General features: G+C 46.2%; 3 protein-coding genes and 1 non-coding gene across 5 annotated transcripts in view; 1 reads left to right on the forward strand and 3 right to left on the reverse strand.

Moving 5' to 3' along the window:
- Positions 1-7,014: 7,014 nt before the first annotated feature.
- On the forward strand, positions 7,015-7,096 carry TRNAL-AAG (transfer RNA leucine (anticodon AAG)). The gene has a single exon. It is a non-coding gene; the product is annotated as a tRNA-Leu (tRNA).
- Positions 7,097-11,946: 4,850 nt separating this feature from the next.
- Positions 11,947-68,726, reverse strand: Hira (histone cell cycle regulator-like protein). Its single transcript, XM_050192457.3, has 23 exons — positions 68,568-68,726; positions 67,606-67,668; positions 66,558-66,759; positions 65,104-65,198; positions 62,859-62,954; positions 56,904-56,986; positions 56,738-56,815; positions 55,769-55,936; positions 51,240-51,287; positions 51,061-51,117; positions 50,842-50,912; positions 50,279-50,384; positions 49,288-49,575; positions 48,129-48,217; positions 45,641-45,797; positions 39,248-39,372; positions 37,423-37,600; positions 33,334-33,456; positions 29,449-29,612; positions 27,345-27,806; positions 25,981-26,144; positions 20,003-20,088; positions 11,947-17,062 (listed from the first exon to the last, which is right to left on the reverse strand). Exons 1-23 carry the CDS (start codon positions 68,602-68,604, stop codon positions 16,928-16,930), a joined length of 3,075 nt encoding a protein of 1,024 aa, XP_050048414.2. The 5' UTR covers positions 68,605-68,726; the 3' UTR covers positions 11,947-16,927.
- An 18,514-nt stretch (positions 68,727-87,240) lies between these two features.
- The window catches only part of LOC126544595 (rap1 GTPase-activating protein 1-like), a 292,574-nt gene continuing 235,635 nt past the window's right edge, over positions 87,241-144,179 (reverse strand). For both annotated transcript variants that reach the window (XM_055061716.2, XM_050192017.3), the window contains 13 exons: positions 143,270-143,376; positions 143,061-143,139; positions 142,889-142,942; positions 142,212-142,295; positions 138,469-138,569; positions 136,639-136,768; positions 132,570-132,727; positions 105,922-106,087; positions 104,788-105,093; positions 103,634-103,698; positions 102,008-102,345; positions 99,434-99,534; positions 87,241-96,995 (listed from right to left, as the gene is read on the reverse strand). In XM_055061716.2, coding sequence (XP_054917691.1) covers positions 96,891-96,995; positions 99,434-99,534; positions 102,008-102,345; positions 103,634-103,698; positions 104,788-105,093; positions 105,922-106,087; positions 132,570-132,727; positions 136,639-136,768; positions 138,469-138,569; positions 142,212-142,295; positions 142,889-142,942; positions 143,061-143,139; positions 143,270-143,376 — 1,794 coding nt within the window. In that variant the 3' untranslated portion in view covers positions 87,241-96,890. The remainder of the gene's footprint in view (positions 96,996-99,433; positions 99,535-102,007; positions 102,346-103,633; positions 103,699-104,787; positions 105,094-105,921; positions 106,088-132,569; positions 132,728-136,638; positions 136,769-138,468; positions 138,570-142,211; positions 142,296-142,888; positions 142,943-143,060; positions 143,140-143,269; positions 143,377-144,179) is intronic.
- On the reverse strand, positions 119,383-121,219 carry LOC126544857 (putative nuclease HARBI1). The gene is made up of 2 exons (XM_050192389.3): positions 120,416-121,219; positions 119,383-119,804 (listed from the first exon to the last, which is right to left on the reverse strand). The coding sequence occupies exons 1-2, from the start codon at positions 120,781-120,783 to the stop codon at positions 119,624-119,626; spliced, it is 549 nt and encodes a 182-aa protein (XP_050048346.3). The 5' UTR covers positions 120,784-121,219; the 3' UTR covers positions 119,383-119,623.

Consider the following 144,179-nt stretch of genomic DNA (forward strand, 5'->3'; position numbering starts at 1 on the left):
TTCCCATTTTTTTAATTTCTGTCACCTGATTGTTTTATGATGGTATGCGGTGGTATTTCTTTTTGTGCTCTTTTCAAGCTTCTAGCTGATTGGTAACATTGCTTGGAGGCAGTTACCATCCGATTCATACTCTTGCATTTTTCAGTCTACTTCTTCCATTCGCTCCGATGTCACTTCTGCATAACTCTAGTCCATCTAATAGCACGTGCACTTTACTATGATAAATTAGACACTTTAGTACACTCGAGGTTTTTCTGTTCATTTTTGTATGTGTACTTGGAATTTTGTTTATGTGCTAGTGAATGTTCACTTTCGAGTTCATTACGAATCCTTTCTGCGACTTTTGTCATTGTTGATGTACTTTTACTTCTATTTGCATTTCTCACACAGTTTGTTCGAACCTTGCATAAGCATTACATTTTAATAAAGTGATTTTGCTTTGTCACAGTGTTCTCATTTCATGCACTCTTGGCATGAAAGGCTTGGTCTGGCCACCTGCCAAGACGTGGCCATTTGTTCTTTGCAGGATGTCATTCCCATTGTGGTTGTAAGCATCGTAGCTTACTAAAGGCGGTATTAAGGATTCATTATTCCTAACAGGCTCATTTTCGTGCGACTTGGTAGAGGATGCGCCGGCCATGCGGGGAACAGTGCTTGGCACTGCGCCATGGCTCTTACAGTCAACACCGACGCTTCTACTCATCTGGGGCGCGATTGGAGATCGTTGTTCGAAACGCCCGATCAGTTTCACCTCACGCGATTGGCCTAGGCCGTGCCAACGGGTGCGGCTGACGACGTCTGCGCCGCATAGGCCAGTCGCGTGAGGCGAAACTAAACGCGTGTTTTGAACAATGATGTCTGATCGCGCCCATCACCCGCGAAAATTAGCTTCAGATGATCGTAAACCTTTCAAGACCGCTTCTAGACCAGCTTTTTGATAACGTCCTAAAAACGTTTAGAAATTGGTTACGAATAGTTTTGGCAAAGGGATTACTTGTGTCTTTCCCAATCCTATTTCTAGACCAGCTTTTCGAATACGTCTTGCAGACCTGTTCTAGATCGTCTCAAGAAAGTAATTAAGCCGGACATTAGCAGAGATATACGACGTTTTCCCGCCGAAGTTCTCTCATTCGTGTCTTCTTCAACCCGTTTTTATCGTCTTGGATAAACGCTACGAAAACGTTACGTATCTATTTTGTGCTACCTGGGGAGTTTTCCAGGTTTTCCCTGAGTGACTTAGAACTTTGTTTTATGTCAAGACGGGCTCCCTACATCATGTCGCCCAATGGTGTCACTCTCTAGTAAGCATGTTAAAAATAAAAAAAAAAACAACGTAATCCAGCTTGAATAGTAAGGGGGAGTGCTCATTTTATTCGAAAAGAAAGCAGAATGGAGGGGTTAGTAAAATGCACAGCGAATAAAATATCTTCGAAAGAAATAGTAAAACCCATTGCAAATCGAGTCGAACATTCTCAAATACGAATAAAAAAGAGATGCATACAGAATATTTTCGAACATGAGCTATTTCTATCAACTGATAGCAAGCTATAGCTGGTATGAGGTCCGAACTTCATCACAAGTGAGATTCTCTCGCAACAGCTGGTAAGTCAACCTCAACTGTCCTGATATACTCTCAGCCCGCGCACGACACCTCAGCGTTGCGGTGGTTCACTGTCTTTAAAAAGTTTTTTCTTTTTTTGCTTGGATGAGGGACACCTGCATTTCGGCGTCAGTTAACACTTGGCTTTTAGAGTGCAAGCTCCTTCAAAAAAGCGGCGGCCTGCTTCGTTTCCCGTTCATTGCTCAATGCGTAGGTCCTTTGTCTTCTTGTTCTCCTTCGGCTGCGCGTTCGCCACACGGACTCTTTGAAGCATCCTATTGAACAATTGTAGTCAGCGTACGATTTTTTTGGACTCCGGTCGCGAAAACGTCCTAAAAAAATGGAAAGCTCTGAAGGCCTGTCAGTACACTTATTGGGCATATCGGTGCTCGTACTGTGACAGGAGATGGCGGGTGCACGTGTGTATAGTTAAGGAATACATACTGTGTGCCGTGACAGTTGCCCCTTCCCACACTTGTTATGCTTCACAGCGCAACATTGCTCTAATGAAGCGAAGCTGACTTTCGGGAACCGGCATTATGCAACGCGCCGTGCTTTCCCAACTTCAAAGGCAATCGCAATGGCCACAATGGCGGTGTCGATGCCATTGCTAACAGAGGCGAATTCTTTCAATGAAAAACACGGCACAGAACGGCAAGAAGCTTAATACCGAACCTCGAAGCAGCTAGGCCTAGCATTGTCGCCGTGGTGCCTACGGCTACCAACGGATCTGCGTGCGAGTGTGCCTCGAGGCGGCCAGGTTATCAAAATGGCGGCGGTTGTGGCTTTTATTATTGCCGTTTCGGACCTGCGGTGACGGCAAAAGTCTGGAAAATCTGACGGCGAAGGGTTCTTGCATCCGACATCCCAGGTAGCACACAAAGTCTTGAAAACGTCGTATTAAGGGATTCAACGTCTGAAACGGATTTTTGACCAAAATCGACGCATCAAAGACGTTCCAAAAAAGATAGCTTAAAAACGAGGGGTGAATACGTTTTGATAACGTTGGAAGCCAGGCAGCTTAAAAACGAGGGGTGAATACGTTTTGAAAACGACTCAAGGCGCCACCGCCACGCCACGGCGCGTCAGCCTCTTTAACGGCTTCTACAATATTCAACAACCCATCAACGCGATCCAACCTTGCGCGAGGTGGCGATACCGTCGTCAAATCATGTGACCAAGGTGGCCACGTGATTCGTGATGCCGGGCGAGCCGGGCATAGTCGCGTCGTCATGGCGTCGTCGCGTCACCGCACTCGCATTGCGCTGTGGTGTGCGGCTGTTCTGAATGTGCTGCCGCTGCCCTTTGCTATGTAAGTGTTGCAGTGTTTTGCTGTGAAGAAAACGATATTCTGTGATCAGTTTGGGTTGTGCGATATGTTTGTGTGGTTTTAATTCGGAAATCAGTAGTGTTTTCAATTGTTATGTGACCAAGGCGGCCACGTTATTCGTGAAGCCGGGCATAGTTGCGTTATCGCACTCGCATGACACTATGGTCTGTTTGCGACTGTTCTGAATGTGCTGCCGCTGCCCTTTGTCATGTAAGTGTTGCAGGGTTTTGCCGTCAAGAAAACGACGTTCTGTGATTAGTTTGGGTTGTGCGATCTGTTTGTGTAGTTTAATTTGGAAATCAGTAGTGTTTTCAATTGCAGGGCGCGGAGTGGAGGGCACTAATCAGCTCTTCAAGTTCATTGTCATGTTATGTGAGGCGCCTTTTCACTGACGCTGTAATTAAGGCGTTAAGGGCAGTATAAGGACGAAAGTTAGAGGGACGAAATCGTGCCTGTGTGTCCCCAACGTCGGGATCGGCCGCTATGCGTGATCCTAACAAGAAAGCATTTTGCAGAATTCGAAGAAAGGCGGCAAAATTTCTGTCTGTGCGCACCTTGCCGATCTCCGCAATAGAGCCGTCATCGTGGTATTTTAGTCTCCCGTTTAGCAAGAGTGTTGCAGACAAGGGAACTGGTTCAAACAGGCTTTTTTCTTTAATGATTCAGTACTATTGCGGTATTCCAAAAGGTGAGGTCAAGTGCTCGCCCTATTTTCTTCCCTCGCGCTACAGCGCACTGACAGAATTTTGCGTGCACCATACCGTGCTTTTATCGTTTGCGCTTCAGGTTCTCGATTGTGTTTTCGCCCCCTTTACCCACGTGATGGGTTTTTCATGGTATTACCGGGTACCACATGTGTCCATATATTGTGTCCAATATATGAAACGGCCAAATTAGATTTTATTTGACGCCTCAAATGGTAGTAATGTATTGAGTCCCTTGTAGCTTTGTGCTTGTTATCAATTTTACTATTTGGCGAATGGATACAGCATGTACGCTGCATAACTCGCTTGTGGATACTGCATACGTGAGTCGAGTATGCCCTTGGTATAAAATAACTTGTATGCTTTAGGTAGTACGATTGTTTGCAGTTTGGGACATGTGTCGGAATGTACGCTGTGCGCCCTTCGCGCTTTACTTTGTCGGCGGCCTGCCGAGTTCGTGCGGGTGCCATGTGTGCGCATGGAGTTCGCGAAGCGCTCTCGCAGTTTTTTTTTATATATATACATGTGTTCTGTTCGCGCGCTTCGCACAACAGGGCATGTCGCAGTTCTTTGTCCTTGTGCAACACATTTTCCTAGCGTACGTCTGTGCATTATTTGATACCGGTTTCACACGGGGCTGTTTTAGCCGCTATCCAGTCCGTTACAAATCGAATTTCTCGGTCGTGATTGGCTCCTCTGCGCAAGCTGCGAGAGTGAGCCAGTCGCATAGATAATTTCGATCCGGATCGGGCTTGATCGCGATCGAGAGTGGTCGTGTGACACCGGTTTTACGCATGGCTCCCACCTAGGGAACACTTTAATTTCAATGCTACTGAGTGAAGAGCAAGTGCATATATATGCCAGTGGTGGTATGTGGGCAAGTCTTTCTGGTGAAGCCAATACTTGTGCATTCAAAACATTTCAATTACCAGCATAGTGCATCAATGTGTCTACTTCGACAAAATGGAGCACCAGTGCAGATATCTGAGCATACCTGTCCAGGGCAGTAAGTGTGTCTACATTGAAACCACTACCAGCATGTGCGGCAGTTCTATTTCCAGCAGCGGGACTGCACAATAATCAGTAGGGTGCTCTCAAGTTGTTTATCTATGAAGCTCTGCCTGGACTGTGTGCCAAATATTTTTGGACGTGAAAGTGGGGGTGAATTGGTAAACATCAGTGGAACTGTGCCTGGACTTTGTGGCAAATGTTTTTGGATGTGAAAGTGTGAGTGAACTGGCAAAGAATTTGCTCTGGGCTACATGTGTTAAACGTTTTTCTCATTCAGAGTGCTTTTTTTACTTTAGGAGACTGGAGATGTGCGCAAAGTGTGACATGTCAGTGTGCTAATTAATGTATTTGCTGGTTTGCAAATGATTCGTTGCAACTTTGTTTTTGCCAGAGAGGTACAACTTTGCCTCTTGTAAAGGGCTTTTTAGATAAAACACTTACTATTTATTATGACCATTGCTTCCTTTGTTACACAAATGCAGCTTCCAGTGCATTCCAGTTTATTTCCATGTTTATGTAAGTTTCTAATATGACGCTTGCATATTCATTTCTCACGTTCTGGAGTGGCAAGATACAGCATTACTGTCTCATCGTTCGCTGTACTACAGTAGTGTTCACTTGTTACACTGAATCCCCCGTTTAAGTATTCTGTACTAATTTCACTTTATTGCTTTTTTGTTGTATGGTTATTTTTTCTCGCCATTACCTTCTTTGACATATCCTAAAGGCAATATTTTCAATTTTGCATTGTGTCATTTTTCTTATTTCTGTCACAGGATTGTTTTATGATGGTATGCGGTGGTATTTCTTTTTGTGCTCTTTTCAAGCTTCTAGCTGATTGGTAACATTGCTTGGAGGCAGTTACCATCCGATTCATACTCTTGCATTTTTCAGTCTACTTCTTCCATTCGCTCCGATGTCACTTCTGCATAACTCTAGTCCATCTAATAGCACGTGCACTTTACTATGATAAATTAGACACTTTAGTACACTCCAGGTTTTTCTGTTCATTTTTGTATGTGTACTTGGAATTTTGTTTATGTGCTAGTGAATGTTCACTTTCGAGTTCATTACGAATCCTTTCTGCGACTTTTGTCATTGTTGATGTACTTTTACTTCTATTTGCATTTCTCACACAGTTTGTTCGAACCTTGCATAAGCATTACATTTTAATAAAGTGTTTTTGCTTTGTCACAATGTTCTCATTTCATGCACTCTTGGCATGAAGGGCTTGGTCTGGCCACCTGCCAAGACGTGGCCATTTGTTCTTTGCAGGATGTCATTCCCATTGTGGTTGTAAGCATCGTAGCTTACTAAAGGCGGTATTAAGGATTTATTATTCCTAACAGGCTCATTTTCGTGCGACTTGGTAGAGGATGCGCCGGCCATGCGAGGAACAGTGCTTGGCACTGCGCCATGGCTCTTACAGTCAACACCGACGCTTCTACTCATATGGGGGGGGGGGGGGGAGGGGATTGGAGATCGTTGTTCGAAACGCCCGATCAGTTTTACCTCCCGCGATTGGCCTAGGTCGTGCCAACGGGTGCGGCTGACGACGTCTGCGCGGCATAGGCCAGTCGCGTGAGGCGAAACTAAACGCGTGTTTTGAACAACGATGTCTGATCGCGCCCGTCACCCGCGAAAATTGGCTTCAGATGATCGTAAACCTTTCAAGACCGCTTCTAGACCAGCTTTTTGATAACGTCCTAAAAACGTTTAGAAATTGGTTACGAATAGTTTTGGCAAAGGGATTACTTGTGTCTTTCCCAATCCTATTTCTAGACCAGCTTTTCGAATACGTCTTGCAGACCTGTTCTAGATCGTCTCAAGAAAGTAATTAAGCCGGACATTAGCAGAGATATACGACGTTTTCCCGCCGAAGTTCTCTCATTCGTGTCTTCTTTAACCCGTTTTTATCGTCTTGGATAAACGCTACGAAAACGTTACGTATCTCTTTTGTGATACCTGGGATTTCAGACGTTCTTATACATTGACCCTATGTAGCCGCGAAGTCGTCCGAATATCTGGCGTCCGGAAAATTGCTCGTCGACTGTACTCTGGCAACTCCTCCAGCCGACGACGCAGCGTCAAAGACCATTCGTTCCTCTCTGTTACTCGAGACAGCATTACCGCGACTTTCGTTCCTTTTCAGTAAAATTAGATAATTTTCCCTGATAGAGGCACAAACTCCCTGAGTTTTCCCTGACCTTTTCCAGACTGCTCAAAACCCCCGAGAATTCCCGGTTTTCCCGATTGGTAGACACCCTGAAATGTTTTAGGCAACAGACAAGGCGTGTTCAAAACATTTTGGTTAAAGCAGCCATTTGCAGCCGTCACGAACGATGACGATTGCACGCCTCGACTGTGTCGGTAGCGTGGCCGAGCGGTCTAAGGCGCTGGTTTAAGGCACCAGTCTCTTCGGGGGCGTGGGTTCGAATCCCACCGCTGCCAGATCTTTTTTCTGCGTTAATAAAGGTTTTTTTTCTTTTTTTTATCACTGAAATAATTGCTGTATACGGTGATGCCATGCTCGTGGCCCCGGACTTGGAGGACCATTGCAAGCTGGTGAAGCAGGCCAGGGAATCATCAAAGGCCAATGGCTACCTGGACTGAGGAGGCCACTAATTCACATTATCAAACGTTTGTTCTCTCTCTTACCTTAACTGTTTCATCGCAAGCAACGAAGCAAGTATTACACGCGTCCGCGGCGTAGGCCTTTCTCAGCATAGTATCCTCCACTTAGTCCACCAGACGGTGCCGCCATTTGCACCGCAAATAACAGACCTTTGCACCTCTAATTCAACAAGCGCCAGTGCATCGCCAATAAAAACACCAACTTTTACACCTAAGATGGACAACTATTGCATTTTCATCAGACCGATAAGGATGTGAAATTTCCCGTGGCAAAGAATGCTTAGGCTTAAGTAGACAATGGTGACATTTTTTCTCGCCGCATCCGGCCCCTTCAATACAATCGTACCGATTGAGCCGGAACCCCGGGCACGAGCGCGCCTCGACGGAGCAGAGCGGTCGAAAGTGAACACCAATATACCTACGTATACCACAATACCGAATACCTCGTAGATATACTACAAGTATGCCTACGAACACCAGTAGCGCGTGAGGCCGACACGCTCTAGAGAACTTAAGGCCTTCTGGCTGTACCTTCTCCCCCTGAGCGACGTCACGCAAAAGAGGCCTACATCGAAGTTCCGTGCAGCGTGCTACGAAGCTACGAGCAGCGCACCTGTGTTGAAAATGAGGCGCGGAAGACCCACTGGACGACAACGGCGATAACAATTCGATTAGTTCCGGGAACCCTGCCACTCCTTGGATAGCTTTCATAATGGGAACAGCGCGAACAAGACGACGACGGTGTGAAAGGACACAGGACTAGCGCTGACTCACAATTACGTTTACTGAAACACACGTCAGGTATATAAGCAACACAAGCGATCACATGGTCAATCAAGGAACGCACAACCGGGCCACGTGTATACAGGGCATCCGTTACCGTATCGAGCTATCTAGGTACGTTAATTCCTGCAGAGAAATAGCGATCGAAGGCTGGCTAATGCAACACGTGCCATTTCGCTCAATGTGGGCTGCTTCCATGACCAATCTGGTGGATGCATCAGTATGTTCAAACAAAATTGTTGCCTCTTTGAGCAGAGGCTTACACTTACATTGCCGGCAATGAGCAGACACATGCGTGTAATCATTCTTGTCCAAGGACAATTCATGCTCTCTAAGTCTTACATTTATGCACCGGCTGGTTTCCCATGTACACTCACCCACACTTGAGCGGGAAAGAGTACATCACATTGGTAGTGCAGCCTACATACTTGTTAACATGTTTCACTTTGCACCTTACGTTAGGATTACATTCTGCTCTACTTTCTCGCCTTTCAACCGCCGGAGAAATAGCACTCAATTTTCCAGGAGCCGAAAAGACAACCTGTGCCCCATAACAACCTGCAACGTTCTTCAGGCCATGAGATAGGCGATGTGCACAGGGTACAACTTCCACGTTCTTCCTGCTATTTCCTTCGGCCTTCTGCCTCCTCGGGTTTTTTACCCGTTAATTTAATTTCTCAGAGCTGCCCATTATTAAGCTACCCGGGTACCCAGCTTCCTCCAGCCTGACTACCTGACGTGCAAAGGCATCACTCATTGCATGCCCACATGTTTATACCAGGACGGCACGAAGTACGGAGATGCAAATGGCATTTTTTACTACTTTACAAAGACCTGAGGTGAAATTCAACAGGTGCTTGGCAGAACGGGGGAAGCATTCCCAACAGACATGATCGTCTAGAAAACATAGTCTAAGGTCAAGGTATTGTGGTTCATCCTCTTTTGGTTGCTCCGAGGTGAACCTCAAACCCTGACCAAGCTCATTAAAAATATCCATTATTTCGTCCACCTGGTTAGTAGAGTCGTCTCTGTCCATTAAAACCAAAAGATCATCAACATATCTGAACGTCTTGATGGCTATCCCAGAAAGGCGCCGGTCTAATGCCACATTCACCTGCACCGAAAAAATGCTACTCAGGATGGGGGCCACTCTAGATCCGATACAGATACCAGCCTTTTGTATGAAAAGCGAGTCATTCCATCCAATCATTGTCGACTTCAGGTAACATGACTAAAGTTCAAGAAACCTTTCAACAGTAGCACCACATTTTTGGACAAACCGCATTTTATCATTCTGCTCCATAATGCATGCCTTGACACTGCACAATAATTGGTTGTGAGGCAAAGGATAAAAAAAGATCCTCTATGTCCACACTAAAAGCGGCACACCTTCCTGGATTATTTTGTGAGAGGTATTCGACAACGCTCTCAGAATTCGGGATAACCAGAGGATCGGCCAGGTTTAGCGAGGCAAGGTGGACTTGTAAAATCGTGGAAACTTCGCTTTGCCAAGTGTTCCTTTCAGTTAAGATGACCCGGAACGGTATCTCCAGTTTGTGGGTCTTCACAGTGAAGAATACCTTTAACTGTCCCTCTTTTGCTTTCTTAACACGCTTGTGAAGGCCTTCTAGGCTTAAAGCATCAAGAAGTGCCACTGCTTTTTCCTTCACTTAAGCTACATTATCTTTCACTTCTTTAAAGTTCTTGCCAATAGCCAAACTTGCCTTATCCTGATAAACCCCTTTAGGTGACACCACAAAAGAACCTTCTTTGTCCAAAACAGCGACCCTTAACCCATTGTTCACTAAAGAGTCCACAGTTTTATCCAACAGGTGGGCTTTATCACCTCTAGTTTTAGCCCTGGCGCACACATCAGTGCACTCCAACACACACCTTGGCTGAACGCTTTCATCAGTCCTTGCTATAGATCAAGCAAGTCCCACCTTTTCAGCCGGTACCAAACGGGGTTCAAAGCAATGTTTTGGACCCAAATCAAGCAATTTCTTGTGGTCTTCCGGTAGTGTGGCGTCACAGATAAGCTGTACTTGCCCTTTTCGCTGAGAAGGCTTCTTGATATGCTTCTTTGTAGGTAGGCTCCGTCGCGTTTGATTCCATAGAAACTCCGTGGTTTGATGCGTAGTCCTGCACCACTCCTTGTAAGTTGCGCCCAACACTTCTGCAGACCCCACTTCACACGAAGTACGAAGGCAATCTTGGAAGAAACGGGCTTGTCGCCACCACTCATAGCACAAAATCTTCTTTAATCTCCGGCAATGTCCAGACGATGGGCGTAAGAAACTGCCAACTGACGGCGCATCTGCGGAGCACGTGCCCCGCTTGGCATACGAGGATGCCACCCTCGCCGTGCACACACAAACCACTATGGGAGAGGCCAAAAGCACCGGGTTATTAAGAAAAGTGCGTTAAAAAAAAACACGGCCCGATGTACAAGAAATATACTGTATTAAAGTGGAAAGTTGGGCGAGTTGGTATACATTCATAATGGGAACAGCGCGAATAAGACGACGACGGTGTGAAAGGACACAGCACGAGCGCCGACAGAGCAGGTTAGTCGACAGCTTCACGTTGCCTTCACGTAGCGGGCACGCGCAGCACGGCGACGTAGTTGGCGTCACACGTGAGAGGGCGCCACTCAAAGATCTCGGTGATAATCATAAAAACTCCCTTTGCACCCTAAAGGGAGCTTGAAGCAACCATTTTTTGAACTTTTGCGTGTCATTTTATGTCATGATGATAATCCCTTTCGGAATGTGATGTAATCATCACGGAAGTCCTGCGAAAGGACAGCTCTGCACTGTAAAGCAGAGCTCCTACGTGTTGTAGACTTGAAACGACAACCAGTAGTTCATACTTATAGAGTATCCCAGTCCTCTTGCTCCATTCTTCACTTTTACCTTTCCAGTGGTAACAGGTGATGAATAAACTGGAACCTTCATACGGCGTTTTGCGCCCAGCCATAATTTTGCCAGATGGCACCAAACATTGCAGCTGCAGAGAACGAGGTTTTGTCAGAGCAGCCCATCAGGTTTTTCTTTGGCCTGCCCTTAGGGCCCAGGAACCCTAAATCAGACTAGTTTCCCGGCCACACGCTTGATGACCTACAGCACCACTCAGACAAGCGCACCTCACAAGAATAAGCTGGCAAATAAAACTGTCCACTGCTATCTCATGGCAACGGGAGTGGATAGCCCCTTGCATTTATATAGGCCCACACAGGCTCTTCAGACGACGACCGAACAAGTCACTTTGACAGAGTGAGTATTGAAGACACTGCGTCATGGTAAGCATAGAATTACATTTAACAAGACGAGGTCAGCAGATCAGTAACCTCTGTAACAGAATGCAGCACACGACCAGGCCGATCTAGATGATAGCGCAGATAAGTTTAGATAACGGAATATCCATGCTACAGCACGTGATAGCTATCTAAACTTTCATTTATGCTTCCATTGATAGGCACATGAACATATTTATTGTACATTTGCGCAATGATAATTTAATTGAGTCAGTGCTTGTATTGTCTACTCCTCTGCCGTCCTTGTTTGTTTCAAGCTGTACCTGTTACCATGAATATCTGCCAATTTGCCCAACTTTCATTTTGGTCTGAGAAGCAAACATTCCTGAGGGTCAGTGGGTAGTGTATGTAAGCAAATTCAGGGAACAAGAACATATAATGCGAAGTTTCAATAATTTAGAAGTTTCCAACACACAACTATTGTCACATAAGGATGGGCTCCGACTTGATTTGCACAGAATAATGCTTCGAGCATCATGCTCTGCTACATACCGATGATGGAAATACCTCAGAGAAATTGTAATGTGTTCCTGTTAACGCTTATCCAAGATAACAGCAGCCAGGTTGCTAGAGGTTTTATACAAATTTATTAATTTTTTTTACGATGCAAAGAGCGATGGTTGTACATGAAAAAGAGGGTGGGCGCTAACAAAGGTAAAACACTATATCACCCAAAATGCGAAATATACATAGCAAACGGGAAAATATCAAAACAAAATATGAGTCAACAAAAGAAAAAAAGAGAACACTCATGCTGGTATGACCACTATAAATACAGATGATGCGTCCAAGGGTGAAAAAAAGAAGAAAAAGAAAACAACAAAATGAATGACTTTAAAAAAAAGAGCCTTTTTTTTCTCTATTTACAAAATGACACGGGCAGTTTTCGAGCCAAGTTGCTTCATGCACATATACACTTTCTTGGCCAAAATATTACAATGCAGTGGTTGCGATTTACACACTCCTCCACCACTATTGAGCTTGTCCCACAAGGTAACTTCCACTGCAGAGCTATACCACTGCCCCTGCACGAAAAGAATTGCATTGCTACATCCCTGCTAGGAAAAATATCCTGCCGTACTAATCACATCAATCAGCAATTGGCTATGTCAATCAATATGCAGAACTCATACTATCAGCATTTCATTCATTTTAACCTGTTCAGAACTAAAATTATGATATTTGAAGGCTATGTGTGACACTATTTTTCTTTTGTTTTTTTGCTGAGAAATACCTAAAACCTACTACTACTGGCACTGGTACCAGGACCACGGTGGACATACTAGCAGTACAATGTGGAAGCAAGGTAATAAAGGTAATAAACTAGCTACCCTTGTGACGGAGATAGACCATTTCATTAAGTGCAGTGGATTTCATTACATACTCGATGCCCAAATACAATAAAGTACAATTCAAACACTTTCTTGCAAAAAGTCTTTCTAGCAAGTTTATGTACAGTCCTGAAGTGCCCAGTATCTTCAACCACCCTCTAAAGTAGCCTGCCAATATGGCAGAAGTATTAGTCAAGCTTTGTACATTAAGCCCGGCACTCATGCATCCACTCCTGCAAACATTCCAGGGAGGAAAGCAACACTTCTCTCATAACTCAGGTATGCACCTACACGTACTGTCTTAAATTTGCGACACTGAACTGTGTGATGTGCATTGTTAACTGATGAACACTTAAGAGATACATAAATTTGAACTGTGTCCACACTGTGTACCAGCATGCGTGCACATAAGATGTGATGCGTGCTACCTGCTTCTAAGCTCTTGTATTTCGCATGAATGCCAGGCAGCTAGTTACTATGTCTCAACAATTCTACTACCATGCGTGCTATACTTGCATACACCAACGTTAGCAAAATACCTTTTGGCAGAGTGTAGCTTACAGTAAGCAGGCATTTCACGACACTAACGCAATTGACTGCTTACGCAGTCAATGAGCCTTCACTTCATTTTTTTAAACGAATGTGAATATGGCTGAACATTACAACCTTTGGCTCGCTAGAGTGTCTATGAAGACGAAGATTTATACTAGTTTCATATCTTTTGCATTTATTATTTGGGCCCAGCTCCAATAACATTCTTTTCAGAAAAAAGACGGTGCTCTCAAATTTGAAAACATTGTTGCAGAAAAAGTGAACAACGTCGGCCAGTACACTGCACATACAATTTAGACAGAACTCCCAGTGAAATAAAACACGCTGCCGTCTATATGAACTTCTGCTTTTTTTTCTAAAATTGTTGCCACGAAAAAATTACGGCCGGTGCATAGTTCTCTCACAAACTGCCAGTATTATACATACATAGTATAAATACAGAAAACTGAGCTGAGGTGACAGGTTGCCAGACACCGCTTTGTTTATGGACGTGCCGCCATCTAAAATGTTGTACAGACCAGAGAAGTCATTAAAAAACCAGTTGTTCTGTGTTTATAAAATTTGTTAATAAATTGTGAACAGATTCAATTGATTCAGCGAGAAAGATTTCCTGTTGGCATTGGTCCAGCCTGACATTGCGGGATGTCATGTGGTAGCTGCACATAAATGTTCAAGCTACGCCTGTACCATGCACAGAGGGTTTTAGCCACCCCACATACATTTCAGCATTGCCCTTTTACTGTAATACCAGGGCAAAGCCATGACCGGCAGCGCTGGTGGCAACACCTCATCACACTGTGCTCAACCAAGCTGCATGGACCTTCCAGTCTCGACATAATGAACACTGATATAACAATTCGTTGGATGTAACAAATTATTGTATATAAGAAAGTAAATACACAAATTTTGTCATCAGTATTAGCAGGCACTGAATATGCTATCACAAAGGCATTTCAATGTCAGCTGTGACTTCAATTACAGTGTGCTTTGACTGTATGACATTCTGTGGCTGTCTATCCTTACTTGCTGGCACAGTCAGCTTGCAATAATGCGTAGTTCATAATATTAAACACTTTTCCCCACCAGGAAATGTTGCGCAAAAAAATGTTCCAGCTTGTTCTCGTCTAAATAAGGTGTCACCGACTGGTACCAATGTTGAAGCTATTTCCGTTTCTGCCACACTATTATGCAAAAGCATTAACTCTAGTAGAACTAATTAATGGATAAACCTATCTGATCAATGCATTAGCTACTATAAACCTCTACGTTTTACACTACAGTGTTCATGCTAATTTATTCATAGACCAATTTTCTAACTGATGCAAAGCACCTAGGTGAACACAATTGCTCCTTGCTGCCTGAACGTACGTGCATGTGCGTTGTGTGCAAAGCTTTCTTTTGCAGAATGCCACCAAAATGAAGCATTTCAACAGCAACATAAACTTATGAAAACCAAAACAAGGAAAAAAGAAAAGGGAGACGTTTTCAATAACTTTGCTCATTACTTCTAACCCACTTCCTCAACATCTATTTCATCACATGTACCTTCGATTCTGTGGTTTAACATCTGCCAAAGAATTCCAAGTTTATACAGTGCACCTACATGATTTCCTGTAAATAAAATATTTATATTAAAGAAAGCATCCATCCTTACTCTTTTCAACGCAAACTCTTAGTTGCCCGTAGTGCCACGAAACGGCAAGATCAGCAATAAGCCGCAGGAATCGAAATAAAAATAGCATCAGCATCTCGAACTCAATGGTAAAGATAGGCTTCCGAGGACAAAGTGTCAACATCAACAGGATCAGCACAGCAATGACTTGGCAGGAATTGCAGTAGCTATGTATTGCTTCCGTAGCTGGTGGAGTGAACCCGGCAAGGAGGCATAAACAATGTTGTGGTTAGCACTGAGGAAAGTAGGTGAGCGGGAAGAACTGAACGTCTGCGCTGTGAAATGGCCTGTGCGGCAACTGTTCTCATGGTATGTAGAATAGTACAGGACCTCTGCTTCAGATTCGAAGGGACACAATAAAACACACTGGTTCAGTAATTCACTAAGACGTAACATACAAAAACAAAATTAAAAGAAGTGCCTGCACTCACACGTTTTGAGGTGATGCAACTGTACCGTGGACACCAAAAGTGGATGGAACACAGTGCTGCAATCGAACTCTCACATCCACGCACACGCCTGAACTCAACCCCTTCCCTTAGGCATAAAAGGCTGTGCCATTCCTAAACTAAAGTAATCACTCTGCTTCAGCAATGCTTCCCAGCAATTCCTGTGACAAAAAGTTGTTTGAGATAGTCACATCACTTCAGCAATGATACTCAGCAACTTGCGTCAGCAAGGCTCCCCAGGCTCTTTCAAAGAGGAGCTGCTTGAGATAGTCACTCTGCTTCAGTAGTGCTTGTTGGCAGCTCTTGAGTTGAGCAGTTGCTTGAGATAGTTGCATCACTTAAGTAATGCTCCTGAGCAACTAGTTTCAGCGGTGCTCCTAAAAGTCCTTCAAAGAGGATTTGCTTGAGATAGTCACTCTGCTTCAGTAATCGTTGACCGCATGAGATAAGGAGCTGCTTGAGATAGTCATCTCTCTTCGGCAATGCTCCACAGTAACCACTATAGTGAGGAGTTGCTTGATGTAATCAACCGAGTACTAATTTTGATTAATTTAGGGTAAAGAGTCAGCTGAAAAACGCTCCTCTGCTGCCAGTGCCTGTTTACAAAATAATAGTGCAGGAATTGCTGACTAGTGCTGTTGAAGCACAGTGAACATTTCAGTTAAGCTGTGGTGTTGCCCTCCACTTGACGAACTGCAAGTAACGCAGTAATGCAACCTAGCAGGAACCGAATCCATGATGTACTTGTGCATAAATAACCACAGCAACGGCATGCTCATGCCAGGAATAATGAGCATCTCAATTTGGATTCGGTCACAGTACCAGGCTCCAATTTTAGTGTGCACAGTATTCAACACTACACATCTGTTTCGCAAAGCTTGATACAACCCTTCTATGCATGTCAGTGACACTGCATGGCAAGCACACCGATCCTGTTGTTACAGCTGAGTTCCAACACGCCTGCATCCCGAAAGCGCTTATCGCGAAACATAATGCGGCTTAACAATGAGACTATACAGAGAAATAAATTGTTTGTACGCTGCGAATATCCGAGAGTGACAGATCGATACGACGCCGCTGGTAAAAAATTAAGACCACAACAACTTCCCATGCAAACTTTGGAAATCACATGAGCAATGTCCTTCTTGTTCTTCCACACTGGTCTTGGCCCACCAGCGATGGCAAGGCGATGTCATCACTGCACTGAAATCCTGGCACGGTTTGCTAAGAAACACCTCAACAGCAGTCACCGGTGCACCACATTTAAAATAGGCTTCTCAGACAGTACTTCTCCCATGCATTTCAGAAATCTCAAAACCACCATTTCCTCTTCTCTTCACAGCAGCCATAGCAAACAGGCAATGACGAGACAGCTGCACCGAAAGGTTCAAGATTCTGGTACACGCACTGCTAAAGGAAAGGCTGTGGGGGTTGACGTCACAGCTCCACCATGAGAGCTTTCCCCATTCGTGCTAGAGTTTTTTCAGTTTGTGCTACAGGCCTGACAAGTGAGAGTGAATAATGTCTAGCTTTGCAGGTTGTAGATCAACCATTTGGCAGCAGGCTCTCATTGGCAGCCATGTCTAACTGTTCTTTGAACTCTGTGAAGAGTCGCTGAAGCCGCAAGTTTGAAGCCAGGAAGGGCAACACTTCTTGGAGAAGGCCACGCTTGTCCAAGCCCTGTGAGAAGCATGGTTAAAATTATATTTATTAGTGCTACAACCCCTCAAGAGACGGTCAAAAGCTACGACAGCACGTAGACAATGTGATCACCAAATGTTGCTGCACACAAACGGACTACGAATAAAAGGTGAACCTCCCAACCTGGACTCACGAAAGCAAGATGAAAAAGGAGATTAAAAAAAAAACATTTTTGAAATAAGCCTTCACAAATGTATGTGCCATGTAAAAGTTGCACCCCCTGTTGCTAATGATGCAAATTATATTAGGCTTGTTGGCTATGCCACTACTCCCAAGGTCAATGCAGCAAATGCAGTTACTGTGGTGGATGCAGTCTTTTCGAAAACTAACCAGCTCCGCTACACAAACCACACTGATTCTACAACAAACCATGCTGACTGAGAGCCTGCACCGAACATTCTTTAACCACAAAACCCGAGTGTTGTGCCTGGTGCTTCTGACTGGAGTTCTCTAAGACATCAAAGCTTCTCTCCACCTAAAGGTTTCCTTCCCACTTCAAAGACTAATACTGCTTTCTGTATGAGTAACAATGTACCTGTCAAGAGATTTTCATTTATAATGGACCCCCACATCACTGCAGACCTACTATTCATGCTGCCAGACCCATACCTACCAAACCAAAAACTTTAAAATTTATCAAAACCCTGCAGACAGACCATCAGAAGTGGGAGGGAGGAATCACATGCAATTTACTTGATCCCACAAATTACTTGATCAGACTGGTAGTTATAAAAAAGTAATGGCACATTCATGATTCTTAGGCAGAGGTACAGGTGACAAATATAGCTGGAGAGATGATAAACATCATTGAATGAAGTAAAATGCTACCGCATTTACCACTTGTACCTTGTACTGCTGATGCGAGAAAAGTTCAGCTAATCTTATATGTCCCCATAAGCTCACAAAAGCCAGTGCCTACTCCTATGAACTGTTGTAGAGAACCTGCTTGTGCACAAACAAAATGCACTCAACAGGTTAGGACACTGATGAGTGCTTAGTGAACAGGTACTAGTTACATTCTGGTCATTTCCGCCACTGACATATGCAGCTATTCAGTCGTCATCTTCGTTCATCTTCTTCTAAAATAGGCCACTGATTATGTACACTAATCTCACAGGTTCTGTCAAGTCAATACAGAAATGCAAAATAAGTTCAAGGGGCCTTTTCATCAATCAAGAAATGCATTTAAAATTAAAATGTACCATTTCAGAAATACTTTGCTCCAAAGAGTACTTCAATGCGTTCACCAGAAGAGCAGTTAATGGCAATCAAACACCCCTGTAGCGGTGCTTCTACTCCTTCTTCAATGCCTTGCACTGCGAAGGCTATGGCAGAGCGGGACATGACCCCAACGCTCCCGTCTACTGAATGTCACCATGGTGAGCAGTCCAAATTTGATTTTAAGTGTTCACGCAGACACCACAATTTCCAATTTTGGCAACTATGACACGTCAAATGCGGTTGTTCTCATAGAGCCACAATGCGCTCAGCCAGCAAACTCGTCGCAGCACCTCGCTGCAGCTGCGTTATCTACACTAGGTAGCAGGCTGCAGCTGCATGCAACTGTAGTGCGTATTTGCAGCATTTGCTTTGTGAATGACACGGCTTGAGTGCGCACTCGTACTCATATGCTCCAGTCTGGCCGTGCTACGTGGTATGGACTGGCTTTGTCCTGCACCAGCTTGACCAACAGATAGTAGCCACAACCAACTTGTGGATTCTGAAGCGCTATCAATAGCTCAATATGAAGCAAGTTTGTCAAGGCATGTAACTAGGAGCAGCCAGGAGTGACCGCACGCTGGCAAGCATTCGTGTGGTCTGAGTTCTGCATGGTTCGAGGCTAGCTGAGTGTTCAAAACTAACCGAAATTAGCTATACCCGACGGCTACGACACAAATAATCAGGATGGCCAAAGTTTAATTCTTACACGGGCGGTCGTGGCTTAAGAAGACAATGGCCAGCTTCTTCTGGAACTACATAATTATTATCGAAATCCGAAAACAGGTTTTCGCTTACTTCAGCCTGTTTACTAAGCTGTGTCAATAAATATACACAGTAACAGTAAGAAGAAGCGCACTGATCCAAACGCCCTTCTTGACTGATGCCAAACTGCATATGGGAATCTGCTGTACTACGAAGTAAAGCAACCCGTAAAGAGAGAGGAACAGGCTTCTGTTGAAAAGAGAGTTTTTGAGAAAAAGGTGACAATGCGCTCCGCTTGCGAGCTCCATGGGCCGCCCACGACCGCAAAACTTGGCTAAAACGTTCGCAGCAGCATATGTTATCCGCGGACTGTCTTTCTTTACAAAGCCTGAAGGGTGCTTCAGGACCCCCTTTCATTAAACTGTGGCAATAATGCATTTCCAATGCAACCATGATTTGAAAATAAACATTTGCAGAAATTGTAGTTTCGTGCTACATTCGGTTGGATGACCCAATTGTTCCCTTTCATGATACTTCCTCCACTTTGCGGGATTCCGCAGAGCTGATTTGCCATATTCTGTGTCCCTGTGCTTCGAGTCGTCGATTAATTCGCCCACACGCTGTGATCTGCTAGCCTCCTGGTTAGTTCAGATGGTAGAATGACTGCCCCGAGAAGGCGTTGGTCCTGATTTCGAATCCTGCAGCAGGACAAATTTTTTCCTCAACTGCAAGGTGTTCTTGCTGGGAAACCCATAAGAGATTCCTTTGTAGTTTCATGCTACATTCGAACAAATTACAATTTTTCGCTTTTATGACATTCCTCCACCTCATATGATTTCACAGAACTAATTTGTCGAATTCATAATGCGTTTATTTTTATCAATATCTGCTTTTCACTACCACATTTTCTGCCCCCCTGACAGGAGCGATGAACGTAACTTTTCTTTATCAAGTGCTTCTATTACTTTGATGAGATAGACAGAGCTGTATGCATACCAGTACAGAGGGCTCCCATGACTGTGAGTTGCCACCAATAGGGCCAAGAAATTGGGTGCAGAGATCTTTCAGCCTCCCTTCCAAACCTGGAACAAGGGGTGAATTGCCTGAGAAAAACACTCACATAAGATAGCAACTCTGTAATTCAACCTCTCCTCATTACACGTCTTTGCTGAGCCATTAGTTGGATCGAGGAGGTTTAACAAGCACACAAGCACTAAAATGGAAAGAGGACAGCATTCTCGCATGTCCTGAACTATGTGTCTTCTTTACCTTGTCCTTCTAAACATATTTATGTATGCAGAAAACTGAGCAAGTGTGCAAGCCGAAGCCATACTTGTAATGTGATAGAACTGACAGAATGCAGGTGTGCAGAAAGGACTGTAACCCCTTAGTGCAGTGCTAAGCTTCAAGTTTACCTACAATACAGGGGTGTGCCCATGCCAAAGCATGATTCAACACAGGTCACAACTGCAACCATTTCCTCCTGCCAAGCACTTGTGCAAGTAAGGTTTTAACAAACTAAAGGTCGTCTTAACTGAGCAGTGCAGTTTAAAACTCTGCTAATGGGCTGGGGTTAGAGCCACCTTATAAAAAAAAATAGCAGTAAGGCCTGCTAAGTGCCGTTGAACCCCATTTACATTTTCAGCTTCTGAGAGTGCAAACCGGAGTAGGTGAAGCCAAGATTGGCATCTGCAGAGGTGCCTGACTAAAGGAGAGACGATGTATTACTAGAGACGATGTATTCTCCTTTAGCCTAAGAAATCAGTTTAAACACACGCAGTAATCCCACATAACAAAGAAGTCACTTTACTCAAAATATCGCTGTATTCGAAATTTCTTCCAGTCCCGACCCAAATGCATCCATTTTAAGCCACATTACTCAAAGCGCACGAAGAGCTTGACTCGCTTAGAGTAAAGTAGCAAGTGGAGGCATTGCCGCTGCACGGTGGCGGTGACCTTCTTGTGCATGCAATGTCAAATTAATACCGCCGATGAGTTAGTCTCATGCAGGCACAGAACAGGCCACAAAAGTACCAAACCCACGACCGATTTCTGCCTAGTAACGAGTACCAGGCGAGTATCGAGTGCTCCCACTGTTTACTGCGGAGTGAATGGAAGCTGTCAGATTCCATGGTGCAGCACGCCCGAACCACTAAACTCGGTCGCAATCGCATAACTGGTGCCCCCGTAATAGAATCCACATGAAAATAAAGTTTTCCCGACGCTTTGCGATGCCAGAAAACCACGATCTCTTGGATGCCGAAAACTGGCCAAAAGACCACGGGCAGACATGCACCATAGGGTGCGCTCGATGAGCAAAGCTTTACTGCTTTAAAGAGCACTTTCTGGCACTGAAACATGCCGAAAAGCACGAAATAAGTGTCCCTCCAATTATAAGTGCCATGTTCGACGCGAGGAGCTACATTAACAAATCGGGAAGACGACTTTGGGGAAGCCGGTCTAGAAATTTGCTCGCCGCTCGCCATAATCAGTCTGCATCGCAATAAAACACTGCCCCTAGGTTCGTTGCACTTTTAACAGTACAAATCAACCAATAACTTGCCGAAAACACGAAAAATCCAAGCATCGCCAGTGGCAAGTGAAGCTGTCAACATTGCGGGTCAACACAAGCTGGTGTTTCCCTGGCGATTTTCTCAGGCCAGTCATGCTCAATTCGCCCCATTTAACTTTACACAAATGGTCCAACTGCATGGAAGGGTCACTGAATTTTGTTCCTAGACATTTGTCAATGGTGCGGACAAGACAGTGCGCAAACACCGATGCTCAAACTGTAGAATTAGCACAGTAGCGTCGACAACAGTGCGCCGAAAAACCCTTGTTTTGCAAACTTCACGGCTGCACACCTCAGGAAAAAATTGCCCAGTGATCACGCAAAGCCTCTACAGCAAAACCATTCAGTTTTCACAATCACATTGCATACCCACAATGGGCGGCTAATCATTTTTTCAGCACTACAAACGCAACCTCAGACTCAAGCCACGGCATTTGCGGCGCTTTCCAGAGCGATACTCTCGTAGTCTCCCGTGACCTCCGCACCCCCCCCATAGAAGCAGCCACTGCCTTTCCCTCCTCATTCACTCTCCAGTCTGCAAGCCGTTTGGACACCAGTCACTCCTCTCACTCGCCTTCACGTCAACTCCTCGCCTCTCTCTGCCAGTTTCGACGCCGCTGATCTTCCAAAGCTGTTCTCTTCCGGCCTGCCCTCGCAAGCACAATCTTCCACCAATGGGTGCCCTTCCACGGTTCCTCCTTCTTGGTCTCCACAACTCCATTCGTTTTTCTTCCGCTACACATGAAGCCGATGCCAAGCTCACTATTGCAACTGTCGGCATCACCAGCGCACACTGACGAGGAAAGCGAGATGCCCTGACAACATTTTGAAGCTACTGCCTTCTGCGTCGCCCACTGCGTTCAGTCACTTTGGCGCCGACGGCGTGTTTCGTTAGGCATTCCTCGTGTGTGCTTTTGTGGTCTAGAGTGATAAATGGCTCCGTTAGTCTCTGTGCGAAAGTGTCCGAATTCGGAGCAGAAGCTTCTGCTGCTAAAAATAGTAGGAAAAGGCGGCCAGCAGAAAACTGACATCACAAAGGAATTCAGCCATCAATTTTATCAACTGTATTGAAACACAAGGATACTGTGCTGGATAGCTTTGAAAAGAGCTTCTCGGAAAAGAGAAAGATAAATCGTGGTTCAAAATACCTCGAAGTGGCTGAAGAAAGCCAGGAGTGCGAATCTCCCTATGCATGGAGCTGCACTTACTACAAACGCCGAAGCTCTCGCCCTCCAAATGGGCCATTAAGATTTCAAGTGCAGCAATGGCTGGCTTGAGCGGTTCAAGAAAGGACACAATGTGACCTCAAATTTGGTTGTTGGCGAAAGCGCAGTCGTGAACCGTGAAGCTGTAGACGTATGGTGCCAACATCGGCTTCAAGCTCTACTTGAAAAGTATGAAAACACACCTACAACTTAGATGAGGTTGCACTTTTCTACAAGATGCTACCGAATCGCATGTTCACTACCACTGGCGGATCCTCATCCAGAGGAAAACAGAGCAAGGAGTGTGTCATGGTCCTATTTGGTGCCAATGCAACAGGTGAGGACAAACTTCCCTTGCTAATACTGGGAAAGACGGAGAAGCTGCGGTGCTTCTGAAATTCCACTACTCCCAAGGAATGCATCTACAGAAGTAACAAGTGAGCATGGATGACTGCTGCTATTTTTACAGACCAGGTGTGCCTTCTGGACAGACGGTTCGACGCAAAGAATCGGCAAGTGCTTTTCACAATTGACAATCGTGCGAGCCACGGGAAGATTGACAACCTCAAGGTGACTGCTGTGGAATTTTTGCATGCAAACACAACTGCAGTGGTGCAACCGATGGATGAGGGCATCATTGAGGCCATTCAGAAGCTGTACCGCAAGGCTCTTTTGCAGAACATGCTCACAGCGTATGACGCCAGCAAAAGGTACAACATTGATTTGCTTGAGGCGATCCATTTGCTGAAGTTTTAATGGAAAGAACTTGCACCTTCGAAGGTCGCCAACTGCTTTGCCCATGCCAGCTTTTTCCCGCGTCGTCGTCAGCGACCCTGACGATGACCAGCCTGACGATGACCGGACTTGCAGCGATCTGTACGAGGCTGTTCCTAAAATTACTAGCCAAGAGGTAGAAGGCGACTAACCTTTGCCATCCGACTTTCCGGACTGTTTGCCATGACCGCAGGTCCGAAACGGCATTAATCAAAGCCATCACCACCGCGATCTTGATTGCCGCGCCGCCTCAAGCCGGCGCACTCGCACGCAGATCCGCTGGCAGCTGTAGCTCCACCACGGCAATGCTAAGCCTAGCTACTTTGACGCTCGCTACTAATATTTTTGCTGTTCGGTGCCGTGTTTTTCATTGAAACAATTCGCCACTGTTAGAAATGGCATCGACTTCGCCTTTGTAATCCTCGCCAATGTCTTCGGAGCGCGGAAAGCACGGCGCGTTGCATAATGCTGGTTCCCGAAAGTCAACTTCGCCCCAATACAGCAGTCTTACGCGGTGAAGCATACCAAGTTCGAAGGGGCAATTGTCACGGGACATACGTTTCCTCTTATTATACACGCGTACACCTGCCGCCCCTTATCACAGTACGAGCATCGATACACCTAATAACTGACTGTAATTTCTAATTACGTGTGAATAAATCTTGCGGAACTTCCCACTCATGTGTTAGCTCAGTGCACATGTGCCAGTGCAGGTAAGTCGTTAGAGAGTTTTAGTTTAGGGGACGCAAGGCGTTGGGGCCCCTAGCGCTTGGGTGCGTTTGCGTTTGCGTACGCAAGCAGAAACACGTTATAGGTTAGCGGCCCCAAACGCAAGCCGCAGTGAGGTTGCATGCGCTTGCAGCTCCATCAACGTCTGATCTTTGCTGCGTTATCATCTTTTAAAACATGAAATCAAGCATACGAAGTAAAGTACATCAAACTATTCTTATTAAAAGCAGTTAATATTGAGGTTTAGAGTGTCCGGTAATCGGGTAAACGCTGGCTGGGGCGTTGGGGCGGAGCCATGAACTAGAGCGGCCTGCATGGTGCTGCCACCTGGTGGTGCAAAGCTCAAACAGACAAAAACAGCTAATATTGCAGTAACCAAGTGTATTTTACATTACTGCGGGTATAAATTTTTGGCAGCAACACACTTACGCCAGTGCCAAAAATTTACACCAGCAGCGAAGTAGAATAGACTTGGTTACAGCAATATTAGCTGATTTTTTCAGTTTGAGCTTTGCGCCGCCAGGTGGATGCACCATGCAGGACGCTCCCGTTTATGGCTTTGCCCCAGCACCCCAACTGCGTTCATCCGAATACCGGACATGCTAAACCTCACTAATATATATAAAAACGACGTCTGTCGACACTTGACGAAACATTTATTAGATTATCTACCCGCTAGCTACTCGTAAGTTCTCCTACACCGCGAGAGTCACGTGGGTAACGTGACCACTTAGGGGCAGCGATGTTTTCGGCCGGCCAAACAACCCAAGGACGCAAGTAGACGTAGCGGTCTGCGCATGCGCAGTACCGTCGCCCCTAGTTCTTGCGTACGCAAACCGCTTGCGTCCCCTAAACTAAAACTCTCTGTTGATTTAATTAGCTTCCTTTAATTCGAGCTTCTTTTAATACGAACAAATTTTTGGGCCCCTTCGAGTTCGAATTGTCGAGATTCGACTGTATTACGTATTTTTATAAGCATATATTCGTTACATGCCCATATTGGCAACAAACATTTGAGATTTATTTCATTATATCCAATAACCTGTTATATCCATGTTTGTTAAATGGAGGTTCAACTGTATAATCTGACTCGAGACAACACTGGACCAAAAATTATGCCGGAGAATGAGTTATCGGTAACTATCATTAATTACATTTAAAACCCATGTTCTTTAATGACAAACTTAATGTTTCTTAGGTGACACGGGCCTGGACTCACGCTTGTGATAACAGTTATGCAATCTGTCTTTCACCTAGTTCCTCCAATTATCATCCCCCATTATGACCCTTTTTCTTCCCCTTCTCTTACGTAGAGTAGCAGGCCAGATGCTCCATTTTCCGGCCGACCTCTCTACATTTTCCAATCATTAAACTACTTCTCTGACCGTGGCTAGTTCAACTGAAATTAAGTTAAACTGTGAGATTTTATGTGCCAAACCATGACCAGATTATCAGGCATGCCACAGTGGGGGGATTTTGGATTAATTTTGACCACCCGGTGTCCTTAAATCCACACGGGCCCCTTTTGGCCAATGAACTTGTGAGCTTCAGCACAGCAGCAAAACGTCATAGCAAGTGGGCTACTGCAGCTGGTGCTAGTTCTACCGCTGTGTCACAGTAGAGCACTGGGTACAGCAAATACAGGGTGCTTCACTGCAATCCTTTTCATAGAGTTGCCATGCCAGAGCGCTCACCCTCGGTGACAAGGTACCGTGCCAATGTGAGTGTCCAGAATCGGTACTCGGTAGACGATCGCAGAGCCAAAGATGCGGCAATCTGGCCATCCAGGAAACTCAGTGTGCCAGCCTGCTGCAGGGAAGGGCCAGCATGGAACACCGACTTGGCCCTCTGGGGTACCCTGCAGGAGGTCACGTGGACACAAGGTGACCCTAAATTCACAATTCTTCAAAGCTCTACTTCAGGGCTGAATAACATACAGACCGCAGGTTGCATGCGGCCCTGTGAGCACATATTTAGTGTCCCGCGGGCAGTTTTAGACATTTATGGTGTCCTGGTGCTGCACACAGAGCATTGTCATACGAAGAAGAAAACAACAATCTTGTTGCCCATAGAATGCACAACCTGAAACGTTGGCAGCATCAGGGACAACGTTAGAAACAAAAAGAGTCTGATTGCACAGGATCTCTTTTGAGAGCAGATAAGCACATGACCACAGCACGTATGAAGTTACCGATGCCTAGACCACATTATTGGTGCATTGTCTACAATTGAAACAACATGCACTTTCCCGATATATATTAATTAAGTGACACAAAGCAGACCGCCCATTCGTAAGCAAAAGATGCAACATTTCCCACTAACGTTTGCCCGCATGCCTCTATGACAAGTAGGTTATGGCCTTCATTGGTTTGGGCTATGCAGCACTGCTCTAGGTAAATCAAGCAAGTATCAAAGCTTTTCGGCAGTCTGCCATGTTTCCAATGCCCACTGAAGCCGTTCAATCCCAAACTCAAATAAGTTAAACATCACTCAGATGATTGCAGGTTGCTCGTATCTCAGGGCAGCAAAACAGGCCAAAAATGGCTCATTAGATAATATTGTCAAAAAAACTTTGCGATTACTTGATATTTACATTAAGGATGTAACACAGCAGTATGTATATTAGTTCATGTAGCTGTCGCAGTCACATATCTGTTCAAACATGAGTGGGTGTGTATATTTGTCTCTGTAATCAGTGAGAACTTGATTTAGCTCGTTATTTATTCACATTAAAGTTATCCAAAAACCGCAGAATTTCTTCTCAACCAAGAAAAGGTTTTCTTACACAGCAAAGTTTGCCTTTCAATCACAAGAAAATGGGTCCCTTTGAAGCTTTGCCAACACAGTCAAGCAGATGAAACTTTTTCATTATACTGTGCCCAGTGTGCAAAATAAAAGCACAGACAAGGCAGCCCTAGCATTGAACTCATCTCAACTTGACTTTAAGCTGAGGTACAACTCACAGTTGAGATCCATTGCTAGTTAACTCTTGCTTATCTTTTGTCCACTGCCTTTTCAAACTGTAAGCGTCAACCAACCAACAATGTCCAACACGCACCTGAACATGTTGTGCTGTAGCGATCCCAAGGGCAGCGTTGAGCTCTTGACTCCATCTGCCATGGCTGGCATGGATGCATGGTGGTCCGAACATTGCGCCACGGCATCTTCGCTTCCCGTAAGCAGTAGCCACGAGCCTAGGTCCTTGCTGAACAAGTACGACTTGCCCGTCGTGAGCGTCAACAGCGGCAGACCCTCGTCCGTGATGCTGGAAGCCCTGAGCGTGGCTCCCGCCGTGTCGCGGAACAGGAGGGCCACCGACTCATCACGCACCGTGCAGATGCGCTTACCCAGGTCCCAGACATGCAGCGAGCCGTGGGTCGTCAGAACAAGTAGGCAACTTCCCTTGCACAACATGTGGGCCACGGGCCATGACAGCAGCAGTGGTGGCATGAGCTTGGCACCCGTTAAGCACGACAGGGCCGTCAAAGTCCGGTCTTCACACACCACACACACCACATGACTGCACCGGTGAACCAGAAGTGTGTGTCACCATGGGGTTATAGAACAAAAATCACGTGCAAGTGTCACGATTGCTCTCCTACAGGCAGTAACGTCTAGTTAGCAATGTCTCAAGAAAAGCATGTGTCCAGCACTGCTGCTTCTACTTATATACATTTCACCCTTGCCCAAGCAGACCAATTGTACGGTGAGCTGCATTACACCACCACTACCACAAAGACTGTGGGCTGCAGAAGAATGAGTGTCACCGAAACACAACAATTACATCACAAACATGACAAACACGACAACACAATGGTTTACAGATCCCAAACGTAGGGTCAAACCCTTGGGGTGCACAGTGTTTTCCTGTCTACTGACATGTGCATTAAGGAAACATGATGATAAACATGAAATAACAGTACTACTTGCGATGGGCTCCACGGAAAACAGATAAAGCAATCTTAATAGATATTGCTGTAAAATGACACTCGAGCCTCGATTAAAAGGCCTCGCAACTTAATTACACCCAAAGCAATGACAGGTAACCAAGTGCAAATACGTATGTCACTCCTGTGTTCCCCCGAAGAATGCCTGTCATCAGTGATTGCCACATCACTTCTTTTCTCTGATACTGCTAGTATGGAATATCCGAACCTTGGTGTGCCCAACAACAAGGCAACTGTGACTGTGTTTCACTTGAAGGCTAAGCCGCATGATTAGCTTGAAGGCACACAAAAATTGGTGACGCTGCAAGGCTGCTGACAGCTGCAACATCTCAGTGCAAGGCCATTAGATTCGCATATTACTGCTGACCACAGTGTTGATTAAGGCTTGTTGCCTTTACTGAGCCACTCGTGAACTTCTCTAGTCACATGCCTTGGTTTTGAGGCTCACTGATGTTCAAGCTTCATTTAATCTAGTAAATGATAACTTGATTAGGCAGGAAAGCTGGGCAGCCCGCGTGGGCACCTAACTTGAAGTTTATGTACATTTTGGTACTGACGAGTCATTTTACATGATCACTGTTTTGCGTACTATTTACTAGTGCCTATTCCTTCCTTTCTGTATCCCTGTGCTCACACAGTTTTTCTCCAAGCATGAACTATCAAAGTCATCAATTATCCACCTTTGTTCAAGATCTACGTCTCAGTTAAACACCCAGAGAGCAATGGCTTTGTTAGAGTAATGAGAAGCGATGGTGACCACCAAAAGTAGGGGGAAAAAAATGTAGGTGTAGCTCTGCACACAAACGTGGCTGACATTTGGTAGTAACAACACTTCAGAAAGCAAGCATTCTAATTAAGCGCAGCCCACTTTCTTAATGACATGGCAAAGTGCATGTGCAAGATAGTGGTGCACCACTTTCCCGACAGTACAGTACACCAGTCTCAGAGGCAGTGGTTTCAGCATAATGAGGTCATCCCTCTTTGGACAAACTTGGTTCACTCCGTACAAGCACCAAAGTACAACAAAAATGAAGTTTATTCTGCACTTAGAGTCAAAGGCAGCATGGGTCAAGAGCGAACTCTGAAAAGCCCACGGGCATCAGCGTACCGGGGCAACGAAGTACAACAATGGGTGCCAGAAACTACAATTGACACGATGCACAGTGTGCTTAGGGCATCATCCTGTTACCCTTCCTCAAAAGCGTCCGCTCTCACCTGCTAGCAGCAAGGGCTACTCCTCGTCCCGAGACCAGGTGTTCCCAGAACACCACCTCCTCTTCGCTGCATCGCACCTTGCTGACTGTCCGCGATCCAGGCACTGGAATGTCTGTCTGCAACTGAATGCTCCTCTGCACCTCCGAGTTCTTGAGTTGTGCCACCTATTAAAGAAAAGAGGGGGGAAAAAAGAACTAAATGTGGGTCTTTACGTGCCAAAACCACGATCTGATTATGAGGCATGCCGTAGCGGGGTACTCCACTGGGGTTCTTCAATGTGCATTCAACTCTCTAGCATTTTTGACGTTCATTTTTGCAGTTAGCCCGCTATCGATAATTTGAAACGTCACTTTCAAGACATTCCGCACCCCTCACAGACATGTTGCGCTATTGAAAGTGGAGGAGAACTATATTTTTGTTTTCTAAGCAGTTCGCTTTTTTCCTGCCAGGCAGTAACTTTACAACATGCTCTGAAGTTTCGCAATTGTCAAAGTAGGAAGCTAAGATCGCTGCCTCCAACAGAGGCGCGCGCACTTTAATATATCGCAGATCTCGCAATTCTGCTGCGTCTGCGGCTGACTTTATCGATGGATTGAGCAGTGGCGAGTCTGAGGATGCTGCTTTTCGTTGAACTTTGACTCTGAGAGCGGCGATGGCGCAAACCAGCCCAGAACATTGGCAGCTGCAGCCCGGCACACCCAACTGTAGCGCTTGCAGTTAAATTTTTGTAATGGAATACCTGTTCAATGAAAAATGTTTATTCTTTTGGAGACAGTGCCTATTAGGCAGCAATACATTTTTTATATCGGATAATTTTTGTTACATATTTTTCATAATAGATGCAACCGTGTCTTCACAAACTTTGTTCAATTTTATCCCACACTCTTAATTCTGGCAATTTATATCTTTTTTGTGACATATATCTCGTTAATAAAACATTTACATGTGAAAAGTACATTCATTCTCCCTTTTGTGTACATATTACATAAAAGAATAAGTGCAGCAGTTGGTTCAGAAAAAAAAATCTGGCTTAAGCTACAATAAATTGGCTGCAGCTTAGCTTTGCTAACTCTGGATATGCAAAGCAAAAGCTTGGTTTAGCCTGGTTAGGTCTTCGTTTCACTTGGTTAACTTTTGATTTAGCTGCAATTATTATACTTCGGTATACAATCATTGTTAAACCAGGTAGTATGGCTGTGCCTAGGTCAGTGGCTAGACATGACTGTGATCAGGCTTGAGTAGACATGCATCGTTCAACGATGCAATGCCTGTTGTGCCACAGGGAGAGCGCAAGTACTAGACATGCAAAGAGGCGCTGCGAACATGTGCAGTGTCGAAGCACAAATGAACAGGGTGCAAACGCGGTCGCTACATTGATGTCGACGGTGTGACGCCTGTTGCATTGCTGACCCTCTCCAGTGAAGCAGCTCGCCAGGCGATATCCACGGGGTGGTGAGACGCCACTTGGCAACGACAGCTCAAAGCCTCCTGCTTCCGCACAACACTCGGAGAAAACGGCCCGGCCTTGCACTCATCCATGGCCAAGCTTGCACTGACTAGGCGAGCGCGGCGGTCCTCTTAGCCAGGCACACGGCGAGTCTCGCGGTCAGGCAGCGACCCAGCTGCAGAGAGCGCATGCACCAAGCCGACAGTGGCGGCAGAGCTCGGCGCGACAAGTCACGAGGCGCGTTGCCAAGGCTACAGCACAGCTGTGGTGAAATGAAGGTCAAATTGCTGGCGATGGCAAAACTCGGCTCGATGCAGTTAGTAAAGCTATCACTTTACAAACACTATTTTCCTCATGGTAAGGAATGAGTAAAGTGATTATAGTACAGTCAACGACCGATAATTCAGACTCCACGGGGAATGTAAATAAGTCCGAAGTATAGAATGTCCGAAAAAAACGAATGTATCCAGAAAGATAATTTTATTTACATTTTCAAGCCCCTGCACAAGGAAAAAGTGGACAATTTGTTGCTCCACGCACTTCCAACTTACGTGCGGCCAAGTACGCCTGTATTTCTACCAGTTTTGTGCTGTCCCTGTACGCTGATGCAAGGATTGTAAAAGATCGAGTGCGCATGTGAAAGCTCTGGAGCACATGGCACGTCATCATCATCCGAGTTAGAGTCACTGTTTGCCAGTGGGAGAACTTGCTCAAATTATTTCATTACCATCTGTTCGGCATACAACAACAACGCGCTGTCGACATCTGCAAAGTCTTCAGCTGTAACGGCGGCAGAAATCGGCACACCACAGCGTAGCAGGTCATCAATGGTGTCCGCATTTGAGCTCATTGTGGTAGGTGGCAGGTTCAGGCTCTTCAGTTTTGGAATTGTTCGGATTGTGACTCGATACTCATTCCAAGTCGGACTGCGAGGACACCGTTGGCGCCATTTGACACGAACTATCAATATGCTCACGAGAAAGACTTTTTGGAGCCAGCAGAGCACTGTCTGGAATGTAAATTAAACAAACAAGCACAGAATAGCGGAACGCCGTCTGAAAGGCGAACTCGGCAAACAGAATGGTGAGAGCACGCCACGGGCGAAATTGCCGGAATAGGATGTGATGATCGTGATGTTGATGCGACCTATAATTCAGGCAAAGCCTCCGAGATTGGCACTTGCAGTTAAATCTCTGAGACGTAGTGTTGCGACGAAGGCAAGGCCTCAGGGATTAACATAGAATGTGCAATCTCCGAGGCCATACTTGATGTCTCCTCGAGGTTGCCAGAGGAGATAATGGCGGCAGAGTTGGCGTACACTACAACCACAGACTAAGTCTGGATAACTGAAAGTAGAGTTTGCGGCTGTCCCAAATATCAGTCGTCTTTACACATTAAGTCTATGGGGCCATTGGCAGTGCCATGAAGCTGTTCAAATTACCGAGCATGTCAGTATTATACTATCGGTGTCCAATTTATCAGTTCGCAACTGTATTTGGAACAGATGACTGACTAAGTGCACTAGAAGACCAGTAAATTTACTTAGATTACTGTTAAAACGAACTCAAAAGAACCATGCAAATCTGTTTGTCATACTTTAAAGGACTGCAGTTCACTAGAGTTCACGCCGGGTGCTCAGCATAGAGAAAAATTAGACATAGTTCGTACTATCGAATGTGACACGAAGTCGATGCTGGCACGCGACAGGGTTCTACTGTTGACTATGGTGTATGGCATTTGCAATGCAAAGAAGTTGCTTGGCAGCACTGCTGCGGCCGTGAAAAGATCTCGGCTACGAGGTTCGACTTTTCGCCATCGTTGCCTCTGTTGTTGCCGAAGTGTCGACTAGCGACAGTAATGAGGACGACACGGAAAGTGACAGCACGAGCGATTCAGGCCCGACAGTGGCAGAAGCTGCGCGTTACATCAGTCTCATCAATGGAATCGTCGCGACGAGAACAGCCCCCCGCAATAAAAAAGGCGCCCCGCTACTTCTGCAGCACTACTGCAAGCGTTCACGGAGAATACATAACGCCAACAAGGAGTCTGCCATGCGAGTGTTTGCCGAGAAGAGGGGGCTGGCTGAAAAGCTGGCTCACAGCTTCAATAAGTTTGAGGCCGCTGTCGTCGCTGCTAGGCCGCCACGGCATCAAACGAAGTAACTTTTGTCGCGCGAAGTGAATAAATACTGCATGTTGTTTTCCCTTTCATCACACTCTGCTCATGCTGTTAGGGTTAAGCAGTACTACCGTGTAGTACATACTTTTTCTGAGCTCCAGCCAACTACGGTTTAACGAGGTTTCAGTGTATACAGAATGGCCAGCACTTAGACCAACCTGGCATTGTTTGTTCTTCTTATTTTTCATTTCGCACACAAGCATCAACTTGTGCACAAAGCACCTGTTGTCCCACCCGTCAATGTCCACCACGTCACCCACCTTAACCGTGGCTGGCATGCTCTGCTTCAATGCTGGAAACATAGCCTGATGCCGTTGAGGAATGCCGCCTGGCACAGACTGATGGGCGTTGGCGGCTGACTGCCCTGAACCTTCTTTCTGTGCCTGCAAAAATTGCAATAGAATTGCATGGTAAGGGAAAAAATTGTGCGGAAACCATCGTCAATGACTGTCAATGTAGGTAAATAGCCGAACACTTTTAGAAAGCTATCCACTTTGTTAAAGGAATGATATGCTTGAAGCTGTATATTGTTACATTGAGAATATTTAGGTAGCATGTGTTGCTTCATAGGCAATTCCGTACAGAACAGAGCCATTAACCAACATGTCTGTAGAGGTAGTATAGGTGGTGATACATATGAGCTAATTCGACACATGGGTGTTGTCTAGAGTGGTGCGAGCGCCAGCGTGGAAGGCAACTGCCATCCTCCACTCCCGCAAGCACCACAGGGGTAGCGGGCGGCAATAGGACGGCTGTTTTTCCCAACCGCTTCACCACAGAAACTTTCAGGCGTCCCGAAGCTCTCGTATGACACCATGTGCATGTCAAAGAGTTATCAAGTATAACCTCTCTAATACATCTTCCACGAGACCGTGAAAAAAAAGATGTAATACTTGGGAAACATCGTTTGATAATCGACGGGACTAGGACATTGCATTACCTTTTGTTTGGACGTGACCCACTGAACCCAGAACAGAGCTCAGGGGATCGAATGGAAAGTCAAATGTATTATTCCAGCGCTTATGATTATACAGTACACCTCCATTAATTCAATTTTTCAGTTAATTCAATCCCAACAAAGGGTCTCAGCCAGCACCCATGAATTTCTATGGGCCAAAGCTTTTGTTATCTCGATCCTAAAATTGGCCTTCACCAGATAAGTCGAACTTGACCAGCCAGCATGCAGTCGCCTGGCCCCTATTATGATTTCAGTAACAACCCGGCTACTGGCAGCATCTGGGACATACTGGCAGCTCACGGGACTGTGAATGCATTGAACACATGTGATCTCCTGTCAAAAATGCCTATTTTGGCCTGCCCCAGGAACAATTTCAAAGAATGCCAGTGGCTCACAATGTCTGATTGCGGTATCTACCCGATTCAAATGTGCCCCTTCTTTTCTTACAGCAAAATTGAACAAGAAATTGCGTTCACGACGTTGATGCTTTGCCGCACAATGCCGCACGGATGGAAATGGGGCCGCATCATGGGTGTTGGGAGTTCCCGAAACTTGCGTGCGGGACTGATGCAAACAGAAGGAGAATATTTTCGCCAGCAAAGCAACAAGGAAAGGTTTCAGTGGACCGAAGCAGGGCCGCTTCGCCGAAACAGACGAGCTGCTCACGGAATACGTGCAAGAGCAGTGAGTGGCACAGCAGCCTCTGATGACCGATCTGCTCAAAGTGAGGGCGATGCAGCTAGCCCTATAGAAAGGGCTAATGCGGAGTGACTTCAAAGCGAGCAGGTGCTGGCTATCAAATTTTATGAAATGGCTTTTCTCTTTGAAGGTGGACAGGGATATGCCAAAAATTGCCCCAAAAGTATGAAAAGAAATTGTACAGTTTATGCGGTACATTCTGAAGTTGCGCCATAGAAACGGCTACCCCTTCGGACAGATTGGAAATGCCAATCAGACACCACTCTACTCTGACATGCCTGCCACCACAACTGTTGAAAAGAAGGGGGAGAAGCAAGTGTGAGTTTTGTCTTCCGGCCACAAAAAAAAAACTTGAGTCACCGCAATGCTTTGTTGCACTGAGGATAGGCACAAGCTACCCCCGTATCTTATTTTCAGACCGAAGACCCCCCCGAAAGGAATCGTGTTACCGAGTGTCATGATTGTGCACGCAAATGAAAAAGGTTGGATGGCCACGGACTTGGTTGCTGACTGGATTGATAACGTTTGGCAGAAGAGATCGGGCAGCAGTTTGGATCTGCGTGGGATGCTTGTACTCGACACGTTCACATGCCACCTTGACCAGGACAAGCTGGCTGCATGCAACACCGACCTTGTCGTGATACCCGGCAGCATGACATCGCAGCTACAGCCGCTCTATGTTTGTTTGAACAAGCCAGTGAAAGATAGAATTAGTGTGCTCTACACCGAACGAGCTATGGAAAGAAGAATGATAGGTGTAACATTAAGGGATAAGAAAAGAGCAGATTGGGTGAGGGAACAAACGCGCGTTAATGACATCTTAGTTGAAATCAAGAAAAAGAAATGGCCATGGGCAGGACATGTAATGAGGAGGGAAGATAACCGATGGTCATTAAGGGTTACGGACTGGATTCTGAGGGAAGGGAAGCGTAGCAGGGGGCAACAGAAAGTTCGGTGGGCAGATGAGATTAGGAAGTTTGGAGGGTCAACATGGTCACAATTAGTACATGACCGGGGCAGTTGGAGAAGTATGGGAGAGGCCTTTGCCCTGCAGTGGGCGTAACCAGGCTGATGATGATGATGATGATGATGATGATGATGATGACACCGAATTGCTTGTCAGTGGCTGCTATGAATTCACACCCACCAATAATATTAAGCGTGCCTCACTGCAAGACTTTGCTGGATGGGTGAAAGTTGCATGGTGCACAATCCCGTCTGCCATGGTCAACAAGGCCTTTAAATAGTGCGGGATTTCGTATGTCATGGACAGCACCTAGGATGAAATGCTTTGGTCTGTTGACAGCGATAAGGAGTTGTCTAATAGCGATGACGAGTGATACCTATTGCCCAAAGCGACTCGTACCGGCGCAGTGACAATCTTGGCGGCAAGGTATGCTGCTTCCATTTGTGTTTTTGATAATCGCAACTTTAGTCTATTGGGAATAAATCTGTTCTTTCCAAATGAGAGAGAATAGTATTTCTATATGAAAGCACGAGGTGCACAGTATTGTACTCTTTATTTTTTTTTTGGTCATGGAAAACGGGTGCGCATTACAATCGAGGTTCTCATTGTTTTTTTTTTTTTTTTTTTTTTTGTCATGGAAAACGGTTGCGTGTTACAATCGAGGGCGCTTTACAATCGAGTAAATATGGTATGCTCTTCAACTTAGTTTTCATAAAGTATCTAGAGCAATAATCTCATGCACATAATTTTGCAACGGTGCACATAATAGATTTGAACTCTGTGAAATATGTGCCAAGTATGGATAGCCTAATAAAAGGTTCCTAATTTGGCTAAAGTTAAAGGGGCCCTGAACCACATTTTATCAAAGCGAAGAAAGGCATTTGAAATGAAAAATAGGCTATTTCAGAAATACTTTGGCACAAAAAGTACTTCAATGCGTTCAGCAGAAGCGGAGTCATTGGCAATCAAACACGGCCTCTGCTCTGCTTCCGTTCCTTCAATGCCTTGCACTGCGAACGCTACGGCGCATGCCCCCAATGGTCTGCCTTCTAAATGTCCTCAAGGCACACAGTTCAAATTTCATTTTGGATGTTAACATAGATGTCACGGCTTCTGCCTTTGGTTCCTACGAAGCGCTGAACATAAGCCAAATGCGGCTGTCCTCAGTGAGCTGCAGTGCGCTTAGCCAGTGGACTCGTGGCAACACCCCGCGGCAGCCGTGCTATCTTGTGCCATGTAGCCGACCGCACCTTGATGTCAGCTATTGGCCAATAGCAGCCACCTAAGGGAATGACGAAATACATGTAGTGCATCTAGAAGAGATCAAGGACAGAGCCTTCTGTTGAAAAGAGGGCGTTTGAGAGAAAGGTGACTTTGTGATCCGCTTGCAAGCTCCACGCACCGCGTATGACAGCAAAACTTGGCTGAGATGTTCACAGCAGCGTACGCTACCCGCAGACTATGTTAGTTTACCAAGCCCGAGGGTTGGTTGAGAGCCCCTTTAAGAAAATGACTGTACAGTGTGTCATGACTGTGGTCCAAAGATCATGGTAATTGCTTTGATATTTGTACTACGCGGCGCTCTTATACCTTGCAGGCTTGAGATCAAAGGTTGGGATATGCACTCTGAACGTTACACATGTAGTACTTTATACACTCACCTACTCCTGGAGGTCAAAAGCTTTTCTAAACTATTGTTTGACTTCCTGTATAGCCAGTATTTACCTGCTGCTGCTGCTGTTGTTGTTGCTGCTGCTGCTGAAGCTGTAGTGTGCGATCTAGTGGAGGTCGACCTCGCTTCTTCTCCGGCGGCCTTGCCACAGCTGGTGTTGTCTCTGTGGCTTTCCGCTTGCTTGTTGGCATCGGTGATTCACTAGCAGACTTGGCTGCTGGCTTATCAGACCTTAAAAGAAAACTCACACTTAGCTGCAGTCATGACAAGTATAGTTAGCAGTTAGATACAGACTTCAGCCATCAATTGCATTTTCGACTGGGCGTTTTGAGTGCTCCAGCAGCGTTACAAAGTCATGTACTAACACCACATCCAAGCTGGAATTTTAGGATAAGCAAGCTCTAGCAGTAACAGTTCAGGTTTAACTATATGTGAGGGGTGGGTTGTATGAACAAAATACGCGGGCCTGACTCTCAACAGAAATTAGTACACTGATCCACCACCACATGATACCTCTGGTATTAGTAATGTGCTAACCTGTAAGTTTTTGTTTGTGAGGATAACGGCCTTCATTAAGGGGGGATGCGGGGCTGAAATGTAAACTTTTGAACTGACAAGCTGATTCTAACAAAATTTGGCGGGATGATTTGTCATGTTGTGATTAGAGCATGTAGCACATTTCATTACTCTATCACAAACGGAAAAAGTTTTATGCATGTAAATTCTGTGGTCTACCACAGCAGATTTAAACCACATCAGATGGGGGCGCCCTCGTCACTCCGCTCCCCGCTTCCTCAAACAATTAATAACTAGTGAAGAGCAGTGGGAGGCTGCCTTGGGTGGGCAGAGAGGGTAGCGGAGGCCTACTTCAAGTAGCCTCTCCTCTAACCTCCTATCTCCTTGCCCCTTTTTCCTTAAAGAGGGATAAATAAAGTTTGTCATTCATTCATTATACATGTCACATTAAGCAATGAGTGTATCACCTTAGGAAAACTATCATTTTAAACATTATAAAGTTAGATGAAATTCTTCTGAACAAGTACCTTCTGGATGCCCTATATTACAGATAGGCATGGATGCTTGCAATTTTATGCCTTTTTCTGAAGAAACAGCATCACTCAAAACAAAGGTAATACTTTTGTACTTACTGTGACACAGAAAGCTATACTATTTTTCTATAAATAAAATGTTCAGCCTAGAAACAATCTTGCAGACAGTTTTCATCTTTGCAGTTTTGAAATGATAGTTTTCCTAAAAGTGTGAATTGGCCCTAATGTGCAAACTGAGAAAAATCTATTATAAGATTTCAAAACATGCCAGAACACATTCCACTAACGGGTAAAAAAAAAGTTGATAAAAAGGCGAGCCAGTGTGCTTCTGGACATTTAACCTTATTATTTATTTGATTCAAACGATACTTGGCTGCACTAAATCTACGAAGAGACTACTGCTTAGTTCCAGCCTAAAACTCCAAAATAACTCCACTCGTTCAAAGCTGTAGTGCAAGGTTCTTGCATAGAAGCTAAAAAAAATTGTTCCAGCATTTTGTGTTTTCTGACAATAGCACAATTACCCATACAGCTTTGCTTTCACTTCACAAAATGATATTTGAGGCATACATCATAGCTGAAATCAGCGGCAGTGATCTCCTCAAACATGCATTTTGTCTCACCTGCATACACACACTCTTCCCTGTATACAGACAACCCGTGTAGGAGAACCGTTCTGCTGACAGAAGCGCCATTTTTGTGTCATGATGCGGAGAAGTGGTGAACTACGCTCAATCAGCACACCTACCCCTATAGCCACCGTAGTGAAGCAATGTGGCTGGCCTTTCTAGAAATCAGTAAACTACGGAGTAGCGAGGATCCCACTCACAGTTCAGAAGCTGCTGTTGACACAGCTGGTGGAGCAGAACTTGGCAGGGTGTTTACCGCTGTGGAGGCAGGTGTGTCCTTCTCCAAACCTTGACCTTGCGTCGCTGGTGTTGCCACCTGTTCATCCTACGGAAGGCAGAGAGGATCCATATAATCACAGTCACCAAGTTAAAAAGTAAAGAAATGAAAAATTAATTAAATTCTGGAGTTATATGTGCCGAAACAACAATATGATTTTGAGGTACACCATAATGGGGAACTCCAGATTAATTTTGATTACATGAGATTTTTAATTATGCATTTGAATGTAAGTACGCGAGCTATTAATAATGGGAAAATCAGACATCCACCCGTTCGTAGCAATTGCTACAAAGGAAACCCATACGGGTTCCTCGAAAGAAAAGCCTCGCAGTTGAAGAAAAATTCGTCCTGCTCCGGGACTCAAACCCGGGACCGCCGCTTTTCCGGGGAAGCCATTCTACCATGTGAGCTAACCAGTCAGCTTGATGCTTTCTGCTGTCTCGGCCAAGTGTAATAAAATGGTAACCCCCTTGTTGATCGAAGCAACTCTCATCAGTGCCTCTTACAACGATTAGTTGCTTAAGAAGCACTTCTCCACACTACTGCCCGTGACTAGATACTTTAGCGCAATGGCTTACAAAAATTTTAGCTCAGGATTAGTTGAGGAGTGCCACTGAACTGCAATGACTACTTCTGATGTGGAATGGTGCAGCCCTTCACTCAGCAACGTTTAGGAAGTGCTTAAAGTCAAGGCTCACTTACACCCCAACACACAGGCACACCAAAAGCTTTTAGACTAGGGAACATACTCTGGAAAGGTGTTCCCGCAATGTGGTACATGACAAAGGAGTATCTCCTTTTTGATGACGGTCTTTTGCGGAAGAAGACATACCTAATCTTGTGTGATCTTCAATGATGACAAATTTGAGAAATTGAAATGGTGCCTTAATAATAATCTAAGCGCTTGCAAGAACAATTTTATATGCAGCAGTGCAGCATTTTGATTCGACACACTACCCTTTTATCGTTTTCAGTTTCAGTTTTCAGTTTTGGTTTAAAAAATCAGTGCCATGTGCTTTGCTGCGTTGCTCAGTAAAAGCATATAGACTATTTTCATGTTTACAGAGTTCCCAGAAGACTTCCAGTTAAGCCCTCCAGAACAACACAAGTAACAAAAGCCTATAAATTTATAGGACCCTCCAGCTGACACCACTTTTGCTGCAAAGTGAATTGACAAGTGAACTGCATTATTGAGTGCAGCAAAAAAAGCCCGTACACGAGCTCAACACATGGTGCACATTCCTTGTACTTGAAAACATCAAGAATGCTTGCCTACAGTATACTATGTGACAAAATACTTTTTTGTTGGCTAAATGGACTGTCAAAAATGACTGACCAGAAGTTCTCTGCGGTCATGAACGCACTGCTGCCACATTGCGCATGCAGAGGGCCCATAAATGAGGCCCCGCCATGCTACGTGTCAGTCGTGAATCCTTCAACATTAAGAAAGGGGGTTTACTTTCAAGGACTTCAGTTCGTCTGTGTGTCAGGGGTATAACAGACATGCAAAGCCGAACCTCAATATAATGAACACTGATATAACGAATTATTGGATATAACAAAGTAACATAAGATTTGGTTGGTCAAAAATAGTGGTGAACGTCCGATATTTCTGACTCCCTCTAGGGCCGCGAAAACATCAGAAAAATCAGGCAGTCTGAAAAAATGAATGCATGCCATTTAATGCCACCAAGGGCTCAAATCACCATAGGCACATCTGAAATAGCTCTAAAGGCCTGCGAGTACACTTATTAGGCGTATCGGTGATCTTACTGTGATAAGATATGGAGGGTGCACGCGTGTATAATTAAGGATTACCGTATTTACTCGAATCTAACGCGCACCTTTTTTCCTATAAAACGGCGCCAAAAATTGCATGCGAGTTAGAATTGAGTATGACCCTAAATCCGCGTTATTATATCGACATCGGCATTCGAAAAATGGCCGCCGCGTGCAGACTCCTAGCCTAGCTGCCGTACCTTCCTCCATGTGCATACCTCCATGTTGTACGTGTAACCAAGTGCTGGTGTAACCTAGTCTACCGCCTGTCTTCCCGTTTTCTGTGTTCATTCAATCAGCATGGAAACGCCGACTGTGAAGACACGCCGAGTCCACCATGATGCCGCATTTAAAAGAAAAGCTACCATGTGCGCACCGACAGACGGAAATAGAGCCGCCCATCACGGGCCTTCGGAGTTCCCGAAACTTGCGTACGGGACTGATGCAAATGGAAGGAGAATATTTTCGCCAGCAAAGCAACAAGAAAAGGTTTCAGTGTACCGAAGCAGGGCCGCTTCGCCGAAACAGATGAGCTGCTCGCGGAATACGTGCAAGAGCAGCAAGCAGCACAGCGGCCTGTGACAACCGATCTGCTCAAAGTTTAGGCGATGCAGTTAGCCCTACAGAAAGGGCTAAAGCGGAGTGACTTCAAAGCGAGCAGGCACTGGCTATCAAATTTTATGAAAAGAAAAGGCTTTTCTGTTCAAAGGCGGACAGGGATATGCCAAAAATTGCCTGAAGAATATCAAGAGAAATTGTACAGTTTAAGCGGTACGTTTTGAAGTTGTGCCATAGAAACGGCTACCCCTTCGGACAGATTGGAAATGCCAATCAGACGCCGCTCTACTTTGAAATGCTTGCCACAACAATCGTTGAAAAGAAGGGGGAGAAGCAAGCGCGTGTTTTGTCTTCCGGCCACGAAAAAACTAGCGTCACCGCAATGCTTTGTTGCACTGCAGGTGGGCACAAGCTGCCCCTGTATGTTATCTTCAGACAGAAGACGCTCCCGAAAGGAATCGTGTTTCCAAGTGGCGCGATTGTGAGCACAAACAAAAAAGGTTGGATGACCACGGACTTGGTCGCTGACTGGATTGGTAACATTTGGCGGAAGAGACCCGTCAGCAGTTTAGGTCTGTGTGGAATGCTTGTGCTCGACGCGTTCAGGTGCCACCTTGACCAGCGCATCAAGGACAAGCTGGCTGCATGCAACACCGACCTTGTCGTGATACCTGGCGGCATGACATCGCAGCTCCAGCCGCTCTACACCAAATGGCTTGTCAGTGGCTGCCACGAATTCATGCCCGCCAATAAAATTAAGCCTGCCTCGCTGCAGGACTTTGCTGGATGGGTGAAAGATGCATGGCACATGATCTCGTCTGCCATGGTCAACAAAGCCTTTAAAAAGTGCGGGGTTTCGAACGCCATGGACAGCACCGAGGATGAAATGCTTTGGTCTGTTGATAAGCGATAAGGAGCTGATGAGTGATATCTATGGCCCCAGGTGACTCATACCGGTGCAGTGAAAATCTTGGTGGCAGGGTACGTCACTTGCATATGTGTTTTTATTCATCGCAACATTAGTGTATTGGGAATAAATCTGTTTTTTCCAAATGAGGGAAAATTGTATTTCTATATGAAAGTACGAGGTGCGCGGTATTGTACTCTTTTTTTTTGGTCATGAAAAACGGGTGCGCGTTACAATCAAGGTTTTCATTTTTTTTTTATGTTTTGGTCACAGAAAATGGGTGCACGTTACAATCGAGGGCGCATTAGAATAGAGTAAATAGGGTACGTACCGTGTCCTGTGGCAATTGGGCTTTCCCACTCTAAGTACACTTCATTGCATAATACTGCTGTAATGATGTGACCCTCACGTTCAGGAACCGGCATTATGCAACACACCATGCTGTCCAGACTTCATAGCCATTGGCGGGGATTACAAAGGCGGTGACAGCGCCATTGGTAACAGTGGCTAATTGTTTGAATGAAAAACATGGCACCGAACAGCAAGAATATTAGTAGTGAATGTCAAAGTAGCTAGGCTTAGTATTGCCACGATGGTGGCTACGGCTGCCAGCGGATCTGCGTGCGAGAGTGCCGGTGTGAGGCGGGGAGATAGTCAATATGGCGGCGGTGGTGGCATCGATTAATGCCGTTTCGAACCTGCGGTCAGTCAAGAAATCCGCAAAATCGGACTGCGGAGGTTTTTTGCCTCCGAAACTTCAGATGTTCTTATACATTGATCCTATAGGGTATGGTGCCGCGAAGGCATCTGAATTATCGGGCATGTCCGAAAAATCGGGCATACGGAAAAGCAATTGTTGGCTGTATTGGTTATAGTGAAGCAAATTTTTGTTTGCACATGCCTCAAAATTTATATTCAGATAGTCAGAACGTTAAGTACAGCTTCTGACCACTTTTTCAGATGCCTAATCTTTTTGACCTGCACGATTATTCTGACTTCCCTGTGGCACCACCACTTACCCCTACGACGACACACAATGGATGCCACATAGTGTTTTGGGCATGGACAATGATCAATGCCCCAAACAAAGTAGCCATGAATAATGTTGCCACCATGTTGACTGGCCAAAAACCACAACTTTGTCCGCTGACACCTGATGAAGCAGTGTGGCATGCAAAGTGGCTGGTGACAAGCCGGCAGGGGAAGCTGATCGTCAATATGGTTTCACTCGTAGACCTCATCAGCGATCAAGCACAAAATCAGATGCATAGGCTATATTGACGGCTATACTATATACAGTAACCTTGTTAAAATGAAGCTGAAGAGGCTGTCAAAATTACTTCTTTATGCTTCTTCCCTTGTTATATCCATTGTTACATACATTGCAATACGACTCTCTATGGGGATTTCAAGGGGAATTTCGCTTGATTATATTATTTCATTATATCCTGTTTCATTAAAATGTTTGACTGCAAAGTACGGACAAATGTGCGGTCCTCTCTGTTTCCAAGAAGTCTGCCAGCACCATGCGCTTTTCTATGTTCGCACTCAAAGGCCTTATTGGCATTCAAGCATGAGGTCAGGCACGCAGGCTAGACTGACAGCCTTATGAGGGCAATACAGATCAATGTGCAGGGTTCTCCATGTTTGAAGTCTTTTGGCGGCATGCGCATTTTGGCCAGCAGCTTGGCTTGGTTGAACTGCAGTCGGCAAGCCAACGTGCCGATCCCGCGTGGTAACACCAATTGCACAGTTGTGTATTCACAGCACTGCAGAGTGCGTGAATGTCCCAGCCGACAAGTTGCTGACGTGCCATCAAAATCAGCAGAAGACCCTTTGCTGGCCCATCAGAGACACATCACTTGCGTTGCCTTCGGATAGAACAGACTGCAATTTTTTTAATCGATATCTGCTTGTATGCTAATAACGAATACAGTCGATCCTGGATACATCACACTCAAATATATCCAATTATTGCCTATATTGAACAGTTGTAAAAGTCCCTTAAAAATACCATGCAGAACTATAGTGAAGTACTGTGCCTACATCGAACTCTCGTTCCCCGCCACATTCTATACATCAAACGTGGCACCGTGCTGCGCCCCTGCAAGTGTGCTTCTCCTGACAGATGAGCAATCACTTCTCACATCGTCGGGAATACCGTATTTACTCGCATAATGAACACACTTCCCGTGATGAAAGCAGCCCCCAGTTTTCCAATGAAGCAGTGTGCTTTTTGTTTTCCTTGCATAATGATCGCACCCTGAACTTGCTGCCGTGAAGTAGGAGACAGACGATACGATTCGGTGTGTGATGTGGCATCCGGCAGGTACTATCATGTCGGACGCCGTATCAAAGGCCGAATCGTTCCTACTTTTATTGCAATAGCAGTTGTATCGATGCTATAAACGACACATTGTAGGTATTCTAACAGAAACATGGCCAGGTATGCCCCTGCGTGATTCGCAGTACAAGTACACTAATGGCAGCACAGTGCGTATCTATATAGGCTAGTTTGCTTCCCCAGTGCATTCATTACTACCTTATCTTGAATAAAATCATGCAACCAGTACTTCGATGCACACGAGGCGCACTGTTTTCTCGTGTGTGGGTGACGCGGGCTTTTAGGGTTAGCATTGCAATCAGTGTATCAAACCATTCTGCAGCACAAGCAACTTGTAATGTTCGTGAGTGACAAATCAGTCAACTCTTGTGCGTTTGACATGGCCTTCAAGAAGTAGATGAGTCCCCACTTTTCACAATCTCTGAAAACTGTCCAAGACATGCGGAGGTCTCAGATAAGCTTTGGATATGCATATATTATACTTTGAAATATCAATTTATCCAACTATTTCACGATTCCCTTCAAGTTCGATATATCTGCATTTTCGTGTCTGACGCAAATTCTTTTATAGCAAGGTTTGACTGCACCCTGCCTGCTTGCAAGAGTCTTGTCAATTGCAGTTTACCAAATCTAGACGTGCATTAAGAGAAGCGCAACGCTCAAAGATGAGAACCAAAGAAAGAAAACAAAAAAAGAAAGTGAAAGAAGACTGCACCCGTACCTACCTTTACACTGGGAGTCTTGTCCGAGGACTTGTCACAGAGATCAGTCGCAGGGACGCTGGAGGACTCGTCCCGCTTTTCAATGACGATCCTGCTTTTGCTTTCGGTGGAAGAGCTGAAGTTAGGCAGTGCTTGGCTGTTGAATGGCACAGGAACATCTCTGCAAGAGGAGCACTCATGCCCTTCACCACAGGGATGCTCCTCACCAAAACAGTTGCTATGCTGTGTCAGTTATTGTGCCGTGTCATCTTTCTGTATTAAGCAACTTATTATGGTCACTTGTCAAGACTGGCAACAACTTGAGTTTAAAGAAAGTTATTCCAATTCTAGAACTGCCACTTTTCCTTCAGCTGCAGCCACTTTCAAAAGACGGCAACAACTGCACACGTCAGAATTTCATTTGTCTGGCGCCTATTGCAATCTATTCGTCACGATGACAGCAGTGCAAAAGATATGGCCAGTAAAAGTGGTACAATTATAGTTAGTAACATAAGTTATGAAAGGCTGGAATTAAATTTGCAGGTTACCTTAGGGCAGATTGGTTAACAAAACATGCCAAACCACCCCACTAACGTAGCATGCTAGCAGGAATGCCCGCTGCTAATGTCCTACATTTTAAATCTGCTAAATCTTCAGTTACGTAAACACATCTGAAGCATAACATAGTCATCATTTTATACTTTGTCTGCATGAGAAGTTTACTTCTCCAAGGCGGACTCAGTATTTTACGACTTCTAGACTATGAATTCTGGGGTTTTACATGCCAAAACCACGATTTGATGATGAGGCATGCCATAGCGGGGGACTCCAGATTAATTGTGACCAGCTGGGGATCTTTAATGTGCCCCCAATGTACAGGACACACATATTTTTGCATTCCCCCCCCCCCCCCTTATCGAAATGTGGTCACCTCTGCCGGGACGTGAGACAGATCCCGACACCTTGTGCTTAGCAGCGCAACACCATAGCCGCATCGGGAGGCTTCTATAGACGAGTGCTCCAGATGGAGCAAGCAAGTGCTCCAGATGAAGATTAGCTTCTTTGAGGTTAATATGTGAGTGATTGCAAATGAAAGCACCCATGACTCAGTGTCAACGGTTCCCATTTTCAATTGATTTGTTTGTGATCTGATTGTTTGCTACAGTCAAACCCGACTATATTGAACGCATTAACATCGAATTATCCTGTATATCAAACAATTTCTGAACATGATATAGTTACAATGAGTATATACAGCAAAAATTACCCTTCCATCGAACGAAAATAGCAGCAACTCCCAATATACTGAAAGTCAAGCGGTGCAAAATTTCCCCGGAAGTTGGCTTTCCCTCATTGCAGCGGGGAAACTCGGCAGCGCGGCTCCATCCACGCGACTACGCCACGTCACGCGAGCCGTTGACAACCCCTGCAAAAAATTGTCGTGGCCCGCCCGCAGCGATTGCTCAGACAGCCAATCAGAGGCTCTTGTGCCATCGTCGTGCAAGATGATGGAAGTGCGAGTGGTCTCGCTGCTTTTCTGGTTCATTGTGTTTGCGCCTTGTGGGCCTTCTCCCGCATTGCTGCCGTGATGGCTAGGGCGAAGCAACAAAATTTGCCTTTCGCCGTGAAGCTCGAAATCATGAATTGAGTCGAACGCGGTGAGAGGTGGAATGTCACAGCAGCGTACAAGATTCCGAGGAGCACTCAGCATGATCTTGAACGAAGAATAAGGGGAAGACTAGGGCTAAAGCAGACGAACTCGTGACCCAGTACCATGGCGTCCAACATGTACGCATGGCGACATTGAGGCGGCCGTACGCAAGTGGTTCATCCGAAATTCCTTTAGACGTGCTGTGCCGGCTTCTGCGTTCCTGGCTGCGACTCTGAATATTCTGACGAGTGCGACAAAGCCGTTGCCGGGGTCGCCAAAGTTTGGAGCAAGCTGTAAGAATTTCCGGAAGCCGTTGACGGATCAATGGTCGGCGAGTTTGTGAGTGCAGATGATAGTGTCGCAACCATGGAAGAGCCCGAAAACGAAGACTACATTGCCGATATCATCCAAGGTGATTGGTGCATTCGCACTAGTCCAGCGCTTCTACGCGAATGTGGAAGGTTGCAGCCTCAACTGCTCTGACTCTTGAAGCAATGTGGAGAAGTCTGTGCGACGCAGGGAGCGAAATTTCCCAAGCAGAAGAAAATGCGGGACTATTTCGCATGAAACTAAGCTAGTTTAATCAATAAAGTGCTTTTACAAATGGTATGTGCTTTTATTACGCCCAATTCTTTAGCAGGCTTATATCGAATTATGCCCTATATCGAACTGACAGGCGTTTTTTTTGTGAGTTCGATATAACCGGGTTGGACTGTATTCTTAAAATTTTGCTGACGAATCCTTCATTGTAACAAGGCTCCGCAATGTCAACATGACCTGATGTGACCTACCCATAGCAAATGGCAAGCACATAGCTGCAGCGACTTTAAGCACGCTTTGAAAACAAAGATTAGCACTCACCCGACTTCAGGATCAGGAGGAATGAAGAGTGGTGTAATCCGGCGACGGCCATCAGGCATTCTTGTTTCAATTTGTTTGTCTGTAGGGCCCTGTAAAGAAAAATGGTATGCAAAAATTACTTGTTTAAGGTTTGCCCTTAAGCCAGCACTTCAAGAAAGTTACTTTAGCAACTTCACATCCCTAGACTAAGGTGTGAAGTTTTGGATAAGGCTGTAAAAATATTAAAGAGCTAACAAAGTGGGAAGTGCATTTGCATACTGAATCTAGCCCTGAAAAGTGCAAGGCTCTAAATAAGTTGAATGGCAACATGAGGAGGTAGTAATGTCCTCTGCATGAAGCTCAATTCTTGCAATGAAACCAAAATCTCTGAACCAGGGTCTGTTTGCATTGCAGTAAGCCCGGCGGAAACAGCCAGTCATCACAGTGTCCGCAATGTTAAACCAAATTTTACGCATTTTAAAAAAGAATGTAAGATGATGTGAAAGGCCGCAGCCCAGTCAGAGAGTCCTCAATTTTGTGGCTTCGCAGAACATCACCAACTTTCACACAGTGCCAAGAACATGAGATACCACGGATGAAGGAGGACCAACACAAGGCACATCAACAAACACACACACACACACACATTGTTCGATCAATCCAGTGATTGTACATTTGTTAAATAGAAATAAAAATGAGAGCAGTGGCATAGCGTGAATTTGATTATGGTATCATTATAGAATGGTGGTATTCCAAAAGAACACTTGTGGAACTCATGAAAGGAAAGCTACAGCCCAACAGTTCTGCGGAGTCAAGTTCTGGAACTTAAGGTGCAGAACAGGAGTCTCAAAAACATGGCCCCCTTTTCAGAGCCTGTGCACTCCGCCCGATTTTCTTTAATTCCCCACAAATTGACCTCGGCCTCTGAAAGCTCTCCCCCATCTTTAAAACATAATGGAGTGCAATTCCTGGCAAAGCTACCTTTGTGTCATGTATGTGGCTCAAAGCAGGACACAGTTTTGAGACCCCAGGTGCGGACAATAACACGGTTTCACAATGAATGTTTCTTTGTTTGTCAACATCTTATGTGGCCTCAAATTAAACATTTCAGGGCATTTCATGGCAAGGACAGCAAAGTGGCCAAGACCTAAGCCTCAGCAGTGTCTCTCCGCTGCTTCACCTTAATATGTGGCAGGGGACGGCTGCTGTTGCTGTTGGTGTTGATAGGGCGCACCACCGAGTTGGCTGAACTCGTAGGCACATTGCTCGTAGCTGGGCTCGCAGAAGGTGCGACCCCATTGACTTCCTTGGACAGAGTCAAGGCCGTCCTCTGCTGCTGCTGTGCTTTCGAGTACTGCTCCTGGGCCTTCAGCACCTCGGGGTCTTCCACTAAGGTGGCACCTGACTGCCGCTGCTGGCTTCCCGGACCCGACAAGCTTTTGCCGTACAATTTCTGGTGCCACAAGTTCTGTCAGAGCAGCAGCAGAGTTGGAGACATGAACATAAAGATTGCCTCAATACTCTCAATTCTCTCAAACATCATCAAACGCACAAGAGACGTGGGAAAAAATAATGTAGATGAGACATCATGAGTGCGCATTTTTTATTTTGTCCTTTATCAAAGCAGCCTAGTATGAAATAGTTCAAAGTGCTTTATTTCGTCCTTGATCGAAGCAGCCTCACTAGGCTGCTTCGATCAATGACGAAATGTCATTATCATGAATCACTTCAAAGCGCAGAAAGTACGGCAAAGATCAAGCATTGCATAATGCCACTTCCAAAAAGTCAGCTTCGCTTCAATACGGCACTGTTACGTGGTCAAGCATACAAAATGCATTGCGGTGAAGCAGAATAGGAAGGGACCACTGTCATGTGACACAGTATGTATTCTTTAATTATAGATGTGTACAGTTGCCACCTCCTGTCATTGTACGAGCCCTGGTACACCTAGTAAGTGCACTGCAGGCCTTCAGAGCTATTTTGGGCGTGCTTGTGGTGATTTGATCCCTTGGAGCGAGTAAAGGAAATTAATTCATTTTCTCAGACAGCCCCTAGGAAGTAAAAAAAATCGGACACTGACTGTAGTGGCAAAGTTGCTGTATATTTGTTAACTTTGATCATCAACCTGTGCACACTACACAAAAAGCTTTACAGACACGCTGTTTCCTTACTCGTTCATCTTGACTAATTGGCATCCCAATCTCCTCCCCAGTGAAGTCGATATAAGCCACGGTGCCATCCCACGAGCACACAAGTAACTGGTTGCCTTCTTGGCTCCTGAAACATGAAACCCAGATGCATTGTTCGTCAGACCACCAGTGCTTAAACGTTTTGGCCTCAAGAAATGCCCGAAGCAAAATGTATGGATGGTCGGGACGGTGTTTGTTTTTCTAACTGAACTACTGTGAATTTCGCTTTGTACTGTTAGGCTAGAATGAAACACCGACCATCTATTCAAGCAAAAACACATGCTCTTATTGTTATGTTCACTTGCGAAAACAAATGGCATTGTTCCCGATTATACATCTGAAGGGTGACATAACTGCTCATTGACAAAAATGTTAGATAAGCCAGAAAGCATTTGCGGTTGATTCCATTCTGTAAAGGTTTCCCTCCAGCTTGCCTGTATAAACTAATAAAAACAGGCTACTGATACCCAATGCCTACATGTATGTAGTATCGCACACTCTGCATCACAGTAAATCATTAAAGTTACTTTTGAATGTCAACATACCAGGATATGTCCAACACAGAGTTTGAGAAGAGGTCATGCACCACCACAAGAGGTCGCTTCAGGCAGGTTAGCTGCAATGAGAGACAAGACATGAGCACGCACCATGTACTCAGGCATCAGTAAAGCTTCCAAAGAAAACATGAGGCCACATAGCTGAAATTAAAGAGGCAGTAACTAAACAAACAAACTAGTTAATTAATAAAATATGCATTTACTCACCCAGACAGACAGAGACCTGTCCCGACTTCCAATGGCACAGCAGCAAAACGTCTGTGTCTGGAGAATGAGACCCAACAATGTTAGTTTTCATAAGTTCATCCCAAGCATGATAGAGGCTGAAGAAAATGAGCAAACTGCAAATCCTAAATTGAAGAAAAAGTTAGTCATGTGACACGCACCTTGTTGTTGTCCTTGTTTACCCTTGATCGAATGTGTGGGTTGAATCTCTGTGAAATGAAAAATCAAGCAACATTTCACTCAGACAACATTCAATGAAAAAGCTACTACAGTGAACTCTCACTGCAGTTCACTGTAACTGAAAGTTCACTGGACTGAATATTCACTAGAATATGGAACAGCATAGGGAAACAGCAAGATATTTAGCCAGAAGTGTGAAATGCAATTTATGGAGTTATGCACGTCAACATATACAAAGTGTATAAAAGTTATGTTACTGCCTATATCATTTTGAAAAAAAAAAAAGAAAGCTGGAATTTTCATTTGCACTGGTGCTCATAAAGTGCAAGAAGCAACAAAGGTGTCCAGAGATTCTATGTTTTTAGGCACTTCCTCTGCCACAGCTTGTTGCCAAGACATGAAGTCTCGCAACTTTCCAAGGCATCCTACAGTCTCGGCTAGAGTAAAGGATTTGAATCTGCCTCTGCCATTGCATCTTCCTCATCACGCTCTTCTTTGGGATGAACACTGGAAACAATTTCCAGATTTGATAGTTCAGCACCGGTAACATGCTCACTGTCATGCTGCACACAGTCTTCAAACGAAGTGTTGCTTCAAAGCGTTGCCAGAGCCCACTGATCAAGTTCGTTCAACTGAAGTATTCACTGTTAACAAATTCGTTTAACTGAAAGATTTTTGCACAGAATGCATAGAAAAACTGCCAGGGATTTTCTAAATGTTTGTTATTTAGAAATATTCATTAAACTGAGGTTCGTACAACTGAGGGTTTACTGTACTGTGTTGTGTAATCACAAAAGTAGCGCAGTGTAATCACTTCTTGTGATTACACAGCACTACCGACATTATGCTTTCACACCCGAGATCTCGTCAGGCAGAATGTTCCCTACAAGAGCTACCTGGGTGCCGCCACAAATCCCTCTGTGCTGTTGTGAATACACGTGAGCCTCCCTCAAAAGCATTGCAGAAGCTGCAGCAAGTGCCTCGGTACTCACGTACAACAGTCCAGAGAGGAGGTGCTCATAGAAGATCCTAATTATGTCTAATATGCAGCTGCACATACCCTTTTTCACTCAGCTGCAGACAATTTTCTTTTTAAATTTCCGCTTTTCTGAGATGCAATGCCAGCACAATAACGTGGCACGATGTGACAGTTCACTGCTCTGGCACGATGAATAGTAGTTTGTCGTAGAGGCCACAAATATAGTAGACTTACGTCAATTTGACTACGGTTAATTAGATCTTTTGGTTAATTCGATCATGACCAAAGGTCTTAGCCAATGCCCATGCATTTCTATAGGCTCGACCTTTCATTATTTCAATCCTAAAATTGACCTTCACAAGGTAATTAGAATTTGACCAGTTGGTATGCATGCGCCTGACCCCTATGGTGACCCCGACAACACCCATTGTGTGGCAGTATCAGTCTCGACAGAGCTTAAAAACAACGAATCACACTTACCTAGCACCACCTGCAGCAGGGAATGGTAATATGCTTGGGTTATCATGTATTAAAAGCATGCAGTACACTTTCATTGGCGCTACGCAACGCGCATTGTGAAACAGATAGGTGAAGATGCTTATTGCAATAGTGTTAGCGGTGATAGGTGTGAATGTGACATGTGACAATCCGCAAGGCGATTTGCTCATACTGGAAGAGGAAACAGAGTCCACGCTGGCATTTTCCCATTTCGCACGCAGGGAAGTTGCCGTGGTGGGCGCCTACTGCTCTCAATCGCACACACCTCCCAGCTTTTCTTGTTTACGGGCGATCTAGCAGCCGGAAACCGTATTGCACAATCACAGTTTGGCAATGTAGTGAACGTTGGTGCCAAAAGATTATGTGTTCCGAGAACACATTAACTAGTAAAAAAGAAGTGTGACTGTATTTGGTCATTTTTTGTTCTCGATCATGAACACTGGCACCGGGAAATCATAACGAGCAAGATCACATCAGTGTGGTTCCGCTGTAGTACCTCAGGATGCGTGTTGTACAGTAAAAGCTTGTTAATTTACAACTCGTTAATTCGAAATTTTGGATAACTCGAAGTAGCCGGCGTGGTCCGTCCAGCAATGTATTGAAAGCAATATGTAACACATCCCGCTAATTCATACTGAAATCTGCATCGTCACCAAAAGTTCGAACTCCGTGCCATCGTGGATGAGGCGAGTGCTAGTGTGCGGGAGCACGTTGACGATGCCGGCATTGCCGCGTGGGGATCGCGCAGCTTTGCTTTTTCCATTTGCGGCCCTTTGTTTAGGCCTGACTGGACAGGTACAGGCAATTGCGCCTGGCCAGGCATGGCCAATGCCTCTGTTGCAGGTTGCCTCTCTCCTGTGAGCTTCTGTGAAAAGCTCAAGGGCGATAAAATCGTCGCCATGCATCGTATGCTGTATGTGCAAGCAAATGCATGCGAGGGTGAGCCGCCGTATGTGGCTCAATCTCGCGTGCACGAGCAAGGAAGGCAGGTGGATGCGCGCTCTCCTGTCCCGCGCGAGGCACGGGGGTGAGATGGAGGAGGGGGGGGGGGGGGGGGAACGTTCTTCACCGGCGGCTGCTGCTTATGGCGCAGCCACGCATCTTGAAAGCGATCTGCGACATGGACAACGTGCGGGCCCGTGTGGGCCTCATCTTCAAAGCGATCTGCAATACTTGCAGAGTACGCGTAGTGCCGGTAGCTACGTAGCGATGTGCTTTCTACGTTTCGTTTGCGCTGAAAAGAGAGCTGTATGAAGGTCAATTCGCTCGCTGCTACTGCTGCAATTCCTCACTACAGCATTTTTTTAGAGAGTTTCCGCAGTCATTGAGCGAGTTGTGTCATGTTTACCTGTGCGCACGTGACACCGTACTTGTTAATTTAGTTAGCAAATGTTTACAAGTTTATGTGGCCGATAAAATTACTATCCTTACTTCGTATACAGTCAACGACTGAATTTTCGGACGCCCACATTTTAGGACATGCCTGATATTTCGGACGTCTTCGCGGCACCGCCACGAGCCCCATAGAATCAATGTATAAGGACATCTGAAGTTTCGGACGCTCGAACCCCCCGCCGTCCAATTTTCCGGACTTTTTGACGGACGGAAGGAATTTTTGGCTCCTCGCGCAGCGCCCTTGAGAAGGAAATCCACTTGCAGCCGAAGCATATCACCACTTTGAAGCACAACTAGCCGAATCTAGTCGTCACACACCGATTTGGTCTGGCCACGCTGGCTATGTTCATCGCCGCACTTCCGCCTCCGGCGGAGTTTCCAGAGTGGCGTCATTTTGTTTGTTTGTTTGCGCAGGCCACGTTTTGGCTAGCGTGGTGTGTGGTTGTCTGTTGTGTCAAGTGTGCTCTGCGACGCTAGGCTTAGGTGCTTCGACGCTCGTGAGCGAACTCCACTGTTCGCAACTTGAGGATTTCACTTGCCTTCGATGGCGCCCACTCCGTCTTCGTCGTCCTCGCCGATGGCATCGAAGCGCGGAAAGCAGTACCGTCGGACGACGTGATCAACGACCTCCGCTCTGCTGGGGTTTCCATACCCACGGAAATAACTTTTGAACAGTTTGTTGACGCTGACAACGAGCTCGACTTCCGCGCAGAACTGACTGACGAGGAAATAGTCCGTCGGGTTGTGGGGGATTCAGAAGACTCCGATGTTGAAAATGAGGAGCCAATGCCTGCGCCACCTACAGGCGCCGAGTTGACGCGAGCACTGTTGACTCTTTCATCGGTGTACAGTGCTGACATGACCCTTGCTCAGATCGAGGCGAATATGATCGCATGCAACCGGAACGCCGTCAAAACAACAATGAACAAGTTCTTCAAGCCACTGCAGCAATAACACCGCCTGCCCGACGATGCACATGTACATAATAAATCGGCAGTCGGCTGCATACAGAGTTTTTGAACGCCTCTTTTTATAGCCACTTCACTGATGCTGTGGCAGGGTTTCGGAAGCCTGTTACTTCGCCCTTTACCTCTAGATCTGAGAAAAAAATAAAAAGGGTGCGTTTTTTTGCATGCATTCATTTTTTCGGACTGCCTGAATTTTCGGACGTTTTTACGTTCCCTAGAGGGTCCGAAAAATCGGTCGTTGACTGTAGCTATCTACTAATGTGCCATCAATGCTTCGCTTTTCAGGCAAAACTGCGTCATTTTTTCTTTTTTTCTCAGCGCCGCCTTCTCGATGTCGGGCACGTCGGACCGCGTTGGCCACGCCAGTGCTTCAAAGTATAGACGTTGTTCACACCAACATGACGTAGCATGTGTGTGCGCATGCTCACACCACATCGGACTATATACGCACCCTAACCGAGTGTTCTTTTTCTCTGACTTTCATTAATTCGAATTTTGTATAATTCGCATTTTTGTAGCTTCCCCGCAGAATTCGAATTAACGAGCATTTACTGTACAGCCAGGAAGTTCACATTAGGTCCACAGAAATAGTGTTACAGATGTCTGGTCAAAGTTGTACAGATGTGCTGTCGTAATCCTCATAGCCACTCAAGTAGCCACCGAAACTCACCACACATGTGACGGCTTTACGGTGACCCACAAAGTCCTTGTTGGTACGCCAGTTGTCTCGCTCAACAATTTGGGCTGTGGGGCCAGCGTTGTTCATGGCATGTGCAGAGACGAGGTACTGGCCGTCGGGAGACCAGTTTAGGCGCAAGATGTGGGTGGTGCCTCCGCACTACAACCGATATGCATTGATCCATTTAACACACAATGCATTGAAGCTGGAGGAGTCTCTTAAGCTTGTTTAAAAAACAATATAGAAAGCAACTCAACTATAAAACGAGAATTAAATAAGTCTGCAAGAATTACAAAAAGCCACACCGGAACCTACACAGATAAGAGCACACCAAGCACAAGCTATCAAACATCAGTTGATAGTTTCCGCTGAGAGTCTAGTGTCTCTACGGGCTTCAGTGTGATTTTTCCAAATTTCTGCAGACAAATTTAAGTATGCTTAATGAACTGGCCTGCTGTTACATTTTCCTACAAGATCATGCAATAATTAGTATTTTTCCAAACATGTTTTTTCTTTCTAACGAGGAGGAACTCATGTTGCCCTCGAAAGGTTCCTCGCATTTCTGCTTACGGTTGCCTTTTTTTTCAAATTCCCATTGTCACATACAGTTTGAGAGGGGTCAGAGGGAATTAATGACTGCTTATGGCAGGGTTTCCATAAGATTGCATATAGTTGAAACAAAAACAAGTTAAAGAACCAATGCACATGAAAGAAACACGTACAGTAAAGACAGTAAGCTTATCAAATGGTTTTAAACATATTGCAACAAATATTGTTTCCTCTAAAGTCTACTAATGAATTATTTAGACATAAATCTAATTTTATGCATTAAAGAGAACAAAAAGCTCTGGCACGCAGCAGGCAGAGATGCCTCGCACTCGAAGAGTTCATGTTCTGCCCTATGACCATCTTTTTGCAAATGGCAAGAGCAAACAACGCAACAGCATGAATAGTGCCCACCTCTAAGAATGGTTCCGTGATGACGCACTCCTGCTGCCAGTCATGAGTGCGCCATACCCGTAGGCTCTTGTCGTCAGACTGGAGCAAGTGCAAACAGTTACGCAATCAGAATGACGAACAGCAAAGCGTAAAAAAAGTGAGAAGACGTGTCGAGCTCAAGCCTCACCTGAGACGCAATGTACTTTCCAATTGGATCCCATGAGACACCTTTCACGAGTCCAGTGTGCCCTTTTAAGACAGCCAGGATTTCTGCAAAAGACCACGTGTAGAAGAGAAAATATTGCTGAAGTTGCCTCACTCATAAACTTTGCCTCCTCAAATTTAGCTTTTGCCACAAGCGACTTGTAGCTATACTAAAAAAAAACTTAAGCAAACAGGCAGCAACACAACATCTACACATAAAAGAAGTACCTTCACAGATCCTTGTTTAAGAATCACAGATCTGTGAAACACACAGATTCCTAATTTTCTAAGCTTAAAGAAGAAACAAATCACAGTCATTAAAGTGCAACTACACAGCAATCTCACAGTGACAGATTTTGTTAAATATAACCTAGGCATTTTCTTGTTCAAACTAATAAACAATCAAATTTTACTGTCTTCTATTCCAAAATCCTCTCTAGCATATATAGTAGAACCTCCTCATGTTCTCGAAAAAGACAATGAGAAAAAACATAACAAACAAAAAAGCACAATATCCAAAGTCACTAAAAAATTTAAAAGAGTGAACTGTAGTTATCTACATAACATGACATGTTGCACAAATAGTTGCTGCACGAGGTGCCGGTGCGCCGAGTTGGTGGGGCTGAGTGGCCCGATAGACGCGCGGTCGTTCTTGCAGCTTTGACAAGCTTACGTTTGCTCACTCAAATTCAGCCTGGGTTAGCAGATTTCTTATTTCAAGCAGCCGGAAAGTGTATCATACGACTGCAGTTCAGCGACGTGTTCAACATTGGTGCCAAATGATTGTTCTTTCCCAGGGAATGTATTAGCCGGCAACAAGATGCATATAAAATGCCAAAACACGCCGCTGATTTGTTTGGCAGTATTTGCCCAAATTCTAAAAATGCCCATAAACTAAATGCACGCTTGTGTTTCATGTGTGCACAGTGGAAAACTAATGCAGAAATGACATTAGAGGTCGTAAACCAAAGTAGAAATCTACCGCCCACACAATTCTTTAGCAAGAAAAATGGACAAGGGTTTAATGTGTTTTGCACACTGGCTGGTGGTCTTTTTTTTAAAAGCCAGCTTTGCCGCAATACAGCAGGTTATGCATACAAAGGCTGCAAACAGCTTTGGTTTTTAGCCCGCATCTCTGGGAAATGAAAGGTGCTTCAGAATCAGGTAAATACCGTAATCAGACATTGTGAGCTACCGTTACTGCTTGACAATCTTCCTAAGGCAGGCCGAAAATATGCGTTTTTAACAGGAGATTACATATGTTGAACGAATTCACTGTCCCCTAACTTCACCGAGATATGCTGCTACTAAAGGGGCACATGCATGCTGACTGGTAAAGTTCTAATTATCCAGCAAAAGTCAATTTTAGGATCAAAATAATGAAGTTTGAGCCCATAAAAATGCATGAGCGCGAGCCAGAATTTCGGGTAGGGATCAACTTTACCGAAAAATCAAAATGACGGAAGTCTGTTCTACAGTCGCCGACTGATTTTTGGACTCCAAAAATTCGGACATGCTCGATTATTCGATCTGCTTCGTGGCACCGCCATTCTCCTTATAGACCATAATGTATAACTGCAGAAAGTTCAGACACCTTGCAACCTCTCATCTGATTTTTCGGACACTCCTTGAGCCAACTCGATCGAGAGCACCATGCATCGACTCTGACCGGTGCATGGTTCGACTTGCTGAATGCCATGTTTATTTTGAATGGAGCCTCCTTGCTGCCCCACGAAATGGTGCTACTGCAAATCCCCGCTCATCATCATTTCTGCCTGGTTCGATAGAGTGGCTACAGCAGTTCCGGTCTCAGCTTAGTAAGCCATGTCAAGACAATCCTGCAGCTGATTTGTTTGTTTCTTCATGCGCAACGCTGCGACTAGGCCACGTTTTGCGTTTGTGCAACTGGTGTCGGTGTGACGGCGTGGTGATGTTTGCTTTGTGTGCTGTGTCGAGGTTGCGGTGATGCAACGCAGGATACGGAAACATCGCCTCAAGTGCCTAACGGCACCGACAGTGCCCGCACAGAGTGGGCTGGGGAATGCCGGCAAGCGGGTGTCAGGAGGCCTAGGATTTGTCGCCTTCCGATGTGCTCCCTACTGATGCCGAAAATGTTCTGCCGAGACCTGCGCAGTGGTTGCATTGCGATTTCGGTCACCATCTCATTTGTCAGTTTCACAGGTGCTGACACTGCTGTACTGACGTGCGCAGAACTCAACGACAGCGAGATCATTCGTGAGGTTTCTGCAGCCCCGCCGGACGATGACTCGGAGTCGGAAGATGACGCACCATGTGCTATGCTGCCGTCGCATGCGGAGCGTGTACATGCAGTGACTGTGCTTTCAGCGGCCCATAGTGACCGTACGAACCTCTCCGAGATTCAGGCTTATCTGATTGCGCGTAAACAAAACAGTGTGCTATGGCGCATACACGATTTCTTCAAGCCTACTGCCGAGCCCGAATAAGTGCGTGGAAATAAAGGATTTCTTTTTCTTTTTCTTAATCTGCTTTTTCGGACGTCTGTTTATTCGGACATTTCCACAGTCCCCACGAGGTCCAAATAAACGGTCGGCAACTGTATAGCCACGACAGCCGGATTAATACAGTTGATGACCGATAATTCGGACTCCCCGGGGAACGTGAATAAGTCCGAACTATCAAATGTCCGGAAAAAAAAAACGTACCCAAAAAACATCAATTTATTTACGTTTTATGGCCCCTATGCATGGAACAAGTGGTCGATGCATTGCTGCACGTACTTCCGCTTACACCTGTATTTCTGCCAGTTTTGAGTCTCACTGTACGCTGATGCAGGGACTGCAAAGGCTTGGGTCAGATCCGCACGTAGAAGGCTCCAGAGCACACGGCACATTGTCATCCGAGTCAGTCACTGTTTAATGGTGGGAGAACTTGCTCAATTATTTCGTCATTGTTCAGATCGGCACACGATGAAACCGCACTGTCGACGTCTGTAAAGCGTTCAAATCTAATGGCAGCAGGAATCGGTACACCACAGCCTAGCAGGTCATCAATGATCTCTGCATTTGAGCTCATTGTGGTAGGCAGAAGTTTAGCCTCTTCAGTTGCGGAGTCAGGCTCATTCGGACTGCGACTGAAGATTCATTTGGAGTCGGACTGACATTTGGGTTGGTGGTGCCATTTGACACGGCTTAGCTATGACTTCACGAGAAATACTTCTTGGAGCCAGCTGAGTACTGTCTGGAATGCAAACTAAACAAACAAGCACAGCATGGCAGAATGCTGTCCACAAGACAAACTCAACAAATAGAATGCCGATAGCAGGCCATGCGCGGAGGTGCTGGTAAAGGATGTGATGATCACGATGTTGATGCAACCTCACAATTCAGGCAAAGCCTCCAAGATCGACAGTTGCAGTTAAATCTCCGAGGCGTGGAGCAGCGACCAAGGCAAGGCCTCAGAGATTACCATCTAGCATGTAACCTGTGAGGCCATACTTGACGTCTCATTGAGGTTTCCAGAGGAGATAATGGCAGCAAAGTTAGCATACGCTACAGTCATGGACGGAGCCTGGATAATCTAATGCAGAGCTGGCTGCTGTCCAAAATATCGGTCGTCCTTATACATTAATTAAGTGTATGGGGCCATTGGTGGCGCCGTGAAGCCGCCCGAATTACCGAGCATGTCCGGATTATCGGTGTCCGATTAATCGGTCGGCGACTGTACATTTTATGATTCTGCTTTCTAGATACAGTAAAACCTCATTGAATCGACCTTCATTAATTCAGACTAGCTCTCTAGTCCCATCAAGCATGTGCACTGGCATCATACTCTTACTAATTAGGTAGTATTTGGCGGTGCTACCTTTAATTCGGAAGACCTTCTGCACACTGTGAGTTCCGCCTGTCTGACAGAAACTAAGCAATAGAAACAGCATTGCCGCATTCATCAGCAGCAACCAAACACGAACAGTAAGAATGCCGGAATGCTTTGAGCTTTTGTTTTTTATATTGGGTTTACCACGGTCTGCATGACCTGTGTTGGCCATGTGCCTACGGAAATGCATGGTCACTATTTATGACCGTGTCGATAGCGATGAATTTGTCCACAGCAGTTGCGGCGAGCAGTAGTTTCATTTTGACTCAGCAAGGCAAGCGTAATGTCACAAACAGGATGGAAATTATCAAGGATAAAGCACGATTCTAACGCAGCCCGCATGATGGCGTCCAGCTTGCCAGCGCGATGGACAAATTATCTGTTGCCGACCATCTAACAAGTGAAAAAATAACCAGGATGTGCATATGGTAAGACCATCAAGCATGTCTACTCGTATGAACACACGGGTCTCATGCTGCAGCCGCGCTGTGCAGGAAGTAGCAAGGCCCTCAGTGCTGCAAATGCTAATCAGTCGCGAGATAATGAGAAATGCAGCTTACGAGCAGATTTTGTGCAAAATAGAAATCGGGATTACGGATTTATTCATGAAGTAAAGCTGCATTCATGGAGCACTTCTGTTTTCTTGATACATTCAATTATTTGGCATTTGATTAATTCAGACATATTTTTCATTCCTGTGAAATTTGAGTTGATGAGGTTTTACTGTGACATATCTTTTACACTGAGAGTCCATGCAACATATACAGTCGCCGACCGATTTTCCGGACTCCGAAAATTCGAACATGCCCGATTATTCGGTCAGCCTCGCGGCACCGCCATTCTTCCCATAGACCATAATGTATAACAACTGCCGAAAGTTCGGACACCTTGCAACCTCTCGTCTGATTTTTCGGACACTCCTTGAGCCAACTCGGTCGAGAGCACCATGCACCGACTCTGATCGGTGCATGGTTCGACTTGCTGAACGCCATTTTTGTTTTGCACGGAGCTTCCTTGCTGCCCCACGAAGTGGCGCTACTGGAAATCCCCGCTCATCATCATCGTTTCTGCTTGGTTAGATAGAGTGGCTCTGCAGCAGTTCCGGTTTCAGTTTAGTAAGCCATGTCAAGACAATCCAGCAGCTGATTTGTTTCTTCGCGCAAGACGCTGCGAGCAGGCCGCGTTTTTCGTTTGTGCGACTGGTGTCGGCACGGTGGTGTTTGCTTTGTGTGCTGTGTCGAGGTTTCGGTGAGCCAACGCGGCATACGTAAACATCGCGTCAAGGGTCTAATGGCGCCGACAGTGCCCGCGCAGTCTGCGCTGGGGAATGCCGGCAAGCGGGTGCCGGGAGGCCTAAGACTTGTCGCCTTCCGATGTGCTCCCTACTGACGCGGAAAATGTTCTGCCGAGACCTGCGCAGTGGTTGCATTGCGATTCCGGACACAGTCTCATTTGACAGTTTCATAGGTGCTGACATGCGCAGAACTCGACGACGGCGAGATCATTCGTCAGGTTTCTGCTGCACCGTCGGACGACGACTCTGAGTCGGAAGATGACGCACCATGTGCTACGCTGCCGTCGCATGCGGAGCCTGTACAAGCAGCGACTGTGCTTTCAGCCGCTAATAGTGACCGTACGACCCTCTCCGAGATTCAGGCTTATCTGATTGCGCGTAAACGGAACAGCGTGCAACGGCGCATTCACGATTTCTTCCAAGCCTACTGCCGAGCCCGAATAAGTGCGTGGAAATAAAGGATTTAATTTTTTTTCTTAATCTGTTTTTTCGGACACCTGTTTATTCGGACATTTTCGCAGTCCCCGTGAGGTCCGAATAAACGGTCGGCGACTGTACTATATTCTGTGACTACACATCTTTGCAAGAACAATGTGCTACCTTGTAGAAATACACGTGCAGTTGGGTGTGTTGATTCAATAATGCATAGCATTCCTTGATGGGACACTCCTGCGAGCAGTACACTAGGTTGTTTCCACATGAAAGTGCACTAGGTTTACAAATACTGATGCCGCAATGAGTTTGATAGCTGCCATATTAAAATGAAGAAGACAGCAAGCTCGCTCCTACCTTGCCATCTCTTGGCATTCCAGATTACCACAGTGTTGTCGACACTGCACGATGCAAGCCAAGAGTCGAATGGAGACCAGGCCAGATCCAGGACATCTGCGAATGACAATGAAACAGCATTTTGTTGTGATAACATTTATATGGAAGCTCAAGGTGAGTTGCTGCCATAGTGCTGCCACAGTATTGAACATGCAAGCACACCGCCTGTGGAAGTTTAGACGAGCTTCAGACATTGAAGAGGTGCGCAGTGAATTATACCCCTGTCACACGGGCACCCGCGAACTCCGTTGAGCATGAAACTCCCTAACGGAGATTGACGGCAATGGAGTTGCGGCTGTGCTACACGGCACAGCGTGAGCTTTCGACGGGCGCCGCACGGGGTACAAACGGCGCTGCTGCGCTTACTTCCGCGTGCAACTGTTCACATATACGGTCGCCGTTAAAGTAATCTATGTGCATTTTTTAACGCAGTATGTAATAATATAAAATCACAGCGAGAAACTTTGCGGTACGTTACCGCAAGACTTTTGTTTTCCAAGCATAGCGAAGTTGCAAGCGATGCTGGCCACACTGCGCTCTTGCTTTCGTGCGTGGGCAGAGCGGGTCACGTTGTTGGGTCGGTGCGCTTCGAGTTGTGATTCCGCTGTGTAATCGCGCGTGTCTGTGTGTTCGCGGTGCGCTGGGATCGCTCATGGTGCGTGTCACCCGGAGAATTTTACCCGTACGGCTTGAACGATACGTGCGGCTCCCGTGCATATAAAAACAAACAAAATGGCGGAACGACGTTTCCCGATGCAGCGTGGCGAAGTATTGGTGTAGAGAGTACAGGTGCTGATGCCCTTAAAAACAAATTAAAACTTTCATTATGTGGCATATATCCCAAGGCAAAAAAAATAATAATGCTAAAATTTGTAAATGAACCAGTTACGACGATTTTACTAGCGTAGTTTTCTGCAGAACTGTAGCTGCCTGTGAACGAGAGTACTCCATCCAACCGTAATGGTCATTGCCGAACTCCCTTCGCCCAAAATCTCCATTTAACTTCCTTGGCGCAAGGGAGACCGTCTGACATGGAGCGCAACTCCATTGGCGTAAAGACGAAGGAGTTCAACGGAGTTCGCGGGTGCCCGTGTGACAGGGGTATTACACTGCATAAACAACGAAGCCAAGTGGTTACACTGTCACGCTCTTCTCAATAAATTATGCAGTAGATCCAGGGCAGTGTTCTGCCTCTCCTTGCTGGCATGAGTGTAATATGCACAAACATTAGCGTTTCCGATGAGAAGTTATGTGCTTACCACGCTGTGGTGCATACAGTAGTCCAAGCGAAAGGAACAGTAAGATTCAAACTACAAATGTCGACTGTCTTCCTTCGGTCTCATCTCATGCACCATCGACATGCGATGCTTGCATTACTGCTGACGGCAATTCTCATCGTGTCAGTGTTCGATAGACAGCTGAAGGACACTGTTTAAAGCTGCACAATGTCATTTACGATGCATTCTATGCGGTGCCAATATGTCCCCCTCGTGTACTGCTAGAGCACTGTCCGAGGAGGTTGAGCGCAATACTAAATCTTGCCACTGCTTTCAATCCCAATTAAAAAAATATACACAGGCTTCAAGTCAGCCTGGTGTAACAGACGATGCAGATAAAGGCAACACAGAATTAGACCATAAGCTGATAAACCTCAAGGTGAACTGCAGTCTCGGATTCACTTTCACATCTTGGTATGACCAACTGCTGTTCTTGCAATGTCACGTAAATGGCTAGGGTTCATCGACAGAGAGTGACAGAGTGCAACTTTGCATCAATTCTGCCAGCGCTGCTTGGCGTCTTCCACTGTGATCCAGTGCAGAGACAGCCGACCATTACGCTTTTCTTTGGCAGATCTTGACCGGTGAAATTCAAACACGATCCAAGCACCAACGTAATGACCAGCCACTGCTTGTAACATGAGGTCAGGGTGTGCCAATGGACGATGAGGTTGCATCAACCGGTCATGTGTCACTTCTGTCAGCCCTGATCAACAGTGTTACAACACGGGACAACCCTGGAGCCAATGTTTTGACAAGGGGACTTGTCTTTCACCTGACAAAGCACATGGACCTGTATGCTTTTTCCTGATACCGTAGATTTGGATTTGTGAAATCCAAGCATGATCCAAGCCCTCACTGCAAGATTCCAGCAAGACAAGCAGAATGAGCCGTAAGGTATAAGCTGCCCCCAACTAGTAGAAGCTTACCTCCAGAATGGCCCCTTAGAGTGCTGACACACTTCCAGTGCTCCACATTGGTCTTGCCTCCCCCACCGAACATACCCGAGGAGCTCATGCCGTACCTAGGAGGCCAAAAAGGGAGTTGAATTAACAACAAGCATGAAATGAACAGAGGCACCGGGGAGTTCAGTAGTCGCTACCTTAGGGTTGTAGGCATTTACTGAAGTGTAGTCAGCAAAAAAAAGGAGTCATGGTTGTTTGTAATGCTCGCTTCCTATGCTATTTTGTCACAGCCCAATATTAAGGTGTTAAGTGAAGACAAACCCTTTCTTACACTGAGGAATATTGCAGTCACCTCAATGAGAGCTGAAAGTGCGTGACACAATGCATGTTACACTGAAATGCTTAAAAGGAAAGCCTATTTTTATTGGAATGCCTTACAGAAGAAACAGCTCGGAACAGTCAGTCAAAAAAAAAATGAATGTTGCAAGAAAAAAGGAAGGTACGGTAGTTATTGACGAGTACGTTGGTGGCCTTTCCATAAATGCGTCTGACCTTTCCTTACATTGTTCTGGCACCAGACTCAAGTGTACAACAGCCACAAACAAAACACTTCATTATGTGCATTACAACTATATGGAGCAAGAACATAATTATGTCTATGACTGCAGTGTAGGGTCTCTAAGGGTAACTAGATAAATAACCTGTGTGCAGACAACAATAAGAGGGAGAGTTTTGCCCTTTGTTACACACAGAATGCCAACCAAAGCAAAGGCCTTGACCTCTTGATCACTTAACTTGGATAAAAATTTCACTTCCACATGATGCAGCATCTCAGTGATGGTTTGTCCACACAATCATTTTTTTATTGACGTTGCATTGCTGTGTCCCCTTTTTTCTCACTCCACTTAACTATGACGTGTGCAAATAACGCTGAAAGAATGTGTGCCTACCCACAAGTTTTTTCCATCGAGTCCACTTCTGTTCGTAAGGCAAATTGCGAACACCGAGAGCAGCATTTCTAAGAAAACATCTCGCTACATTGCTTGCCAAAGCAGGCCCTTTCAATGACAAAAAATTTGGCTCCTGTACTGGCTGCCATTTTCAGGCTACTTTCAAGAACAATATCTGGTATTGGAATAGTATACCTTACAGGTTGTAATTGAATTTGACATAACCAGGCGTGCTTCACATTAAGAAAATAGCATGGATTCAGCCACACTACACATTTTAATCTTCTGCAACAATAAAATAAACCATCATTCAAACATGTTTCTTGTGTCAACAGTTGAGTAGCCTGGAATGCAGGTTCCTGCAGTGATCTTCATTCAATTATGGCTATTTTCTTGACTATATTGAGGGATTCAGCGGTTACGCTATAAGTTTTGTCTGGCAGCACTGCCCAACAGGGAGAGGGAGAAATGACATTTATATACCAGATTACAAAAAGAAAAAAAATTATGAGCGAAAGAGAACCCTACCGCCCTATCATCCATATCATGATGACCTTGTCGTCACCACCAGAGGCAAGGTGACGACCATCCGAGGACCACCGGACGCAGTTGACACATGCCAAATGGTTGTCCATCTGACACAGCAACTTCGGCACTGAATCGCTGAGCTCCTCTTCCTCCCGTGCCACAGGAGCCATGTTCCACACGCAGATCTGGCCGCAGTCCGAGCCTGTTTGCCATCGGACAAGAACAAAGAAAGATTAAGTTCCTTCCTGGTCATCTTCCTGCGTTGACCAGCTCCAGAAAGTGCCAGGCCATCTACACAACAGCCATTTATGTGATCAAAAGGGGGAAGGAAGCACAGAAATACTACACTATTTTCCAAAGTAAAGCAACTGAAATCCTTGAATTTCTCTTTCTCTTGTACACTGGTAGGACTTTTGAGACTCAATCGAATGTTAAACATGCAACTCTGTGGCAGGTAAAGCAACACATGTCCAAAAAAATGCAAGCCACGAGATGACTGGTATTCTGACCTACCCACAATACAGCAAAAACATGGCTTCTGATGGTACATTCAGTTGGTCACTTTCAAGGATTCTTGCAGTGCAGTTTACATTCAGCTAGTCGAAATCAAGCACTCGGAACACATTCACCTGGTTCATTCATAGAGCGGTGTTCTAGCTTGGTGCTCTCTAAGGCGTTCTTGCCTTCATGCTGGAAGTGCGACTGAGATCCGACAGAAATTTGATCACATGGCTACTCCAATTGCTCTGGGAGTACCTAGCATGCTCAGTTCGGGTAGACTTTTTCTAGCTCCAATCTCTAAAGGGCTGTGAATCACTGCAAACAGAGTCGGAGCACGGACCATTGGAACCAGTTGAATGTACCATGACACTATTCTGGACAAAAAAATGGTAGGGAGGTTGCAATGTGGCTGCCACCTATAATTAAGTACTGAAGCAACTACACCAGCTGCAACCGCAAGTTCTGCAGTTGACTACACAATATGGAATACCCAAAACCACCTGTTTTTACTTTAACGCGATGCTCTAATACGGTTTTCAGGGCTCACCTTGACCTCCGGTAGCGAATCTGGACCCATCAGGATGGATGTCCACAGAAAATATTGGGTGACCTGGAAATTCAACATTCATACTAGCATTCTGAACGCAATCGGGATGCATACCCGGCACAGCGAAACGCTCGAAGTGACCGGCACACAGAAAATGCAGCAAAATTCAAAAGTCATGCCGGAAAATTTTTGAAGTGATTCGGCTTTTAAGTCTCAAAGCCGTCCTGTGGTCTACGAGGGACGCCGTACTGGAGGTCCCCGGATTAATTTTGACCACCTTAAGTTCCTTAACACGTTGACAAAAAGAATGGCGCTACATTTTGTCGGTGCTGCCCCTGAAAGTCGTTTGTATGAGGTTTTGAAGTAACCAAGCAAAAAACGGCGAACATCGTCGCTAACGGATGAAGGATGGCGCCGTGGAGTTGTAACGTGAATGGCACAACTATGTCTTAATTTCGAGAGTTAAACCTCTTCTAGGCTTGTATGCTGTAACATGTAGATATGTACGCCGCTTAGATTGATTTTTCTAAATGTCGCGCCGGTGGCGACATCGCGGCTTGCTCGCAAACACGTTGTAAACAACTACGAATGTGTCCGCGACATTTCCAATTTATGCCCACTGCGCTGAAATATCGTGTTCTCCGTTTCACAGAGCAGTCTCAGAGAATTGCACTTGCGAGCACTGAGGGATCAAATGAAGTCGAGATCGGTCCGGAAGACGCTGTACACCCGCATCCGTAATCACTACAGCTCTGCCGCCGGATAACGGAGTACCGTTCTATCGACCACCGTTTCTTCCTTAAGCAGCACTGACCGAAGCAATATGTTTAAGTATCGCGCACGAAGAAGCCGCTATACACAGAATTTTCCCTTTGTGTCATGCCAATACGACACCGGCGAGCTTTGCCCATTGATAAACACGTAAATGTAAGCCTAACAATGCTCCTATACCGCAAACGTACCGTCATGGGTCACCCAGCTTGGCTTTAGCAACTTCATCGCGGTTGCTCCTGCTTCACCAGGCTGAAATCTGAGGACCGGGCGAGGCTGAAGTCACTCGCCGTAGCAACATTTGTCACATGCCGAGTCGTCCTCCTTCGGCGTCTCCGCTCGCTTCCATGGTTATGAATGCACGCAGTGTTGACGAGCGGGAATCGATGTGCCGCCAAAATAAGCTGTGCTTCGTGGAGTGTGAAACCGAAACAAGCTGTTGGAGAGGTCAAAATGCTGAAAGAGTTGGTGTTTTTCGTCGCGTTGGCTTTTCTGTGAAATCAGGAGCGCGGTGAACGGGTCTCATGGAAGTGTATTACAAAATTATTTGTTTTTACTCCGGAAGACCGAATGCAACACCTATGCAAGGTTGCAAGGTTGATTGAGGCGTGAGTGCGCCAACGTGGTATCGGCCCCGTTGGCGACAAACAGCCTTGATAGAGGGAAAACACCGGGAAAACGGTCCGTGTATACTCCTTACATCAGCTCGATCGGTGTGCTTCAGGTAGCGCGGAAACAATTTCCGGATGTTGCATAGCGCGATTTAATTGACTAGCACCAATTAGGTTCCGCCTAGCAATAAAAAAAAGAAAGAAAGTGAGGATCTTTATACAAGTTTACAGAGCGTCATGTTAGAAATATTATGACCCAATGTTACAGCGAATAGTATGTAGTAGCTCTTATAGCTTACTATTATTATTATTATTATTATTATTAGTAGTAGTAGTAGTAGTAGTAGTAGTAGTAGTAGTAGTAGTAGTAGTAGTAGTAGCAGTAGTAGTAGTAGTAGTAGTAGTAGTAGTAGTAGTAGCAGTGCTAAAGAGTTTGAAAGGTTCCAGTCAAAAACACGAAACTGTAGCCAGAAGTGCCATGATCAAAAAAGAGTCAGCCACTCTTTGGCTGACACGACATGATTAAAATTTCTTTAATACAACCAAGTCATCAAGCACTGTAATCCAAATAGGTGGTTCAGGCAGCGCCCAATACAGCTGCCTGTACTGCACAGCGCGTTCTATGAAAATTTCACATACTGAGCGTGTATTGACAATTTTATTTCAGCATGTCCAACTTACGTACGCATTTTCCACAACCTGTGGATGCCTAAGAACGCAATTTCGTCATAAGACATTTCTAACTCCTACAAATCCAAATCCATACGAATAGAGTGGTATACGTTTAGTAGTCATCTGGTACAGAATGCCCCAATGATAGACTGAATCACAGCATTCTAGGAAAACATGTTCAAAGGTCATCAGACATTTTGCTGAGTATTCAGTTTATTGACCAGGGTACGAACATACTTTTTTTTTCTTCAGCCGTGTTTTCACTGCTATAGTGTGTTCGTATCGCATGTAACTTTAAGAAGAATGTTTTTATTTTTGGCTTGACTAGGGGGAAGGGGAGGGCAGTTTTCTTAACCTTCTTCGAAACATTTTCTTGTCCTTCTGCTGGCTCTGACATCAGCACCTCAACATGGCCTTTGTGCATTTTCTTTTTCTTAGCCACGATCGCACGCAAGATTCTCTCGTGTCAACGCCAAGTAACCCTTTCAAACGACTATGACTGCATATGCTCCCTACGGGAGCAGAGTTGCGCGTAGGTCCGCCATCTTGCCCGCCGACGCATCCATATTAACTCTTTCCGTACCGCACCCATTGGGCATCGTTAGCCCGCTAACTATGGCTTGAAACGTCGGTTTCGACACCCTCCCCGCCGCTCACGGACAATTTTGCGCATTAGGACGTGAACGAGGAGAACTATATTTTTGTTATCTAAGCAGTTCGTTTTTTTTCCCCCACCAGGCGTTAATTTTTGAACGCACTCTGAAGTTTAGCGATCGTCAAAGCAGAAAGAAAAAATGGCCACCTCCGGGAGCGGCGCACGCGCTTCGAAAGGTCGCGTATCTCGCACTTCCGCTGCGTTTGCGGCTGATTGTATGTCTGGATCGAGCAGCAGCGAGTCTGAGGATGTTACCTTTTCGTCCGATTTTCACTCAGAGCGACGACGACGCAAGCCAGCCCGGAACGTTGGCGGCCGCAGCCCGGCACGCCAAACTGTAGTGCTTTCACTTAAATTTTTGTAGTGGTATGTACCTGTTCAATGAAAAATTTTGATTCTCTCGGAGATAGTGCCTATTAGACAGCACTACCTTTTGTATATCTCATAATTTTTGTTACATATTTTCTTAGCAGATACAAGCGTGACTTTACAAACTTCTTCAATTTTATCCCACAATCTTGATTTTGGCAATCTATACCTTTCTTTATGTCGTACATCTCGTTAATAAATCTTTTATGCGTGAAAAGAGCATTCATTCTGCCTTTTGTTTATATATTAGATAAAATATTTAGTACAGTAGTTCCATCAGAAACATAAATCTGGCGTAACCTAGAAAAAAAAAACACCTATTTTCCCCATGGTAGGGAAAGAGTTAAGCAGCAAAGCCACTCCTCTTGAATGCAGGAGACGGCGCGGCTCGGCGACCGAATGTACTTGCTCGTTCATTGCGCGTCGTTGGCCGCAAGAATTCTTTCGCATCAAAGACAAGAAGGCAAACTCGAAGAAAGAATGAATTTAGATAAATTTGGTGCTAGAAATCATTCGTTCCGAATATCTATCGGCAGAAACTATTTTTTTTTTTTTTTTAGTATAAGAAAACTCGAACATACGCTATTCTAGGTAAAGTCCTCCAAATCGCTCGCCCCACGTCGTTTTTGACGCAATGCTAAGATAAAATAGGTAACCTGAGCAAACAACGATTGCGCCTAAAACAAGTGCTACAAATTATCTGTGCTTCGTGCTTTATAAATAACGCAAGCTAAGTGGTCTTTTGCGCAGATCGAGGTGGGCTTAGCGTAATACAGCTCGATACGTCTTCAAACTTTTATGCTTCACAGCCCAATGAACTACGGCGGACATAGGCTGTATAAGGCTGCCCTGCTACATCTAGTAAGGTAAATATTTATGTATATATTCACACGCGCACATCTTTATTTTTTTCAGGTAGTTTTTTTTTTTTTTCACTGGCTAACCAGCTGTTATACAGCGCGAGAGGAGCCATACATGTCCTGAATATTATCGCCTATTCTCATGGAAAAAATATTGCTAGCGAAATTTATACTTAATATGGTCAGATTTAATCGGTGACGGGAGTACGTTTGCGCATTCTGGAACGTATACCGCTACGCTGGAATAAATAACGAGTCACATTGAATAGCCGACGCACTCGTTCTGCAGTACCGATTTCGACGCGCGACGATGATCTTACTTCGAGTGTCGCTTGTTTTTCTGGGCACATGTTTGACAAGAGAGCGACTTTATTTTGTGCAATGAGGTGAGCAGCACCCTGTCATTGTAGCAACTTCACCGCACTCAGAAGCACCGTACAGTAATCTTGACGTTGCGCCATAGGGCAACAAAAATAACGTCCATCTAAAGTTCACTAAACAACACACCAATACGACACATCCTACACTGGCGTGGCAGAGGCCGCTGAGGGTCGCGTAAACTCGCGAAGGCGGTAGCGCCGCGAGCGGTAGCGCACAGAAGCTCACGACAATGGTGGCGCGGCGGGCGGCATTGCTGACGCAACCGTAAAGTTGGCTTTCCCTCAAATGGTTGCTTTTCGCGCATGTGACCAAATTTGACGAATAGGGGCGCCAGCGGCGTGTTTAATCAGATGCGCAACTCTGCTCCCCAATGAGGAGCATATACAGTAGTTCTAGAGCTTACGTGAGCCAGCCAATTCCACTCTCCATTGGGTCACGCGCGGGAACGTGTCAGCTTCTCCCGTAATTGCCTCGTGACCGGTTTAAGACGCTGTTTACTCACCGCCTTCGGGATCGATCCAGGTCGTAACGGAACATATTGTAATGTTTCTTAAAACAAAAATACTGTCGTCGTCGTCTTGCTTGTTGCCTCACACGGGCTCGCGTTAAACACCACTGCTTGCTTTACACGAACACGTTGGTCCATCTGGTAACTCGTCGAAGAACACCACACGGTGCTGGATACCCAGCAATCTGCGAGGTGTTTCGCATAACATCGATTCCCACAGTGCGCAGATCTGCATGATATTTTCATGCCTTCAATTTATCCGTGAAAGGTCTCGAAAATCGAAATAAAAAAATGAATAAGGAAAAAATGAAGGAATTCAGCATTCTAATCTGTTATCATAGCTCCGCAATGAATGTACTGCAATATTATAGTACTGTGAACACCACGTCAAATATAGGGGAAAGAATGCTATACACATCTCTAAAATGTGCTGCTTTGAGCATAGGGGTTTTACAAAACTCCCGTAAAAAAAGTGAAACATTTGTTTTTCGAACGCGTTGAAGTGACGTATCAATGTTCCCCACTAGTTTTAGCCTCCTTTAATAAACTCAGGCTGCTTACAGAATTGTGATACTCGCTTTAGTACAAGGAATCGTAAAGTTGTAAGGGGGTTTAATTTTCCTGAAAGTCACAGGAGAGTTATAAAAAAAAATCACACATCGATCATAAATCAAAAGTTTGTTTCCAATGCCTGGTAGGATCGAACTTCTTGCATAGAACGTAACTGACTTCATTGAAGTCATTTCTTTTTCTTTTCTTTTTTGTTTTGCTGCGTCTTATATGTCGGGATAACATTCGTTGGATAACGCCATTTATGAGCTTCATCGCAGCAAATTAATTATGTGCAATAAGATTGTGGCACCGCCCCGTATCTCGGAGGTAATCTACCGCAGGGCGAAAGATGGGCGAGCAGAGGTAGCTCGCGGCTTCATGTGCGTTGTCTTCAGGTCAGAGCTGAGCAACGCAGACCCCCAGCGCGCGCGGAGGCTGTCGCTGTTTGAGGCTGCATCACCGTTACCCTCTATTACAGCCGGACATTCCCATAGGATATGCTCCAGGGTGTCGCAATGTCTGCACTTGTCTGTCGTGTATAAATCTGGGTGTATTAGGTGCATAATAGCTGGACTCGGATAGGATCTGGTCTGTAACTGTCGTCATTCTACAGACTGGTTTTTGCTTAATTTTGGGTGCGGCGGCGGGAATGTACGCCTCTGCAATCTATGGTGTTGTGTAATTTCGTTAAATCTGGTCATTCGATCTTCCCACTCCTACTCACCGGTAGTCGGTGAGGGCTAACCGAGGCACGGTCCGTAAGTTCTCGAGCCATGCGGTGCGCCGCCTCATTGCTACCGTCTGGTAGCGTGTGAGCGGGTGTCCAGATGAGATCGACACTTTTGTCGCGGTTATTAAATAATTTTAGCAGTCGTATTGCCTCTGGGGAGATTCGACCGTTGGCAAAGTTTCGTATGACCGTCTGCTCATGTCATTTTTTTTTTGTGACGCTTGCTAATTACTAAGCGAATGTTTACTGCAATTGTACGGCCGATAAAACTTCGAACGCGTACCATACTTCATGCAGTCGTGTAATAATTTGCTATCGCTATCACTGCTTCGCCTTTCGGGCGAAACTGCGACTTCTGTGTACGCTACAAGTACATGCATTAATATACTAAGCCAACGTTTCTCGTTCTGTATAATTTTTTTTATCGGCACAAGGAAAACATTACAGTTGCAAAGCCACGTGTGTCGTGTTACGTGAAGGCTGTGCACTCTCACGCCATGTGGAAGACAACACCCGCTCGCTTTCTGGCGTTGCACTTCAACTATATAGTGTTCCCTAAACGTGCCTGTTCCACCAGGACCAGAACTACTCCACTCTGAAGAGTGTGCCAGCCTCGTAGATGTCGCTTGCCTTAGCGCTCTTTGGCTACACCAGGCTCTTGCGCCCATAACATTCAATCATCATCATCATCATCATCATCATCATCATCATCATCATCATCGTGAACGTCATGAGCGTCACGACGCTCCTTAAGCCCATACTTCGGCCGCCTGTACGTATTGCGACAGTGTAACATCCCGACTTCCTGGCTGTAAGCTTTCCCATTTTTATCGTGATAGAACGTTTCATCCATGAGCAAAACGCAGCTGCTCTCGCTGTCATTTTCTTTTTGTGAGTGTGCTTTGCAACATTCAGTTTCGATCAACTTCAGCACCGAATGGCTCGTATGGTCGCAGTTAATAAACAAAAAAAGGACAAAGAAAAGGAATATTTGGCTCGGGAAATGAACGATTTTCCTTGCGCTAAACTGAATATATATAGGAAGGGAAGTGTAGCAGAGGGCAGCAGAAAGTTAGGTGGGCGGACGAGATTAAGAAGTTTGCAGGGACAACATGGCCACAATTAGTACATGACCGGGGTAGTTGGAGAAGTATGGGAGAGGCCTTTGCCCTGCAGTGGGCATAACCAGGCTGATGATGATGATGAAACTGAATATCACAATTCTGTAAGCAGTGTACGTTTAATATAAGTGGCTAAAGTGGGGAACACTGATACGTCACTTTAACGCGTTCGAAAAATAAATGTTTCACTTTGTTTACGGGAGTTTTGTAAAATCACTATGCTCAAAGCAGTACACTTTAGAGATGCGTATAAATTTTTTTTGCCTACATTTGACGTGGTATTCACAGTACTATAATATTGTATTGCATTCATTGCGGAGTTATGATAATTATAATGCTGAATTCCTCCATTTCTTTCTTATTCATTTTTTATAAATCCCGATTTTCGAAACCTCTCATGGATAAATTGAAGGCATGAATATACTATGCAGATCTCGCACACTGTGGGAATCGATGTTATGCGAAATATTTTGCAGATAGCTGGATATCCGGCACCGTGTGGTGTTCTTCGAAGCGTTACCAAATGGACCAACGCGTTTGTGTAAAGCAAGTAGTGGTGTTTAACGCGAGCCTGTGTGTAGCGACAAGCAAGACGACGACGACAGTATGACGGCGACGGCGGTATACGACACAATCTTTCTTTTTTTTTCAAACCAGGAAGAAACACTACAATATGTTCCGTTATGACCTGGACCGATCCCAAGGGTGGTGAATAAACAGGGTCTCAAACCAGTCACTAAGTAATGGTAAGGGAAGCTGACACGTTCCTCGCTTTGCCTTTCTACAAAGTTTCTCGCGAACATATCACTCAATCAGTCAGTCTTGTTTCGCATTGATTCATTTACAAAATATCAACGCTGGGACAAGAACTAAACGCTGCTTTTTTATAGCTTGACAAAGTTCTTACCCATATTCATGACAACGGGGACATAATAAAATAAAGTTTGTACACTATTAGTGTGTGCAATGTACAATCAATGACCCCCTGTATAAGTGAAAATGTGTAAGGTGAAATTTGTATAATCAGTGTTACAAAGCAGTGTGTTGAGTCGATACAAATAACATATATGAATATACAGTATATAAGAGATATAGATATATTTTTTTTCCTTCCTTACCTGACATGACTCCTGGTGCTGGCAGTGCGAGCGTCGCAGATCTAAACGTGGGATCGTGAGGAGCATCGTTCATTTTGCAAGCCATTCTTTTTCTTTTTCTTTCTTTCTTTTTTTGTTTATTAACTGTGACGATATGAGTCATTCGGTGCTGAAGTTGATCGAAATGGAATGTTGCAAAAAACACATACAAAAATAATTCTGCTAGCGAGAACAGCTGTGTTTTGCTTACTGATGAAACATTATACCCCGAGGAAAATTTTGTATATATAATGTCGGCTGCTACAAATTTATAAAGAACACTCATCTCTTCGAAAAATGCACGACGTTCAGTGGCTTCATTAATTTTCTTCAATTTTCAACACTCGGCCTACCCAATTTCTGGTCAGCTGCGTATCTGGCACGGGATTCACCGGCTTATAATTAATTAATTTTTTCTGGTAAAGTAGCGCCAATTGCCGTGCCTTTGTTCTAGGCAATAGAACAATAAATGCCGACACAAAATATAAAATGTGCAAGTATAATGTCGGCCCCGATATTTATAAAGCTCACAGACGTCTTAATAATTTTCAACGGCATATTTTATTCTCTTAAATATGTTAGAGTAGCATTACCGATCCTGGGCCAATTGAGGGTGTGACACTGGGTATGGGCTCATTCTTGATGTTCCTTCGTAACGGCTATGTGTCAATGTGACACAAGAACAGAATGCTGAAAAACATTTACACACATGCGCCGTACTTCTCTATGCATACAGCACTATTGCCTTGATGCTTTTCCATAGATCGTTGAGACGGCGCCAAAGAGAATTGTACCTGTAAGAGTGGGGGTCGGGCACGTCAAAAGGGGTAGCTGGCCCATGCCGTCGTCCGGCTCATCCACGCTAAGGACGTTGTTGAAGGGAGGAACGTGTTCTCAGCGAGAACGAGGAGCACTGGGTTTATTCACAATACATCCATGAGGAGTGGAGAACGTTACGTCTCGTCACTCTAGCATGACTCAGTTGAAATACACTGAGGAGCCGAAAACGCCCGCTTAAAGCCCCTTTTGTCCTTCCTAGATCCCTAGGCCAGGGAAATCTGCCGCCCCACCTTCGTCCAATCGGAGCGTCCAAAGTCGTCGAAGGACCACGTTGAGGGCGACGATTCACACAATCGCTCCCGCACCATTGTTCAGTGAACGCACAGAAAGGAGGGGAGTTTCGTAGACAGGGCTTAAATGATATTGCGCGAAATAAAAACGACACGGACGTGAAAGAAGACGACACACCAAGTGCAAACTTTCAACTAAGTTTATTGTGCCACTGCGTCATTTTATACATAGCAGGCAACGTAGATCGCGCATGCGCTTACAAGGAAATGAAGTGCGAAGTCATGTAACATGGTTACGTGTCATGTGACGCCGCGTCCAAGTAACTTAATTCTTTTTCTGTGAGAGCCAGAGACGGGAAGCTAACACACGCATCACCCAATTTCGCGATCATCTGCGCTTCAGATATCTCACGGATGAGCTGCGTTCTGCCACGGGAAACAATCGTGCATTGATCCTCGAGAGGCTTGCACCCATGATCGCGACGTGATCCTGGGGTGATCCAGCAGTTAGCTGGAGCATCTGTCAAACGACCATGGCGGTTGCCGGAGTGCGTGAGGAAACGCCGTAAAACACCCTTTTAGGGGAGTTTCTTGCTCCCATTGGTCCGTGACGGCGACAGTGAACCAACAAACAACCCTCGATGCGCCAGAAGTGTCTCGCCTTACTGGCGCCGCAGCTCTGTCGTGAGGACGCATTGCTAGCTCCACGAAGCGATTCGTCGCAGTGGGGCAGGGGAGGCTAGGAGGTCTATACCCCCGCTGGCCGATCGTAACAGCTCCTCCATGGCCCGGAAAATCACGACTAGCCAGTGCTGATAACCACTGGGCGGGAAGAGAATTTCTGGTGGCCAGCGGAATGACTTGGCTTGCAGCAACCATCTGCGAAATGCTGCAGTACACCCCAAAACATCTCACAATGACAGGCAGCAGCAAATAGAGCCCCACAACACAGCTCTGCGGAGCGATGAAGTAACTCGGATGTCGCTTTTGACCTGTGTTGTGAAGTTGGGCACGTCCCAAGTTTCGTGAGGTCAATCTCACCGCTGCCATCACTGTTGTGAATTTCGGGGTCCGTGAGGCCAGCGAAGGTTCCATGGATGGTACCGTGCCAGGTGACGGGAGAAAGAAGGGTTCCGAGCGATGTTGAAGAGAATGAAAAAAAAATGATTATATTCAAAAATGGTACATGGTTCAGTTTTACAACACGGCTACAGCTATCGGAGCACATCATGGTAGCGTCTTTGCATATCCGAGCTTCTCCTTCCCCACAGCCGTTCGGATCTTCTTTTTAAGCTCTTGTCTTCCCTCTTTCCCTCGTTGAGGGAATTCACTGGCAAATCGCAAACGCCGAGTCGTTCACGCCCTCTATCGCCCCTCACTGGTCTTCTACATGAGGCCTGTGGTGCTTCCGTCTTCTGTGTGCTACTCGGGTCTCCTACGTGGCGCACCTGTCTCCAAAGTGGCACAATAGGAGACGACCACCTGCCATCGACGTTTTCCCCGGGATTTCTCGACGATGACCCTGTCATCGATCAGTGGCCTCTTCGTGAAGGTCCTCCATCGTTGTGCTCGGGCCTCCACCGTGGCACACTGCGAGGCAACAGCGTGGCAAACCATGAACCCGCCGTTGGTTTCCACGGAAGTCCCTGTCAATGACTCTGTATATATGTAATCGATTAGTGACCTTTTCGTGATGGTCAGGAGGGCATCATTGCTGTCTTGAAGCGAAGTGAATGATGAGGCGTGAACATCAACCGTAACAACTGCATGTCGCTGGTGGGGCATCCCCCACTTTGATGGACAGTCAGGCGCAACACCTGCCAGGCTTGAAAGAAAACATGAGTGCAGAAACAACAAATACGACATTTCGCTATGCAAAGTTCGAAGGAGTCTCGCACCGTGAAAGTTAGCAACCATGGATGGAGTCCTGCTAAATGAAAGGGGATAGTCTTGGCTTAACAAAATAAAAAATACAACAAATATTAGTCGGGATCCCTAAACGCCGAGCGAGTTTCAAATTAGCCTGCTCAAGTTATCCGCATTGCTATGCAACTTTTCCTTCTTATAACTAACAGAGAAGTTGTACTGTTGGAGGATTACTCTCCATAGGGGCAAGCAGCCATTTTTTGTGACATTTGATTAAGCCATGTCAGAGGGCAGTGGTCGGTCTCGAAGATGAATACCACTCCGTAGAAGTAACACGACAACTTCTGGGCTGCCCAAACCAAACAGGCACATTCCGTCTCTGAAGCACTATGGGCTTTCTCTCTTACAGTTTGTTTACGGCTGGCATAGAGAATACGATGTTCCTCATTATCTTCGCAGACCTGACCGAAGAGCACGCCCGTTCCCCCTGTCGCTTGCGTCGTAACGAACTATGAATTCCTTTGTATATCCTGGCGCGCGAAGCACAGGACGAGAAACTAATAACGCTTTCAAACACTGGAAAGCGTTCTCTTTGTTCTTATCCCAGTGCATGTTACTTGGTGCTCCCTTTCGGAGTGCGCCCATTAAAGAACTTGCTATTTGCAAATAATTCGGAATGTGTCGTTGATAGTACCCAACAAGTCCCAATAATGGCCGAATGTCTGTTTTCGTGCGCGGCTGTTAAAAATCCCCAATCGTAGCTATTTTCAGCTCGGCCGACCGTCTCGTGCCCTGGCCGACACCATGGCGCAGATAAGTAACGTGCAAGCAGCCAAACCTACATTTTTTCGCCTTCATCGATAAGCCTGCTTCCCTCAACCGCGAGAACACCTGCTTGAAGTGCGATACATACTTTCTGCTGTCAGAAAAAAAATCGACATCATCAAGATTTGGCAATGTGAACTCCTGCAAGTCTTTTAGGACAATATCCATCAACTTATAATAGGTAAACGGTGCGTTCTTCAGCCCGAAGCTAAAAACGAGAGGGCGAAAAGTGCCTACAGGTGAGATAAATGCGGCATAGTGGCTGGCACTTTCTGAAAAGAGAACTTGACAGTATCCACGCACGAGATCTAGAGTCGAAATGTATTATGCAGCGCTGACTGTTTCAATTCATTCCTCAATGCTGGATGTTGATGGGTACAAATGGTCCCTGGTGATGGCATTTAACAGGATGGAATCAACACCCTGACGAGGGCTTTTATTTGAGGTTTCCACGAGAATTAGCGCTGACGTGTAGTCACTCTCAGCGGGCTCATTAACTCCCAACTCTAGCATGCGCTGTTTCTCTGCCTCCATAATTTCTCTTTGTCGTGATAGACACCCTGTAAGGCTTTCATCTTACGGGTTCGGTTGATGTCAGCTCTATTTCATGCGTTGTTGGTTGGGTTCTACCTGGCCGATTGCTGAATCTGTCGAGATATTCCCTATAGCAGCCCCTTTAGCTCATCCAGCTGCTCGGGTTTAAGAGCGTCCGTGCTTACCGAGTGTTCTACAACTTATTCCAGGCTGATTTCAGAGTTTAAGGTCGCCTTACACTCATTAAAATCGGTATTAATGTCACCCCGCTCTTTGATGGCACAGTTTACGACTCCGCTCTGCTCTGCGTACGGCTTCATCAAATTGCAGTGGTATATCCTCACCTCCTTCCTGCGACCGGGCATTTTCAGAGCATGGTTAGTATGTGAAAGTTTGTGCAACACTTTAACGGGCCCGTCGCAGTGAACTTCAATTTTGTTTTTTCTTGAAGGTTTGAGGATCATTACCGGGTCTCCGGCGTTAAACGTGCGAAGCCTCGCATTCTTGTAGTAATAGAACGTGGCGTTCTGTTGAGCTACTCCCATGTTCTTTCCGACTAGTTCTTGGGTTACACTTAGCCGTTCTTGCAGATTTAGCACGTATTCTGCCACTGTTGGACTCTCTCCTCTTTCCTCCCACATCTCTCTTAACATTCTCAGTGGAGAACGAAGTGTCCTCCCATACACTATAGTTTTGCTGGCGAGAACCCTGTAGCCTCATGAGGAACCGTTCGCAAAGCAAACAAAGTATCAGAGCACAGAGCACCCGCAAAACAGAGCACCCGTAACAGAGCACCCGCAAAACTCGCTTAAGCACTGAATGCCACCGCTCTACACAATTTGAGTGAGAGTGCTAGACGGAACTGTGTATTAACTTTACCCCGCACTTCTGTAAAAATGTGGATGTCAGTGAGCTGGTGAATGCTGGCCCTTGACCCACCTGAATTTCATCTGGAAACACTACTCGGGCGAATACTGTCAAAAGCTCTCAATACTGTCAATACTACTTTGGTGGAACAGAGTTCTTTCAGAAGGATTGCCTCCGGAAACTTTGTAGTCGGACACAGCATGGTAAACAGGTACTTGTAACTCGACTTTGTCTTTGGTAGAGGCCCTACCCGGTCTATCACAAGTTGTCTGAAAGGTTCTGATATTAAGGGCACTACGTTTAGGGGAGCTTTCCAGGTTTCTCCTGGTTTACCCGAGCGCTGGCAGGCATCGCATGATCTCACAAAGTTTTCCACGTCTTCGAAACAGCCAGGCCAGACTAGTAATCCATAAAAAATCTTTCCTTCTATTTGTTTATGCCTAAGTGGCCAGACCGCCCATTGCATTGACAGACACCCAAAATGTCCTCCCTTGTTATTATCAGCCAGCGGGGGTAGTGATTTTCTATCCTCTCCTGCCTCACTGCGATGAATCGCTTCGTGCAGCTAACAGAGCGCATCCCTTGGACATATCTGCTGTGCCAGGAAGGCGAAACATATTTGGTGGGTCGAGTGTTGTTTGTTGGTTCATTGTCGCCGTCACGGACCAATGGGAGCAAGAAACTCCTGGAAAAGGGTGTTCTACGGCGTTTCCTCACGGATTCAGGTAACCACCACGGTCGTTTGACAGACGCCCTAGCTAACTGCTGGATCACCCTAGGAACCAAGACGCGCCAGCTTGAGTCAAATGTGACAATCCCTGACTACATGACTACGAAGGTCCCCTCCTTTCTACGTGTTCAGTGAACAAAGGTGCGGGAGTCATTGTGTGAACCCTCGCTCAACGCGGGCCCTTCGACGACTTTGGGCGCTCCGATTGGGCGAAGGTGGCGGGGCAGTTTTCCCTGGCCTAAGGATCTAGGGAGGACAGACGGGGGTTTAAGCGAACTTTTTCGGCTCCTCAGAGTGTGCTTCATTCCAGTCATGCTAGATTGATGAGATGTAACGTTCTCCACTTCTCATGTAGATATTGTAAATAAACCCAGTGCCCCTCGTTCTCGATGAGAGCATGTTCCTCGCTTCAGCAACGTCCTTATAGCGTGGATGAGTCGGACGACGGCACAGGCGAGCTACCCCTTTTGAAATGCCCGACCCCAACTCTTACACCCTGTACTCAGTAGGTACGACTAACTGATCCAGAATCCTCCCCTTTCGGTCTCTGTATAGTGCCGATAAAACAAGCCTTCTTTCTCTTGCATTGTCACGTTCTGCCTCAATGCCTTCTTTAGTTGTTACCTGTAATTTAGTTAGACTGACGTCATTGTTTTGCTCAGCTGCCATTACTCTCTCTCCACACGTGAGAGCCGATCAAAGTTCTTTGAGGCCTGTGATAGGAACGACCCTGTCTCGCTTGCGAGTGCATCAGCTGGCTCCCCCGGCAGGCGTGAACTTTGACACGTGCCTTGCTGGCCCTGCCTGAACCTTTCGTTACACTGCAGATCCCTGGAATTCCAAAAAAAAAGTCATCCGTTGCATCCACTGGCCTGAAACAACTTACCCTGTTTCACATTTCTGCAGAGTACGGATATACCGCACACGTGTATACTGATAGCTGTGTCTCACCATATGCTTCCACAGCAGCCTTCGTCATCCCACATATTATCATGGGTCGGCGGTTTAAACTAGGTTATAGGACAACATCAACTGCCGCAGAACTTGGTGCTATCCGGGGGGCACTTCGATTTCTCTCCGAAGAACCTCCTCACGCATAGGACGATATTCTGCGATTCCAAGCCAGCTCTTCAAACGATTGACTGTGTCCTCAGGCGGGACCTGTATTATTCAATGGCTATAGAAATTACAGAGCATCTCGGCCACGCAAATAGAAATGGCCGCAATGTCACCTTTACTTAGATACATTTACACCGTGGCGCGATAGGGAACGAAAAGGCAGACGCTGAAGCGAGAACTGCTTTAAATAATACTTCTGAAATACGCATTCCGCTCTCACGAACAGACACAAACACCCTACTTCGCTGCGTAATACTCAACCCTACGTTGGAACACTGCATCCAGCCAGATCAACGAGACAAGCAAGTACATAAATGGGACCAAGAAATGAAATTTCGTATGCATCACAAGCTCAAAAGAAGCCAAAGAAGCATGGTGCACCGGATTCGCCTTGGTGGCGCATTCACCAACCGTTATAGGGATCTGATAGGTCGCAGTGATAGCAGCCCAAACTGTGAATACTGTTAGGTACCAGAAACGCTTGATCATACATTTTGCGTTTGTCCCGCGTACGCGCAAGAACGACAGCAACTGGTCTTTTCCATTGCAAATATCGATAAGAGGCCGCTATCAGACGAGTCTTTTTTTAGGTCCTTGGCCTAACGCAAACAGCGCAGCCCTGACAACAAGTGCCGCTTTAGCATTTATCCGAGCGACTGGGCTAGACGCACGGCTTTAGAGAAGCCCCGACGCTTTGAGCTTGTATATACGCACCTCTTCCTAATAACGTCATCATCATTCATCAGCCCTTTTCCCTCCGTCCCTTTTCCCCAGTGTAAAGTAGCAGGACAATGTAAATCTCTCTCTCTCGCTCTCCCTCTTGTGATACGCTCTCGGTGAGCTGGTCAGCTGGCAGGATTTCTTCAACCGCTTTTTCATACCTCGAGCATAGCTAGATTTCTGTTGCCGAGGTTACCTCTTTGCTACTTCTGCTGGAGCGGCTTTTGAATTGTCAGATGAAGGCGACGCGATTTGACGAGCTTCAGATAGCGTCAACGCCTGTACTACGCCCTCTCAAAGTTTCAGCCCGTTCTCGCGCAATAACTGATCCCACCAATTCTAAAATATGTAAGGGTACTGCAGCGACAAGAATTTTGAAACTGTATAGCCTCGGTCACGAGATCTCCGAACAGTCCACTGACTTTCGCCATCAGTAGACAAACACAGTGTTCTTCCACAACCTGTTTAATCCATGTTACTTCTCAAGTGAAATCACCTACCGTAATCACACACCTACCGATATCACATCCGTAAGACGGATGGACAATGTCCGTGGGTGGCTGTGCTGTCTCGTAGCACCCGACATGGTTTGCGATTAATATGCAGATCGTGAAGATATGGGCTTAAAAGTTCCATGTTCTCGTCTCTTTCGTCCTGTAGGAGAGAACTACCCTAGGCTTCCCTCATTTCGCAGCGATGTGTTCGAGTTTGTGGCAGTTATGGCAGCGCATCCATCTAAAAGTCGAATTCCTTTTTCTGCTCTTATTGTACGGTTTCGCCATTTTACTTTTCCTCGCTCTTTTCTGACGTCCTTTTCTACGCGTCTACATGCTACGCGGTCTGCGATTCCTTTTTGAACGAAAACTGTTTCCGCGGTCCATTTCGACCGTCTCAATTTCCATCCTCCGTGCTCAGCTTTCTACGCGCTGCGTACTCTTTGGCTCATTCGTCTGCCCTTTGCACATTGTTAACGTTTTCTCTGTCGTGAACCCACAGCTTCACAGACTGTGGTATGCTTTTGTAAAACTGCTCTAGACGCATGCATTCAATAATCATGTCTCTGATTACGTGCGCTTCCGCACTTTTCAACCACTTGACTAGGTTTGCCTTAAAGCCATATGCAAACTCCGGATATCCCTCGCTATCATTTTTGCCCATGCTTCGAAACCTTGGCCGAAAAGCTTCGGCTGAAAGGTGGCACTTCTTCAAAAGGCTAGTCTTAACCTTCGCATAATCACACACATCTTGCGCACTTAGTCTGGCGATTACCTAGGCAGCTTCACACGGCAACATAGACACCAACCGCTGTGGCCATGTACTCGGGGCCAAGATCATCTTCTCGCAAGCCCATTCAAAATTTCCTAGGAACAGTCTTATGTAGTTCCCGGCCTCAAATGGCTTTAACGGCCTGTCCTAGCGATATGATTATGCCTCACTCGATCGTTCCCGAGCCTCTTCACTCGCTCGAGACAACTCCAAACGTTTACTTTCAAGGTCAAGTTGCATTTTTCTTAACTCGCGATCTTTCTTGCGTTCTTCTCTGCCCTGTTCTTTTTCTTTTGCAAACAGCGCGAATAGTGGGACACAGAAAGAGGCACACAACACAGGCGCTGACTTGTTGGAAGTCAGCGCCTGTGTGGTGTGCCTCTTTCTGTGTCCCTTTATTCGCGCTGTTTGCAAAAGAATGTGTTCGTACCAACAAGCCCGGCTAGCTACTATTTCCCTGTTCCTTTCTCTCTCTGCCCTGTTCTCTCTCTCTGTGCCGTTTCTCTCTTTTCCTAAAGCTTCTAGCCTAATTCCAATGTCCTCCTCACTGGCCTGTTCTAGAATCAGCGTTAATATTTCCGATTTCATCATTTCCTTGTGTACCTCTAGGCCCAGTTCCTCAACGACAACCAACAATTCGTCTCTCAGCAGTGTCCTCAAATCCATGATTGCTGCTTAACTGCCTTGGACCTGCTCGCTATACATAACTAGGTAAGTACAACCGAGCTAACAATCAAAAATCCAGCTTTCCTACTGTTCTAAACTGAACAACAACGAAATGAAGCCTAGAACGTCAAAGCAAAAAAACCAAGCACTTACCGAAGACACAGCACCACGTCGCAAAGTCCATTTCACCGCTTCCAGCCAGTTTGTAAGAGGTGGGGTCGGGCATGTCATAAGGCGTAGCTGGCCCATGCCGTCATCCACCTCATCCATGCTAAGGACGTTGTTGAATGGAGGAACGTGTTCTCATCGAGAACAAAGGGTGCTACATTTATTTACAATATATACATGATGTGCGGAAAACGTTACGTCTCATCAATCTAGCATGACTCCATTGAAGCGCCCTGAGGAGCCGAGAACGACCGCTTAAACCACCTTTGTCCTCCCTACATACGTAGGCCAGGGAAATTTGGCGCGCGAAATTCTTCCGCTCGGAGCGTCCAAAGTCGTCGAAGAACCCGCGTTGGAGGGCGAGGGTTCACACAATCACTCCCGCACCTTTGCTCACTGAACACACAAAAAGGAGGGTAGCTTCGTAGACAGGGATTGTCACATTTGACTCAATCTGGCGCATCTTGGTTCCCGGGATGACCCAGCAGTTAGCTGGAGCGTCTGTCAAACGACCGTGGCGGTTACCGAAGTCCATGTGGAAACGCCGTAGAACACCCTTTTCTAGGAGTTTCTTGCTCCCATTGGTCCGTGACGGCAACAGTGAAACAACAAACGACACTCGATCCGCCTCACATGTCTCGCCTTGCTGGCGCCGCAGGTCTGTCCGACGGGAAACGCATTGTTAGCTTCACGAAGCGATTCGTCGAAGTGGGGCAGGAGGGGCTAGAAGGTCACTACCACCTCTGGCCGATCCTAACAGTACGCATCGCATTTAGCTGTATGGCACCGTGTGTGTCCGAGTTTTACTGTCCCGTCCTCAGCGCGCTATTCATTGCTATTCAAATCATGCACCAACAAGCCCAAGAAAAGCTACGCGGTTGAACGGCATTTATAGCACCGCTGCACTAACGCTTCGCTTCACATAATTTCCAACATTTGCGTTGGATCCTGCAGAATAGAACACATGTAATTTTAGTTTTTTTTTTTATTCTTTTCAGACAGCAAGGCAGCCGAGTTTCTGCGCAAAATAACTTTGTGCTGTTTTCCTGTATATATTCTGCGGTTATACAAATGAACATGAAGCCGGTTCGAACCGTCTTGAACCGCTCGTTTTTTGCTTCGGAGTCGAACCGGTATAGAACCGTTTTCGGCAAACCGGAACGAAAAGAAGTTTCGGTTCGACAGTCGGCTGCTGACCATGCTTTCTGCCGACTACACATCAATACTCCTTTTTTCCAATAAACGACACCACCCACTGAACCATTAGAGCTTCGATAGCCATTTACGTCACCCTTGGAAATGCCATCAAACTTACGGAGCGGCAAGAATTGAAAAGCGTACTCCTAGTTGCAGTGAGGGCATCGCCCACGTCGTAAGCCCGCCGACTGGACATCAAACAGGCACAAGAAGAAACAGGCAAACTATAACAAACGCAGTGTTAACAACAGCAATGACATCGAGCTTTTATTGTACATCATTTTCGTCCCGACAACGCCGACGCGAATTCTTCCCGCACTTTGTCACACAAAAATATACGCAATATATATGTATATCTTATCACCACTATATATATATATGCACAGCATGTAATAGGTCTCATGTCACGCCGCACAGCAGGAGATCCCGCGGGTTCCATCTTCAATCAGAGAGCGGTACTATATTTCGCTGCGCTGCACCTGTACGGACGCTTCTCATTAAGCAGCAGGGATGGAGAGCAAGAGCAATGCGTAACAAGAGGAGCAATCTACAGGCGCTGCACAGTAAGCTGTTGCGGCAACCGCACTATATATATATATATCTGAAACTGTACACGACAACGGTAACGCGTGAGGAGTGTTGACTATTCCAACAATGTCATTTTTTTTTTTGCCCAATGTTTCAGTGACGCGCGCGGTGGCATCTCGCGAGAGGACTTATACTCAAATACTATGGCACGGCAATAAATTAAAATAAATATTTAATGAACAACTATGATACGCGACACGTTAAATAACACGCAACACCATCATGGCATCGCTAGATTCGCTGCTTCGCTTTCTTTCTTTTTCTCTTCAACAGGAGTGACGCCAATGGTGTGGAACTGGAGAAACCATGATGATCATGACTTTTGCTACTTTGACGAATACCGAACGAGACACGCTTACTATGCGTTCAATACTTTCCCTACAACATACGAGAACCACGACAAGAAGGTGATTGTAGAAAAGCCGACATAAACGTATTTGTTTTCACTCTACCAAAGGTAAGCAAAAAGAAAGAAAGAAAAAAAAAAGCAGAAGAACAACTGGTGTGTCGAGGCTACAGAATTTGGCATTACCTGTAGTCAAAGGCAATGTCTAAGATGTCAAGTACTTCAACGCAAACCTGACGAAACCTTCCCTATGTCTTTCACAGTAATTTAAACAATCTGACAACGCCTTCTGCTATTTTAAACTGGTGTATATTTCTTTTTAAAATGGGATAAAAGTAAACCATCAATGAAAGAGGAGCATTTAGCGAAACATCTCAGTTGCCCGTCTCACTTGCATTTGATTCAAGCGTAAGTCCCACCTTTCATCATTTCTTTCTCTAAAGTCAGCACTCCAAAACACATACTCTGCAGTAAACGCTGTATAACATTCTTTTGAGAACGGACTTCACAAATACGGACCACAAATCTCTGAGCGCCATATAAAGCACTACATGCAAAGGTGGCACTACATAACGGTCTAATACAAATCCCGCGTAGTCTCGGCAACATCGTCGACAGGAGCGTGGAGATAGCGTTACATATTGCACTCGAAGAACACGTGAGCCAACCGGGTATATTCGATAATGAGGAAACACACTTTTCGCTAGACGCGCATGCCTGCACGTATGCTACAGTTCTCACTTTGAAGTCGTTGGAACGAGGTCGACGACCACGAAGAATCCAGAACGTGCACGAGCATCGAGTACAGACTACAGAGGAACAATGCATAGGGAAACCTTTGGACACTACACACTCTGTACAACACGATAGAGCGGTCACGGTCACCAACGGTCACGGGCGCTTTCTAAAGAGTTGTGTGACAACTCGAACACTGCGTAAATCCACACCTATCAGATCTACCTTCTATTTCTAATAAGATAAAGCTCTGGGGAAAATTGGGTTCGTGTCCAGCGCAGCGGCCGGCGCCAATATTGAAGCAGTCTTGTTACCGAAGCTGTGCCCTGGTACTCGGTATAACAGGTGCAAGATACACAGGGAGGCCAATCTGAAGCCTAGTGTTCCGGGGGACTGTATACCCTTTGGATAACGGACAGCAAATGCGCTGACTCATTGCAGCAGTACCTGCATCACACAGGGCTCCGTGCGATACTCTCTTTTTGTTCGTTTTATTTACTAAAGATGCATTGCGGCAAATCTCCAGGACGAAAAAAAAGAAACTCACACATCGTAACTCGGCGATTGCTAACAGGATTTAGTGATGCATTTTATTAGCATCATTATTAGCAATGCACGCTAACAACTATTAGCAGTGGGATTTACGCTTTTTGTCTACCAGAGATCAAACCTACATATTTAGGCAAAATGCATGCTACCCGCCTAAAAACAATGCGATTTGGCTTCAGTTTCTGCTCTAATGGCCTATCGCGCATAATAGGGGAGCTGCCACAGCATGCGTATGCCCCCTGAACATTGCGTGCTTACAATTATTGAGCGATTGCAACGAAAGGAAACGGAATAATCATCGCTTCGTTTCAATTTCACCGCAGCCTTTCCTTCTTTTCTTTTTAGTTTCATACAGTTTATATTTGTACTGATACGAACGATTGCTAATCTTTGAAGCCTGTCGATCCGTCTAAGGAGAATGGTTGCGCTTCGAAACTCGAATTAAGAAGTGCACAGTCAAACAGTACGCGTTCAGCAGCTCTCCTTTGCGATCCATTAGCAAATGTGCCGATTAAGGAAATTAGATGAGCTTGCGCGAGGGTGATGAGCTCAGCGCGCGCAGTTCTGCGTAAGCTTGCATGCGTTGAAGTAGAACAGCGATGGCAAAGTAGCGAGCCTGTTAAGTTGATCATCGGCGAAGGAGAGAGCAGCCGACCGGCTTCAAGCGCATGCAGCCGACTGTTCTAATACAGGAGTGTACTGCACACGAGCGTTTACACAACGACAAACTCTAGAAGTTGACTTAGCCTTTAAGTCAACATACAGAGTATATATACGAAAGCGGATAGGAAATCTCTCACGCGCTCGCATCGCTATAGGAAGCCTAGATTCTACACACCTGCGCACTGTTTTGAACTTCTGTATACGTGTGTATCAAGGCCTTATCTAGGCAACGCCGTCTGCAAACGCCGTCTGCTGTCGGCGTGTCAGTATTTCAGCGATGCCTGGAACGGAAATTTGGAGTTCTCTACGAAAGGAGTTTGCGAGAGTGAGCTCACTCTGTTCGGGTCGCCTTAATGTGCACTTTCGTAGATTGGTGCGAATACCTGTTTCCCCTCTTCCGACCGCGTCGCAAGAACGGCGAATTTTTTGGTTTTTGTTTTTAGTTTAGGCTTCCGAATAAGACGAGTTCTGGCACAAATTGGACGCGTGCCCGACACGAAGGAAGGGGACAACATCGAAGCCATCCTGACTGTTTACACTCCAGATTCGTCACCTGCATATTCTAGCGAATGCAGATCAATGTTTTCTCTGCTCACACTTTTATTTATCGTATTTGCTTTGTTTAAGCTTTACTTTCTTTTTTTTTTTACTACAGCGAATCACATACATATTGTTGAGATAGGGTGTGCTTATCGGTTGGCATTAAAAAAAAAGACAAAGAAAGAAGGAAGGAAGCAATACAGCTGCGTTTTTCTCTAACCTACTGCGACGTGGCGCATATACACAGTTCTCGATGGCACTCTTATAATTTTATGCAGTATATGCAACATACGCATACAAATAACATGCCAACTCGTGCTTCAAATCACAATTCAGATATACCAGCGCGTTTTTTTTTTTAAATTGCTATTAAGTTTTGGACTCGGCGTTAGCCTTCTCATTTTACGTACGTCCGAATGCCGAGGAACTGTTGCGCTGCTCGCGAGTGAATTCACGCGAAGAACGCGTACACAAAGCCGTGATTATTAAAGTTCACGTCTGCAGTTAGGCTGCCGGAAACCTTCTCGTAAAAGCCCTCTCAAGAATAAAATAAGGCGTGCTCACAAACGAACGGTGCACTTCGAGAAACTGTTAACGACGATAATGCCTTCGTCGGAAACGTCATTGCCGAACAAAAGCAGACGAAAGCTGTATCTGGCTCACGCACGTAAACGCGTCGATGCTTCCTCGAAACTAAAGCGGTCGGTCGACGCGATTAATCTTTGGTCTCAGGCAGAAACACGCACGCCTAACGAGGACGTTAAGAAGGGGGAAAATAAATCTTGCGTATCCATTGAGCGTGTCCACATCGCATGCGCGCGTACGTTCACTCGTGGCGAGGGGTTTTTGTCAGCCTCGATTCTGCAGGAAGGAACGAAAAATTCAAATGACCCGCCCTGGTTGCTCGGTGGCTTTGGCGTTGGCGCAGTTAAAGCGCGAGGTCGCGGCACCGAACCCCAGCCGCAGCAGCCGCATTTTAATAGGGGCGAAATGCAAAAAAAAGAAAAGAAAGAAAGGAAAAGAAAGACGCCCATGTACCGTGCATTGGACGCAGGTTGGAGAACTACGGGTGGTCGAAATTAATCCGGAGTTCCCCCACTACATATATACTGCGTGCCTCATAACCAGATGTCGGTTGTGGCGCGTAAAACCACAGAACTTAATTTTAAATTTCGAATGAATCGCGCAGCGAAATGCGGCTCATTGCTTGAAACTTACAACGTCGCATGCTTTCGGTCGCACAGCATACTTTTTTTCGCTCGCACACTCGCGCATACCGCCATGAAGCTTTCGTTCGAGAAAGAAAACCATTACAAGTCCTCGCGAAATACAATAACGAGGCCTTCTAGCAACGCGTACGCTATAGCGCGAGGCTTCGACTATTTAGATCATTCGTACAGTATATGACTCGCGGTATATAAGTGTCGATGATCCGCAAAGAGGACGGTGTCACACTGCGCAATGTAGTATTTACACTGCCATACGAAAGGTGTTTCGACAGGCTTAACAACAGACGACACGGTGAGGCCAATAGCCAGGGTTCGAAGTGTTCTATTTTTTTTCTTCTTAACGTATACACACAAAGCAGTCGATACTTCCATTTGATGCGATGGACCTCGCTTACCTCGCTTCAGAAAACGTGCCGTGGGATGAACAAGTGCGATAACGCTCAACACTGCTTTCGTTCACATCACACTGCTTGCTGCGTTCGCTTTGTACAGAAGAGATACGCGCGACTACATGCAAGATATCAGAGGTCTCGCAAGGCGCCCCACGATCATCGACAGTCATCCCGGAGAACAGGCATTCACTCAAATTTCGCTTTCTATAGAGCCAGCGGAATCGACGGTTCGGTACGGTGCGCAACTCCAACGACGACTAGTAGATACCGCAATTAAACTACAATCTTAAGCCGAGCCAAGCAAATTACTCTACCCCGCACTGTTACGATTTCGCTACACGAAACCCAGCAGAAACGAGTTTCCGCGAGCGTGTAAAGCGCCAAGCAAGCAACCCAGCCTGAAGAACAGAAGTTTCTGGCAATGTCTTCGCATGCACACAACGCGTATACGTACAGAGAGCGAATTGTGCCTGCAAAAGCAGTGAGGTACTATTTGACAGAACATTGCTTCACCAAGCTTTTTTTTTTATGGGATTCCACGAACAAGTGCGAAACTCCTGCACCGACGACAAGAAACTAAATATCCACGTTTTACTTTCTCACTTACTACCCTTTTCTTTTTGAACGTATGAGTAACTAGTTTCAGTTTCTCCAGGCCCCGCGAATTTCGTTCAGATAAGTATTACTCTGTTATCCCAAGTGAACATTGCTGGAACAGCTGAATAGCGGAATGACGTACAGGGTGAGAAAACGTGAAATATTGGAGGTAATATAATTGCGTTTTGTCGGTATGAAATACTCACCCGCTATCTTGACAGCCCTGGCGCCTTAGAGCCCCCCCCCCCCCCCCCTTCCACATCGGACGATTTTCTGAAAGTCCCGTTTCATGGTATAAGTGACCTATAGCTGGCAGTGCGTTTTACGTGCCTGCATTTTTGCTTGCGGGCACCCTCTGGAGTTTATTGACGCAAGTGCCAGAAGTGGCCAATCGTAATCATAATTTTTGCTAGCGTCCTTCGCTCTCTCACTGGATGCGCAGCTTCCTCGAGAGGGAGGGCGCGCGGCGTTTGGCTGGTTGGAAATTTCAGCTGTTTCTCGCAGTGCTGCTAATGCTTTGCAGACACGATCGTTGGAGCGTGATGTATACGCTGCGCTTTTCTGTTTTAATATGACCAAAGCTGGTGAGGGGCCATTGAAAGCACGCCTGATCTCAACCCTTAAGTATAGTCTTCAGCGACGATAGTCTTCAACGCAATAGTCTTCAATGCAATAGTCTTCAAGTCTTCAAAGCAACTACGCTGTCTGTTTACATGGCGTGCACACTGATTTGCCGCTATGAACAATGCGAGGCGACGACTGTTCCCACGGACGCCGTGAAACGAATTCAATAGCGTATTTCGAGAAGGGATAGATAACTCAATGGCCTTGTACTTAACGACTAAAATCTACGCGTAGAGGCTTAACTGCACCGAGACAGTGCAAAACTCTGAAGGAGAACGTTGACAGCGACATCTCGTTACTTGAATCGCGGGAATCTTTTGTCCCTATCTACCCGAGGCTATATATATATATGAGCTTACATCGAAAGTACGGGCACTGGTATAAAGAACGCTTACATACGGCGTTACGAACTGCACGACACTAACCCTAAACACGGCCTCTCGCCATTGGCGAATTCCCGTGTAGTCGCTAAGCCTATCGCACGGACGTCACAGCTACTTATACAGCAGAGATTCAAAAAAAGATCATCGTCATGTGTAGCGCGCGGAAATATCACGAGCATCGACAAGTTTACGAACACGACATGAGACACGCGACGTTCGTACCTTCGAGACCTCATCTTACGAAACCCAATTTTACGGAATGGCCAATTTAACGAACTCATTTCCGTTCCACAATTCGCCAAACACTCAGCTGTTCACAACCCGCCGACTTCTCGAAACTTCTCTTTTGGATAAATACTCTGCGTCTCTTATACTTCATAAAATAGGGTTTCAGACATAGGCCATGCATACACTGAATTACACACACTAAGACATCTTCTCTACTTTGAACACCTGCGGAACCGCAATATATTTCCCGTTCACTCTCTGAAACCACACCTCTAACTATCGACGACATTCAACCGGCTTCTTAAACACTTGGAAGGAGTGTATAACTACGGTCACTTCGAAGCCGACTCCAGTCATCGCAAGCGTCGAGAACATTACTCGTTATTCCTCTTAATCCTCGAAGAGATCAAAGTTTCTGCTACAATACTGCTATTCTTTTTCTTGGTGCCAGAGGAAATGCACACGTTTATATATATATACAGTAATAAATAACTTCCTGGACAGCAGGCTACCGCTAAACATGCCTGCAACATGCTGATGACGCAGAAAGTTAGCGCAGTGTTCGAGAAACTGCACAGCACAGCGCACACGATCTCCGAGAGTACTTTGAACAATAACAGGGGAGACGGGCAGTCTCCAATGGCTGAAAAGCGCAGGCCTGCTTGAGACGCGGCCACTACGCGCATATCCCGTGCATACCCTGTACAAAGATTTTTGTTGGCAATCTAGAGACCTCCGCATAGAACAACTATGCAACAGAAAGCCATGCGATGTCTGTAGGAAGTCAACAATAATCTTTCCAAGGCCGCACGCGCAAGCTGAATCCAAGTGAGTAACGCACATGAACCTGAAGGTGGCACAAGTGAAATGCAGGTTTCGTGTACAAGAGAGCGGGACATACATTATGCACACATACCGCAAGAAATGCCCGCGGAGTAGACATTAATAGAGTGGTGCCATATTACAGTTCGCGGAATACAGGAACGTCAGAGATACATATTGCGCAGCAAGAGGCTTTAACGCAGCGGCGCTGTTGGCGGCATCTTGTGATGTTAACCTCAACCCTCAACCAAGGCAATCAATATCGTGCAGTGAACTTGTATTGTATTCCCTCCGCGAATACAACGACGCAACACAATAACTTCTAATGCGTTGTGATTGAAGAAAGCATCACAAGATGACGCTACCAGCGCTGATGCTGGTAACAAGAGCTTGGTGGCGCCACCCACGACCCCGTTCCAAAGGGGACGCTCCTAACATCCATCCACCCATCCATGCGTCGACGTCTCCAGTGTTTTGTTATCGCGCTTACAGAGGGCTTGAAGGGACACGGAGATGAGCAGAAGCGCTGCTGGTGCCACCTCGTGGCACTGAGTTCAACTACAGCACACCGAAGCATAATTGCAATGACCATACACCGCTAAGCTGATGATGTAGGGGCGTCGGTAGCAACAAGAAAACTTATAGCTGTTTCTTTTTTCTTCGACAACAATAGTTATGCCAGCCAATCGTTTGGAACGCGTTTTGTTTGAGCAAAGCATTGCAAGGTGTAGCTAACGGAGCTGTTTGTACCGTCTACTTCTCTGGCGTTCCGGTATTTCGTAAAGGGTAATACTACACGCACAGGCTAAATAAAACTATTCTCGTGAACATCTTTTTAAGAAAGTCAAACATACGAGAGACGTCCATCAACATCTTAAAGAGCGAGCTACCGATGCAATTGACATCTTCAAGGCTGTAAGCGAGAAGATTGAGAAAGAAGAGACAGAAATTGTTAAGTGTACACATTGGCGAAGTATCTTGAGGTCTTCACGTGAAGTACCAAAATACAGAAGCATGCCAGCTCCATTCGAGTGCGTCTCAACCGCAAAACGGGATGCAAAGGGTACACAAACAGAAACTGATAAAAAAAGAAATAAGAAAGAAGAAAAACATCAGATAAGATGATGCGGAAGAACATACGCATGTTGATGGTTTAAAAGCTCTGTACAGGTCGCTTGGTCTTTCGCAGAAAAAAAATTTACCAGCACAACCAAGAATTATGATGAGAAGCTCGCAGTTATAAGAAACTTTGGCTTGCATGGTACTAAATACAGAAACAATAAAATTTTTGTAAAATGATAAAATTAGACAAATATTGAACAATTCAGCGTGCTGCGTCTCGCCAAATCCTTAAACATTGCACTTAAACACTGCCTACACTGCAGTTTCACTTTTTCGTTATACGTCAGAACAGTTTGACGCAACAATTTTAAACAATGGAAATAAATAAAAGCTATCCACAAAACGGAGTCGTCAATGTGCTTCGCGAAAGCAAAAGATACGCCCATCTCGAAAACCGTATCGTACGTAACATATCTCACGAATCCATTATTCTCGCACGATTTGTACGTGATCTCACATTCTAATACGAGATTAACGGATGTAGGGAATATGCGGCATACGAGATTTTTTCTTTCCTCATGCAGGGGTATCTCCTAATTGCACAGACATTTGCACTGCGCGGTCAAGCCAAACGCACGCCAGTCGCAAAAAACCGTGACAGTTTTTCTTTAGCGAAGTAACAATGCACGCGTGGCTTGGAAAGAAACACGGTAAAAGAAAGACATCGTGAAAGTGAATCATTACACAAACGCACACATCACATAAACTAAATCTTAAAAATAACGAGAAAGGATCTCGACACTGTCCATGGTGTGTGTATGTATAGCTCACTTGTGGCGAAAATGATGCAGGGCGCGGAGCGGAGGGAAATGCGTTAGTCTCTGGCATGAAACGCATAAAAAAAAAACAATCGGCGGGGCAGCAGGTAGGTTCGTAACGGGTGACACCTGGTGTGCCGATCAACCGTTCTCTTTCAGTGTCTCTTCCTTTTTTTGGCATGTGTTTGCAGCGCACTTTTCCTTCTCGCAACAGCCGTGGAACAGAAAAGAAAGCGTTCGCAGGTGTAGAGTTGACTAGCAGTGGTGCGACGCGGAGTCCGTCCCGACGACGACGGAGAGCTTGTCGCCGGGGTATCAGACGAGCTTCGAGAGCCGGGCCACCTCGCGCTTGGCGAGGGAGAGCTCCGTTGTGAGACGCACTTCCTTGTCGGTAAGCTTCTGCATTTCGGCCTGCACGATCTGCGAGAAAAAACGAAAGGCGAATGTAGAAGAGGGAAAGGGCGTCGGGGATGGCACTCTCTCCCACTTTGGGCACAGTTTTTGACGCGTGTGGCTGTTGCGAAGTTTCGCAAAGACAGAAGAGAGTGAGGGAGAGAGCAAGTATAGGAAAAGAAGGGAAGGGCCAACCAGACGAACGTCCGGTTTGTCGCCGTACGCACGGGGTAAGGAAGAAAGGGGAAATAGAGGAAAAGAGTGCGCTTGCGCGCGCGGCGGGAGATATAAACGGCAACTCGGGCTTGTGCACTTGAAGAACTGTGCTAACGAATGTGGCTCAGAAATGACTCAGATTAAGAAAAATAAAGGACAGCGAGAGTGAAAAAAAGTAAAGAAAGGCAGGGAAGCGAAAAAAGAAAGCTCATACAAAGAAAATCCAGTTCGATCCCCCGAACTGAGGGACAGGGAGATATTGCATTTATTTATTCACATAACTTAACTGCCCAGTTCGGGAAATACACGAAAGGGAAATGAAAAGGAGGAGAAGGGGTCAATAAAGCAACAAAAATACATAAGTTGTGGCTAACAGCAATAAATCAAATAAATGTATGAAGGTAGTAATGATAACACGGAAATAGCCAGAGCGGGAGACCATGCACATACACATGCGCATTTCCGTCGACGTATGTTAATACCAGGCCGTAAACGTAATAAAACTTTTCGCCCGTATGTTATTGCCCTTGAAAAGTGAAACAATGCCTTCGCGGCTGTCTGCTGCGAGTGGTGGTGAGGTGGGGATTAAAGAATTGGCCTGTCAGCAAAACCCAAATAACGAAGGCGAAGGAATTTCGCACCATTCCTCTTTGTTTCCGTAAACCCTATAGCAGCTGATACCGACGCCTTTTCTATCATGGCCTCCAAGACCGAGGCAGCGCGCACGGATGTCGAAGGCCATGCCTCTGCTTCCCCCAAGCAGACGTTGCGAGCTGCGAGCGCGCAGAGCACGGACAAAAGCCATGCAGACTGCTGCGATGTATGTCAATTTACAATATCCTGACGCATCGACTACAGTGCGGCACCCTAGCGAAGCACGGAGCCGAGGAAAGCCAATTTCGCTTGCCCCTGTCGATGCAAGATCGAGTATTGAAACATTTCTTTTTCTTCTTTTTGAGGTACAGATGGGTTGCAAAGGTGTCTACACACGACGCCACGCGGCTTTCTTCACAAAGTTATTTCACGGAAAGATGGACTCCTTTAAAACTCAGAGCATCCGAAAAAAAAAAGAGAAATTATGACATCTGCTGATCAACGATACCGCAGTGGTTTTTGCACTTACGATAATAACGCAAAAACAGCACTGTGAACCCCGCTTCTTGTGCGTCGTGTCCCGTATTCGTTAGTTTTATCCTTTACAGATGTATCACAGGTTTACTATCATTTAAATGCCGTAGCAGAAAACGGAAACTAAGAAATAACGCTGTGCATTGTGAATACTTGACGGGAAACACTGAAGCTAGCTTCATTGTTGCTTATCAACTGCGACAAAATGATAAGTTTAACCACTAACGAGCCCTCCCCCCCCCCCTTTTATTTCAATATGACAGCCTAAAACAAATCAATAAGCAAAATAAACATAGACAGTCGAAACCCTTCACAAATCTTTAAAGAAGTAATAAGAGCAGAAAAAAGAAAGGGACAAGTGGTATAGTTTCCCGATTTGTTGTTGAAGCCGCCGACCACACTTCTTAGACAGTCTTTAGGTAGTCATACGAAGGAAGCACGCAAATGTCTACGGGACGCGCAAATATAAAACGCGGCATGATTTAATGGGCTCTCCTACTTCCGTGCTTAACATTATACTTCTACATGTTAGTGCACGAATAGATTATGAGACCGAATCGAATACGAATCGAATAGCGCCAGAATCGAGTCGAATACGTTCCGAACAGCCATTTTCACAATTGGTGTACAACGATGTTCACATCCTAGTATTCACATCGCTGACAAGGTTTAGTCATTAGATTGTGCGTTACGAAGGGTTGCTTATTAAAGAAAGCACAAATTCGGAACATTTAAGCGGTTTGTTCTCATACACTGCAGGACTCTTCGGAGAGTGCAAATTACTGCTGTAAAGCGGGTCAAATTTGTCTCCTTGAGAAACGCAGCCTGCTTCCACTACGTAAGTTCTCAAGCTTTATGCCTACACTATGCCCGCGAGGATGAAAATGAGAATGCATGTACTCCAATTTAACGTTTGACTGCGCAGAGTTAGCGCTTTAAAATATTAGAAAGTTATTCGAAAAAAAATATTCGCATTTACGAGTGGTGTGACTATTCGATTCGAATCGAATACGACACTATTCGATTCGTTATTCCAAAGTATCAAACATTCGCACACCCCAACCAAACATTGTACTTGTAACTCTACATGTCTAATGCCCCAATGTAGAGTAATCACTCACCGCTTTATCCTTGAGCCAGTCAAACTTTTCCCTCTTCATACGCGCTAGTTCTTGTGCCAGGCTCTCGATCTGCTCCTGAAAGCCTTGGAGCATATCGGCACCTGTCGAAAGACGAAAGGGGGGAGACGCACACGAAAACACTGGATGCACCGCTCTGCGCGCCGTATTAAAACACGCAACACACGTGCGGACAGAAAGTGCTTGTGCGACAGTTATTCGTGCATCACGAACTACAGAGGGAATCGTGCAATTAAGCATGCAGTGCCCAACGTAACAAAGAAGAAAGGAGGAAAGAATCCCACTGTCTAGCCGTATAGCTACAGAGGCGCGTTGCTGATATACTTTGTGATTGCGACCTGTGAACGTATGCGTCAGCCCAATTTAAAACGACGTACTTAATGAACGCGGAAGCTTTCTTGCTTTCCTGACATCACGCTGGAACGTGCCGTCCTGGCGTTTACGATAAGAAACGCCAAACAGTGTTGCATCCTTACCTTATCTTATCTTATCTTATCAGTCCGCATGCACAGCCTATCGCAACAAAGTATCAGCCAGTCAGCCGGCGGCTACAACGGGCGACTGGCCGTACTGTAGTATAGCTGTGAGTCAGGTCAGCAACGTATTCATCGCCCACATTTAAATGTTATTCTGTTCGACAGTTTCCATAAGTAGCTTCCGTCATCTTTTATTAAGGATAGGTAAATGAGAAGTTACGATTTCAGCACCAGTAACCGGTTCTCCGTGCGCACGGAAATGACCGCGCACGTTTGCAGGACGATGCCGACAAGCCTAACAATTCTTTTTTTTTCCACGTATTGATGTCGCACCGATAGCCGCGCGTTTATTATTCCCTCAATTTGCACTGAAGTAAACGGGTCCTTCATAAAGACGTTCAAAAACAGAAGAATCGACGATTTCGACAGAAGCGACAATGATGAAGCGAATGTGCAGGCGATTTCTCATGCCACTGGTTGGGGTGACACAGGCGGTGTTATTTTGCAAGGTCTCATGATATAGTCATACAGGCCCTCGTGCCCTACTGCTGAACACTGAACGCAATCGGCCACAAGTCCGCATAACAAAGCGCATGCTTATGAGCTCAGAACAGTGCACTGAACGTTATCTGGTTGTAACTAGGAGGCACGGTTTCGCAGTCTTTACACACACCCTTTAACTCCTAAACTAATTATTTCGCAAAGAAGTGCACAAAGTTTGAGAGTATTTTTTATTACTCCAAATTATTGCGCGGTTCGTTCGGATGTGAAAAATATAAGGATTGAAAAAAAAAACATAAGTGCTGTTCATCTCTTATACTGACCCAATATGTCAAGTTAAAACCTCTGTCTTGAAGAAGAGACTTTCTTTCTGCAAAGGCGTAAGATTTCAACGTAATCATCTGAACAAATGATAACGACGGATTCGAAAGCATCGAAGAATACGTTCAAGTGCCGAAACTCAAATGCAGGACGCGAACTGAGTTGACGGGCGCGGCTCGTTTCACGCAAGCAATACAGAAGCTGTGGTCCGTACGAGTACGGCTTGTCTTTAGAGATAATGGCGCAGACAACTAGTACGAGCACAGTTCCGGCTTGGTAGTTAAAGTGTTCTCTAAAGAGGAGCCACACATTATTTACCGGGGAAAGGTGCGAAACGGATCCGCGGAAAACAAGAAACGGCACGACGCGTGAAAGTAGTTTCCCGAGATGTAATTGCAGTGAGAACATCTTCAAACTGTGCTCTCGGCGTTCAAGAACTACATACAGACTGGCAGCGGAAGTCAGAAGACAAGGCAAAGGAACAGAGTCCTTTCGTTGAAAGCGTAATCCTTATTTTAGCATGAATGCTAAAGGAGAAGTACTCTTCCCCCAAAGCTCGTACGCAAATCAGTTACTGAGCTCGTGTACGAGCTCGTGAAAAAGGCCTATCTGTAGAGGGGTAGCGGCGTTACCATTGTCGACGTTCTAATTGCGTTGGCGTACATTGAGATCGGATTGTTCAGTTTTCAACGTAATCAAATTTTGGCCTATTTTTTTCTTCGCACCAGGTATCCAATTAGCTTTATAATTAAAGCAGCAATGTATGAGGTTTTGCGTCGGAAAGCTACACCTACGCTGTGGAGGGCTCTGGGTTAATTTCGACTCCCTGCGGCTCATTAATGTGCATCCAAACCTCGACGTATGGGCGTGTTCGCACCCCCCCCCCCCCTTTTTTTTTTGTCAATATGCAGCAGCCGCTACCGGAAATCGTACTCGCGACCTTGCGTTCCACAGAAGAACGCCACAATCACTGAGCCACCGTAGTGGGTAACTCGCCAGCTCTGGTTTCTTTCCCGATGCTTTGGAAGTCCTAGCGTGAGATGAACAGGAGGTACAAAATAAGGCGTAGAATGATATAAAAGAAATAACTTTAATAGCTAACGATTGGGTCATTGAACAAGCCCAGTGCCAGATTCCAACTTAGCTGTGCATGGTCGCTGCGGCAGCAGCGGAAAGCAAGCAGGCAGCGACAGGAAAGCGTTCGTGTACATGCATCGGGAGACAACCAACCAACGTGCAGAAGCGCTAGGATAAGCACCCTCGGCGTGCGGTCCGCCTCCGCTGGCCGCTGACGCCGCCGTGGCTTGTATGAACAGGGAGCGGGAGTTCCTGGACGGGATCTCCGGCGGCGGCATCATGCTGCTGGCTGCGCCGAGGCCCAGGTCGGACTCGACGCTGTTCAGACTAGACGTGTCGGACTCGGTGCACGGGAAGCTGCCGCAGCCCGACTGCTGCAGCTGAGAGCCCTGCTGCTGGGCCAGCTGAGACTTGGCCATCGAGGGCGGCGTCTCTGGGCTGGACACCGGCGTGGTAGGACTGCTGTTGGGACGCCGCCGGCTCATGCCCAGCAGGGAGGTGACCGTGGGAAAGTCCAGCCTGTCGAGTTTTTCGGAAATCCGGATATAACTAGCGCCGCTCGGGCACGGACGTGCGGCACCAAGCAGTCTGTTCGGCGACACGCTGTAGCTGCCTACGCGGGCGACAACATTTCGCAGCATACACGTCGCTTCTGGCACATTAAGTGGGGCTAGATAAAGTCTCACCATGCCGGCACAATGGGCCCTCAGTATGGAGATCGCGATGACGTCAGAACAAGCTTTGTACGTAGCTATGCGTCGGCCCACAGGGCGCCATCCTGTGTCTCCTCGCCGCTGGCTCACCGCCTGTAGGCTTGGATTTGTTGCTGGCTTCTACAGGTGAGATGCTTTTCTCTCCGCGCAAGCCACTCTTCTGAGTTCAAACGTTCACCCACGCGGCAGAGGCTGGCGGTAGAGTGCGCAATGAACGCGACACGATCAATGCGACCGCTGCCTCCCACGAGTTCTGTGGACACGACGTGCAGGCAATTCGCAACGGAAAGGACACAAGATGGCGCCCGTGATCCGCTTTTCAGGGTGCTTCGACGTGTCTGACAGACTGTCGGCGTGGGCAGAAGTCCGGCAAACCTCTCCTGAATGGGTGCATGGCGGTGGACTTCGCTACTGGTTACGAAGTTTTGTGTGTGCGATATCAGTCATGACCACATTTGCAATAAAGGGCCCACACAGTCTCCATGGTCGCGATGACGGTGCTTCGAAACTGCTGCTCCCGGGAGTGCAGTATGCAGCGCTGTGGTTGCTGCTTCGGCACGTTAGTGAAATTTGTTAGTTGTTTAGGCAGGCCAGTTGCTTTGTTAAGAAGGTCGATCAGGACGCCATAACAAATGCACGTAGCATTGAGGCAGAAGCACGTAGCATTAAGAGGTAAATGGCATAACGAATGACGCACTGTGGTTTTCTGAAATAACAGTAGTTAAAACTCAGAAACAAATGCATTGAGTGACAAGTCGATGTCGGTGGGCGTTAGCCATTGCACCAAAATATGAACTATAGTTAGTCTATATTTAAAGATACGGAGGTGCGACAAACCAACGCTTCCGAACTATACTGTTCGACAGCATCAGGCATAGCGTGGCACCTGAAAGGAAGTAACGTTTGAAAGCGGTGGTGTTCATTTTAGCATGCGTACATGGTTCAGAACTCTCGTCTGCATGATAGTCGTTCACGGGGGTTTACTTTTCGAAATATAGAAAGTGGTTGTAAGTATAAACAGTTATTGGACTACTGAATATTCTTGCCAGATTTCCCGACATAATGAACGGGAAGAAAACATATTATAAACTCACCGCCGGCTGCTGCTTTGAGATGGCGATCCCTGGTTGACGCTTTTGGAACTCTGGGCCTTAGGCGTCTGAAGTAAAAGTGTGACTTCTTTAGTAACAGTGCAAATAGAATTTAGACACTCTGAAGACGTACTTGATATTCGTGGGATGTTGAGATGAAGTAGAATGTAAGTGCGTGTGGATGGAAACCTAACTGCTATTACAATTTTTCAATTACCTACCCTTAATGTCGCATCAAACTGACCAAACAAAAGCTGGAGAGACGCGGTTATAGTTTAAGTGTATCACATCAAGTGTAGCTCAATTTAGGCAACCCTTCGTAAAGCCTAGTTGTCCCATGGCTCGCTAAGTCCTAGTTAAGTGCCAGGGCTCGCTGCTATTGTGGTAACAACAAATGGCTCTCATACGGCTAACTGGCAGGGCCAGATTTTCAGAGCAAGATAAATGGCACCAAGCACTTCCTCCTGGACTTCATACTCGAGTGCAGACTTTATTCTTACCTATAACTCTACATGTCTCTCTTTGATGGCAAACTCACGCAATCATACCGGAAAGAAATGTCAAAACGACAGCGTTACAGTTAGCTCTGAAACGCAGTCTTCACTGCAGCATGACACAGCTTGAAACGAAACGCACTAACAGGCTAAAATGTCTTCACCGCAATACATCTGGCTTGAGGTCGAGCGCTCAGTACACAATGAGAGTGTTGAGTTTCTTTATCAGGAAATAAATGACACAGCTTGAAACGAAACGCACTAACAGGCTAAAATGTCTTCACCGCAATACATCTGGCTTGAGGTCGAGCGCTCAGTACACAATGAGAGTGTTGAGTTTCTTTATTAGGAAATAAATGAAAACGATTTTCTGAGCGCTCAAACAATGAGCTGATATCCTCTGTATTGCCTATCACGCGGTCTAAAAATTCTTGCTATGTACCTGAGCTTTGCGGGAATTCAGATTTTCGGAAAATTTAGTGTCGTGTAAACTCTCAAGGCCGACCGTAGGCCTCGTTGCAGTAGTCATACACGCAAATCCTTTCTAGCACTTTACGCTGCAACAGCGTATGGCTAGATACTCTAAAACGCTATAAGAAACCCTTCTTTTCTCGTTTTCTCTGAACCGCGCGTGTACGAGGGGAGGAGGAGAGCGTGACTGACCCCAGTGGCGAGCGGCGTGTTCTCGCCGATGACGGTGTTGGTGAGGCTGCTGCTGCTGGCGCTGGACGAGGAGCGCTTGGCCAGGTTGGACTCGACGGACTGGCTGCGGATCTTGACGCTGAGCGCCTTGCGGAAGAATCCGTCCAGGAAGCTTGCGCCACTGGCCACGGCCGAGGAGCCGCCGTTGGTGGCCGCGCCCTCGTCCAGCTCGTCGCCGGCCACGAAGCTGGCGCTGCCGGAGAACTCCTGCGTCTTGCCCAGCAGCTGGTCGTGCAAGTTCTGTAGCAGCGACGACCGGGTCCGGGCCTAGAGCGCGGTGAATACGAGAACGGTTCGCTTGTTCGTGCAATACATCTTGCAGGTGCTCATAAAGCGCGCCGAATTAATGCCACATGCCAAAGTTATGACCGAAGGTCACAAATGACGAGCTCGTGACACACGACACAAGGCGCGTAACGGAAGATAGCTGGCCGTTAAGAAATTTACGAAGGCTTTCAGTGCAGCGCAACTAGCACATGAACACAGAGGAAGAAAAGGACGCGCCGTATCCACAAGACAGTGTGCGCCCAATTTCTAGTTGCACTACACTGAATGCATTTTATACCGACAAGCTGAAATCGCAACCATGATCAGCCCTGACGAAAATTATACAACCAGCCGTTAAACGGGCACTGAGAGGCAAGCCTACGGGAACCTATGCGAAGGTCGTACAAAGTAAACATAACTGCAAGCTTGTCTTCGTCCTCGTTCTTGTCCTTGCCTGGTTTTCGCGCTGGGAAGTTAACGCCATGGATCACGGGCACTCATGTAGTGTCTAGACTCCCTCCACTTTTTTTCGCTGTATCCCACGTCATATAACATGAACAAACTATCCAAACGTCGCACCCATTCGCAATGGATCCCCATCTACAGCCCTGTCTCAAACCTTGCTACAACTACAATTTTGTTAGAGGATTCGAACCCGCAGCGTCTCTTCGCAAATACAGCCTGCCTGACGACTTCGTCGACTAACCGACGCCACTAAATCATAGCTTAGCATAACATGACCGTTGCAAAATTTATAGAATCGCAATCCGAAAATCTAATTTGTTTCAATGTTTATGGCCCTTCAAAGCAGGGAGAAACTCGACTGACCTCTAGCCGAGCAAACTGCTCGGCCCGGTACGCAGCGTTCTCGGCGTTGATGAGCTTCTGCAGCAGGAACTCGCGGAACTCGGGTCCAGCCTCGAATTCAGCCGGCACCGGTAGCTTTGGCTCGAAGAAGGGAACGTCCAGTCGAGCCGTCACTGCCACCCGGTACCTGGGCACGGTAAAAATTGGCAAATTAAAGGCTCTATTTGTGTACAGACATCCATTTCGTAATGCACTGAGTGAAACTCGGTAAGGCTACTAAAGCGGGAGGACACGCAAGACAAAACGACAGGGCGCAAAACTGTCCGGCGTGTCCTCCAGTGTTCGTAGTCGTACTCAATTTCACTCGCCGCCCTACAAGGTGAATGAACATCAACTATAGCTCAATTACTCAGAGTCATTGCTCGTGTGCAGACAATTGCGGTGCAACGAGTCGATAATTATTTTGCGACATCATCGCCCAGTAAAGGACCCTAATAAAGTTTTTCATCCATCCATCCATCCATCCATCATCGCCCAGTGACGGCTTGCTTCATGACATGGCAAATGAATACTCACGAAATCTGCAAGTGTATCCAGTAAAGGACCCTAATAAAGTTTTTCATCCATCCATCCATCCATCCATCCATACTCAGCGTCATTGATCGTGTGCAGACAATTGCGGTGCAACGAGTCGATAATTATTTTGCGACATCATCGCCCAGTAAAGGACCCTAATAAAGTTTTTCATCCATCCATCCATCCATCCATCCATCATCGCCCAGTGACGGTTTGCTTCATGACATGGCAAATGGATCCTCACGAAATCCGCAAGTGTATCCAAAAGAAGAAATGGTCATTTACCGGAGAATATAGCACGTAGTTACAAAGGCAACTGGTACGGTTTTCCGAGATGGCGAGCTTCGCAGTTGAAGAAAAATTTTGTCCTCGTTCGGGGATCGCACCCGGCAACAACGCTTTTCCGGGTCAGTCGCTCTTCCATCTGAACTAACCAGGAGGCTAGCAAGCTAGCAGATTGACCACATGAAGGCTGTTTCACATGCTGCGACTGGAACGACGAAAATCGGTGCAGTCGTACGCGTCGCAATGCTATTTTTCTGGCTCAGTCGCACCGGCGACTTGAGGAGGTCGCGCGACAATTTTCGACTCACGATCAAAAAGCGACCGAAGGCGACAGATGTTCACACCGGCAAGCCCGGCTGATCACGACCCGCAAGTCGCAATCCCGGAGATTGTCGTTCTCAGCGAGAACCCTCGGAATCTACGTGGAAATTGAACGCGACGCGGGAGGAGGCCGGATGTAGACACATGAAAGATCACTTCCGGTGCGCCGCTGATTGGTGTATCAGTTTTGCGACCACGGCCGCGCGACTGAAAAATCGCGCAGAGAGCGACTGGCCCAAAATGGTCGCTTTTCGAGAAAAGCGACCGTTTGTGACCATTTGCGACCAACTTGGTCGCGCGACCACTGTCAGTCGCCGGTGTGAATGAGCCCTTAGAGGGCCCATTTCAGATGATTGCGATTTCAACAGTGCGACTGGTGCGACGCCCAGGGTTGCTTACTGCCAGGTTTCATGGCACACGCTGTATAATTATTTTATTGTAATGAATAAAACGTTTGCATTATAATATTGTTGACTTGTCTTTAGTAGAAGCAAACAATATGCGTGTTTTGTAATTTAAAAACGTGTTGAGGTTAAGATTTGTTTTGGAGTGCGTAACGGCGGTTTCCTAAGGTCAGTGCGACACGGGCACGTAAACAGCTGTTCGCAACTGTGGTATTACAGTGCCTAGAATATACATTCTAGGCACTATAGTAGTATGCCGTGGTTCCGCGCTGTGTGATTGTCTCATCTGCCTTATATGACCGCTTCGTTTTGTCTGCGCTACAACCAACTACAAGATGACCTATCAACAAGTTCATGTAGCTAACCTCAATGCATATGCAGTATTTGGAATTCGGCTGCCACGAAGTCGTCGTGTCAGCCGTATACAAGATCCTCGCGCTACCTGAGCTCAGCGTCAGCTTTTGGAGAAATGATGTGTGCATATTGTTCGTGATTGTGCATATGCGATGCCAGTGCCTCCACGAGGCACTGGTGGCGCCTGCTCCTAGCCATATTCTTGCACCAAACACAACAACAAGCACCAACCCGAAAGCCCGCGTCTGCCCCTGAACGAAGCCGCAAATTATCTGTGTGATTACTGGACGTGGAATGAAAATTTTGTTGTGAAATTCAACCTTAGTGCTAGCCCGGTTCGTCCATCGCGGTGCGTGTGCTGTGAATATATATATATATGGGAATCCTCTCTGAATATTTCTAAAGGCGCAAAAGCCAACGCATCAAATTTGTTGAGCAGTTACCGTCACTTTAGAAACCTGTACGTGGTATCATGGCATCCTAAAACACACGCGTCTCGTCCACTTTGTTGTCCTGTGTCTCTTGGCTGACCGCTTTCAGCAGGCTAACCGTGGGCGGTTAGCCTGTGGAAATAGGTCACAACCTTAATGTCATGTAATGTTTATGCAGCACACAGTTCACAAACTATACCAAAATGCAAACGGCAGCTAATGTAGATGCACACTGCGACACATCAACACAGTGACGTTTCTTGAGGAAGGGATGGTGCGAGGTTTATGTAGAAGAATGAATGGTATGTGCTTATTTACTTGTTTATTTATATACCTCGCAGGCTGCAAGGTTGGAGTATTAGGTGAGGGGGAATAAAAAAGTAGTTACAAAAGGAAAAAGGGCACGACATTAAGAACAAACCAGCAAGAACAAAAGAAATAACACTAATACAATGGACCAACTAGCCCAACAACATGTGTGACTGGCACAAAATTACACAATACTTAACAAACAATAACAGAAAAAATTACCGCCCATGCACCCTGTACAGATGGTAAACCAGTGAAGCTGAAATATGCGGCCCCGGTGTTTATCACTGGGTTAATTTTGACAGTTTATTAGAGTATTTCTGAATTATTGGTTATGTTTGTGTTTCTTTGTGAGGTTCCGCACACGTTTGGCTTGGGTTTATCACATTGTTTATTTGAAATGCCACACATTCCGCTTCACACACTCACCATCATGGAGAGTGCAATGAGTGGTTCATTGTGTTAATCCAGCGGGCCCCTCAAAGTCTTTCTGAATTATGTTACGTATTTGTGTTTTGTAATGTGTTAATCATAGCATTTATGACTCGGTTAAGCACTGTAGTTACCAAGTGATACACCGGGGCTGCACATTTCATTTAATGAAATACAGGGACACATTTTTGAACCTATCGGGAAGTCAGAGAGAGACTGCTGCACGTGCGCTCTGCTGCGAGAGAACCTCACTATCGGTGTAGCCAATGGCCGGCCACACCTTTGCTACGAGATAATTATGTCATTATGGTCTTGTCACCCACCGTGGTTGCTCAGTGGCTATGGTGTTGGGCTGCTGAGCACGAGGTCGCGGGATCGAATCCCGGCCACGGCGGCCGCATTTCAATGGAAGCGAAATGCGAGAACACCCGTGTGCTTAGATTTAGGTGCACGTTAAAGAACCCCAGGTGGTCGAAATTTCCGCAGTCCTCCACTACGGCGTGCCTCATAATCAGAAAGTGGTTTTGGCATGTAAAACCCCACAATTTAATTTTTTAATCATAATCTTGTCTTAACCCCGTCCCCCTCTGTGTCCCTTCCCTGCATTAATAAGCACATCAATGTATATGGTTTAAATGCATAAGCATCTCTATGCCTACCTAACGAGAAATTTGTCTGTCCGTCCCGTAAGAGGAATGCAATGGCTTATAACCCCCTAAACAATAGCTCATACCCCTGCAGTAGGGTTTCTGCAGTCGGACTACCAGTGTTTCGCCTTGGCAATTTACAGCTTTGGTGTAAAAAGAATGAACACCCTTCTGCAAGAGACCAAGACGATCATAAGATACACTAAAAAATGAAAGTTTGTTGAACATGCCGAGTAAATGCTGGTTTACAAGCAATAAATCGACGTTACACAAAAAGGAGAAGCAAAAACAGGTGTGTGTCCATACAGATCCCAACAGGAAACTCATCCATCTCTGAAAGTGCAACACAGGCAATGCTGACACAAGATTCTCCCAGTGTCTTTGCATTTACAGCTTCCACAATTTATCTGGGCAGCCGATCTCCACAGAATGCTAGCTTCTTCCTCTACAATGCACTCTCGACATCTGAACATGCACGGTAGAGGAAGAAGCTAGCATTCTGTGCTGATCTGCTGCCTAGAGAAATTATGACACTGTAGATCTAAAAACGCTGGGAGAATCTTGTCAGCATGGCTTCCGTTTAGAGATGGATGCATTTCCCATCAGGAAACACACATTAATTTTTGCTTCTTTTTGTGTATGTTCGGTTTATTGCTTGTCGGCCAGCATTTACTCGGCGTGTACATTAAACTTTTGGTTGTTAGATCATCTCGGTTTTCTTGTTCGCCCTATGTGTTCTCTGGTGCCGCTTGCAGCAAGGCAATTCCTTATTTTTTTAGACTGCAACAAGCCAATTTAATGGCCCTTATGATGCTTCTGTTTTCCTCATAAAATCTTTTATTTGGCCAATGTATCAAGAATGTATAGTGTGAAGCAGTAAGAACATGGTACGCTAACTTCTATTTCAAAGGTTTATTGTGAAAATTTTGTGGTTTATAAAGGTTACCAGAAAGTTGTACAGCAATAAAACCTCATAAAAACTAGTGCTTGATGAAGCCAAACATAAAAACGGGAAAGGGAGAAAATACATATGAATATACAAGTCCAGGGAAAAAAAACATTGTGATCACCAAGTGTGCATGTGGCTACCTTCCAAGAAACTCGTTTTTTTTTCAATAGCATAGGACTGGAAGAGTGTGCTTGCATAAGCAAGCTGCCAGCCTGTCTATTGGAATAAGAACAGTGTTTTTTGAGAGGTGCTGGCATGCAGGATTGGCAATTGTAATTATTTTTTTCCTGCACTTGGAATTTTTCTGTATTTTCTTTCTATAGCATTTTTATTTATGTTTGGTTGCATCAAACACCAATTTTTACATAGCCTTCAAATATGACTCTTCTTTCTGGTAATTTGTATGACTCGCCACATTTTTACACTGAACCTTAGTTGAAAGTTAGTTCTCATCCATCTCTAGTGTCATCCTGTTGATACTGCTTCATGCTATGCACCCTTGCAACATTTGTGTGTGTGTGCGCGCGTGCGCGTGCGCGCGTGTGTGCCTGTGCGTGCATGCGCACGCATGGATTTGGATGTGAAATCGAGCCCTTGGGCGGAGGTTTCTTACTTCTCCTGTGCAGCCTCATGAATTCGTTAACTATAGTGCAACAGGAATACGATGGACAAGAACGAAGTGAACACACAGAGTGCTTTGCTACAAGTAAAATATGTATTTTTTCATAGAATATTATACTCGTATGTGCCAAAAATTGTGCCCAACATAACTGATGTCAATGCTTCCACGTTTTTTGTCTATTTAGCAAGTGAAGAAAATATCACACGAACTTTAGAACTACATCAATTCGAAACCAGCAAAGCAGTGCATGCCGCTGATATGAAAAATGTAAAGGCCATGAAATGAACAAGTTGAGGACAAATATGTTAATGAAACTTTGTCATTCAAGATCCTTGTTTACATTCTTGTACATATGCAATGGCCAGTGAAAAATCTCAATGACGCTGTCATTTGTTCCAATGTATTACGCAGGAGCAGCTGTCACCGGTCGCGTATCGTGAGTAATTGCACCGAAATTATAGTCGCAACAGAGAGCACGTATAAAAAGCAGGAGTTCTGCAGAATATACGAGGGCGAGTCAAATGAAAGTGAGCCAATGCGAATATATGACAAACGGGGTACTTTATTTAAAAGTAGCCTCCATGAGCATCTAGACATTTGTCCCATTGACTAACGAGTCGCGTAATTCCAGTCTCATAAAGCTCCCTGGGTTGTTGCTTCAAAACGTCTGCAACCGACTTTGACGTCATTGTCTGAGACAAATCTGGTTCCCGTGAGCTGTTTTTTCGGTTGCCTCAAAATGTGGAAGTCGCAAGGCGACAGGTCTGAGCTGTATGGCGGATGTTGCAGCGTTTCCCGCTTGAACTTTGCCAGTTTTGTATTAACCACATCAGCGACGTGGGGACGGGCATTGTCGTGGAACAAGATGACCCCATTCGTCAATTTTTCACGCAGTTTATTCTTGATTGCGACAAGCAGCCGATCCGACGTTTCACAATATCGGAAGAAATTGATAGTCTCTCAAGATTTAGCAAATTCTATCAGTAATGGCCTCTGACGATCGAAAAATAAAAAAACAACACCTTTCCGGCAGAAATGACGGCCTTTGCTTTCTTTGGGGGTGGTGAATTCGAATGTTTCCATTGTAAGCGTTGCCGTCGTGTTTCAGTCTCGTAGTAGTGGCATGATGGTTCGTCTCCGGTCACAATTGCAGAGAAGAAATCGTCACCCTTATTGTGATACCGGATCAGATGAGTAAAGGCAGCGCCGAACTTCTCCGTATTCTGGCGGTGGTTCAAAATCTTGGGCATCCATTGCGCACACAAGAGCCGATAACCGAGATGTTCATGAATTATGGCGTGAACGGTGACGGTGAACCGAACCGTGACTGATGTTCACACGCTCTGCCAGTTCATCGATGCTTATCCTCCGTTCTTGTGTCATCAGCTCATCAACCTTTGCAATTTTGTTAGGGGTGATTGCACGATGGCATTGGTCCGGTCTGGGATCGTCTTTGCAACTTTCACGTCCTTCTTTGAACCGTTTGTTCTAACGCTTCACAGTGGCCAATGAAATGCACTGTTCAATGTACACGGCAGCCATAGGGTGACTAATTTTTTTTGGTAAACACCTTCAGCTGTCAAAAACCTCACGGCACCACGCTGCTCAACTTCTGCAGCGTCCATTACGTCACGCTACCATGTTCAACCCAGTGTATGAGCGCATTAAAGAACATTTCTCCTCACACCTGCGTGTCACTTTTGTAAATGAGAGATGCCTGTGTGCTACGCGCAGGCCTTGCAGATAGTGAACAGAACCATATATTGCGCAGGGTGGGTAGGCTCACTTTCATTTTACTCGCCCTCGTACATTAGAAATGCGAAGATACAATGGAATATACAAATGCGAAGATACAGCTTGATAAAGGGCAAAAAAGTGCCACTGGAAACAAAGTTCACTGCACGTATGCACAAAACCTCGCAACAAGATATCTGAACATACGTAGAAGTCGCCAATAAATCTACGTGTCTAAGAAAAAGCCAAGGTATATAATGGGGCAAACAAGGTAAATAAACATGTTGCGCAATCACAGATTCACAGAATCCTACATCCCTCCTCCATTCCATCCACTCCCCCCGATGTATCGGGCGCGACAGAAGCCGGCGCGCTTGCTCCTCACTTTTCTCCCTTACGCACACAAGACTGAGTCACCATCGTCGGCTGGTCCATTCCACCTCCCCCCTTACGCTTTCACTCGCACATACAGCTTGCGGCGCACGGTCACGATGTTATAGCCCTTGGACTTTATGCGGAACATGAGGGCGACGGCGACGGCAGGAATGCGCCTAGAGTGTCCCTATAATTGCTACCGCAATAATATAATAAGAGTATCTGGCAGCTGAAGCGTCCCATGGCCCATTACATTACGCAATATAAGTAACAAAATAGAACTTTCACCATGCGACAATTCGCTGCGCCGCAAGAACTTTTTTTTTCCTTTTGTGGGGCGGGGGCACCGTAATGAAAAAAAAACGCAATGGAAAGTATGTTGATCACAATCGAATGCCTACTTTGGGCGAATAATGTAGCTATTAAAGGAATATCAAAGAAAACACAAGACGCTTGGTCCACCAAGAACCATGCGCACACTGCTCGGTATCCTACACCAGCGAGACAAGACTGTTTGGAGAGGCTGCGCTCAAGCGAACGCGGTGCAATCCGTCGAGTCCCCACAGTGATGGCGTCCAGGGACCATTGTTTCTTTTTCTCGTCTTCTAGCTAGAAAGCGTGAAAAACTCTCAGAGCGAAAATGCACTCGGCCAGAGAAAACCGAACGCGCACCGAAGCGCGCCGCGCGGTGGTCGGGGCAACACGAGAAAAACGCGTGCGCTCTGGCTGGCTCTGGCAGCCCGCGGGTACGGGAGCGAGAAAAAAAAAATTGAAGAGGCTCAGCTCAATGTGTCCTCGCGATTAAATGTCAAAGTATAAAAAATAAATAAGAGCGTAGTTACCTTGGCTGGCTTTAGTGTCTTCACTGGATGCTTTGGCGCAGGTGAAAAAAAAAGCTGATATTGTTTTTTATGCGACATGACGGCACGAATTAACCACCACAACGCTTCGTCTCATCGGGCCTCGCTGCGGGCTTTGTCAACTTGTCTGATAGTGTGTTGATTTAGCTTGTCTCGTTGTATGGCCCGATGTACTACTTTGAAAAAGTTAATGAACATTTGGCGTCAAATATTTATGGGAACATAATCGTCAATTGTAGTTCCGCAATTGAAAATCTAAAGCACACGCTTGGAAATATCAATGCGCCTTTCACATCAAAAGTTTGAGAACTTTATACCCATAAAGTTTCGGAATTGACATCCACGCGCTCCGTAGATTCCATGATAGAGTCTAGATCCCGCGGCCTCCGCGAGATGCCGCGGCGAGCCCGTTCGCCATAAAACGTCCTTGAAGCTTTGTGCTCGGATGGGGCTGCTTGCGTTATGTGATTCCCGGTGCACGGGCGTTGCCGCGAAATCCAGCCCGAGTTCGCAATTTTCGTGATGAAATAGCTTTTCGAGCGTGAAAAAGTCGTTCTAGACAAAATCCAGAATGATTTACGGCGCCGGGGGTTGCTTTGGTCGGCGGTGCATGGACAGCACGAAAAAATTTCGGGGGGGGGGGGCTGAAGCCCCATAAGCCCCCCCCCCCCCCCTCTGGCTACGACCCTGTGTCATACTACTGTTACATTGCTATTGCCACATCAGTGCCTATATGTGCCTGATGTTTGCTTGCATCTTCATGATTAGCAACCTCCTCTGTGTTTGGCAGTTGCATATAGTCTACTGGCCTAATTTTTTGCCCCCATATTGCACAGTATGGCCCTATTGTGTTTGAAGTTCAGATGCTCCCGAGGTTGTTTCTGAAGGGAGGGGTAGTCGTCTTTGCATCTCATATGCTAGCTGGCATAGTATCTTGGGACCAGTTTCTGAGCTCTTGAGGCAAAGAATTTGTGCTGCAGGCTGCAACTCTACTCTGTCTAGGTGCTTGTTCATTTGATCTTTCTCATAGAGGTCTCCGAGCATGGTAAAGTCGGAAAGACCTGTTATTACTCGATGCCTGTATTCGATTAGTTGTCTTTTTCTGCACTGCTGGTAATTCATACCGTACAATACCTTGGACACAAGCACAGCATGTGCGATTTTCCGCAGTATCCACTCGTCCACCCCCCATGATTTCAAGATTATTCTTTTCACCAGGTATAGAATTTGCGTCCACGCATGGCATAATTGTTTCACCCACGTGCTGGCTCTGCCGTCATGGTCTTACACTAGCTGAGGATTTGTGGATGTTGACTTGCAGGTATATTTGTCCAGCTATGTGGAGCACAACGTGCAATCTGGGGTAGTTCTTGATTCTAGTCTTTTTTCCTACGTCGATGTAAGCCAACTGATCAGAAAGCGAGAGGCCAGACTGGCCAAGAAAACTTGCAGTGTTGTCGAGAGCTTGTTGCATCATTCTTGATTTCTGTATAAGATAGCTTTCCCATAGACTGCAGTACACCATGGTCTGTAGTACTTCTAGTAGAATGCCTGTGTTGTTGGTGTAGGTGGGCCAAATGTACCTCCAACTCTCACCTGGAATTTTCTGTCTTTCAAAAAGTTACTGTTTAGATTAAGTGCTCTACCAGAAATATTTTTGCTCATCATTCCTCTTATTAGAGTAGCATGTGGTATTGCTGTTAAAAGCATCTTCACTCTTTCATAAGCGGTATTACACAATGCCCTGCAATAAAGTTTCTGCTGCTTATGGCCCAGTCATATCTGCCAGAAGAGGACTCTCGAAAAAAGGTTTTCTTTGTGCTGTGTGTGCGACGTAGTATGAGCATTCATGTCTTGACATTTATACAACTGTAGAACCAGCTTCCTGACGGAGTACTTGCTATACCTGATTATGCTTATTTGTGCAGTGCTCTTGAACAATACATATTGATGCAATGAATGTTTACACACTCGAATTATCACGAAAGATGGTTGTTTTACAAGTGTGCCCTTTGCTTTCAATTGGTGTTAGATTTTGCATAAGCATGCCCCTCTATGCATAGTACTTGTAAGTCTAAGGGCTTTTTTTTTACTTATGACTCCCATCGAAATGCGACTTCCATGGCTGGCAATGCAACCCCTCGCCTTGTGTTAGCAGCAGAATAATATAGCCACAGTGGCAGGTGAATAAATTGAAGAACAATATTTTTGTCTATAGATTTTTTTTTCTTGCCTGTATGTAGGTAAAACTTGGAATAAGTTTGTCATTGAAAAAAAGCAGTTCGTGGTCCTTTATTGAATAAACCACATATAGTGTATAGTTGAAATGCAGAAATATGTTCTAAAATCCCCGGGTGATATATGTTCTTGCAAGTAGCATGGTATTTCATTATTTATAAAGATAGTAATCGCAGCGCATATCGTTAAATGGGTTTACACACTAATATATGTGATCACAAACTTATTAGAAACTGTTATTAGAAACATGTAAGGCATGAATGTTTCTGCACACTTGATCAGCTGTGAATGTGCAAGAACTGCTTGTACTTAAAATGTTCGAAGTTTCACAGGAAGGGGTGCAACTGGCTGACTTCACTGCACAGTTCTGATTTACTTTTCTTTAACGCGTAGTTTTCTACTATTTTATCCCCACAAGAATAGGCTGTTTGCCTGCTTTTTGCATTGTTGCACGAGTTTTACATGACGGTGCAGGAGGGCACGATGTCCCTGTGCCACTATAGCAAGCGAATAATTTACTTAATTTACTATCTGTAGAGTTAATAACCTTTCATAGCAAATGTTAATACAGGTGCAGTAAGGATACAAAGTCCGCAACATATTCAATGTTTGTTGGTTTCTGTGCAAGAGAAAAGAAGATTCTCCAGAGAAGAGCTGCAATTAACGTGCGTGTAACATTCGCAAAGAAATTAACGACGCTGTTTATTCAAGCCGCGGATTTAATGCTAGCATCGAAATTTCATTACGATAGCCTACACTTTTGCTCTGTCAAAGTTAATAAGTCAGGTAAGATAACCTTTCAAGATGCATCGGGAAATTCACGCCTGAAAACCGACAAGAAAATGCAACTGAACGGTGCCGCGTTCAGCACAACGTTGAAACTTCGGGTACTTTGCTGTCTTGTCATTTGCCCTTGCCGAGGTTGAAATTATTTAAGCTGCTACGTACGCAACAAAGAAAATTGTGATGACCCTAAAAGGCCATGTCGTCTGGTGGCAACTCGCAAAGGTGTACGAAGCAAACGTGAAAATGCACTTCATTTGCTGCGTAGCGTGTCACCGAACGCGTAGAAATGGGAGAATAATCTGCGGCACAAGTTCTTTATTCTCCCTTCGCGCACGTACCAAATTCGACAATGCACGTGACCACGTCTTCGCGCATTGCACTTGTCGTGCGAGACGCCATCTTCCAAAACAAACCGGCGAAATAGCTCCAAGACAGTTCTCCGCGCAATTTCGACGGAAAATCGCAGCGATCGCTGCGACTGTGCGACCAAACGATTGGTCGCAGCCGAAAATCGGGGGGTCGGCACTGCGATTTTCATCGCAAACGACGAAAATCGCACCATATGAAACAGGCTTAACGCGCGTTCACAGTGGCGAGAAAACGCGCAACGCAGAACGTTTTCCGCGCGCCGCTTCCCGCACAAACCGGTTTTTATCCCGCAGACAGGCTGCTGTGCCGTCCCGCAGAGCGATGGGTCCGGTAGCTATTTTTCCCGCGCCGCTGACGAGAACAGCCAATGAGGGCCGACCGTGACGTCGGTCCCAGTTCAGTGAACCCGTCGGCGGAGGCGGAGGCTGCGCTCGTGCTGCGGGACACTCGGCGGTTGCTTTGCCAGCATGAACATGTGACTTGAGGCGACGGTGCAGAAGCAGCGAACAAGCAAGTACGTTTACCGTAGCCAACAGCTCATCGTTCGAACCAGCCATCCTCGTGACAAAAAGGGCGACGGGAGGAGAGCTAGCAGACGATCAAGATGACGACGCGGGACATTCCAAGACAACCGCAGTGAGAAAACGCGCCAGTGTAAGCGTCATTCCGAGGAGCAGCGACGCAGCGTCGACGTTAAAGGGACACTAAAGGTTACCAGAAAGTCAAGTTAAAGTGATAAAGCAATGCTTTAGAACGTCTAAGGCGTCAATATAATCGCAAACAGAGCTTTAGTAACCGAGAAATTGAGGTAAATGCATGACACGATTTGAGACCCCCCAGCGACATTCTGGCACTAGCCCGATGACGAAAGCACTCCTTATCATAATTTATGTCACTAGTACTCAACTACTCGTATTAAAAAGATAATTTCATTAGATTATAAGACGGAAGAAAATGCTACTTGTCTACTTCTATTCGATTCGAAGAAAAAAATAACATTTTGACGCTATACCTTGAATAGTATGGGTGATCGAAAGGTTTCGTTTTCGCTCGACTCCGCGCGCGCTTTGGAGTTTCAGTTGTTTCTTCATCGCGTCGTGCTGTGGTGGTCCTGCTGGCTCGCGAAACTTGCATTTGGAACAAGCAGGGAGAATGCCACGTCCATGTGATGTCCTGGGATGCGCGAACGGTCCGCGGAACTTGGCCACGGCCAGTTGCAGCGGCGAATCCAATGTTACTTATCACTGTGTGCCAACGACTGAACCTCTCCGTTCGAAGTGGTTAAGTGCCGTACCTCTGCCACAGCGCGCTGACAAAGAGCCGAGAAGTCACGTAGTGTGCTCGCTGCACTTTCCTCCAGAGGATTACGAGTTCAACGCCGACTTACTGAAGTCGCGTGAAGTGCCTTTCAAAGCAGGCCGTCGTCGTAGTAGTACGCAACGACGCCGGCAGCGCGAGCCCTCAATAGCAGGTCACGTTCGTCAGTGCTTAAATCGCTGAACTCGAGCCCAGCGTCGCGAGCTAATGTGTCGTTGTCAGGGTCATCCATTGCAACAAGCGTCGAAGTTGGCTTGCACAAACGCCAGCCTCTAAGTCTAGACTTAAATCCGAATGTTGTCCTATTGTAATCTAAAATAAGACTGGACTTTCCGGCCATCATGTTTCGCTTGCACGAACTGACGAGACTGAACTATAGTCCGGACTTATTGAAGACGTTAGGTACTTTTAGTACCTGGGTGGGAAATTTTGCCGTCGACAGGGAATGAGATGGGGAATGGGCCGGAAGTTGGTTGCGGCGGCGACAGGCGTTCGCGCTGTCCAATAGTTGGCCGCGATTCGATGTCAACATCCGGCCGCACTCCCGCGCTTGTCACCCCTGCAGAAGCAGCCGAACCAGCTCCAAACGTTGACGGTACGCGCGTGTTTTCAAGCATGTCGTCGCAACCGCCCGCCAAGCGACTCAAGAGCCATCACTGGAGCGAAGAAGAAAAAATAGATTTGGTCCGTATCATAAGCGAGAAAACCACTGCCTTATTTAGTAAGTTCAACGTTTATGGAGTGATAAAAGTGGCGGTTGACGTAGGCTTCTTCATGCTCTCCAGGAGCCTGTATCCGCACATGCGTGCCGTCAATTGCACCCACGACGCGCGGAAAGCCAGCGACAGCGTAGAAGCAGCCTTGGACTCCCCGCACCTGTCTAGGCGACGGCCAACTGGAAAGAAAACGAAGGTGGTCACCTTTAGATTCACGCCGATGTCATGCGCGGTCTTGCACACAATGACACACGCACATATTCAGGGAGGCACACGTATATAGTGTTAATCTCGTGCTGACCATCACACAGCTACGCACGACGTCGGCTTGAAAGAACAAAATGACGAACTGCTCACTTGAGGCTGGAAACGTTATTCACGGAGAGGTACCTTCGCGGTACGTGCAATCAGTTAGCTTCGTTGCAGTCGAGTAGGTGCAAACATTCGAGACATCGTCAGCTGATGTTCTGGCAGCGCAGCTTGTTCAAATTTAAAGTTCGACGAAGCGGGAACGCGGCCACACGTTACATCACATTAGCGAGATCAACAGAGCCTAGTTCCACCGATGATTCGACGTACTGGCGGACGCGGCCAATGCGCTCCGACGCGCCCGGCGTCTAACGCTCGCCCTCTACGCACGTAGGCATTTTGCAGCACTAAATTCCTAACGCGACACGCGCTCCTACGTTCCGCAAAGCACATGCGTGCGGCGTATTTATCGTTATGACGCAGTACTAAAGCTGTCTACTAAAACAGGCAGTAGAAAATAAATGGTTGGAGAGAGGCTTACCTGATCCAATGTCTGCGGCGACGGACGAGGGCGAGAGCAACCCGGCGTACCGTGCGGCTTGCGGTCGATTCGTGGGCGCCGATCACATCTCCGGCAGTAATCAAGAAGCATCCGGAGGCAAAAAATTTCAGTGCCAGCATCACCTGCAGCTCGGCGTTCAAAGCACCACTCCCACACGTCGGGTGCTCGATCTCGGAGCGAAGGAACTCGACAAAAAATACTATGCCGTCCCGCCCGAAGCGTACGCGCCGCTGCAGCTCCTCCTCGCTGAAGGCGTCCAGCGGATTTGTCCTGTCGCGAAACACACGTCCGCGGCGCAGCAAGTGCTCGGAGAGCATCTCGAGGCGGGCCAACCGCAGGGCAGCCATGTTGGAAAATACTGAATAAGTTTTGGATAAGCCAGCTCGAAGTCTCTTTTCAATCTTAATTTGGTGTCTTGTTTCCGTCTAGTCTCTTTCGTGCAAGCGACTTATCGGCTAGGGAAGATTAAGCCTCAAATGAGATTCGAATGAGCCTGAATATAAGAATAAGACCGGACTAAAGAGTTTTGTGCAAGCGGGCAGCTTATCGTCGTGCGCTTTCCCTTCCGCTAGCCACCACAGTTCCGCTTTCGCGCTGCTGTCGGCTCTGTCTTGGCTCTGTTTCTGGCCGCGCGCTTGCGTTTTGTGCAGAAAAGCCGTAGCGCCGTCTGCGGGAGTCGTTTTACTCACCGAGGGCGCAACGTCACTATGAGACCATGACGTCAATACTCCTCGATCGGAAGGCGGGTGATTTGAACTGCGCTAGAGGTACGCGGACGCTTCAGAACGCATTTTCTCTTAAAATAAGTCTCTTTTTCGCACGAAACAAGCGTTTCGAGGCTTCTGGGATTGTATTTCAACAGTCCACATTGGCTTAACATTAACCTTTAATATCCCTTTAACGCTGTGCCGCTGCGGGAAGTCTCCCGCTAGTGTGAGCGCGCCTTAACACCGTTAAGGCTAAACCCCATTAGCGCGATTTTGTGCGCGACAGCGACGAGCGACGGGTTCGCGCGACGGATCGGGCCGTCGCTTGAACAGATCGCTCGGTCTTGTCGCGCGATCGCTCGGTTTTGCAAATCTAGAATTCGTCGCTCGTCGCCCGGAAGTGCTATGAGCGACTAGCCAATAGCGCAAAGCCGGAACTGGATGTACATAACTCCAGTACTTCCTATTGTCGCACGGAACGAGCAAACGATTGAATTTTTATACGTGCAAGGATAAGAACCCACTGCAAGACTTTCAGGAATAGTTATGCTGCTTTTTACAGTAAAATACATCAACTTAAGTTAATAAAGCACGCGTCACGCTAGTTTCGGCGCCTATATTGCTGCCCTCATACCGGCAACACTGGGGAGACGTCGCTCGAAGTCATCGCTCGCATGGGGTGCAACTTGTAGGCGACGAGCGAACGCGACAGCCATCTCCATCGCGTCGCTTGTCGCTGTCGCGTGCAAGATCGCTTGCATGGGGTTTATACTTTAAGTAGCTCGTGTCGCAGAAAACCCGGGTGCAATGTCAAAAACATTTTCGGGCCACATATATCGCTTCACCTCACTTCCGAATCATGGTTCAAAAAAAAAGGTTATTGGTCAATACACACTAGAGAAGAAGACACCCAGACCTATATACCCAGGCCTTCCATATGGTGCAAGCCCTTAACTGAACAAATTGAATTTCTCAAGCTAAAATACGTAGAAAAATCGTACACAACGACTTGCACACAACTTATAAATATGATAGCTGTCGGACTGTAATTTGACTACAGGAGAAAACATAATTCTGTTACGCAAAAACTCAAACAAACCCTTTCATATATACAAACCAGCCGCGGCATTTACAGACTGGTCGCGGCATCCGCCATTTTGTGCGCGCCGTTGCGATGGGTGTCTTGGGGGCCACGGAGCGGCGCGCCCGGTTTCTTGTATTAACTCCAGCTGGCGCTCGCCTCCGCCGCATCGCGGCCCACGCAGGAGGCCGTCGTTTTACGTGGTTTTACCGCAAAGCTCGCCTTCGTGCTTAGCGTTCGCGGCAAGCATTTCCAGGCAAACATTAGGTTACATACGCTCCAGTTGCTGGGAAGCGTGAGTTGCTGCAGTCAGGGATCTTTGAATGCTATCGCGTTCCACTCTTAAAGTCGAAGCTTAAGCGTCCTCCAATTTTTTTTCTTTGTGACGTTTATATCCGATGGAAATTCTGCGATGGTTGGATTGGATGGATAAATCAATAAATGAAATGGCAGGTTGGGCGGACGGCTACTTACCTACCCTACAATGAAAATGAGGACACCGCGGTGTCGCCTTCCCGTGACGTCACGTTTTGAGTTTCGCCCCGTGAGTGCTGCCATGGTGAAGGAACCGACTCGTTGCTAGCAACAACTATTGCGACGCCAGACGCGGTCGTGCGAGTAATAACTGCAGCTTGCAGACTGCATGGGTCCCCAACCTCATGCGCAGTCAGCCTATTAGGCCTCATCGTATAGCAGCGCGGCTCTGCTATACGGTATGACTGTTTATACAAAATGATCAGTCGCGCGTCCGTTACGTACCTGGCTCTTTGCTAGCGGGAATTGTAATGCACATAATAAACAGGTCAATAGTTAGCGAACATTTACCGGATGTTCGTACAAGCAAGCTCAAGCCGTGTTTCGGATCTGCCCCGCGCACGGTGCAGTGACTCCGGCACTAGGCTCCGTCTAGCGTACGCAAAAAGACACAATTCCGTTGGGCACGTATAAATATAAGACGGACGTCTTAGTGCGCCCAAGGAACACCGGCAGCGGCGGTACCGCGCTTGCCCAATTCGCAAACTACCTCCTAGGTTCAGTTATATTAGGCGCTTGCCGCGCGCTCTCTAACTTTCGGTGCACTATTTGCAGAATTCTCCAATAAGCGACAATTCTCTGTCCACATATTGCAGCAATAGAAGGAACTGCAATGACGTTTTGTCAACGCACCGCGCAGCAATCGATTTCCATTCCTGGCCCAGATTCAGCGTCCACATTTAAATACGCTCGTCTGAACTCGCCTGAACTCTGAATGTTCCGACGAATATTTGGCGAGAGCACGGTCCAGCGATTGCGAATAATCTGTACTATATTCAATAAAAGGGTTCCTCTCTGCTGGGCCATTCAAGCAGATAATTTCGTCGTACTGCGGCACTTCACTGCGGAAAGCATTTATTTCGGCGCGACCTTTGTATAGTTTGTATTTTGAACATTACATAACATAGTACAGTCGTGCAGTGGGTTCCCTAGAAAAAGGTGTGCCCGCTATATAGCCTAAACGGCTCATATTGAACTCGAAGGCGAAAAAGAAAAACATGAAAGGAATTCGAGAAAGGAGATCTAGAAAGGAACCATTAGCCTGATATGACCAAGCAATCCAATAAAGAAAGAAAAAAATACCAGTCAGACAGCGTGGGTCGTTATAAAGGACTGAAGAACACACCGAACTACGAGGATGACATTTCCAATGAACGACAAAAAGAAATCCTCTCAAGTAAGAAAATATCGCCAATACCTAATGGAACTGGTACAGACAATATTAAGGACGTTGACCCCTTTGCGCAGGCACTCCGAGGTATGCGCTTCGTTTTTCGATATCGCGCACCAGTGGACTCTAGCGGCCTCGAATTTCTCTCTCGGTGGCGGACTTCGGCTGCATGTCGTTATCGTGTTCAAATATAGGCGTGGAACCACATCGGCCGGGCGCGGCGACTATAGGGCTGCCAACTTTCCCGAATTTGGCGGGGACAGTCCCGACGTTTGAATAAAAGTATCGAGTCCGATTTTAACCCAATCGGGAAGGCCAAAGGTGCCGAATTTCACATTTAAAGAAATTAGTAAAAATAACATAATAGTAACAATGGTAACTGAGTAACAATAAATAGTAAACCGGGTTTTCTCCTTATATATGACCCTGGCAATTAGATTGCACATTGTTTTCTTGTGTTTTGTTGCATTGTGATAAACGCAAAGGTGGTTTCGCTTTCGTTGCGGTGGTCCTTCAGCATCCCTCTCCACCAGCACAATCAGCATGACAGCAGGACCGCCGTACGACTCAGGCGGGGCTCTTGAGAGCAGCAGCCAACCGACGAAAGACGGAGCTCAGTGCTAGTGTTCCCCATGCTCACTGCCCGCGGGTCTTTCCAGGTCAGGGCAGCTGCAGCTCCATAGGCTCCTATGCATGGACTTTGTCCGCACACCGGGCGTGCTTCTTAGAACGGTGGCGGCGGTACGGGCCGCCGCCGGGGGAGAAGCCCTCCTTTCCCGTCTGCTGACTCCCTCACGTCGCAGGAACCTGGTCCCTCAACAGCCTCCGAAGACCAAGAAGCATCCCAGGAGCCACACATCAGTGACCCCATTATGGCGTGGCTCATTTGTTTTGGGAGTGCCAGCATCGAGAGTGCTCAGCATCGGGACCTCCACCTGAGGGCAGTGCAAGTGTCGTCCTACGTAAATTAAGCCACATTATCATTGCGATAGCAATCATATGAGCGCTCCAGGCGCATTTCCGCCGTCAGCGTCATCGTGATCTTCTGTACAATCTCCAAGTGCGATAAGATTGCAGCTGCGCGTCGTATGCTGTAGGCGCGAACGAAAACGTGTGAGGGTGAACCGAGAAGTATGGTGGCTTGAGGCGCTGGTGTCTTCTCGCGCTCGCAAGGGAGGAAGGATGGGTATGTGTGCGCCATCCTTTCACACGCGCTAGAAGGAGGCGGGGGTGGGGGGGAGACGGGGGGTGTACGAAGGGGAAGGTTAGTGCGCATCTCCTCTTGTACTCCAGCTGCGGCTGAACGCAGCCGCCCGCATCCTATCTGAACTGGGTTCGAAGTGTAGCCGGTCGGATAAGCCACTGGCTTCGTGTGCGCTTCGTTCTGGCGCGCCAAGTTCGCGTTGTAGCGAGATGCAGCACGAAGGGGAATTCCTTCGCCGCTGCTGTTGCTCTTCATCACGCCACCTTTCTGACAGCGAGTATCCGCGATCATCGAGCGAGCTATGTTCGTGTTCGCGTATGCGCGTCTGACAACGCGCTCATTAATTTAGTTAGTAAGCGAATGTTTACAGCCGTTTATGCAGCTGATAAAACGACTAACTTTATTTATAGCCGTCTAACAATATTGTGTCGCAATCAATGCTTCGCCTGTGATGCAAAACGGACGCGCTTTTTTTTTTTTTGGACAGTAGCGACACTCAGATCTTTGCCGGCGCCTCCGCACCTGCGCCCACTGTGCTCCTCTCATTCATCCTCACTGTAGCCGCGCAGGCGCTTCCTGCGCACTGATTGGCTGCAGCGCGCGAAATCGCCCTATCAACTACGCCCCCCATCACAAAGACATCGTGAAACTTGCTTTGGCTATGTTTTAGTTTTATTGCGATAGCAACTACGCGGACACTCCAGGCGCATTTCCGCCGTCGGCGTCGCCATAGCCGTGAGGTTCCGTATAAAGTCCCAGGTCGATATAATCGTCGCCGCGCGCCGTACGCTGTATGTGAGAGTGAAAGCGTGCCACGGTGAGCCGGGGATCGCGGCTCAATCTCGCGCACGCATGGAGGAAAGCGAGCAGGAAGCGCATGTCTTCCGTCGCGCGCTAGGCTCAGGAGGGAGGGTAGGGTAGGTTCAAAATACAGCGAACCCCCCCCCCCCCCCCCCGCCCTTTCTGGGCCGCTGTACCTTAAAAGCTACCTGTGAAGGGGACACAGACCATCGCACGCTGTGTTTTCGCGGCTTAGTTCGCGTAGATGCGAGACGCAGCACGAAGGTCAATTCGCTCGCTGCTGCTGCCGCGCTTCCTCGCTCCAGCGTTTTGAAAGAGAGTTTCCGCGGTCATCGAGTGAGATGTGTTCATGTTTGCATGTGCGCGCGTGGCACCATGTTTGTTAATTTAGTTAGCATGCCTTTGCTTACAAGTTTACACGGCCGATAAAAGTACTATCCTTACTTCGTATAGTTGTCCACCAACTTGTTATCACAATCGATGCTTCGGCTTTCGGGCAAAACTGCGACTTTCTTTTTTCCGGCTGCCACTCCCCTTGCCATGTGTTGGTTGCGCTGCTACGGCGCACATGGGCATCGTCTGACGGAAGAATGCCTGGCTGCTGTGCTTTTTAATGCCGCAGACCGCCGGACAAAGCACTAGCGTTGTTTACAGTCCCCCAAAGAAAACGAGACGTCGTGCGCCGAAATTAATGGTTGCACAACACCGGAAGAAAAAGACTCCGCCCCTTCAACGTACGCCGTTCTGTGCGAGGCAAGTACTGTACTTCTCCTGATAACTGTAGACAAGATTGCACGAAGGCTTTTATAATTCTTTGCAAGCCACACTCTTAGTTCAGTTTACAGCAGAACACCGGTAAACTGCACATAAGGCGCGTGCTTAAAGCGTCTCGGTAACTTCTCTTTTGTTTCTTTTACTGTTCGCGTCATGATACAGAAAGCGAATGTGCAAGAAGAGTGAAGGAATTCAGTAAAGATACGCTAACAATGTTATATGCTCGCAATAATACATTATAATAAAAAAATATCTGTCTTACTGTTTATATTTGTGAAGATATTATGTAGAAGATATTTGTGATATGCGTATTTGTTTTTTACCCATACGTGGGTTATTTATAGCTGTATACTATATGAAAGCTATGTACACTGTATGAAAGCCAGGCCAATTTCTCGCTTTCATGTAATTTGCTCCATCTTGCGGGCTTTCTCAGAACTGATTTGCCAAAGCCGTGTTTCGTTGTTCTATATAAGCGATATTCGTACTGGTTGGTCATAAATGAAAACTATATATTTTGTGCGTCTAAAAACGTTTCCAGCGAGCACCTTGGATTGGTTGAATAATTGCCCCAAAAAAATAAAGACATCCACAGAAATTTGTTTGTCGGCTCTATTAACCAGTTCAGTGTGGTTTAATGGACGGTGTTAGTTCATTGGGCACAATACAATGCGCAAATATTTAACGAGTTAAATTTCGTGTCCATTACAATCGTACTGAAGGCTGCATTTGCCCGATAAAATTACGTTCACCAATGAAAAAAAAAAAGTGAGACGGTTACGATACTTCCTAACGCGAAATTTGAGCGCAGCTGTATACTTGTTTTCATTTCGCGGTATATTGAGGCCAAGAATTTGAGACCGAAATCACCCGCGCCGACTGGCAGTGGACCAGTACCGTCAGCGTCTTCACAGAGCAAGTGGCAGCACGGGAACGCTGGCATAATAAGCGACATCGGAGCCAGCCGTTGAAGAAGACGAAGACGAACGCGCGGGCAGTGGCACGAGCGCGTTCGCGCATATACGCCGAGGGACGACGACACTCAACCCAGAACGGGTGCCTAAGAGTTGCGCTCTTAAAAAAAAAATAACTGTAAGGTCACAAGACCTACTCCGAGGATAATGTCCAAGCGCACTTGTTTCCCGAGTCATGCGCCCACAAGTAGCGAACGGTTAAAGCAGTCTCTGAAACATCTCTCATTAATTTCACTCGCATCCCGGAAAGCTCCACCGTTCCGTGGAGTTACGCGTCGGAAGTTCAAGGACACCGGCAGCGAATGGCTTGAAGGATAAAAAATCGCGAGCGACAAATTGTTTACTGTCAAACCAAATAACGTTATGCTCTCATGCGTGAACGTGAGAAATTGGCCTGATTTTTCTAACGCATGCTATATGTGCCCACTCTTGAGACTGTGGCGTTCCGAATGGACAAAGAAATATCACTTAACAGCTGCGTAAAGTTACGTCGGCATCCACCGTGCAGTAGCAGCCAGAAGCATTAAAGTAAAGTTATGCAGCTGGCGTGCTTTATTCGCCACTTGTCACAGAATACCAGCAAGGAGTATTGCATTTGCCGCCTTATTTCTGATAACATTTACATGTTGCAGTTGTAGTTGGTTTATTATGAAGCGTTACTTTCGCGTTTCAGTGCAGCACAAAAGGCACCCACAAGCAATTGACGTTATTGAGAGAGACAGGGCGAACATCAGATTCAGGTGCACCAAAATCTACTACCATACCACGAATTCTGGCTCACAGATATCTCCTACCCTCCATGACGACTCGTCTCGGCAAAAATTGAACTTTCGGTTGAAAGGATTATTCGCAAACGAGATATGCTTATGCTAGCACCACAACAACTAGCGTGAACTACTAAAAAGAATTGCTTCAAATTTTCCTTTTTTCCTAGAACTATTGTTGAATGGAATAATCTTACTGATGACGTTGTAACCCAATGCTCACTGCCATTATTTGAGTCGCGCCTATGTTTATGTAGCGATTGATTTACTGTGTGTGGTTCAGTAACTGCTTGCATTTGCACATCGCGAGTGACCTATGTTATGTATCGCTGTATTTTGTACTTAGATGTTTCAATTTCACTTTGTATGCACCCTGCTAAGGTCCTGGAAACAGGGCCGCAGTATCAATAAACAAACAAATAAATAAATAAATAAATAAATAAATAAATAAATAAATAAATAAATAAATAAATAAAAAGTTATACCAGATATACTTTCCATACCCTGGCTATATTCAAGCGTATACAGATGGTTCTTGCCAAAGAAATTCTTCTACAGCTGACTTTGTCATTGCAGAATGGAACCAAATACAGACGTTTAAACTACCTCATGCGACACCATCAACAACATCTGGGCTTTTTGCAATGTTGTATTTGTTACGATACGCAAATTCAAAGCAAACGGGGGAACAATGGACCATCCTTTGTGACTCGCGGGCAGCTTTGTCTTCACTTTACGGTGACATCAGCAATTGGCAAAGCATGACGCTAGTTTACGAGACCCTAAAGGAACTCGCAAAAGCAAGTGAGGAGGATCGCACAATCAGGTTACAATGATACCTGGCCGTTGCAATACCCCTGGAAACGTTGCGGCAGACAAGACAGCTGGACGAGCGCATGTTAATAACGCCACACATGGTCCCCCTCTAACGCAAGGCGAACTGCGCCACATAATAGAGAGCTTTAGAATAGGGGCCCCAATATTTTGGGGCCCCAAAGAGCTTTGCGGGTGTTAGCGTTGGGGCACGCAGGAGTGAAGAGTTTTAGAATAGGGTTTTACGTTTGCGGATAGCGTCTTGCGCTGACAGCGCCACTACGGCGTCAAAGAAAAGCTATTAGAAATAATTAAATAAAATATACCATTTTATGATATGAATAGTAAATTTGACTTGCGTGTATTCGCGTTTAATTACAATTTAGAGGTTATTCTTCAAGCAGCAAACAATTAGTTGTGCTTAGTCTTGAGCAACAAAACCAACTTTACGTGCCTTCACCAGCCAAGCTTAGCCGTGTTAGGCCTAGGAGCCATAAAATCCACACTCGAATTCGGAATCAGCGGCGTCTAATGAATCAATCTTCATAACACACGTTAGTTGAGAGAAAGCGATAACTGCAGTCACTTCTCCTAGCTTGCGAACTTCACGCGTTACCGCGAATCGAACCCGGTTTGGTGCTAGGTTAGAGCCGTCGCTTGGATGGGTGCCGCCATGTTTGTTGACGCAAAGCTTTTGGGAACGCTATTTGAGCTCCCGCTAAATCGGTGAAATAGCGTTCCCAACGCAAAACCCAAACGCAGTTTGCGTCTCGCGCATGCGCAGTGGCTTTGACGCTATTTCTTTGGGGCCCCAAAACGTTTGGGGCCCCTATTCTAAAACTCTGTAATAAGACAGATCTCGACCCGTGGTTGCAAAGCGACATGGTTCGATCAGAACTTGACATCTTCAGATTTATTCCACACAGACCCATCGCTTCAATTCACAATCCCGTCCACATTAGGTAGAACCAGAGCCTTTGAAGCACTCGTTCACTGTCTGCGGCTCGGTACCGCGTACACAGAACACTTTCTACACAAAATTTCAAGAGCTGACAGCCCGGAATGCACTTGTGGCCACGCGGATGAGGATGCACAACATCTTCTGGTAGAATGTCCACGACACGACACTCACAGACAACGCCTAGCACGCGATTTAGTGGCATTAGACCGCAGGCCCTTCAGCTTCAGGAAGATCTCAGGTCCTTGGCCAACATACTCATTGCAAAGGCGAGCGTTACTGGCCCTTCAAAGATTTCTAGAAGCGAGCAATATTCTCAGAAACTATTGAGGAGAGTGTTTAAGTGGGATAAGCTCATTCCATGGGATTCTTTTTAACCCGACTTTGGCTAACTCAGTGCCTGCATTAATGTACCTTCATTTGAATCTAATCCGTACTTTCTTGTGTGCCCTGATTTTAGTGTAGTTGTGTAACCGGTGTTTGTATTTACATTAGTGCACCTATGTGACTGGACTTTGTGTTGCTGTGTTTCTGAGTTGACTTTCAGTTTTAGTGTGGCTTTAGTGTATACTTATGTGACTGGACTTTGTTATTATAATTTCGAGTTGACTTTTTGTTTTCATGCGTTTAAGTTAATTTTTTAATCTCTACGTGAAAAGTAGTAGCCGGCGTGAACTAAAGGCGACAACATCTCCCAAGTACCATGTAATATCAGAAAAAAAAAGCGACGTAGCGAAGTTCAAACGCGTGCCCAAGCGCCTTCGGTGCACTCGATAAAGGCGGATTTGTAAAAAGCTACCACGTATGTTCTTGCTTATCTTATGCTTATTTAATGCCATGCATACGAAACGATCGCACGAGTTGTTTGCAATGTTTAAATTTTCTGTGTGCCGCATCCCGCCCCGCCGCGGATGGGCTCATCGGTCACGAAGAGCAAGGGGCTGAACTATTGCTGGATAGCCACATGTTAGAGCGCTTCCGTCGATTTATTTCGGATACCTTTTCAAAAGTATTCGTCAGCACGACCCATCGTAACTCTACCACAGTCGTACCAGTGCCGTTAGGCGATTAATTCCGCAACAGTGCTTTAAACGGACGAAACAGCGAGCGCGCAGTGCTTCCACCGCGGCGCCCGTCGGCCGCTGGTAGGAAAAGCGGGCCGTGCGCAGTACGCCGGCCCGCAGGAGAGTGAAATACGAGAGGAATTTGAGAGTAAAGCCTGCGCGCGCGGAAGCGAGTGTCGCTACTCTCCCGAATAGAGTGGTTTTACGTCATACGAGGAGCGGATTAGGCCGGCGACCGGATCAGCGGATTCCGACAGGGCCATTCTGAACTCGCTTTTGGGTTTCGCCAGGGACGCGCAGTTCCTACGTCGGTTCCCGAATATGTCTCCCCCCTCACTCTCCTTCATATTCCACATAATAGGCCTACGAGCCATCCCTTAGTAAATCATCATCATCATCATCATCACCTTGGTAGCCGTGTTAGCCAGGCAACTACTGCCCATTTCACGCTAGAGCGCGGAAAATCCAGCGTCCGGCATCACACATCGATCGCCCCGGCAAAAATGGCTTCCAGGATATTTAGAACCACGCACACCCAACCACTTATGTACCACCAAAGTTGCTCATACCTTGTCTTTCATTCTTTACAAGGTTATTCCTCGGAATTTTGAGAACGGCAGCCCATAAACAAATGTAATAGAAAAAAAACACCGACAGCGCATGTCCTTTATGTTGGCTCTTTTCGGAGTGAAATATTAAAAGTGCGAAACAATCACAGAAGATCGACCCGCGCGAGCAGCCCCGTTTCTACGACAAAGCTCGCCTACGTGCATAGCGTTCCCAGCCAGCGCTTCCCAGTAAACATTACGGTTACATAAGCTGCAGTTGCCGGGAAGCATGAAAAGATGTAGGGGGTCCTTAAACGCTATATCGCGTTCCGCTCTTAAAGGCGAAGCTTAAGCGTCCTCCAAATTTTTATTGTTTTAAGTATTGACATGGTAGCACTTAAAATATTTGCGAAACTTTGTTCACTTGCCTGGAGCCTTCGCGACTCTCCGCTATAAGGAATTCGCACTAAGTGCGGTGGCACATTACAGGCGTCAGCCATATAAACGCTACGGACTCGGCTCCTGCGCCGATCTACAAGAGGGGTTATAGTTGCTCTGACCTCAGGCACGCTGCGTCCAACGTTCCGTCATGCAATCTTTTATCCGTCCAGGTTACGACTATCGCCAAGAGCACCGTAAACGGTTCCCCGTGCCTTAAAAAAGCCGTGAAAGGAGCTACTTTAGGGGCAAGTGCACAGAGATAAGGCGGTCAAGTCGGGCTCTTATATATAGATAGATACCTTTGCCGTCCCATGTGCAGGCGTCCCGTCCTGACGGGCTGAACCACGACGAACGAGTGCAGGAAGTGCGAGGCGATCATGGTGGGCATGAAGGGCGTGTTCTCCTCCTGGAACACGATGGCCACGATGTCGTTGCCGATGTGCCGCTTGCGCTGGAGCTGCGAGTGGATTAGGTTTTCAGTGCGTCAGTTACGGGGCGTTATACGGTCGCCGTTCACTGTTTTCCTCAGATGCGGCGCCGTGCGAAGAGACAAGAATAACTACGGCGAGAGGGTGGCATTGGAGCACGCAACTGTTTCACTAGAGATTACTGAGAAATTTACACGCCGGTTCAACACGTTCATCGCCGTGCGTTTTTTTTTTTTTTTTTTCCTGAGCATAGGGAGTTAAGGAAGTTGTAGCCAATTTCATGACCTCCCAATACATAACTCAACTACGAGCTTCAATGACCACTGAGTTTTATAGAGTGCCACCCGCAAGCGTGCTCAGAGTTTTCCCAATAAGCTTTCAGCAAGCCTTCGCAAGAAACTAGGAAGTATGACGTTACGGAAACCAGGTGCTGGAGTGTCGTTTGTTATGCCGCTGCCAATCTCCGGATAGCAGCTTAAAATGAATCCCACAGACAAGAGAGTTGGACGCGTTTAGAATTAGCAGCCGAGCCACATTGCAGAAAGTAATGACAACAAACGAAGTATCGGTAATTAAGCACATAGTGGATCCACCGAACTTAAATAACGTAAATATCACGTGGGTCCGCACCAAAGCACGCTATAAACCGTAGCCAATTAATCTCGAACCGTTTCTTCTTGTTCCTCGAGGAGCCCACACATTCGCAGAGTGTTTCCATTTCCGCTAACGAACCGAGTGCGTGAAGGCAGTCTGGGCTCTATATAAGAGGAAGAGAGAGAGAGAGGAGGGGGGAGGGGCGCGCTCTTGATTGCACACATTGTCCGCTCGCACCACGGTACAGCGCGCTCCCTCATTAGGAAAGGCGAGTCAATCCGAACGACGCCTTAGCTCATCAATTATCTTCGTAACCCAGCGGCTACGCAACCTCTCTCCTTAATAGGCCTCGGACACCGCTCCGCCGCTCCCACGCCACGCAGACCTGATTTCTACGCGACGTTCGGTCGAGGCGCTGTGCCTTCTACGTCTTGGCGACGGTACAGCCTTGACCTTTCCACGCGCGGCGGTGACGAGCGCGCTTTTCATCGAGCGCGACAAGTGTGACGAGTGGCGGACATATACCTTGCTGACGACCGCAGAAAGACACAATGGCTCCAGTGAAGCGCCTGGAGAGCCGGGGTGCGCCGCGTAATAATCAGTGCGTTTCGAGGGAAGGTGCGCTGTCGTGTGCACTTCAGTGTTTTCGAGGAGGAATAAAGGTTCTATAGGGACCGCTTTCCGATACTGTCTACAGTGGTGGAGGCCTATTGCGAGATATACCGCTACATTTGCTAGGAAATAATCCTTCCTCAATACTGACTCGCCTAATTGCACAGAAGTTCAGAAGAGCACTAATGATTTGGACCAGTTTGTGCACTGGCATTCATCTGTATACCGTTATACAATGAAGCCGTATGACAACATACTGATATAGTATGGCTCGTACGTACTATAGAGTGGCAAAAAATTCGAACAGGAAGGAACGAAGTAACACATGTCTTAAGCTTCGTTACTCGAAATTGACACCGAATGCGTTTAAGTCGTATCGGTGTCTCGTACAATAAAAAATAAAGAAGGAAAAGAAAATTGATGAAAAATCTAAAGGACGCGAATACACGCCGTGTATAGTTTTCCTCCCTCACGTTCGTACTCCATACATGAGTGTGATGCTGACAGCATTGTTACAGACTACATACACGTGCACGTGAAGTACACAGCGCCTGCGCACTTCAAGTGCGTGCGTGTAAACGCTACAGTGTCGTAACCTTAGTTCTCCTCAGCTATAGTGCGTGCGATACGGGTTTCCAGTAAATTAGGCGACCCGGTATAACAATCCTTGCATCGCGGCCTCGCATGTAGAAGTATGAGGCATGGTGCCGCTTCCGGCTCGCATAATAGTCGGGCACGTTAGTGCGCGCACTTTCTATGGCCGAACCATACAGTGATGAACAAAAGACCGCATCCGCGACTCTTATGGTGAATTCCACTGGTCGATCCGGAGCACGTTTTCTTGCTCCCTGGCAAAGAAGTTGAATTCCACTGGTCGATTAAATGCAAGTTTGCGTTTTCCACTGGTCGATTGGGATCAACCGGCTCCGCGACGGAGCGCGCCTCGTTGATCCGCCGAGCAGAGACGGATTTCACCGGAACTCCTACGACGCGTTGGCGTCACTTCCGGATTGCTCGGGTGGCTTGGCTGTTTTCAGCCCTTTTTGAGTCGTTGTTTGGTAACCTTGTGCAGTTGCTTACATTCTCGAAATGGTGTCCTTCAAGAGTGCGGCAGTGCTTCTTGCCTTAAAGCAATTCTGACAGCAGCTCTATTTCCTCGGAAAGTAGCAGCAGCGACTACGACGATTTGTACGTGCTTTACGAAATGGTGTTTAAGGTGCAAATGACGAAATCGCGATATAGCTGGCGGATATGGCGGACGCCCAAATTCCGCTGCACTCCCTGCCGGAGCATGTTTATTTTTCGCTGGTCAATCTGGATTGGGCAGCCCCGCGACGGATTTTGTTGATCTTTCGTGGATCCAACACCCCGCTCTAGATCGACCAGTGGAATTTACCGTTACACTTCCCCACGTATCAAGCCACATGCGAGGCCACAGCGGCCCCTTGCAACACGGTTGCACGAGCTGCAGGTACATATAAAAGGAGCTATTCCCCAAGTTTACATTTTTTGGTGCCGACGTTTTCCAATATCCCAATAAATAAATGAATTGATTAAATGGACAACTAAGGAAAGCGCTCAACTCAGCCACTTTAAGTATGTTTTACTTTTTTGACATTATAAATGCGTCTGCCGTAACAGTTGACACGGCAGAACGAGCGCGAAGAACGAATGCGGGTGACGGCGCCATTTTGGCACTCTTGCGTCAGCTCCCGCGACATCCTATGCTTTGGCGTCGGCTGGTCGAGGCTGTAGGTAACCGCTTATGCTGTGAAAAAGGAAAGCAAGGATTACGCTGGTCTCGAAAATGCAGCCAGAGCTGTGCCTAACAGCTTTCCTGGCCGCCGCTTGCAAGAAGGAAGAAGAAATCAATAAACAGAGAAAGAATTTGAAAGTGTGAAAATACCGCGAGATCACTGACATCGCAACGGCACCCTTTTCCCAGCCACTTCGAGCGAGAAGTTCAAAAAAAGCATTCTCGCATTCATTTCCTCAGCTAATATGTACACATCCGTCGTTTTTTAGTATTTCGTCGCCAATTAACTGCAGAGAGAGTTTCGAAAGAGCTACTTAATAGTGAAAAAAATTTAAAAAATGCTTCATTGGTGCCAATTTATTCGCGTACTTGATCCAGATCAAGAAGGTAGGGCGGAGTTCCTCACACGCAACGATCATGGAAAGTGACAGAGAATAAAGCCAAAGAAAGCATAGGGGAAGCTGATTCTGATATTTCATCGAAACGTATAGAAAAAAAAAAAGAACAGGTAAAGGCAAACGAAAGCTGACGAAAACGTAACTTGCCGCAAGTGTGTACACCGAACCCGCACTATCCACATTACGCGTGCGGTGCTTTGCTAATAAAGTTACAGTGGCGCCATTCCTCCGGCCACTTTCTTGGCTATTTGTGTACAGGATTAGCTTTGGCTTTGGCAGCGTTAGCCAGCGCCACTCATGACAAACATTCTCAGGACCGATCTGTCACTTCGCATATACGTACACTTGAGGCGAAAAAAAAAAAGAATCGATCCCCTCGGATGTTCCCATTCCTCTCGCTTATCACAGTGAAACAGTCGCCGGAAAAATATTGAGGTGCAACCTTTCGTATATGCCATATCTTACTAGCCATACAAACGAACTGGGCAACTCCAGTGTGCTTAGAAAAAAATGCACCAAGAAACTGAAACGCTGTCTGGGACTGGCGTGGTGAGAACAATTAAAACGAGCCCAAGGTCACCTGCTGCACGTCTCCTTCCGTGTACGGCAGCAGCGTGGAGACGTGGAACATGATCTCGCAGCCGTTGAAAGACGTGTAGAAGGACTCCTGGCCCGTCTGGCCGTGCTGCGTGTCCAGGCCACCGCGGAACCTGAGGTGAAAACGGCCGAGACATAAATAGAAAAAAAAAAGAAATAACGTTAGAGCGGCTAGAGATAATAGGTGCGCATAATTGCGGGGTCGCCGCCCACAACGTGACCGAGGTGCAAAATGGGAGCGAATTTAACACGAAGCATAATGGACAAGTTAATGGAGTTGCTAGGGTCTTTCCGTTTCCGGAGACTGCAGGGGACAAAAACTAATCTGCTAGAACGAAAAACTGTATATATATATATATATATATATATATATATATATATATATATATATATATATATATATATATATATATATATATATATATATATATATAAGAACATTATGAAAGCGTTGACGCGCCATGGGACATATTAAAGGATGCGGCGGTACAGCGCATCTCGAACGCTTATAGTTGCACCACCTCTACTTGTTTGCAGCAAAGCACGGCACGCTGGCAATACTCCAAAACGCAGCATCACAGCCAAACGCTTATCTAAGCATTAGCAATGGTTCGAACTTTAGGGAAGTTTGCGCATGCACTAGGCATACACGAATAAGCCAAATGTTCGTCAAGATAAAAGCGGCCTAAGATCTCTTTTATCCCGTGGATTCTAGATTAAGTTATCCCACACACAGCGTACGGAGTATACCTGAAACCTTCAACCGAGGTTGCCAAGGCAAACAGAGGTTCGCGGTTGTTTCGGTGCTACGATCAACGCGCATAAGAAAGGGCTTCATAACCGGAAGCGACGTCACACGTTTATCTTCAGCACATGCACCCAGAGAACATTGGCCTAGGACTGTCACAAGGAGGCTTTAGCTTGGGCCCACCCCACTGTAGTAGTACATGTGAAACGCGAAACAGGCAACGGCTCAGCCGCTTGCAATCAAAAGTACTTGAATCAGAAAGACAATGCCAATAGAGATCGTTCCCAGCATAACTTTTCGTGCAGAGACTGTCTGCACGATATCTTTCCATCGAAGGCCTCGATATTAAAGAAAGGGCGTTGCCAAAAATGGCCAAATTTAAATAAAAGTAGCGCGAACATTTGCTTAGAGCTGTGCATTCAGGGAAAGAAAGAGAAACGAAATTCGAATGCTACGAAATTCTCCTAAAGGACAGTTTACGGCGAACTAAGCATATTATTTTGTTATTTACGTGAGTCTGTCACCTATCCGTTCGATATCTGTCCGATAGATGCAGTTCAGATGACTTTCATGACTGTTTTTACTGGCGCGCAAACAGCTACAAGCACGTCCTTTGATACTTTTCGTAATTTCGCTACTTCCGTCAACCTTAAAAAAGAAAAGACGACCAATATGGGCTTGCCTCCGAAAGTTACGAGAATTTGACACATTATTTCAAACAACAAACTGCATTGATATTGAGATGGCGGTTTTCCGGTGGAGAACTCGTTCGCTTCGCCGTGTACGTAACGAAAAAAAAAAACTGATAACGACGTGTACTTTCGCTGTTGAGATATAGCCCACCGCGAGATTACGATGTGTTTGTATCGCAACACGCATCAAGAATTCAACGTCAGAGGCCCACGGTGTAATCATCCTTAACGCCTATTGCACCTTTATCTCACGGTGTACGAAAACTGCCATCCCCCCCCCCTTTTTTTTTGTTATAGGACTAATGTGAAAAAGCAATCAACGGCGTCACAAGGACGGACAGGAAATAACGGTTTCGGGTTCAAGCGTGCTCACCCAGAAAAGTCCTTGAGCGTGACTCTGTCGGCCAGCATGTTTAGGAACTCGTCCATCGCCGCGCTGTGGTGGCGGTTTCCAAAAAGTTCTTCCTCCTTTATCTTTGAAGATGAGAAACAGAAATGATAACGAAATGAAACGAGCGATTGCAAACGATGGCGCGAGTGCCGCCTGAAACAAAACAAAAATACACGTACACGAAGAAAAAGAGCGTCAAGGTCTCATGAAATGCTATTCAAAAAAAAAAAAAAAGAAAGGCACTGAACACTGCAGAGCGGAAGCTTTTGTATTGCTTAAATTAATGAGCCAACATCTCGCACATTCTAATTAAGCTCGATGGCGCGGGCAGGAATTAAGAGAAATTACCGGCCCCCAACGCGAAACCGTATATCGAAAAAAAAAAAAGATGCTATCGCACATTTGAATCGCCCTTCACTTCGTCCCTCGATTTTATATCGTATTCCTTCCTTCTAATGCATGCTCTGCAACGCTGTCGACAAAGGCTGCGCAGCCCAGTGACTCCGCATTTTGATTTAATTAGGCAATGTCCGGATTAAATGAAGCTGAAACCACACGCTTGATTAATCAAGCGGTAAACAACGTCCTTTTCTTTTTCTTCATTTTACGTACACTAACACTGTCCGCACCGTAGTATTTCTTTCTGAAAACGAAAGGAGGAAAAATAGAGATTATATAGCTGCGTTTTTTTTTTCATTACCGTATTTGCATGAAGAAGCAGGAAGCTTCAAAAAAGAATTAGGGCGAATTGAAACTACATACACTGCGCTACGAGGTACAATCGATGTACACAGAAGGCGAAAGCCTTCTGTGTACATGTACGCGTTGGTGCGAGGTGACTGTGTACCGAAGTTTCGTATATGGAAACTAGAGTCTGACCTTGTAATGAATAATGACCACAGGCAGGAAGAATAGCCATGTTGCGCACGAGTGTTTCGTACGCAGTGCCTCTTTACGCACACTGTAAAAACAACGAGAACCTTCGGAATCTTCTTCTCGGGAAGCTATTCATTCTATTATGCTAATTAGTTTGCCATCCATCATAGCGTGCTCTTAGCTGTCATCAGTACTGATAACGACAGATGCAATTTACTTTTCTTTTTTTTTTTTCTTGAATGCCACTTTGGAATAGGCTGAATCGTAATTCAATATGAATGACTTCTTTGGTATTTCTTCAAAGGAAGATAAAACAATATTTAGCCGTGATCGTATCCTTATGCCTAAATTTCCTCGTCCCATCAAGTTAAGCTATTGTTTCTTGTTTTGTTGTTGTTGCTGTTATGGATCATTTTTATAACATAGCTCGTCTTTCGTTTGAGTTCGTTGACATTAAAGAATAATACTGTATAGGAAGCGCCGCCTACGTTGAATAAGTTCGGGACCTCCTTGGGCATTGCAAAAAAAAAAAAAGTACGACGTATTTTGTGTTAGTTCACAAAATTAGAATTTCAATTACACCAAACTCCCTTTTTCCATAGTTATTGTATTCCCTCTTATATGCGTCTCCCATCGCAAAGTAAGAGAAGTCTCAAATACGGAATCGCATAAGTCGGACAACCAGTTGCTCCGGAAAAGGAGTGCCGACGACTCTCTTAGTTCTTTAAAAGTAGTGCGCTATAGCACGGGCAGGCGCAACTTAAGAGGCGTATTTCCCTACCCACATTTGCCAGCGCGTGAGACAGCGTGGGAAATTGTCTTATTGTTCGTGCCTCATTTTCCATTTATTTCTCTCTGCCGTCTCTGTCCCCCTCTTGATTTCGCGCAGCCTCTGTGTTATAGCAGCCCTGATATAGTATCCGTTCCTTCGTGTTAGATTACGAGAGTAATAGTAATATAGTGAATTCCAGGGCATTACGTGCCAAGACCACGATATGATTGTGAGGCACGCCGTAGAAGGGAGGACTCCGGATTCATTCTGACCACCTGAGGCTGTCTTATAACGCGCACCCAATGCACGGTGCACGAGAGTTTTTTGCATTTCGCCCTCATGTAAATGCGGCCGCCGCGGCCAAGCTTTGATCGCGCACCCTCGGGCTTGGCAGCACAACGCCAATACCACTACACCCACACGGGGTGTATTACGAGAATATCGTAACCGCTGTGCCATAATAGCATAATATACTTTTCTATTATTAAAGTTGAAACTCGTGCCATGAAGTCGAAGTCCATCACTTATGTGATAAGAGCATAACATCCAAATCTTTGTGTTATATTGGTATAATAAAATATGCGACCCTCTCTTCTAGTAGCATAATGTAATGCCCAATCCTTTGTACTGTAACATCATAATACAACTTGCGGTTGTTAGTGTTATACACTCGGATCTGATTATAACGAAGTTGATGGGGGAGCACACATTACTTCGTTATATCCGTTACTTCGTTATATATACAATAATATCATTTACTGCAATATATGCCCAACGGGGTGTAAACATGCAAATAAGAAGACGGCTTTGCGGGACGCGGTACCGCTACACTGCCACGCATACGATGAAATTTGAATAGAACAAGAAAAGAATCTTCGGCGTGTGCGACACGCGATTTAGAGCCTGACGTCATAGCCTTTAGATAGCTGCATTCTGTTCCATTCTGATTCGTCCGCTTTCGACTTGGCTCGTCGTGGTCGAGCAGCACGTGGCACACAGCCCAGCGCTCCGCTGTGTGGTCGAGGAAGCAAGCGAACTTCGCTACGCACGCCGGCTTGGCTCTGCCGGATCGTGGCCTCCGAGACTGCACCGCTGCCAATGCGATCTCGGAGGTCACGCCCAGTTGCCAATCGCGGCGCGCCCCAGGGAGAGGGAGAAGTGAATGCACGGCCTGTGCGATGGCCCCCGATATTGCGCCGACGATATCTGAGGCCAAGACCAGCTGCGGCTGCCAGCCCGGCGCGCCATGGAGAAGGAGGGAAGTGAATGCACTAATATTGGGCAGTGGAGAAGTGCGATAGTGAGCTGCATGCTTGTGGGCAGGTGCGCAGACCTATACGCGCGGCGGTGAGAAAGACCAGCGTTGCTCAACGACGTATTCGACGCGGTCTTTCACTTTGTTAAAACGAGGTTCTAAATACATGGACCTCTATGGGGATTTTAAGGGAAATTTCACCTGCTTCATTATATTCATTATTTCGTTATATTTCGTGTCTTTATAACTAGGTCTGAGAGTAGCATTAATAGCCGATCCTTTGCGTTGTGACAGTGATATAATATCCGATCAGTTGTAAACCCAATCAGCAAAGTTTGCGCACGTCTCTCATCGCACGCGCGTTTCCTGTTGTTTGCTCGCGCCAGAGTTCCCCTTAATACCGAGGAGAATGATAATTACGTATTCATGGTCCATGCGGCTATGTCCCTCCCCGTCTTCGCCCGTTCCAGCGTCGGAGAAAATTGCTGAGATAATATAATTAGCGTTCTCCCGCGCTCCTCCGCAGGACGACTCGGGTGGGGGGAGGGGGGGGGCACACTAATTACTCTCCTTGCAAATGCAAATGCTCGCGGCGAACGTAACTCAAGGTACGAAGGAATGAATGAATGAAAGAAAAAAAGACGGGAAGAAAAAAAAAAAGAAACAAGAGAGAGAACGTTCGGGATGGAGGCAACACCGACATTTCTGCCCATGATTGGACGTGTTTTTGTCTGCCGAAGCAGCCCAAGTTCGCGTTCCCTCAAGCATAAGCTCGTCGCAGGTGCCCCGGGCCCAATTTTCTTTTTTTCTTGTCGTCCATACCTGGCCGGGCCTTTGATAAATGACTCCAAATTTGTACTCGTGGACTAGAACTTGTTCGTCGAATGCCATCAGGAGTTCCGAAGCCTGCAGAAGGAAAAGAAGCCACAAAAGTTAGGAACGTAAGCGGACGCTCGTTCTCACGGTAATGCTTCGACACTGCATAAATACTAGAGCGCGCCCCGACCGAGCATGGTGTCATGGGAAGCTGCGCTCGAACATTCGAGCAGACTGCATTCTTTACACGTGAAAAAGAATATCTGAAGTTGATTTCTTGGTGTGCACACACATGCCCAGCACACGTGACCGCTTCTCGCTTGTAAACTACTCATAAACTTGTAAATCCTCCCACCACCCCCGTTTTTTTTTTCTTTACGGCCATAATGCTTGTGGCGCTTGCACTTACGGGAGATTTCAGACTGAACTTTATTCTCTTTCCTTGTATTTTTTTTTTGCATGAACTACTGACGCAATTAAGTGTGCGAAGTGTACTTATGCGAGTCGTGTACATTTAATTCTTGTTTTTCTTGTTTTTATTTTATTTCGTTTTGTGTCAGTAAGAGTTCGTACTGACGATGCTGACCCAGTAGCTAGACCCATCGGAGAGCTACTTTCCCGTACTTTTGTCACTGAACAAACAGCCTGCATGGCTTCAGCAAAAATCACGTAACTGCACTTACTTTTGGAAAGAACACTGGTTGCAGCACCACATTGTTGATGTTATCACGTAAGGACTGTTGAGAAAGAAAGAAAACGAGAGAGAGAAAAAAAAATGCGTTACGAAATATCACCCAAGATGTACGCAGCAGAGAATAATTCGAACTTAGAGAATAATAGTCGCGCAATACTCACTTTGACAAGTCGAGCTGCCGTCCAGAGTTCGGTTTTCGGATCGTTCGGAACCAGTTCGCTAACAATGCCTTCTTTTGTTCTGAAACCACACGCACAAGAAAGGGTCAGAAACCGGCAGTGTCATTCGCTGTTGATTGTGTTTAACGGGTTATTTCAACGTCAACTGCAGTGGTGAAAAACAAAAAGGAAATTTTTTTTTAAAGCCTCACCTAAGTATGACCCTGTAGTGATCGTTCGCTTCCTCTATCGTTTCCAGCTTGAGCGACAGAATGAAGGGATTTGAACCTTCATCTCGTCCGATATAGTTGAGGTGCTCCTGATAGGGCGGAGAAAGAAAATGAGATAAGAAAACAGAGCGAGATGAAAACTGAGGGTTATTACGTGAAGCAAAGATGAATTAAGACATGCATAGGGGAAGCGATAATCGGCGAACGAACGCATGAATGAATTAATTAAGGAATGAATGAATGAGCGCTTTATTCGTTGTATCGGGTGCCACCATGCTAAGAGCCGTCAGATTAGAATAACCGGCCAGGTTCGCAGCGATGCGCCCCTGGAGTTACAAAATTTCTTTCGTACTTCATAAACAAGAAGTTGAAACGTGGTCGCTTGAATGCTCTAATGCTAGCCTCTCCTTAAGCAACGTTGTTACGACAAGCGAGTCACGCAAGATATAATAAATACCACTGAGAAGGCTGTGGGCGAGTTAGGAAACGGCTCAGAGGTCCTGCGAAAAAAGCCCCATTCATGACCTCGCCGTTAAGAGCCCACGTGACCAGCACGAATACTAACGGGGGTCGCCATTCTGTCGCTTAACTCCGGTCTGCTTCTATCTACTTTCCTCTCTCTTTCTCCTGGTTTACGCTTCTTCTCATGAAGCAAGCATATAAGTTGCACCCCCCCCCCCTTCCCCATACACACACCGTCTCTTACACCTGCGTGTCTCGCATCCACGCGTATATGCAAATGTATACCGAGCACGTTAGCGTTCACCATTTATCAGCCACCCCAGCGACGTCCCAGGCTGGAGCTCGCAACAGTAATCCCGAAATGACAGTAATCTTCGAAGAGTACGCCCCGTGCAGCCCACCGGCGACCGGTTCTACGTGTGCGCTTCGC

This window comes from Dermacentor andersoni, chromosome 3, assembly GCF_023375885.2.
Source record: "Dermacentor andersoni chromosome 3, qqDerAnde1_hic_scaffold, whole genome shotgun sequence".
Taxonomy (NCBI): Eukaryota; Metazoa; Arthropoda; class Arachnida; order Ixodida; family Ixodidae; genus Dermacentor; species Dermacentor andersoni.

What these genes read in the sequence shown, in the direction of transcription:
- Hira (XM_050192457.3), bottom strand. Translation starts at nt 68,604, where the DNA reads ATGAAGTTGCTAAAGCCAAGCTGGGTGACCCATGACG. An exon ending in CCTCCTGATCCTGAAGTCGG is followed by an intron (nt 45,798 to 48,128) that starts GTGAGTGCTAAT and finishes CTCCTCTTGCAG; the next exon opens with AGATGTTCCTGTGCCATTCA. An exon ending in CATGGGAGCCCTCTGTACTG is followed by an intron (nt 17,063 to 20,002) that starts GTATGCATACAG and finishes TGCTTCTCACAG; the next exon opens with GGCTTGGACAAGCGTGGCCT.
- LOC126544857 (XM_050192389.3), bottom strand. Translation starts at nt 120,783, where the DNA reads ATGGCTGCCCTGCGGTTGGCCCGCCTCGAGATGCTCTCCGAGCACTTG. An exon ending in CGCCGCAGACATTGGATCAG is followed by an intron (nt 119,805 to 120,415) that starts GTAAGCCTCTCT and finishes TTTTCTTTCCAG; the next exon opens with TTGGCCGTCGCCTAGACAGG.